Source organism: Euprymna scolopes, chromosome 2 (assembly GCF_053919585.1).
Source record: "Euprymna scolopes isolate OS-2025 chromosome 2, ASM5391958v1, whole genome shotgun sequence".
Taxonomy (NCBI): domain Eukaryota; kingdom Metazoa; phylum Mollusca; class Cephalopoda; order Sepiida; family Sepiolidae; genus Euprymna; species Euprymna scolopes.
This window is the reverse complement of record NC_136483.1, coordinates 72,208,494-72,345,805: the sequence shown is the minus strand read 5'-3', so window position 1 is coordinate 72,345,805 and position 137,312 is coordinate 72,208,494. Positions and strand designations below refer to the sequence as shown.

General features: G+C 32.0%; 1 protein-coding gene and 1 long non-coding RNA gene across 3 annotated transcripts in view; both read right to left on the bottom strand.

The window, feature by feature from the left end:
• Positions 1-1,512, bottom strand: part of LOC145292248 (uncharacterized) — a 20,660-nt gene extending 19,148 nt beyond the window's left edge. For both annotated transcript variants that reach the window (XR_013869579.1, XR_013869580.1), the window contains exon 1: positions 1,388-1,512. This is a non-coding gene — a long non-coding RNA (uncharacterized LOC145292248). The remainder of the gene's footprint in view (positions 1-1,387) is intronic.
• A 36,412-nt stretch (positions 1,513-37,924) lies between these two features.
• Positions 37,925-126,823, bottom strand: LOC145292228 (5'-AMP-activated protein kinase catalytic subunit alpha-2-like). Its single transcript, XM_080138554.1, has 18 exons — positions 126,676-126,823; positions 103,127-103,268; positions 99,575-99,668; positions 94,011-94,155; positions 90,018-90,105; positions 86,859-86,928; positions 83,783-83,831; positions 83,276-83,381; positions 77,993-78,095; positions 77,765-77,879; positions 74,495-74,556; positions 72,209-72,245; positions 63,134-63,226; positions 60,982-61,052; positions 60,038-60,100; positions 48,765-48,981; positions 45,754-45,783; positions 37,925-40,293 (listed from the first exon to the last, which is right to left on the bottom strand). Exons 1-18 carry the CDS (start codon positions 126,821-126,823, stop codon positions 40,202-40,204), a joined length of 1,725 nt encoding a protein of 574 aa, XP_079994680.1. The 3' UTR covers positions 37,925-40,201.
• Positions 126,824-137,312: the final 10,489 nt, after the last annotated feature.

Here is a 137,312-nt window from a genome sequence, read left to right as displayed (position 1 = left end):
GATGAATAATATTTACTTGCCTTCTCACAAGGGCAAAGTGGGACAGGCAGTGGCACAAGGTAAATTCCTTATGTAAAGAAAAATCCAGTTCCACAAAAAAGAAAAAAAAAGGGGAAACTCTGGTTTGGGACCCCAAATTATGTCACTTTAGAAGAATTTCTCCTTCACTGACCGAAGATAGGAAAGATGAAGTGCAAGTGCGTTATGAGAACAGATACTACATTTTACTCCAATCCAAAGGGGCAAAGAAGTATTTTCGGAAAAATGACATAAACATTGACTTTCTACATAAAAGCGGTTACGCCCAGGAATAAATTATTTTTCTACATTTTATTTTATTTTTCGTTTACGCAAGCAAAATGCGAACGATTGATGCTCCATTGCTCCATCGACAATTTGTTTTTAAAGCTGGCCCAGTTTAAAATGCTTCTCTTCTTCATATTATCAAAATTTCGTGACCACTTCTCGTATGTATGCATGTTTTTCGCATCTACGTAACTGACACATTATGATATATATATATGTGTGTGTGTGTGTGTGTGTGTGTGTGTGTGTGTGTGTGTGTGTGTGTGTGTGTGTGTGTGTATTATATTTAACATGCATTGAGTTTCTAAACAAAAAAGATTGGTACAGTTACAGTGGTACCACTGGTACACTAAGAACGAAATACAATTGGAAAAAAGTATATTTTACAAAAAAAAAAAAAAAAAACATATAGTCGATTACTTACTGAAATAAAAAATGCAATAATGTTAAAGACTAAAAATAATTTTTAGAAATCCTATTCAAAATATTTTAATTACGCAATTAAATCCACCACAATGCTTTTCGGTGTCTTCGTAAGTTAATCAGTACGGAGATTTTGCAGACGAATTTCCACACCAGTTCATCTTTTGAATGAATCATTTTGTGACCCTTTTAAATTTGAACGGGATTTGAAGGCATTTAAACTGCCGAACAGGGTGTGTCATTTTTTGCTTTAAAATAACGCGCCCTCAAGTATCAAAAGATTGGAAGTTTTAGAAGCAATTTATGTACAATAGTTTAAGCGGTAGTAACTTTAAATCCATAAGAGTTTTATAATAATTTGGCTCAATTAATAATTTAATGATGCCATAATAATTTAATTTAGTTTTTAAAATCCAATTTGAAGAAATAAAATTTAGAAAGAAAAAATTTTTAAAAATATGGCATAGTTAAAGAATAAAATTTTTTTAAAAATGACTCCTGGGCAACACCGAGTATTACAGCTAGTTTGGATTATAACGCAGTTAAATAAAATATTTATCGATTTAAGTTTAAAGAAAAAGTGTGCTCTCTCTCTCTCTCTCTCTCTCTCTCTCTCTCTCTCTCTCTCTCTCTCTCTCTCTCTCTCTCTCTCTCTTACCTTGGCGAAGAATTTGCGGGTTTTGCTTCTGAATTGAGAGCGTTTGTGTCGTGCGAATTCCCCTGCAGAGCTTTTATACCCAACAATCAGCAGTAGAGACACGCGCACTCGCGCTGTCGTTTAAGTAATCACGTAATTGAAAAACGACATTTAAAACAAAAATTATTGCCTCATAGATACTTTCAATTTCAAGTAAGGACTATTAATTTGAAATACGAACATTTTTATCAGAAAAGGTCAAGGAATTATCCAATTTCAATGAAATTCCTAGAACTAATTAAGTCATAAACAATAAGCATTATTACTATAATTTACTCACTAGGAGTAGTCACACAGGCCATCATCAAAGATTTCTCTGAGAATAACTTGTGGCGTTCTTTGGAGTCTGAGTGACAACAAGTCTTCCCAGATTTCCACTACTCTCCACCTCTTTCGATAACCATTACAGATGAATTTGCATTATCGCAATAGCTGCTTACCATTGATGTCTCGTTGGTGGCGACCATTAAGCTTCACTTTGGGTGGCAAAAAGTCTCTCCTGGGTCCCATCCTCTTTGAACTTATCCAGCGGAGGTCTGACTAGTGCTTTCCATCCTCCTTGACCCGCTTCACTTATTTTGGTGTGGCATCAGTTTTTGGACACACACACACACACACACACACACACACACACACACAAATTAACTAAAAGTTAACTTACAAATATACAGTTCCAGTTTTCATGATTCCATGTGATGTTTTATTTTCTGTATGTCCAGTTTGTGCCTGTAGCTCATGTGTATTAGTCTCCACATTCAAGGGTTTTCCTTAATATTTCAGCAGTTTTCATTATTGTTATCCGTTGTATCTTATCCGCCATTCCTCTAATTCCAATCTCTCCCATTCTCTATTCAAAGTTTCTCGGTATTGTTCCTAGCGCTCCTACTATTAGTGATGTTATCTTGACTTTTTTCATCTTCCATATTCCTTTAAGTTCTCTGGTCAGTTCGGTGTATTTTCTCCGCTTCTCCATCTCCTTGATCTTCACTCTGTGAAGATCAAGGTCTGCTGGAACTGCAAAATCTACAATCTGGCAGGTCTTTTCCTTCTTGTTAACTAGTATGACATTTGTCTGTGAGTTCAAGATTCAGTTGTCTCTATAAGTCCCAGTTTATTGCCTTTCCTACTTAATCGTGTCTATTCTTATCTTCTTTTTGGCCTAGTTTGCTGCATTTGCTATTATGTAGTTTATTGTTTCGTTTCTTTGTCAACAGAGTCTGCATTTTCTGTTTTCTTGCCTTGTCGATCCTTGCTTTGATGTGGTTGGTTCTACGCCTTATCTTGTGTGACTGTTATTAGGGATTTAGTTTGTCTGTTTAGGTTTCCTTTTTGTAGCCATGTCCAAGTGTTTTCGTTAGTCTCATCTTTTATCATCCTTATGAATCGTCCATGTAATTGTTTCTCTTCCCATTTTTCTTTTCTCGTCTTAACTCTTATTTCTACTGTTTCTGTCTTGTTTGTTGTCTCAGCGTCTTTTGCTTCCGTAATTATTCTTTGTGTTCTGCATTATGTACTTTTCTAATTCTTCTCTTGTGTCATTTATGCAGTCTTCTATACACGCCAGCCCTCTTCTTCCGTCTTTTCTTTTCACATAGAGTTGGTCGGTATCATATTTTGGATGTAATGCATTGTACATAGTCATAAGTTTCCTGGTCTTCTGATCGAGATGCCTCAGTTTTTCTTTGGTCCAACTTATAAATGGTCTAGAGTATCTTACTAGTGAAACTGCCCATGTATGTGTTCATACTTTTAATTAGGTTTCTACTATATAGTTTAGCTTTGAGGAGTTATTTTGTTCTTTTGAGATATTCCTTTCCAATTTTCTCTTTCATTTCTGTTCTTTTGATGGTGTCTGCTTCCAGAATGCTTACATATTTGTAGCTAGCATGTTCACCTAGTACCTTCATCTTCGTTTGGTTAGGTAGTATCATACCTTGCGTTGCTTCCTGTTTTCCCCTTCTCATGATCAGCAGTGCACACTTCTCCATGTTGAATTCTATTCGGATATCCTGACTGAAGATTCTGGTTGTGTTTATTAGTGTCTCTAATTCCTTCTTATTATTTACAAACAACTTCAGGTCATCCATGGGTATTAGGTGGTTCATTCTTTCATTTCAGTGAACTTGTATCCGGCTTAGCATTTTCTTGGTATGTTGTTAAGGGGCATCATGGCTATGATGAACAGTAGTGGTGATAGGGAACCACTTTGGAAGATACCTCTTTGTATAAAATAAATGTGTATTAGATACGTTTGAAGTCAAAACAACGCATTATTACAAAATAAACATATTTATTTTGTTTAAAATTTATATTGTAATTTATAAATATATTTCCAAGATACACTTCATCATCAGTATGTCTTTCTTTTTATTTTTTTATTCTATGCTCCAACAACAACATGGCAAAAAAAAAAAAAAAAAAGAAACGCATACTGATGATAAAGTGTATCTTCGAAATATATTTATAAATTTCAATATAAATTTTAAACAAAATAAATATACGTTTATTTTGTAATAATGCGTTGTTTTGGCTTCAAACGTATCTAATACGTATTTTATTTAATTCAAACTCAACCAGCGCTTCTATCAAGGAACACAAACCCTGACATGCCTCTTTGTATTTTAATCTCTGTTATGTATTGTCCATCAGTTGTCATTCAAGTCTCTGTTTTCATTGCATTTTCTATTAAACTGATCATCTTGCTTGGTATTTTGTACATTCTCAGGTATTCAATTATCCATGCTTGCGAGATTCTATCATACGTTTTCTTGTAGTCAATCCATACCACGGCCAAGTTTGTTTGTTTTCTACTTTTTACCTCCTTCAAGATCATTTGGTCTATGTATAACAGGTCATATGTTCCTCTTTTTCCTTTTTGGTATCCTTTCTATTCCTCGGGAAGTAGTCCGTAATTATGAAGGGAATGATAAATTTATTCCCTCAGTTGTGTTGTAAGTATTTTCCACATTTTAGGTAAACATGTAATAGGCGTGTAATTGCTGGGGATGGTTCCTTTTGCTGAGTTTTTTTGCACTAAAGTGGAAATACTTTTGGTCATCCATTTTGGTACGTGTGCTTCTTGGATACATCTTTTCAGGTTCCGAATTAGTATTTTATGTAGTTTGTGAATTGTTTAAACCGATAGGCATGTATTCCGTTGTGACCTGGTGCTCTCAAGTTTGCTATTTTTCGTAGGGTCGTCTTGAGGGTTTCCTTGCTATTATTATTATTATTATTATTATTATTATTATTATTATTATTATTATTATTTTTTATTATTACTATTTATTATTATTATTATTATTATTATTATTATTATTTATTATTTATTATTATTATTATTATTATTATCATTATTATTATTATTATCATTATCATTATTATTATTATTATTATTATTATTAATTAGTAATAATAATAATTACCTCATAAGGAATTCTCAAATAGGTCATCATCAGAGATTACTCACTGACAACAACCAGTGATCTTTCCTGGAGTCTGGGTAACAAGTTTTCCCATATTTCCAGTACTTTCCACCTCTTTTGATAACCTTTGCAAATGAATTTGCATTATTGCAACAGCCGTTGACCATTGGTCTTCAATGGAATTTGGGTGGCAATATGTCTCTCCAGGGTTTCAGTCCTCTTCGCACTCATCCAGTGGATATTTGGTCAGTGTTTTCCCTCCTAGGTCTTTCTATCCTCCTTGACCCTTCACTATTTCATGTGGTGCCAGTTAATGCCAACACCACGATTTTTTTTTTGTTAACTAACAATTTTGTGGTTTCAGTTTTCTTGGTCTCATGTGGTGTTCTTCTATCTTTTTGTTTTACTCCTGTTACAGTTTCCATGTGGCCAGTTAGCGTTTATAGCTCATGTGGATTAGTTCCCACATTCAAGGATTTTCCTTAAAATTTCAGCTATTTTCAGCATTACCATCTGTTGTACAGTCTAAGTCTTTGCCTTCATTTTGATTTCTCCAAGTCTTTTCCAAGTTCTTTGAGACTGTTCCCAGTGCTCCTATAATTATTGTTATTATATTAATTTTCTTCATGTTCCATATTCCTTTCAGTTCTCTGTCAAGTTTCACCTATTATTATAGTTATTACTCACTAGGAGTTCTCATACAAATCATCATTAGAGATTACTCACTGATAACAACCGGTGGTGTTCCTTTGAGTCTGGATGGCAACAAGTCTCTCCAGATTTCCAGTACTCTCCACCTCCTCCTATAACCTTTGCATTATCGCAATAGCTGCTTGCCATTAACTTCTTGTTGGCAATGATCATTGGTCATCACTGGAATTTGGGTGGCAATAAGCTTCCCCAAAGTCCCAATCCTCTTCACACTCATCCAGTGGAGGTTTGGTTAGTGCTTCCTTTCCTCGGTCTTTCCATTCTCCTGATCATTCTTGACTATTTGGTGTTGTGACAGTTGATGCTGAAACTACAATACTGCTTTTTTTTTTTTCTTGGAGTGGGGCCAAGTTACACTTATACAAGGTGGAACGATAAAATTGTCACCCTAAAGAAAACAACACTACAAATTTATTTTAAAACTTTTATTGAAAAAAATCAACTCATGTAACTTGATTATGTAGTAGAGCTAACATTTATTCAATGTAGTTGTCTTCAGTCTTAATCACTGCCTCAATACGGGTCCGATATTGGGAGCATACCTTTTCCACAAGTACCAGTGGGAGCTCAGCGAATACTCTGTGAATATTCGGTGGATGGTGGCGATCAGGCTGGCTTTGGTGTTGTGGGAGGTCATATTGGTGATGTTCTCAACATATGACCAAACACAATAGTCCAGCGGGTTCAGGTCAGGGAAGGAAGGGCCAAGTGAGAAAAGGGTACAAAGTCTTAGCACCTTCTAAAGCCAAGCTTGGGTCTCTTTGGACTTGTAGGCTGGTACCGAGTTCTGCTGCCACACCCAGGGTCTGTCAGCAGCCACCTGATTGCTCCAGGGGATCACCAAACTCTTTCGCACATCCAAGTACACTTTGGTGTTGACTTTCAAGCCGACTTTGAAGATGTGAGGTCGCATGATGTGGCCCTCACTTGAAATCACACCAAAGACCATAACCTGGGTTGTCCGATGCGTTAAGCTGTACCCTCAAATGTTGAACCATCCGGATTTGCATTTTAGAAGTGCCGGAAATGGTCCTGTTGTCATAACTTGGATTGGTAGAGAGCATGAATATATGGTGGTGCATCTCGGATCTTGCTCGTTTAACATCGTGTTACTTTCAGACAGGATAGAAAGCTCCTATCACTCTTGGGATTTGTACACAAGTGACCAATTAGTAGATGGTCTGCAACAAGACAAGAAAACCGTTTTTCATCAAATGGAAAGGGAATCATATTGTCTTTTCTAGGGAGAGAATTTTATCGTTCCACCCTGTATGGTTTCAGTTTTCTTGATTCCATGTGATGTTCCTCGATCGCTTTGTTTTACTTCTGTTGCAGTTTCTACATGGTCGATTAGTTTTTAAAGCTTGTGTGTATTAATCTCTGCATGCAAGGGTTTTCATTAATATTTCAGCAGTTTTCATTATTGTTATCTGTCGTATATTCTGCCATCTCTCTGATTCCAATCACTCCTCTTCTTTTTTTCAAAGTTTTTTTTTTAGGATTTTTTCTAGTGCTCCTACTATTATTGGTGTTATCTTGACTCTTTTCATCTTTCAGCTCTCTGGTCAATTCTATTTATTTGCTTCACTTCTCTGTCTTCCTGATGTTCACCCTGTGTCTGCTGGAATGGCGAAATCTATGATCTGGCAGAACTTTTCCTTCATGTTAACTATTATGACATCTGATCTTCTTGTTTAAATGGCTTTATCTGTTTGTGCGTTTATGTCCCATACGATATTATGATTTCCGTTTTCAAGTACTGCTATTGGTTTGTGCTTGTACCATTTGTCTGGGTGTTCAAAGTGCAATTATTTGCATAGTTCCCAGTTTACTGCCTTTCCTACTTGGTCATGTCCATTCTTATATTATTTTTTAACTAACTTGCTGCATTCACTAATAATGTAGTTTATCGTTTGGTCTCTTTGTCACATAGTTTGCATTTGGTGTTCTCTTAAATTCTTTTTTTGTGTCATCCACACAGTCTTTTTTACAAACCTGACCCCTTTCTTTGTCTTTGCTTTTCACGCAGAGTTAGTCAGCATCATCCTTTGGGTGTAATGCATTGTGCATGATGATAAGTTTCCTGCTCTTCTGATCGAGATGCCTCAGTTTTTCTCTGGTCCAATCTATAAACAGTTTGACACTGCCCATGTGTTTATACTTTTTATTACGTTTCTACTATATAGTTTAGTTTCAAGGAGTTTTCTTTTTCTTCTGAGGTATTCCTTTCCAGTTTTCTCTTTCATTTCTGTTGTTTTGTTGATGTCTGCTCCAGAGCTCTCAAATATTTGTAGGAGTCATGTTTACCTAGTGCCCTCATCTCAAGCAGTACACACTTTTCTGTACCAAATTCCATACATATATGCCAGTTGAAGATTCTAATTGTGTTTATCAGCATTTCTAGTTCTTTTTTGTTCTTGTAAAAAGTTTCAGGTTGTCCATGTACATTAGGTAGTTGATTCTTTCATCTATATTAGTAAACTTGTATCCAACTTGGCGCTCATCTTCACTAGAATTCAGGTAGCCATAGGCCTCTCCAAGGTCCCAGTCCTCTTTTCATGTAAAGTAGGTCAACATCATCGGTCGGGTGTAGTGCGTTGTGCATGGTCATGAGTTTTCTGGTCTTCTGATCGAGCTGTCTCAGTTCTTCTTTGGTCCACTCTATGAACGGTCCAGAGTATCTTACTAATGATACTGCCCATGTATTTATACCTTTTATTAGGTTTCTGCTATTATTATTATTATCATTATTATTATTATTATTATTATTATTATCAACGTAGTAGGAGTTCTCACACAGCTCATAATTATTGATTGCTCACTGATTATAGCCTGTGGTGTTCCCTGGAGTATGAGTGACAACAAGCTTCCCCAGATTCCTAGTACTCCTCATTTCCTTTTAATAACTGTTATAAATTATTGTGTGTTATCGCAACAGCCATTTATCACTGATCTGGGAGGAAGTTTTATTAATTTAAAAATAAGGTTGAGTTTTATTTGGTCAAAATAACCTTCCTTTAAATGATTCTGATATTTCATCTTCTACAGCAGTGCAATCTCACAGCATTTCTAGAACTCTCTTGACAACCAAAGTAACTGCCATCAACACAAAGAGATATGCAGGCGTAGCAGTGATATATTTATGATCTCTTTTCTTTCGCACAAGTTTATGTTTACATGCAAAGGGATTAATACATTATCCTATCAAATACTTCCCATTCTACTTTTAGCCACCGAACATTTGCCATGATAATGAAGGGAATTAATAATGCTCATTTATTAATAAACACTCAATTTGGGAACAGACATTAGACAATCCAGAGTGTGTGAACGATGAAAAGTAGCTATATATATATATATATATATATATATATATATATATATATATATATATATATATATATATATATATATATATATCGTTACCTATAAAAAAAACATGATGTAGGTCTTTCTTAATTTTTTCACAATTCTTTTTTCAATATTACATCGTCATGATTCACTCTTTCTAGGAAAGTTTCTGGTTTTCTGATGAGTATAAACCGGAAAGATTCGATATTAACATAATTATATTGATTGTTCCATGTAAACGGAACGAGTCTGTAAAATGTACCGGAATTCTATTAAGTGAAAGAAAAAATGTTAAAGCTTAATAAGACCATGGAACTTGGAGTATAGCAAATTCGTCTTTCATTATATATATATATATATATATATATATATATATATATATATATATATATATATATATATATATATATATATATTATAGCTAGTATTTTCCAATTTTGTTCACAAATTATGCAGATTCTTAATTTATGCAAATGCCCAGCTAGTCAAAATCAAATATCGAGTTGGCAGATGTTGAGCATCATTCATTCATTCATTTCAAATTAATCGGATGATTATTGTTGGCATTCATTTCCTTGATATCATATGCATGGAGACTCGCTCGATTGCAAAAGCGAAGGAAATTTTAAAAAACAAATAGAATTTCAAAATCAATGGAATGCGCAATTCTGACTATTTGTTTTCAAAAAAATTTCCTCCGCTTTTTGGATTTACCATCGAGTGCGTCTCCATGCACTCTGGAATTTTTACTCCTGGTTTGTTTTTGATTTTCACCATTTTCTCCTTATTTTCACATGAACACTTTCTTTTTGAAATTTATGACTAACCATCATAAAGTGCTGTTTCATTTAATGCCATAACCAGTAAATTTTAGCTCGGCTATAATAATAATTTGCTGTCTTTCTTTCCTCTGAAAAGAAGAAGAGCAAAAATAGCATTATTTGAAACTCGCTGGGATAAGGATTTTTTTCAAAAACTGTTTTCGGAGTATTCTGTCGAACAATAAAGTTATTTGTAAATTCTAATTTACTGTTTTAATTTCTTTTCTTTCCTTTATGACAAGCTCTACTTTCTATTTGGTTTGTATTGAGCTTTTTTATTTTGCTTGTATCGGGTAAACATTTCATTCCCATTGCCTCGATTGTTCTTATATATATATATATATATATGACTATATGTCTGTCTGTCTCCATATTTCCAAACTCTATTTCATCAAAAACTAAAAGTTGCAGAGCGGCGTTAGGGGCCTCAAATGATTGGATTTTTTTTACAGATCGTTCTTTTATGGATTTTTAGCCAGTTACGAGGGGCGTGCAATAAGTAATGCCCCTGCTCCACTTCCCATAGTAGTAGAGCAACGAAACTTGGCACAGTTATTAATCTTTTTCTACATAGGAACCACCCAGAGTTATGCATTTCTCCCATCGTTTGATGCAGTTCTGGAGACCGTTTTTGTAGAACATCCCAGGTTGGTCCTCCAACCACGACGTGACTTCAGAAATCAAGGCTGCATCATCTGAGAAATGCTTTCCTTTCAAAAACAACTTCATGGTTGGGAAGAGGTGAAAGTCAGAGGGTGCAAGGTCAGGAGAGTAGGGAGGATTGGGAAGGATTTCATAACCACACACCTGCGCTTCTGATCTGGCGACATGCGAGTTGTGGACCGGAGTGTTGTCCTGCAGGAGGAGGGTACCTTTGCTGATCTTGTACCGCCTCTTGATTTTGATAGCTTCCCTTGATTTCCTCAAAAGTGAAGCATAATAGGCTCCTGTAATTGTGGTACCCTTTGCCAAGAAATCTGTCATCACTACTCCGTCCTGGTCCCAGAAGACTGTGAGCATGACCTTGCCAGTGGAGGGCTGCACCCTTGTCTTCTTTGGAGGTGGTGAGTCCAAGTGCTTCCACTGCATTGACTGGGCTTTCATCTCTGGATCATAGTGGTGGGCCCAGGTTTCATCCTGTGTAATCAGTCTTTTGAAAAACTTTGACTCATCTTCTTGGCACATCTCTAAATTCATCCTCGAGCACTCAACGCGCTCTCGTTTCTGGAATGGTGTGAGCAACCTGGGAATCCATTTGGCAGACACCTTATGCATATGCAAATGGTAATGAATGATAGTTTCCACAGACCCTGTACTAATCTTGACATCTTGGGCTATTTGGCGAATAGTAATGCGCCGATCTTCCAAAATGGCAGCCTCAACTTGACAGGCAGATGTCTCATCAATGGCAGAAGGGGGCGACCAGGTCTGGGAGCTGTTTCCACAGACTTTGAATTCACGATGCCAGCGTTTTACAAGGTCATATGATGGGGCATTATCACCATAAGTTTCTTTCATTTCATCAAAAGTCTTCTGTGGTGTGCGTCCTTTCAAATACAAAAACTGGATCACTGATCGACATTCAACAGGCTCCATTTCACACCTGACTCAGTTCAAACACTGTAAAACAAAAACCACAATTAGTTCAGGGCTGTAATTTGCTATATAACCCGTAGAGATATAAATCATTGCACATGCAAAATTTCAGCTAGATCAGACAACTGGAAATGGGTTAGGACCATTACTTATTACACGCCTCTCGTAAAAAATGGATCAAAATGGAAAAGATCGTTATACATTTTGTACATTCATCTTAGTTTATTTTTAATTTTTAATTTTTATTCAGTTCATATGCGTACAGTGATAACGTCACCAGCTTTGAATGCTCTAGTTTTGCTTTCAGTTTAGATTTTAGCTGATGGCACCCAAATACTTTTTTTTGTACTTTTGAAATCATGACTCTATAATAATATATACGATATCTGCACAAATAGGAATATCATATTTAAGCGTATTTTACAACAGGGCAATCCCCACCCCCTGCTAGTGTTTTATATATATATATATATATATATATATATATATATATATATATATATATATATATATATATACAGAGAGAAAGAGAGAGAGATTTTTTTGCGATTTTTAGCGATTAATGGTATATCATAGCGATTACAAGACTTATTTAGGTTTCTGTTTCTCACGAGGTTTTTAAGAGGAAGGTAATCAGTGATGAATTTTACAAGATGGCGTAGCGAGACACTCCATTCTCGTTTCTTCATAAAATTTGATTTTCTTAGTTTAAAGAGAGAGAGAGAGAGAGAGAGAGAGAGAGAGAGAGAGAGAGAGAGAGAGAGAGAGAGAGAAAACTACTTGATCAATTTATATGATTTTTGGAATATGATCTTTTCAGTCCATGATGGGTGCGTATGCCTTTTAAAAAAAAATTTCTGTATTTTTGTTTTTAAATGTAGGGGAAATTCTGGAAAGCTGCGAATTTTTTCCTCTCTTACTCACTTGGGAAATCGGCGCATCTTCTTTCTTGCAATACCCTCATGTTTTAATTGTTTATAGCGCACTAACCTAGATTCGAGTCAAGTGACAGTGGGGGCTGGGGGTCTATTCCTAATATACGTGTTCGCATGCACGGTCGCTTCTCTTCTTATCAGCTGACGATTATCACAAAACTCGAGTCGATTTCACATCTGACCTACAAACCTCCTTTTTGCTTCTTCGCACACAAAAAAAAAGTTTACGAATTAGAAATATTCTTTAAATAACAAACACGTAACTTATATAAACAAATTGCAAAATTCAAAATAAAAAAATTAAAAATAGAAATATAAAATGTTTTCGTGAGTTTTGCTGCAATGCTTAATATAAACAAACAAAACATTCTTCAGGATATTAAGAATCGTCAGACACTGGCATTTTTAAAGGTCAACTTACTGAAATCTGATGTTTTACCGCCATAAAAAAAGCTACCTGAAGCAGCCCAAAAATAAAATAAAAAAATTATCACTAGGTGGTCAGAAAGTGCGTGCTCATTTTACCTTGAATTTATATAGAAAAGTGATCCCTACTAATTTCTTCATATCATGAAAACTATTTCTCTCTGCGCCACTTTTAAATGTTATATTCGTTTTCAGCACCACCAGCCCCCGAAAACCTATAAAAGTTGTCAGTGTAAAGGTTTTGAGTTGGAAAGAATCTTGAGATTAACCCGAATTTTTAATTTAATTATTTAATTTATTTTTCTTTTAATTTTTTTAATTTTCATTTTTTTTTTTTTTTTTTTTTTTGAAAACAATATTTATAATTTCCATTTCAAAACATTCATGATAAATTTTGCATGACTATCACAACGGAAAATAACTTTCCTTTCTTACTTCCGTCTTACTTCCGTGTGCACGCACGGCGCCAGGCAAAATTTTCACTTCCACGGACAAAAAATTTCTTTGTAAGTGCTACGTGTTTGTGGAAAACATTATCGTGAAGCTGCTTCCTTGCAGATGACAACACAGTCACCTTCAAACCAATTGTCAACAAATTCCTGTCATACATTACTCACAAAAATAAGCAAATTTAGTCCATTCCATTAAACATCCTTTCATCCTCGGCAGAATAGTAAGACAAAGTCTTTTTTAACATTTGAAATAACTTTATTCAGTTGTTTTAGCTTGAAACTAAAACGAAATGAAAAAGATGGACGTAAGTAAAGAAATACGCCGATGAGTACGTACGAAGACAAAAAGGTTAGAAAGTCCACGTGTTGTCAAATAAATGTCCCATTAGTAGAAGAGAGAGAGAGAGAGAGAGAGAGAGAGAGAGAGAGAGTAGGCATATTTGTGTGTTACATTATTTAGTCTATGAGTGGCGGCAATAGTCATGTTGGAGTTTCTGGAGCTTCTTGTCGAACCCTAGGACCAAATGGGAGCATCCCAAGTTTGATGGGTTCAAAAGAAACGCAATGGAATGAGTTAACTCGCTGTGTGGTCTACTGACCGAAAAGAAGAAAACTCTAGTAATCATTCCCTTTTATCATTTCTTGTTGTGTACAAGAGCTAGCCTCTGATTGGGCAAGCAAGAAAGGAAGTTAAATGCTTGCACCAATCAGCACCGAGCTTAGAAATTAAGTACAGATTCAAAATCGTAATGCCTGCTCATTGAAACTGTGTTGCTATTGTCGCATGATACTGCTATAACTCTTCTGAGATTCAACACCTTTTGACTAGTTAACATTCAACCTCATTAATTTTTATTTTTGAGAGGCCTTCTATCTGTAAAAGAAAAAGTAAAGTGGTTGGTTATTGTTAAAGGCGGCCCGGAAGTTCTGTTTTCGTTAGTTCCCTTTTCGTACAGAGGTATGAGAGGGTGCCATACCATTCCCAGGATTACACTTTTGATCCTCGCCTTATAACTATAAGTGTTTAGGAAAAATGTGGGAGACATCAAGTAGCATTCTTAAGTTGTTGTTATGACCTGATAGAGGATTGAACTTGATCTTTTAGTCGGTTAGCGAACACTCTTACCATTATGTCAGATGTGCCTGGGAAAAAACATCGTTTTTGCTCGTTTGCAGTTTCTCCAGAAAGGAGATTAGTTACAGCAGATGCTCTCCCCCTTCCCACCAACCCCACACAAATGTTTCTAATCTATTAGCTGAGATCAGACCATCAGGAAAGGTGAAGGACAAATGTCCAATTGATAAGAAATGGAACGCTAATTTTCTATGCATTTATGCATTTAAACTTTTAAACTCAAGTGTTGATAATACGTTATAAAATGTCGCACCGACAAATTTGTTACTGCTGTTTGTTTTATCTACTATAAACTTTATCAGTAGAGAAAAAAAAAAAACAGTTTGAAAGATAACGTTTGTTGAAAGTAGTCTATATTATATTTCTCAGTCTGACCGCTCCACTTTTTCTCGGAAAATACTGGTCCGATCTGGCTGAAATTTTGCATTGACCTTTATTCGGATAAGATGCAGCGAACTAAGTATAATGATACCGTTCAATGTGTAACATTGATATTACATTTTAACATGGATCCGACATTGTACACGGAAGTCCAGCAAAACAGCAACGGAAAGAAATTCAATTCAGTCTATTTTTTTTAGTTGAAATAAAAGGCATTTATTCATGAAACTTTCCAAACTTCGCCTGCATCTTAGTTTTACAAGTGTTTTGGTTCGCTATGTTGTTAAAAAAACCTCTGCTGTGTCAAACACATGTTTTTTCTTCTGTGTCGACACGTCTGCTCAAGTCCAGTCAGTGCCACATGGGTTTTTCAAATCTCTCCCGCCAGCATATACTTTGCCTCGTTGTCGCCGCCCACATAGTTCCAAACTTCTCTCCGCTTTTCTTTTCCTTCTCTTCATTTGCTGTGACGTCAACTTGCACTACAGCTTGGTCATTTGCATATGTGAGCTGCTATTGCTGCTACATATATCCCCGTGGTTTTGTTACAGATGCAGTTAGGGAATAATAGGGATTGATAGGGATGTGTATCGCAGAAAAAAATCACAAATTTACCTATATTCAGCCATCAATTTGGCATAAGTTTGTCATATATATATATATATATATATATATATATATATATATATATATATATATATATATATATGCGCACACGTACACACGAAAAAAAGAGAGTAGGTTAAAATTTAAAAAAAATAGCACGCAATTATATAGGCATATTATTTATATCAGTTCTAAGAATTCAAATTCAACAAATGTTTTGACATACGATCGTTTCTAAGGTGATAAATTTCTCTTTCAACGCTCCTCACAACAGCACAAATCAAAATGTATCCAATTACTATAAGATACAAAACACTTGTGTATATAAATTTGTTAATCCTATTGTTAATACTAATACTAACACTACTAATAAAAAGTAAAAATAATAATAATAATAATAATAATAATAATAATAATAATAATAATAATAATAATAACCGTTTTACTCTTATTCATTCCAAGGCATATTGTTACTTGGATGTAAGGGGCTACTATTTGAGACCATATCTAAAGCGACACTATAAATATAATAAAAGAACAGCAAGTTTACATTACATTTAAATTTTTGCATTCTGGAGGAAGAAACTATCAAAGTAGAAGACTTTCTGACATCTAGCAACCTCTGCAGTGAAGGGGTGGAATTTTGATGCTTGTTGGGTTAATTGGGGCCATTTACATTGAGAAGGCATAAGTGCTATTAGCTTATCAGAGCACATTTCATTAAAATACTTATAAGATATGCACAGAAATGCAACATTGCGGTGATGGGACAGGGGTTGGAGCTTAGTAGATAATGTGGGGCCTATTAAGTTGGAAACTCTGTTTTGGGCCCTGTCTAAGAAGGAGAGACTAGTGGCAGATGCACAAGCCTAAATGTGGCAACAATACTCCATGCATGTGTGAATGGTTACTTTGTAGAAATACAGGATACTCTCAGGTGTGAATAATTTTCTAGCACGGGAGAGGAGGTCAATATTCTTCATGGCAGCCTTGGCAATGCCCTCAATGTATTTGTTCCAATTTATATATAATATAAAATATTAAAGTAGTTGGAAGTAAGGATAATGAAAATCGGTAAAGGTGAATAAAGAGAGAGCCCAACTTTCAAACTCACCGGAAGTTGGTACCCGCGTCTCTCAATTGAGATATGGAAGCACAGAATCGATACAATTTTCCATTATATTTTATGTTTACTCCCCGCTCCCTATGATAAAAAATATAAAATACGTAAACTTTTTATCAATCATTTTTTTAAATTTTCTAATCGCATATCTTTCCTAAATAACTATGTTAATATGTTATATATTTTGTCAAACTATTTAGATATTTTATAAATATATTTATTTACAGAAACATGAAAAAAAGATATGAATGAGCCTGAGCCACATTCTTTAGTTTTAGCAGTTTAAAAAAGGTAAATGTGCAACAGAAAATAGTTTAACAGTTTAAAAATGTGAATATTTTACATATGTTAAAAACATTAAATTCAAGCAACATAATAAGTACGAATCAAGTAGATGATATTACCGAAACGCGAAGATCGTAATAGATTATTGCAGGTTTAAATAATAATTTTGAAAAATAACTATATTTGAAAAACAAACAAAAAAAAAAACGGTAAATATGAAGAATCTTTACACTCTCGAAAAATCCTTTAAAATTACCACACAAAAGTAGGTTTTCGAGGATGCTAAAAACGAATATAACGTTTAAAATTCCGGCAGGTGAGTAATTTCTAAGATATGAAGAAATGTTTGTTTAGAAAAATGGGGGGGGGATGACTTTTCTATAACAATTTAACCTAAATAGCACTTACTTTATGGCCACCTTTATTGGGGGGTGGGGTGGGGGGATAATGTACAATGAACACAATTTAACGTAAAATGAGCACCCACTTGTTTTGTTGGATGTTGGTCAACGTAAACTGGATAATTTGTGGAAATTATCTTCCTCCATCTTTCTTTCCTTCTTTCTCCTGTCTCGGTTCTTCCTTCCTTTCTTCTTAACCCCTTTCCTACCCCTTCCCTAGCTTCCCCCTTTTTTTATGTCACCTGACTCCCTTATGCCCGTTGATTGGATGAGACGTTTTCGTGCTAAATTGAAGCACGTGTGTGATATTTTTGAGTTAATTCGACAGTTGTGGACAAGGCGTCGTCGAGACAACAAGTGTCGAAAGTATTCCCTGACGGTCTCGGATAAAAGGGGACGCCTGGAAATTTACTACGGCGTTGAACAACTCTGTCTTGACGAGACATTAAAGTCGTTGAAAAAAAAAGAACCAAGAGAAGAAAATTCGCCACTGAAAGTTTTCTAAGACACTTGAAAACTGAATATAATTATCGAGATAAAGATAATTGAAGTTTGAGAAGATAATTCGCCGCTGAAAGTTTTCTAAGACACTTGAAAACTGAATATAATTATCGAGAAAAATAATTGAAGTTTTGAGAAGAAAATTCGCCGCTGAAAGTTTTCTAAGACACTTGAAAACTGAATATAATTATCGAGATAAAGATAATTGAAGTTTTGAAAAGAAAATTCGCCGCTAGGAAGTTTCGAAGATACTTGAAAACTCAAAGATATTCTGCCTCCTTGGACTTTTAACCTTTGCTAAAAGGACTACGGAAACAAATTTCCAGGAAAGGGACTGACAAAAAGAACTTTTTAAACAACACAAACTCAGAAAATAAAAGCCCCAAAAAACGAACTTTCTAAATGTTCCATTCGAAAAAGGGCGCCCAGAAGCTTCCAGTAAGTGCTCCCCTCCTTTTTTTCTTTCTTTCTTCCTCCTTCTCTATCTCTCTTTCCTTCTCTTTCCCTTCACTCTCTCCCCCTTCGGTTACTACTACAAGATTGCTTGTAAGCCAGATGGACATTTTTGGCAGCCCATAGAGGTCACGAACCTTTCCTTTTGATATCATATTTAATAAATTCTATTTCTCCTATTTTTCTCTTTTTGTTTGTTTTCTTCCTTAAGTTTCAGAGTTTAGTAGTAACGACTAATTGATTAAGAAGAATTGCCTTCCACGGGAAGAAGTGGATAATAATATTTCTTCAAATTATGACCTGGTAGGCCAATACAAAACCTACCTGCGCGTACAACAGTGGCCACCCCACCATCACCACCATCTATAACATAAAGAATTACATTGCTTAATATCCGGAAAACTACTTATTTGCGGAAATTTTAAATGCGATATTCGCTTTCAGCACGCCGGAACAGCGGAACACCTATACAGAAAAAGTGGTACTAGTGCATGAGCTGGCCTGGGCGTGGCTTATCACTCGCTCGGATTTCTCCGTAAAATGACGTCACATGGTGCCAGCTGACGGAGAAAATGGACGAGGGGTGGGGGTGGGGGGCTTAAAAAGAGAGAAAACGCGAAAAAATAAATGGTCGACAGGGGGGGGGGCTAGCAGCGCCAAATACAAGTTTCCAGAATATTTCAACATGAAACTGCTTGAAAAATTATAGCATTTTCTTTAATTACTATAAAATTAATATAGTGGTAAAATTATTTAAAAAAAAAAAAGAAAACAGGAGCCAAATTTGAAGCCAAATTAAAAAAAAAAGAAGGTCAAACCATTTCAAAAAAGGTCAAATCCACGAAATTAGCCATTAAAAGAATAATAAATGGTAACATTATCAATAAAAGTTACTTTCCAACTTATCTGCATCATTCGTTGGTATTTTTAAGTAGTTTTAAGTGCTTTTTATTTCATATCGAATGTTAGAGCGGTTTCGGCTAACCTTGCAAAGTTCTGAAATGCCATAAAACATACCCTGTTTTTTTTTTTTTTTTAATAATTACTACTTTTTTAAATAGAAAAATGAATGATGCAGGTAAGTTGCAAAGTAATTTTTATTGTCAAATAATAACAGAAAAACTTACCGTAATTATTTTTCACGTGCATGGGAGTCAAATAGAAGAAAACTTGTCGTAATGTTTTCAAGGAAAAAAGCTAAACAAAAAAAATGGACGACTGGGGGGGGGGCTAGCAGCAGCAGCGCCAAATACAAGTTTCCAGAATATTTCAACACGCAACTGTTTGAAAAATTAATTAACAGATAACACCGACCACTCTAATTTGTTTTTTTTTTATAGGTAATTGAAGTCGCTGACAACGAATCTGATAGTCAAACTTGGGGCAAATTTACCGTTTGCATGGTATTTACCCCTGAACCCACGAACTGCTTTTGACCATTTTGCAGCTTCCGTTTATGCTACGCTGTAGCATAAACGACGGCATCACCAAGCAAACTACGTTATGGGGGGGATTTTTTTTTCCAGGACATAGCGAGCGAGCAGGGGGGGGATGTGATGTTGGGGCGCGGCCAGAAGTACATCACAAGTATGCTCCCGTGAACCAGGATAGCGACGGATGCGGCCCGGCACTCGGACAAGAGTGGGTGTTCGGGTTATACACAGATTGTTTCTCAACTTGTTTAAGAAATTTTGCCATCTCATACATTTCCGGTAGAGTTAAGGAGGATTTCTCAAGAAGTCATTGTCAAGTAGACAGGGAGGAAATAGTACTCATAAGATCCTCCTGTATATTTATTTTTGTTTACTTCAGCATTCACAGCTTGAAAGCTGAATGATTTAGCAAGGTTTCTCAACTATAATATGAAAGAGTCTACTGTTTAATCTGGTTGTGTTCTCATCGCTATCACTTGATATCAGTTTTATTTTGATTCATTGGACTACTGCTCTCATCTTGAGTGTGATTTTCACAACGTTTCGGTCGATATAACCTCCGACCTTCTTCAGGTGTATCTTGTCGAACTTGTGAATGTTTCTGTCAAATTCGGGAATTTGGATGGAATTTTGAGCGAAACCCTTTATTTACTTCACGGGGGTAGCATGCTCTTGTTCCATCAGCCATATTACTGGAGGGCAGACAGTCGTGACTGATGGAACAAGAGCATGCTACCCGCCCCCCCCCGTCAAGTAAATAAAGTGTTCCGCTCAAAATTCCGTCCAAATTCCCAAATTTGACAGAAACATTCACGAGTTCGACAAGATATACCTGAAGAAGGTCGGAGATTACATCGACCGAAATGTGAAAATCACACTCAAGATGAGAACAGTAGTCCGATGAATCCAAATAATACGAATAACCAATCCTCATCTCAAAAATTCAGAAATGTTGATATCAGTTTTTTTCTATATTTGTGGGTTTAATGTATGCTGCAGTAAAAGTTCTTTATTCCTTCCACCATTTACAGCAACAGCTATAAATAGGATTATAAATTCAGCCGCCTACAAAAAAGGAATTAAAGGCTCTAACATGTATACAATCAAAAGGGTTATGGGTCAATAAATCTGACTTCTATAACTATTAATAAATTCTAGTATTCTATTTAGTATTGACTAGCAGGGAAGGGGGCCTGGGCGCAAAATATGCTTAAATATGATATTTTAATTTGTCCAGATTTCATATATATTATTATAAAGTCGTGATTTCAAAAGCAAAAAAAGTATTTAGGTGTCATCAGTTAGAACTGAAAACAAAACTGTAGCTTTTAAAGTTGGTGACGTTACCACTGCACCAATGTGACACGCATATGAACTGATAAAACATTAAAAATTAAAAATAAACTAGGATGAATGTACAAAATGTTTAACGATTTTTTCAATTTTGACCCATTTTTGACCCCTTAAAAACAATTTTAATCCATTTTTGACCAACTTAAAAACAATTTTTACCCATTTTTGTCCCCTTAAAAACAATTTTAACACATTTTTGACCCCTTAAAACCAATTTTTACCCATTTTTGTCCCCTTAAAAACAATTTTTACCCATTTTTGACCCCTTAAAAACAATTTTAATCCATTTTTGACCCCTTAAAAACAATTTTAATCCATTTTTGACCCCTTTAAAACAATTTTAATCCATTTTTGACCCTTTAAAAACAATTTTTACCCATTTTTGTCCCCTTAAAAACAATTTTAATCCATTTTTGACCCCTTAAAAACAATTTTTACCCATTTTTGTCCCCTTAAAAACAATTTTGACACATTTTTGACCCCTTAAAAACAAGTTTAATCCATTTTTGACCCCTTTAAAACAATTTTTACCCAGTTTTGATCCCTTAAAAACAATTTTAATCCATTTTTGACCCCTTAAAAACAATTTTAATCCATTTTTGACCCCTTAAAAACAATTTTTACCCATTTTTGTCCCCTTAAAAACAATTTTAACACATTTTTGACCCCTTAAAAACAATTTTAACCAACTAAAGACTCATAAAAGAACGGATCATAAAAAATCCAATCATTTGAGGCTCCTAGCGCCGCTCTATGGCTTTTAGTTTCGGAGATAGAGTTTGAAAATATGGAGACAGACAGACAGACAGACCAACAGACAGACCAACAGACAGACAGATATATAGCCATTTATATATTAGACTAAACTGATTAAAAAAAAAAAAGGCATATTCATTGTAATCAGATATCGATGCAATCCAAGCACTTCTTTTAGAGTTTCTGCCTGTTGGTCAGGCACGCTCCAGTTTGAAATTAATTTTTGTAGCTAAGCACAAAAAAAATGGATGTATTCTTGTTGCTTTAGCATTTTAGTTTCTCCCATTGTCAATTGTAGAAAATAGTTCCAGTGCTATCTCATTCAAATTTCTCTTTATCAATCATCATCACATGTCTCCATTTCGCATGCTGCTATGTGCTGGATGACTTTTAGAAATTGACTTCCAAGAGAAAATAAATGGAGTTTGACAAATGATGGAGAAATGGTTTTATTTTATGATTTTTTTTTTTTTTTTTTTTCATGGAAGCTGCTCTGTGATATTATCGGTGTTCCTTCCCCCATCCCCTCCCAAGTGTTAGGAAGAAAACAGAAAAGATGAAAAAATATAACAAAAAAGAAAAGAAGAAATAAGTTTATCAGGAACAAATGTATAGGAAATTAGGTTGGTGGAAAGACAATGGATAGAAAGTTGTTCCCTAAGGAAGACAAAAGGAAGTTGAGATGGGATTTTTGATCAAGGTGTAGCGATGATTGGAACAAAGAAAGTCTATATGGTTAGAGTTAGTTTACGGTCACTTTTAGAAGTGACAATGAGTTTTGTGACAGTTTACAACAGTTAGGAACAGTTGAGGACAGTTTTAAGTGTGACGGTTGATGACAGTTACAAGTGAAGGACAGTTGCCAGTTGGACACAGTGGAAGGCACATTGTGGCTCAGAAGAGATAGGGAAAATGAATTGATCAACCGACTACAAAGAGGCCTCGACAGACTTTTCCCGCGATGGTGTCACGCACGCACTCAGACCACAACTGACAGCCACATAACATGTTTTCCATGTTTTCTTCTCTTCTTCTTCTGGTCGTGTCATCGTCTCTCACACATTGACGACTCCTAAGATGTGGACTGACTCACAAATATAAAAATAAAATGAGAAGACGAAGGAGAAGACCACAGAAACAACATTTGAGGTCGGCAGTGCTGTTGAGTGGGGTAACCCGTGGTATTACAGCTCCAGACAAAGCATGAAGCCACTTGATGTAAGGAACTAAAAAGAATAAAGATGATAAAGTTGTATAATAACAAAAAAGGAGAGGAAAGTAGAATAAATTCAAAACAAGGTAGGTTTTTTTTTAACTGATAGCGATAAATTTAGAGGAAACAGAATAGAGGTTGAATAGCTGGGCGACTGATACTGATGATGCATGGAAAGTTAAAATTTCGAAATACGAATATAGGAACGAAATGCGTTTTAATATTTTTTAAAAAAAAAAGTAAGCCAACATTTTTTTTTTGCATCTTCTTTTTTTCAAACATATCTTAAATTTGAATTTGTAAATAAAATAATTATTTTGAGATAATTACACTTTCGTTTGCTATTTCATTTTATATCATTTTATCTTGTCTTATTTCTGAAGTTAAAGAAAAGGAAGTTGCAAATTTTTTTTTAACTAAATGTTAATCTTAGAGAAAACTAAAAATTAAAAATAATTAAAATAAAATTTCTCCAAAATTTTAATTTATACAAATGGACTAATCTCGTGATGAACTCATTTAATAAAAAACATGTAGTCAAAACACCTTTTTCGTTTGCTGTTTTCTTTGTTTTATTAAAATTTTCGTTAAATGCAAAAGATTTTGGTGAAAAAATTGTCTGAAAAAAGAGAAAATGCAAAAAAATATCGGTTTTGTTTGTTTTTTCTTTTTTTTTTTTCATCTAAAATATTAAAACGCATTTCATTCCTATGTTCACATTTCGAAATTTTAAGTTTCCGTGTGACATCAGCATCAGTTGATTTCTATTCAACCTACAAAAGCTCACATTGCCAGAATTGGAATTTAAAACCTAGAATGGCAGTGATGAATCCACTCATGCTGGAAATACCTCAAGAAACACACATCCATGTTCAATATGGTATTTTGAGAATACTCAGACGTTTAGCTAGTGATGATTGCTGTTGTTGAGTAAAGAGACAGAAAAGGGGATTGGGGATAGGGTTAGGGTTAGGAGAGTTTTCAGCAGATCTAGCATCGCTTGCCATTTCTCTTAGATGAATAGGGTAAAGGCGGGTTTGGAGCCAAGGGTATCAGGGAGCAGTGGTTCTGCAATGGTTCTGCTAGGGGGAGGTGTATGTATGAACTAGTGCTGATCGAGAAACTACCACTGAGTTTGGTCTTCTGTATTATCACCTGAGAAAGCGCCGACCAGAAAACACTACAACCTCACTTACCAAGCATTATCAGACAAAGTAAGCCTGAAAGAGAGCCCACCAGCAGAGTTCAATCCCGTGAACTACAAACAGCCCAGCCAAAAAATAAGCCCTTCAAGAGCGCAATAGGGGAGAAAGGGCTGACAAAAATGTCTATGCTCTGTTATATTTATTTCCTGACACAAGTTAAAAAATGAATTTAATTCTTTATTTTCTACATTTTTAATTCAAAATTGAAAATGAGAAAAAAAGAAAAAAAAAAGGATTTAATTTTTTTGTTTGAAACAAAAAAATTAAATCCATTTCTTTCTTTTTTTTTCTTGGAACATAAAAATAAAAATGTAATTCCAGTCCAAAATGCTCTCAATTTTTCTTTTCATTGTTTTCACCTTTTGAACTTTTGGAATTTGAAATCCTAAAGATAAAGCTGATTAATTCTGCCATTGTGTTTGGCGCTTATCTCGGTCAAATAAGCAATGGCAACAACAATGTGGAAACTAGTGTCTCACATCTCATATTTTACCGCCCCGCATACTAGATACAATTTAAATTCAACTCAATCGCAAATCTAAGCCGCAGTTTTTGACATGAATCCTTATTTAGCAAATAAATGTCACAAATTGAGGATAGAACAGAAAGGACAACACAGAAGAGATTTAAAAAAAAAATAAAAATGGACACTGATTATAGCAGCACAAACATGTTTATTTTGGTACATTTTACATGTTACAATAATAAAACCCACAGTCAGAAATTTGCACAGAAACTGCCAAAGAATAGCACCAAAGAGAGGGGTATGAGGAGGAGCTGGTTGTAAAAAAACCTTTATATAACAAAAGACATGTGTTTATGTCACTTACGAAGTGCCTTCAATAAGTTTCCAGACTTTCTTTGTATAAGCACTTTTATTGATAGTACACACATGAAACTAGTCCCCCTTTGAAGTAATTTCCTCCAACTGCAATACACTTGTATGATTCCAACAACTTCTGGAAGGCCCCGTGGAAGTCTTGTGTCATTGTGTCAATGACCTTTGTCACAGTTTCGTTCATCCCTTCAATTGTCTCATAACAACAGCTTCTAAGGTTTTTCTTGAGCTTAAGGAATAACCAAAAGTCACAGGAGCAAGGTCTGGACAATAGGGAGGGTGAGGAACTGTCTTAATACCCATCTTGGTCATGACAACATCTTTCTTTCTGATCTTCTCTGAGCACTCTTAGGACAAACCTCATGCAAATCTTCCGCATCTTCAGTTCCTCACAAATAATTGTGTGTACATGAAACTGTGCACTTATTGTCTCTATAGACACATGACGGTTCTTATCCGTGAAATTCTTTATTTGGCCAATCAACTCTGGTGTTCCAATTTCCTTACTCCTCCCACGCCTCTCATCATCTCTCACAGACTCCCTGCCTTCCTTAAATCTCTTATGTCACTCAAAAACTGGTGCTCGATTCATGCAAGATAGTCCAAAAGCAGTCTGAAGCATTCAATACGTTTTTGTGGTATTTTTTCCAAGTTTAAAACAGAATTTTACTGTATATCATTCAAGTGTCCTCACGTCCAGATTGCATTTTTGAAATTCACCAGCTTTGACCATTAGGCTTTAGTAAGGTGTATTTTAATTCCTGCTGTAACTGTTCATTTGAACCCGAAATCATAACAAAATTATAAGATGTATAGCAATAACATACTGAATTTTCAAGAGTCTACAACGAATTTAAATACCTGTACAAAAAAGTCTGAAAACTTATTTAAGGTACCTCGTAGATATCAGTCATATAAAAGATAAAATTAGGCTCATCACCATATTCAGTTTAATGTCCTTTCTACATGTTAACTTTTAGAAATTGATAACCCTTATCCCCGAGTGGCTTCTGGGTCATGTAAAAAAAAAAAAAAAAAATTCACAAAAATCCCATAATCTGCACCCCCCCCCCCAACAAAAAAAAATTATGGTACTATCTTCGGTTGGTACTACGCAAAATAATCATGAAGAGTTAAGGAAGATGGAAAGAATGAAGAGGCAGAGCATCATTGAGACCTCCATTGGAAGGGCACGGAGAGCATTGGAATCTTGACACTCAATTTCCAGAGAAAGCCAATGGTCGATATCTACAAAAATTATCATATTCGGTTCAACACTCGTTTTACATGCTGACATGTCTAGGACAACTTTTAGAAATTGACTTTCAAACTAACCTATCTCTGGCCAGGTTTTTATTTATTTCTCTTTTTCTCAAATTCATCCTTATCATTTCCTCTCATACTTTCCTTGGCTTTCTACTGCTACTTTAATTGTTCTACATCAAGCATTCTCATCCATTATTTCAATGTGACCAAACCAACAAAGTCTCCTGTTTGCACACATCTCCCTATACTGTCCAGGGTAATGATGAGACAATTCTCTTTCTCACATATGCATTCTTATCACTTCCTCACATTTTTTTTCCTCAGCTTTCCTCTGCTAACTTTAAGTGTTCTACATCTAAAGCACTCTCTCATCTATTTTTTTAATGTGACCAAACCGACAATATCTCCTGTTCTGCATAAATCTCCCTGTATGCTTCAGATATAATTTTCCTTTGAGATCAATGGTAAACAGCTATTGCTAGAATGAATTACATAAATTTTATAATGATTATAAAAAAGAAGCAGAGAGTACAGGAAATCTGAGAAAACTTGTCACTCAGATTCTAGGGAATACAGCTTATTATTGATCAGTAGTAATGATTTCTGTGAGATCGTCTAATGATTAAATAATCGAAATAAACCAGCACTATTTAAACAGAACTAGAAAAATATACATGGAACTAGCCCAAAACCAACAGAGCAGAAACTGCCAAGGTAGAAAAGTCCCATGACCTGACCCCCATTTTACTGCACCATACACACAACAAAAACAATGGTATCAACATTAGTTGGCACCACAGAAAATGGGTGTTAAAGATTTGGGAGGATGAAAAGACAGAGTGGGGATAGTAACATCCAGACTTCCACTGGAAGAGCACGGAGAGTACTGGAATCCTAAAGAAGCTTATTGTCACTTAATTATCAGCAAGAATTCAATGGTGAACGACTGTTGCTAAAACACAAAGTGATTTGCAAAGGTGACTGAAAGAAGAGGAAGGTACTGGAAATTTTGGGAAACGTGCTATCACTCAGACTCCAGGAAATACCAGCTGTCTTTGGCTATAAGCGATTACTCATGATGACTTGCATGAGAATTCTGAGTAAGAAATATTAATGGTGATGGTGATCTTCCAAACTTAATTTATTAAATTGAAAATGTTGATAGTCTCTAAACTTACCTTATTTTGGCACAAGAAGTATCCTGTCTAAATGTTGAGTATGTCAACTAGTAGATATATTAATTAAAAATATATTATGCAACTGTGAGCAATAAACAGGACGCGTGTTAGACACGGGGTCAGCAGAGATCAGGTGGGTAAACTTTTGAACAAATTAGTCGTGTGTGGAACGACTTTAACGAAAGTGATCTTCAAAGACTGGTTGGATAGTGTGAAGTCGAGGGAGTCTGGTGTGGAAATTTGGATGGACCAGATGTATTTTTAAGCTGGCTTAATGGCGTTTTTTTCCTTTCAGCCTAACAAGATGAACACGATCATCTTTCTTCTGTAAGAACATGTTGAGTTGAGGAGTCTAATGATAAATTAGTGTAAAAAGATTGCAACTGACTTTTTGGACTGCAATGGCAACCGAAGCAGCGTCACTAAAAAGCCGAAGAAGAACAAATATGTTTTGAACTGTCCATTTTTTAATGATATGATATTTCTATATTATAAGCAAAGCGTTGGTATCTAACATTTGCTGATTTGGTGCCATAATACCTAATACAAACTGTGATACATATATAATTACACCTAATGAGAAAAAAATTGAAAAATTAAAGTGCTTTTTAAATGTTGATAATTAAATTCCTGCAAATATTGTTGTAAAAACAATAGCAGTAATTTTAATAAACTTTACTGCAGAGCTGCTTCTCAGCTGACTATAACATGTTTGCTTTCAATTCAATGTAAACAAGTTAAAATAATAATAATCAAACTCTGTCCATTTTCCACCATTACCAATCATCACGATATTGTCTTACCAGTCGCCTAGCAATCATTAAACCTTATCCTTAAGTGGCCTTTGGACCTTGATAAATGGTGGTTCCTTGAGTTCTGCCGATTTTATTAACACTAGATTACCACACACCTAAGCAGCTCACATTAAAGAGTTCTCCTGCTTGCAAATGACACCACCAGCATATATCCTCGAAATACCAACACGAGGGCATGGATATTCAACTTACAGAAAAAAAAAACAAAAAAAAAAAAACAATAACAAAAAACAAGGACCCTTCAGTCTCTAATGATGGAATTTTTAAAGTCCAAAATTAATAAGATACATTTCAATTACAAAAAGAGAAAAAAAAACAACAAACGAAAAAAGATTTCGTAAGGACTAAAGAAGCAAAAAAGAAAATCGAATGTTTTTATTTTTTTTGCTTTGTTTTTTTCTCGTTTAATAAAATGTTTGAACTTTCAAGTGGTTTTTAAAACAGTTTATCTGTTCATTTTAAATTAAAAAACAAAGAAAAAAGCAACTTTCGCCAGATGATGATGATGATGATGATGATAGCCTTGGCCAAAATCTGCTGATATGAATAATTGATATTTCCTATTATTATTTATCAAGGCAGATTTCAAAAACCTTTATCTATTGACCACTTGAATTTTTTTTATGTAATAACATGTCAGAGCAGATATCATGTCTGTATGAGTTCAAATGTAAGTGTGAGTGTTTAAATTCTGTTTTTTATTTTGATCTGCAGAAATCTCTAGAAAACGACCTTCAGTCAGTAATGTAATGGGGCCGTAAGTTGATAACATTTAATGCTACTTAGACTAAGCTCCTTTCCTTTAACAACTGCCAAAAAAAAAACTTTTCAACCATCAATTGCAATAAATAACACTCAACCTGAAAGCCCACCATTCAAACTCCTCGGCTTAACATTTACAGACAACATGAATTGGAATAAATACATTGAAGACATTGCCAAGGCTGTTGCAAAGAAGGTGGGTTCCTTCTCCCATGCTAGAAAATTGCTCACACCAGAGAGTATCCTATACATTTACAAAGTCACAATTTGTTCATGCATAGAGCATTGTTGTTACATCTGGACTGATGCATCTACCACTAATTTCTCACTCCTAGATAGGGTCCGAAAAAGAGCCTCAAATTTAATAGATTCTGTACTATTGGTCAACCGCCAACAGCTATCCCATCATCACAGTGTTGAATCTTTGTATCTGTTTTATAAGTACTTTAATGGAATATGCACTGATGAACTCATAGCACTTGGGCCCCCTTGATGTATACCGTACTTTGGGGTAATTGCGCCAAATCCGGGAGGGGGGGGGTAATTGTGCCAACTAAAAAAAAGTGCTGTTTATATATGTGGTTGCCAAAAGAGCACTTTTAGCTAGTCGGCGCAATTACCCTGGACTTGGCGCAATTACCCCAAAATATGGTATACTTCCAACGAACCCAACAAGCAGCAAAATCCCACCCCTTCACTGTTGAGGTTCCTAGATGCTGAAAAGCCTTCTACTCTAATAGTTTCTTCACTCAGACTGCTAGATTTGGGAATTCCCTCCCTGTTTCTTGCTTTCCTGACTGTACTAACCTGCAAGTTTAAATTGTAATGTAAACAGACATTTAGCTGCTCAACGCCACACATTCCCTTGTTAGAAATGATCTCAAATAGTAGCCTCTTATGTTCAAATAGCAATATGCCTTGTTCAGGGTAAAAAAAAGAGCAAAAAAAACAACAAAAAAAAAACGATTTGTTTAATAAGTCAATGTTCAAACAATATAGTAAAAATAAAATTTAATTTTCATTAAAATATTATTTAAAAAAGAAAACAAAAACAACTTTGCACGACCATACAATTTGCATATATCATGATCCTATCTTTATAAATATAGAGATAGGATATGTATGTGTATTTGTTTATATATTTGTATGCATAGAATTTACTTCTGAAGTAACAGATCATTTTAAATGTTGGAAAACAGCTGTTAGGAGTAAGAGATCCAAAAGCGGAATATATTTAGTTTAATGCAAAGAGAATCGAACAATAACTTTGGACTGGCACAAGAAGCAACTAGTTTCAGTTTTTGCCAAGATCGCACACAGACACGTTCATACTTGCATGGATTCGTGAATAATAGACATTTTCTATGCATTTAGAAATTAATTCTACAATTTACAAAAAAAAAAGAAAGAATTGGGATCCTATCCTGGAAAATTGACATTACTCTTATAATTTAAAACAACAAACAGCAATATATATTTCATACAATAAAATATATTATGACTAATTGAAAACTGTGTAAAAAATAATAATTTGAATAACATTCTGGAGACAATAAATAAACTATATTATATTCTATCATTAGAATGAAGAAATCAGATTTATGGTAGCTTTCCTCCTTTTGTCATAATCGCTCTGACCCCCATCACACCCCAATTGAAATGAATGGCTCTCGTCTTGTGGAAGCTCCATATTTTAACAAGCTTTTTGGACTGACCTTCACTCCTGATCTGAGATAAAACACATCAAATCTGTTGTCAAGATCGCTGGAAAAATGGTTGGAACACTCCACCGGTCCAATAAGTATCTCACTGCTAATGCAATCCTCTATCTATATAAGAGCCAATTATGCCCTAAAATGGAGTACTGTTGCCGCATCTGGGCAGGAGCTGCTCGGCACACACTATTCTGCCTTGATAGAGTTCAAAACCGTCTTCGAAACTTAGTAGGTGCTGCCCTTTTTTTGTCTCTGCAACCTCCTTCCCACAGACGAAATGTTGCAAGCCTGTCTGTTTTATGGTTATTTTCATGGCAGATGCTCAATTGAACTCCAATCTATGATCACCCTTTGCCAAATTTTCACAAAAAAACACTTGACTAGCTACAAGCACTTTAAACAATTTCCTCCAACTCTCTGTGTCTAAATCTAAACACAGATTCCATGAACAAAGATTCTTTCTCAGAACTGCTCGCCTATGGAACAAGGTAGCCTTCAAATCCAATGTAAACAAGTCCTTGTTGAGCCATCCCAATAAATAATCAAATTCTACCCAATCTACACCATTAACGATGACTACACTACTGCCTTACATTAATCTTTATCCTCGAGTGGCATTCAGGCCTTGATAAGTGGTGACTCCCAAGTAAAAAAAAAATTTTTAATTACAATTTTTTTTTCTACTCAAAAATAAATCTCAATTTCCACTGAATCTTCCTCATGCACCGGCCTGCTTTTATCGTTGGAAATTTACTTAAAAATAGTATATACACTCACACACATAATATTTGATGCTTCTGTCTTATACAAACAAAAAACATTGAATTTCGAGTGAACAAATGGTACCTAAGTAATTGTCAGGTCTCAAATAGTAACATATCCAAAAATTGGGATAAGATAGAAAAATAATTATTAATGAAAAATAAAATTTGTGCAAGGAAACAAGATCATTATATTACGCTTACTAAAAAATCAGATAAATTGACAGGAGATAATTAAGTTCTGTTGCTTACGTCATATGATGAATGTAATTCAAAATATCAGACAATTTATTCCACATGTAAATTTTATCAAAAACAGTTTTTCATTGATAATTATTTTACTACCTTATAATTTTCTGTAATTTTTGGATATGTTACTATTTTTTATGACAATTATGTAGGTACCATTTGTTTTACTTGAAATTCAATATTTTTTAGTTTGTATAATATAGAAGCACCTAATATTAATAATATTGAGTAAATCCCTGAAAGTAAACTAATAAAGTGATCGTAAGAGATTAACTGACTTACAAGTAAAATAGTTTTCCAATGGGACAAAAAGTTTTTTTCTACACAATTTTAAAAACTTTCAAGACTATATGTAATATATATGCATATTATAGAAAATATAAATACACATTGGTTTTTATTATTTTATCTAATTTTATGAGGACAATGAAAATATTTCAATTGAATTTTGAAATGATATTTACATTTTTCTTTCTCAAATGGTAGAGTTTTTTTATTATTATTATTATTATTGCCATTTTTTTTATTTTTATTATTACTTCCATTTTTTAAATTTTTATTATTACTTCCATTTTTTTTTTACTACTGCCAATCTTCTATTAAGGATGAAGTAGGATGATGATTGTCTCAACTCTTTTTGTTATCTCCAGAGTATATTGAGTGCTGGACATGATTATTAGTTTAGTTCTACCATGAAGCTAAAATAAGAATGAGGTAAGTTCCACGAATTGTTGCCAGTCCTGACATCATGAGCTATCCTTCTCTTTACTAGGGGAAGGGAGTGTAGCAGCTGTGTTAGGAGTGTGATGTTGTATAATGGTACATGTTGGGTACAAAACCCAATCCCCACTCTCGTATCTTCAGCATAAAGACAACATTGATCAGATGGATATGCAATGTTAGATTGCATCAGACCCGGCATATCAACTGTGATACTCTGTTGATATGGTTGAATATAACCAAAGATTGATGAACTTTCTATGATCAATCAGTTATGCTAGTTTGGCCAAGTTGAGAGGAGTGATTCTTGAATAAAAATTGCAGGAGGAAAGTGGGACAACCCAAGAAAACTTGGATGTAAGCAATCAATAAGTATCTTCAACAATGGTATAATCACATTGATGCACTGGTTCTCATTAGATAATTGAAGTTAAGTGATGTTGTGCCTGCTAAGTACGAGATGGATAACCATTTGGGAATATCAGGTCCCATATGTGGAAAGATGGTGACATCTTCCTGCTAAAACTAATGCCATTAAAGTAATTTCATTTGAGTATGATATGTGTGCAATGGAGGACCGCAAGGAACGTATTGCACCAGGGTAGGAGGATCTTAAACAATAGAATTTTGATTAGAATTGATCTTCTGAGTTTTCAAGCTTGAAAACTAGGATTGCACACTGCCATAGAACATCTGATAAAGCTTAACAAGTTGGATGGATATTTTCAAACACAATTCACCTTAGTTAGGTTGCACTGGTTTCCTCCAAAAAAGAAAGTGTCATAGAAATGTTCAATACACAAAGGATCTCTTGTCACCTATATATTGCAATCAGGGGAGATGATCTTAGTTCTTGCAAGAAGGTGTCAAGGTTCTCCTACATACAGCGCCTGGTAGCCCAAAGGTCACCCATCTGGTACTGACCAGGCCCAATATTGCTTAACTTCGGCGATCTAAAAATAACTACTGTGTCAATGTGATTATATATGAACTGAATGGATTATCAGCTGATTAATGAATATCATGAAATGCTGAATGAACAAATTTAGATTTCTTATGAGGACGATTTATAAGTATTTGTTGACAATGGATTTGAATATGACCTTGCATAAAGAAAATAAAGACGAGAAAGTGGAGATGCTGATCGTTGTTATCAAAGAAAGAAACTTGAAATGTTCAACCTTTAAAGATGTTTTGTCACCTAATGCTAACAATTTGGAAATCAAATGTCATTATTTATCCACTGCACATTCAAAAACCAACCAGCTTTAAAAAAGAGCAAAATTACTTTGTATATTTGAAAGCTGAAAACAAAGCAACAGGAGATTTACTTAACAAAAAGTGTGATGCATTCTTTTTAAAAAAATTTCTCCAAATAAACAGAAGAAATACATAGAATTATGAAGAAATTGCCATAAGACGCAATCCAATACTTGAAAAAGATTTAATTTCAACAAAACAAAAATTAAAAAAAAAAAACAACACTCCATGCATAAAACAAGAAACACAGATACATTTTTCTCTAAATTTTTGGTTTATTTATTTGTTAAATTCTTCTCTTTTCTTCTCTTTCAGTATTTCCATATAATTCATGTGTGTGTGTGTGTATATATATATATATATATATATATATATATATATGGGTCTAGATTTCTAGGTAATAAATTTCATATATGTCCAATCAAATAGTGTAATTATTAGAAGAACTGGTTTTGAGGTTTGAAACCTTCTCAAAGATGATTCATTAATTCAGTTAAATAGTGAATTGTCTCTGAAGAGTTTGCAAAGATAGAAACCTTGAGATCTATGCCAACCAAATATCTCACATGCACATATATATATATGAGCATATGTTAAGTAAGTAAAGAAACTAGAGAGGGTATATTACACAAAAATAATTAAGGGGTAGGCTGGGATGTTACTAAAAAAAATATTATATAAGATGCATAACAAAAATTTCATATCCAAAAAGATTTCTTTAGAGGTTCCAAGTTGTTTAGAAAGAGACCAAAGGAAAATCAACTTCCAACCACTGATGCTTTCATGAAATCAATAAAATTCTTAATGATCAATAAAATGATCATTTAAAAACTGGGTAAACTATTTGCAAATATATGTTATTGAAACTAAAATTATTTACTAATGAAATGCAAGAGTTGCCAAGAAGTAAACAATAATATACACTCAGAAATGTGTATTTTTTAAATGAAAATAACATTGTAAAATCAACGCTTATATTTTAATGAATTGATATTAAATAAACAATCTCTCATTTGACTGTAAATTCTGTTTACATACACGCACATGATCTATATTTTAGGTTCTATGATACAAAAACAAGTTGAATAGTGTTTAAGTTTTTAATTTTGAGTCTGACAGTCCAATACACAACTCTGCTTGAAGAAAACATTTTGATCCCTCAAGCAGAATTGTATGCAGTGCTCAAGATCATAACATTACATATGGCTATTTATTTTATAAATAAATATCACTCTTACACATACAATTGAGCTCTCTAGTTATTTCTCCTAAACTATACAGCCATATATATATATATATATATATATATATATATATATATATATTCTCTGGTTGAGATATAAAAACCTTAACATCTCTTAATAAACACACTCTGAAGCAACTTATCAAGTTACATTTCTATGGAAATTTATAACACAAGATCTATCTAATTAACTGATCACTTTCACTAGATTTCATTTTCAGATTAACTTTAATTTCCTATGGATTTTACCTTCACCCTTGTTTCTTTAAACTTTTATCACATCCACAATTTTAACGTATTCAATTTTTATACTTAACTTTCCTTTTAATATAATTTGTTATTGATTGCCTCTTAAGAGAAAGGTATAAATTTTGGAAACTCCATGGATTAAAAAAATCTTCACTGTATTCCCTGTTTTGAACATGTGATAATTTTGTAAATTTTTATTTTTCATTATATATATATATATATATATATATATATATATAAGAACTTTCTCCATTTCTTGATTTCAACAAAAGGCTTCATTATACTCTGGAATTACATATTTCAGTTTGTTATTTATTTTTATAAACAGTGTACAAATATTTTTTTTTTGCATTTTATCACCACTTTTATATAATGTCGTTGCATACAATGATAAGACCAGCAAATTTTTAGATTTGCTATATGTATAAATTTTCTTATTTCTTTCCTCTAAAGAGAAGAATTTTGCATTCTTTAAAACTCTACGGAATAAGGATTTATTAATCATCTTTGTATGAGATATTCAGTTGAAAAATAAATTTTAAATGTAACTTTTTGTTTACAGTTTTCATTTGTGCTTCCTGTATATATATATATATATTGTGGAAGATCAAAGCTTCATGAGCTCAATATTTTTCTTGCAGATAACTACATCTATTTTTGTCAGTATCATGAGAATACTGAAATCTAAGATGGCAGACACCCCACAGAAACACAATTTATGTTTTGAAATTTTCTAAAATGATATTGTGACCATGTAGTCTACTTTTAGACACAATTTTCAGTCCAATCTGAAATAGTATCAGGTCTGGGTTCTTTGGCTTTGAGGATTAAACTGTTATCCAGCTGTTAAAGGTGGAAATTATCCTTTTTCACAAGTTGGTGCAACACTATATTGCAACTTCCTCAACGTCTGCAGATTTCTCAAAGAGCACCTGTCAAACAGATAAATTTTGCTAACAAAATGGCCAGGTATTCTGAAAGTGACACCTCTGGACCTAATAATGACTTTTTCCCTGACGTGGTATGTAAATGGCAAATTTTATATGCCTCCACTGTTCACAACACTGAATTATTTCCAAAAGCATATTGCTGAAGCAATACAAATATGCAATCGGGACAAAGCTAGATTATTACATCAATGTTTGCTGAGGAACGAACAGTGCACACATTAATTAGTTGATATCAACCAGCATCACATGAAATCTTAGGAAATCATGCAACTGTGGTCAAAAATGTGTAAGAATATTACAAGAAAATGACATTCTATATCTGTCTTAAATCAGGAAGTGTTTCAGTACTCACTTCATATAAGAGGAAAAATATCAACAATACAAACGTATATAGTGATGCAGCATATAGATTTAATTATCAATTCAGTAAGAAAGATACATCAAGTAGAGTAGAAGTTATATATGAAATAATAATATAATTATTATTTCATGTATCAATATAAAATTTTCAATATTTACAATATTTTCAATTTCAATATTTATTTCAACAATGCTCAATATGTGAGTAAAGCTAGGTAGTAAGTTTTGAAAATATATATGACAATAGTCTGTCGAATCCTCATGAGGATGAAATGTGGAAACTTCTGTGTAGCTCAATTGCCATATATATTTTCAAAACTTACTATATATATATATATATATATAAAACATTGAAATTCGATTCCAATTAATTTGAGCTTGCATTCAAATGTATACAAACATATGGAATAGAAATGCACTTGATGATCAAACTTACTGTGAAACTGCAGTAAAGTGTTAAGATAACTCCCTTTTAAATATTTATTACTATTATATACATGAGCTAATAAAGCATATCAAAGATCAATTTAGATGATTGTAATGACTAAGCTTGATTAGTTTATCTTCGAGTTTACTTTATTACTAGTTATTCAAACTAACAAACACCAGCAACGAACATTATTATTATTATTATCATTATTATTGGAAAAAGTAAAATTAATATATCAAATCTGTATTTTAGGAGGAATTTTAAAATAGTTTCTGCTCAATAGAATTTAAAGAAATTTGTGTAAAAAGATGCAATATTGAAAAACAGTTGCAACTATTGCAAACAAATTCAAGATTTTCTTTCTTGTTAGGAAATTTATTTTTCTTTTGTTTTTAGGCCAAGGAAAAGCAGATAGGGTTGAAAAACTTGTCATGGATTTGCATTGAGCTGAACTAAATTGCTAACATTATTTAATTTTTGGTAATTTAAATTTTGACAGCAACTGATATAATGTACATTCATTTATTTGGGAAAGCTTTAATTCATCAGATGTAATAAGAACACCTAAACCTATTCTACTGAAAAACTTTATGCAATACCGTACCAAGAGAGAGTCGAGTAACTAGAAGACTTGCCCCTCCGGGTATGTTGCAATATACTACATTAAAAAAAATCACAAAAAGAGTAGTAGGTGCCAGAAAAAAAAATTCATAAACTTGTTCTTAAGATATAATTACTCCTCCATTAAATTACAAATTAGTGACTTTTATGTTGAATATTTATATTCTAAAGAGGCAAGTAATATGGCTAAAGGAAGGTTTTAAAAGCGTATGAATAAAATAAATAGTTTTTTTAATGGTTACAATAGTAATTCGAGTAAAGTCTTTCCCGTTTTTAATAGAAATAATCTTAAAAAAGAGGAATTAAATTTAACTGACAAATTTCAATTGATTAGAGTTGTTCATTTTTTTTCGATTTTAAACAGAAAGATGTGATAGAAATTTAACACTTGCATTTTTTATGAACAATATCAGTTCTAATATTCGGCTGGACGAAGAATATTTATCAAATAACTTTTTCCACATTTAATAAAAATGTTACTTTTTTTACATAAAAAATAGCAGCAATAAACAAAGGTAGAAATTAATACGTTGACTGAGAGTGATCAGCATTTTTTATTAAAACTTATTGAAACGAGTGCATTTGCAGATTTCACAAATGCTATTCGAAGTCCAGAATTCAACCTAATTAAAAAACAAAAATACAGAAAAATCTTTATGATGTACGTACTCATTATGGAATGAAAGTGTCATATTTAAAAAATTCTGTAACTTGATCAAGTAGTTATATTTTTAAATAAGAAAATAAAATTTCATGAGGAAGCAAGACATTGTGTTTTGATCTGTCATGTTTAATAAAGTGAGACAACTCAATTTGAACTATCAAGATTTTAAAACCAGCCTTGTAATGTCCATGAATCGCTAAAACTCATACAACAATGATCAATTTACATGATATGTTGATCAATCTACATAATTTTTGGAATATGACATTTTCGTTCTGTGACAAGTATGTACATAATAAAGATTTTTCTGTACTTTTGTTTGTTTTTTTTTTAATTAGGTTGAAATCTGAATTTGCACCAGATTTTTGTATTCTCCAAAGTGTTACAAATATTATTTTTCTTTCTCGATTGAAGCAGTAGAATTCTATCCACATTCATATGAAGATTAGAAAAAAAGAAACTAATTGGATAAGAAATGTCATACAGCAAAATAATTTCAATATTTCAGAGAGTTTATTTTTGACTAGAAATGATATGTCTTATTTCAAGAAACTAAAAAATGAAATATTCAAACCAATACTAAAGATTTTTTTAGACAATTTAGAAATATTTTAAAACAGATATCTATAAAGAAAAGTTTATACTTCAAAATGTCCATCAAAATATTAAGGATGCTTAAATAAGCCATACTTTATGTTGCTGCTAAAATCCATACGAATTTAAAATATATTTTACATAATCACATATGCCATTTATCTACAATTCATACTTAAAATTATTTTATAGTTGATGTCATAGAAAATTTCATAAGATTTGAAACATAAATCAACATTGAATGAGGTTTCTTATTATTATTATTAAAATATAATAGAATCTCAAGCTAGCTTTTCTGCTGTAAATTAAGCAAGAAATAACATTACAATTTTTTTTGTTTTCTGCTAACTTGTAGCCTACAGATAAAAAAAAAATGGTTCTTGTCCAGAATCTTTTATATTAAAAACCAAAAATAAACAAAAATCTGTATGTATGTACGCATGACAAAACGAAAATATTATCTTCCAAAAATTACATAAATTGATCAATTATTTTTCTTAATAAAAAAATTATTTTAAGTGATTAATGGAAATTTGTACGCATTACAACATAACTCTTGCAAGTATGAACTATTGTTAGGTGATTTCCCTTTGTTGCTTGAGATAATTTTCAAAATGGCTGACAGACAGTCACTTCTTAGATACTCATAAAATTTAAAAATAAACCTACTTGATTAATTTATGTGATTTTCGGAATATGATATTTTTGTCTCATCACAGATATAAACATAATAGACATTTTTCTTTATTTTTGTTTTTAATATATGGGGAATTCTGGACAAGAACCCAATTTAAAATATTTTTTTCATTTACAATTCATACTTCAAATTTTTTATAGTTGATATTATTGAAAATTTCATAAGATTTGAAACAAATCAACATTGAATGAGGTTTCTTATTCTTCTTATTAAAATATAATAGAATCCCATGCAGATCTTTTTTCGCTGTAAATTAAGTAAGAAATAATATTACAAAGTTTTTTCTTTCCTACTTATTTTTAGTCTACAGAAAAAAAAACAAAGAAAAAACTTATAGATGGAACTAAATCTGTTCATTAGAATAAATGTTATTTGCAAAAATGTAAATATATAAAATCTATAAAAATATTGCAATCAATAGATCAAAGTCTGTATTGCAAAGATAATTAAATTGAAAATGTGTTTATCATCAACACTGTACCCAAACAATCCTATGATGTCATATGTATAGATATATCATGTAGATGTCTAAAAAATAAGTGGAGAAAAAGCAAAGAATAGACAGAGTGCCACATGGAATGCAACTGTTCAGCCACATTTTGAATGCACTTTTGTAGTTTTATCGTCTTTTTGTTGAATATGAATAATATAAAGCGATATGCAATTCCTTCCATTATTTAAAAAATCTATTTTTCACTATTGTTTGGAGTTGTTGAAATTTGCTTTCTTTACTCAAAATTCCAATTAAATAGTCTCATAAGGTCAGGAAAAAAAAATGGTCCAGAAGTGGCAGATTTAAACTTGATTCACGTCACTGTTCGGATACATTCACAATTTTCTTTTAACGAGCCAATGTAGTTATGAGACTGGAACACATCTCAAAAAACTCTAATGTTTGGTGGACTTGAATCTTTTCATTCTCTTGGTTTTCTTCTATGAAAAAAAGGAAAAGAAAATAGATTTTAAAAAATTAGTTGGATAAAGTACGAAAAGGCAAAATTTTAAACTGAATAACCAAGCAAAGTTGTTTTTCAATTTAAAATGTTTCCTCATGTTTTACTAAATATGTACAACAAATTAAGGCACAACAAATGTACAACAAAGCATCACAACTGCTGTTACTGATTCACTATTTGTGTGATACTTAGGCACAGCATTCAGGAAACCTAGGATTCTTATGTCAAGAACAAGCAACCGATTTTAATTCAGATAAAATGGCACTTTTTTTTTTGGCTAAAAATCTTTGTAAAAAATAGACAAGTTTTTTTTTTGGGGGGGGGGGCTTCCAGATTTACTGGTTGAGATTTGAGGAAATAAAATAATTTCTTATATATATATATTTACTTTCCATTGTCATTTTTTTTTTGGGGGGGGGGAATGCTTACTATAATATATATATATATATATATATATATATATATATATATATATATATATATACTGTGTGTGCAAAATCAAGACTTCAAGACAAGGTGTTGATGGCAACGAAAAGTGTATTTCATTTTATGTTACAATTGTTTCAATGTCCAGTTCGACAATTTCAAGCATTATATCGTTTGAGAATTTTCAAAAACCAGCATTTCTTCAGACTTTATGAATGAACACACTTTTGCCAATGTAGCATTTTTTGAATAGAAAGAAAAAAGAGGAGGGGGGGATCCCTAACGGGAAAATCATGCACCTTGGTTGTGGTTACGGAAAAGCCCATTTAAATATTAATGTATCGCCTAATTTTCGTATCCTTATTTAAGAACAGAGTTATGTGAAGTTTCTACAAGAAGCCCTAAGCATTTAAAAAAAAAAAAAATTTTTTTTTAAATATATCCCATTGATAATGATGATTGATTTTTTGTAAAAAGAATTTTTTTAAATTTTGTATCTATATTTATATTATGTTCGTAACAACCCTGTAAAGATGTTACGGTTAGTTTTGTATTAGTGGCAAGTAATGTTTATAGATTATCGTTTTATTGGTACATGGATATAAGACCATTACAGGTTTAGAATTTGATTGAATAAGAGAATAAAGTAATGGGTGTATTAAATATATATAAACCTTGTAGGACATTTCGTACCATTTCAAATATTAAATCATATTTATAAACTTTATTGCTTTTGCTTTCTTAAATTTTTATTTGTCAAATTTTTAAAACTTCATGTAATTGCTTTTAGGAAAAACATTATAATATCCACTTTATAATTCTACTTTTAAATAATAATTTCACCAATAAAAAATAACATGGAAATTAAACAAAAATTAAAACATGAAAATTTGTTGAAAAATGTATCATTTTTTTATTGTGTTTTGTTTTACAACATAATTTAAGGTTGAATCTAACTATTTTGGTGAAAATATGCTTCAAGCTATTACAATTTTCAAAATGTAAATTTCCATGCAATTCATTTTCAAATATTAAATTGCATTTTTTAATTTTAATATTGTTCATTTGTCAGCTCCTTAACAATTTACAATTGCTTTTAGGAAAGACATTATATTGTCGACTTCAGATTTTTTTTTAAAGCAATTATTTCATATTAATTATGCCATGTTTATTTTGTAGGCAGCAGATAAATGAATTCAAGGTGCTTATTTATATTGAGATGCATGTGAAATATGTCAGTTCAAAATAAAATAAGAAAACTTATGAATACACTTATTTATCAGTGAAAAATATTTGTATACACCAAAAATGGAAAATTATTGAATAGAATTTTAATAAAAAAATTAAATTAATTTACTATTCGAACTCCATGAACTATGAACAACAAGACCATGTAGTGCTTTTATATTAGAAGAAAAGAGATAATCTTCTATACCACAACACAAATATTATTCATAATTTGTAGATTCTGAATAGTAAATTAATTTTATTATCAAAATTTTATTCAATAATTTTCTGAAATTTTTGATGTACAATATTTTTCACTGACAAGCGAATATATCTATAGGTTTTCTTGTTATTTTAATTTTTAACTATCATATTTCGTATATATCTAGATGTAAATAAGTACTGACATGTTCCATTCCGTATGCACTTTAGCAGGTATAACACTATAGTTGTTCTTTAAGCAAATAAGATTGTGTAATAATTGTATGAATTATGCAATATCTGAACAGTATTACTTTTTTCAGCATTTTTGTGTCCTTTTCCTAATGTAGCTCTGATTATTATGAGTAGTGATGACAGATTTCCTGGCCAAGGGTACCACAATTACAGGATAGTATTATGTTTCACTGATGAGGAAATGAAGAGAAGCTATCAAAATCAAAATGCGGGGCAAAATCAACAAAGGTATCTTGTCAGATCATACCACAGACATATATCTGTGAAATCCCCCCTCCCCTTACTCTCATGACCTTGCACCTTTTCCCAGTCAGGAAGTTGTTTTTGAAAAGAAAGTGTTTTCTAGATAATGCAATCTTGATTTCTGAAAGTTGTAGAACCAACCTGGAGGGAAGGGAGAGGGCCAAGGAAAAAGGTCTCTAGAACTGCATTAAATGATGGGAAAAATGTGTAACATAGATGGTTCCTACATAGAGAAAGACTAATAACTGTGTCAAGTTTTGCTGTTCTTCTGCTATGAGAAGTAAGTCAGGGGGGATTACTTATTGAATGCCCTTCGTAGCTGATTATTGTGAATTCATTATATTCATTGTTTCCCCCCACCGATGTTTCCATTGCTGCATATGTTACTTTATATGTTGTTACTTTTAAATCTGTCTACAAAATTTTAAACAATATGTTCAGTAACTACATTTAAGGCAGACAAGGCTAGTTCATCAGCTTGATCATTTTCACTGGTTTTTGTATAACTTGGAATCTAACATAGCAATATTTTATTATCATTTGACATTTCTAATTTACATAAAAGTTTTATAATCAGTAGGTTGTCAAATTTTCAACTTTGTAATGACATAAACACAAGCACCAAATCAGAAAAAATAATGAATTCTTCATTTTTTTATTTTAAAATGAGATTGGCCATTATTTTTTCTCCTGCTTGGATTCATTCATGAAAATGTGCAAATGTTTAAAATATTTATCTTTAACTTTCTCTAATTCTCTTGGAGAATTAAAGGCTACTTTTTTTGCTTTGTGGAGTTTAAAGAAAGTTAAAATTTTTGTGATTCCTCATAGTTTAAGATGGAATGTGTGGTATGATAGTATCTTTGTTAAATCTAATTGCTCTTTCTTCAATTGTTTTCATCCAAAGATCAAAAGGTTTTTATAACCTTTTTCAGTCCTATGTTATAGATGAAATGTAACTTTATATGCAAGTAGATTAGATGAGCATAATTTTAATTCTAAATAATACTTGAGAACGGAATTATCATATCTGCATGTGCTCTAGATGTTCTAAAGCAGTGGTTCTTAACCTGGGTGAAGAATTTGTTTTTTTTTTTTTTACAGAGAGAGGGGGGGTCCAGAATTCCCGCTATATTAAAAAACAAAAATAAAGAAAATTCTGTATGATGTATGTACCCGTGATGAACCTCAAATATATTTTTAAAAATCACATAATTAGTAGGTTTTATAAAGAAAATAATTTTTAAGCGATTTATAGGAATTTGTAGGCATTACAACATAAATCTCGTAAATTTGAGTTATGGTTGTGTTATCTCCCTTTATGTTTTTTTTTAAGGATTGTTTTAGATAAAGATGGCCACACTTTGGTTACTTCTAAAATTTGATTTTCTTATTTAAAAATAAATCTACTTGATCAATTTATATAATTTGTGGAATATGATATTTTTATTTCATCAAGGCTCCATACATCATAAAGATTTTTCTTTATTTTTGTTTTTTAATGTAGTAAGAATATTGGACAAGAACCAAGAAAAAAAAAAAAGAGATGTCTTCCATTATGCTTGTCATTTGTTAATGAGGATATTACTAAATAGGTTCATGAACAAAATACAAAAGTATTGCCTGAATATATCTTTCATTTTTTTATTCTATTTTAATTAGCACTAATTTCTCTCATTGATCCCATTCATATCCTTCACTAATGCTGGATTGTATTTTTAATATTGGTCTTTTTTTTTTTTGTATTTTTCTTTTATTACAACAAAACTCAGATTAAGAACCAGTGATTTAAACTTTAATATCATCATTATCATCATGTGAAGACAAATATCTTTTTTATTGATTATAAACAAGTTTTATTCAAAGATATTTTTTTTGTGTGAAATACTCTGATTCTGAAAATATCAAGATACATGCAGAAACATGATCGTATCATTATAGTAAAAAATATTAAATTAATTGAAAATATTGCAAAAGACGTCTTGGGTGTTGTTCAAAATTAACCCAATATTTAAAAAAAAAAAGAAAGAAAAATCTATGATTTATGTACACGTGATGAAAAGAAAATATTATATTAAAAAATTATGTACGTTGATCAAGTTGTTTTATTTTTAAATAAGAAAATCAAATTTAAACAATTAATGGGAATTTGCAGGTATTACAACATAAATCTTGCAAATTTGAACTATATTGAATTGTTTCCCATTTTCTTTTTTTTTTTTAAGAGTGTTTTCAAAATGGTAGACAAGACAGCATATTTTCTCATTTAAAAATAAAACTACTTGATCAACTTACATATTTATAATATATTTTCGTTTTGTCACGAATATATTATACAAATTTTTCATTTATTTTTTATTTTTAATATAAGGGGAATTCTAGCCAAGAACCAACTTTTTTTTTTAATTTTACTAAGTTGAAAAGTAAGCAATATTAAAACATATTAAATACTTTTTTTTTTACATACTTTTTAAGATTTAATATATAGAAGATATTTGTTTCTTCATGAAACAGTTTTATTTACTTAGAAAACTGAACACTATTTAAAAATTACACAAGTTTTTTTTTTTTTTTAATTTTTTGCATCTGAGAATATGGTGTTTAAAACAAAAATATTTTAAGGGGATAGGAAAAACATTTTCAGAAAATATTAATTCTAAGGGAATGATTTTTAATTGAACTTACATAACAAATCATATTTTCGTTGATTTAAATTAAATTTTAGTATTTTTACAAAAAACATTATTTTTCAAATATGATACTTTATCTCTTATTACACAAAAGAGACGTTTTTTTTAATCAAAAAACAAAAATGTAATTCTAGAAATATAAATTTAGGTTATTCAAACACTGCACTTTTATCTACAGTAGTTGCCAATTTAAATATTATTTGTAAAAATAAATTGTGACATACTAAAATATAATCAAAACTAATGGCAATACGAAGAGATGTTTACAAAAATATGTGCATTCTCTGTTAACTCCCTGTACTCTCTTTTCTTTACAGGTTTATCTTTGAGCTTTACTTTTTAAATTAAGGATTTTTTTTGTTACTTGTATTCAGTACTTGGTTCAGATTACTTACCAGGACTTTGCTGATTCTCATCGCTTGGATCTGGAAAAAGAAAGTAAAATTCAAAGTAGAAATGCAACAAAATTGAAAATTAATAAAGAAAAGTTTTTTTTTGTTTTGTTTTTAAAAAAGCAAAATTGAAAAATCCAAAATATTCAGAAGATGAAAATTTTTACTATTAAAATATTATAAAAATCATAAAAAATGTCTCCATGTTTACGATTCTTAGAATAACAATAGGCACATTCTGTTGGTACAAATGTTATCACATTTTTACCAATTCTTGACGAATGACAATCTCTCTCCCTGATTAATTCAAAATATACATAAATTACATACAATCTGTAATTTGGATAAAACAAATGGTGAAAATTCATTCAATACAGAGCTTAATTAACTTTTTTTTCTTCTGGATTGTTAAATTGTTTTTTGTTTTGTTCACCTTAAACAAGGCATGTTGTCAATGGAACAAGAGGTTACTGTGATAGTAGCCAGATTCATAGAAACGCAACCAAGGTAGTAAGATGTTTGTTCACATTACGTTTAAATTTCTGCATGTTCGTACAGTTAAGGGAAACAGGAAGCAAAAAGGGAATTCCAAAAGGCAAGTAGTCCAAGGAAAAAAGCTATCAGAATAGAAAATCTTTCAGCATATAAGGCCCCATATTATGAAGGGGTGGGATTTTGTTAGGGGAGTAGGTTTGAGGCTATTTAGATTGAGCAGTAACAAGTGGCATACATTAATCAAAGCATATTCTATAGAAGTACTTATAAAAAAAAAGCACAGGAATGCAACGATGTGACAGGAATTTGTACGGGAGTATGGAACACCAAAAACCAAATACATGCACATCAAATGTTTCATAAATTAAACTTGATTTGGATTCAAATATTTATGAGAATTCTCTAACTCTGGTTACATGAATAAACATATTAATCAGGTATAGAGAACAACGATCTTTCTCAACAAAATCTGGAAATCTATCACAAATGAGAAAAAATTTCAAATTTTCAAGTCATCAGTGAAATCCATCCTATTCCATAAAGCAGTCTTAAACTCAATGTAAATAACTTCATGGATCATACGCTAAAATGCTATGAGTCATCAACAACATATCATGACGAGACCATGTAATAAACAAAATGATGTACGGTAGCCTCTCACTCTACAGAGCCTCTCTTTGCAATTATGTCTCTAATGCCACATGTAATGCGATTCTTTATGAGATACAAATAATTTCTTATTTTGACAAAAAAAAAAAAAAAAGCAACTACTTCTTTGAGCGTCTGCAGTTGTTTGTTTAATATTGATAAATTCATAGTGTTGTTAGTTTCAATGCTTTCTAGTTTCATTTTTTTTTTGTTTTGTCTTGTTTTTTTCTTTTCCAATATTTATCCAAAAGTCATCTGCTCATTGCCATGCATTGTGATTGGCATCTTACGTCAGATTACAAGCAAAACTGAGCGGTTGACGTCATGTTCTGGGCAAAATCAAGCGGATACTTAGAGACATCCAGTTCAAAATCTGCACAAGTACCAAATGTTTTACAGAATCAAAGAAATATAATTGGAATATGATTCTTCAAATTTTTTTTTTTTTTTTTTTTTTTTTTTTACAAAGGCATCACCACATTATCAAGGCCCAGAGGCCACTCAAGGATAAGGGTTAAAGAGTGTACAGTAGAAATTGGTCAATATAGTAATCATTAGTAATGAAAATTTGGTAAATTTAATAACTTATATGGAACGGCTCATCAAGAACTTATTTACTTTAGACTTGAACACAACCATATTGTAGTCAGCCGGAAAGCAGGAAAACGGAAGACAATTCCACAGGCGTGCAGTTCTAAGAAAGAAGCTTTGTTCATGGAATCTACGTTTAGGTTTAGGCACAGATAAAGAGTGGGGGAAATTATTGATAGTGTTTACAGCTAGACGAGTGTTTCTTGTGAAAGTTTGGCGAGGGGGGACCATAGATTGAAGCTCAGTTGAACACTTTCCATGAAAATAACGATACATCAGAGACAAACTCGCAACATCTCTTCTGTGAGATAGAGGTTGCAAGGAGGAGAAAAGGACATCTCCTACGAGGCTACGAAGTCTATTTTGAACTCTATCAAGGCAGGACAAGTCCTTTCTAGCAGCTCCTGCCCAGATGTGGCAACAGTATTCCATCCTTGGACGTACCTGGCTCTTATATAAGTAGAGAATAGCATTAGCAGTGAGATATCTACTGGATCGATAGAAAGATCCCACCATTTTTCCAGCGGCCTTGGCAACAGATTTGATATACGTGTTCCATTTAAGATCAGGAGTAATGGTCAAGCCCAGAAGCTTGTCAAAACTTGAGGCCTCCTGAAGACGAGTGCCATTCATTTCAATTGATGACAAATGTGGATTAGAATGTTGATGATGTAAAGAGAGAAGCTTGGTTTTAGATGCATTAAAAGTAACCAGCCACTCCTTTCCCCATTGTACTACGTGCTCAAGATCAGAGGAGAGAGAATTGGAGAGAATTTGCGACAACATTGTCGGATTGAAAAGGGTTTATGTGAAAACCTGGTTTTTCTAAAAAACAAAAAAATTTTAACTTGCAATTTAATTAAAATAAAGCAAAAATCTGGTGCAAAAGAAAAGAATTGTTTTTCTCATCGTATGAACATGAAATTTCGATGACAAACGAGTCAGATGGCTTCATGACCTGCGTTCATCTAAGGTAATGGACAGTGATGACTGATATATCCCAGAGTTTTGGAATAATAAAAATAAATTCCATTTTGGAAAAATTCATTGTTCCTATGACAGTGAGTCATGCCCATGCCCCGGCCCTCACCCTGTTGAGGTAATGGTATGAGTTAGAAAATAAATGAAAAAGTAAGAGAGAAAAACAGATCCCCATCTCAATGGAGGTGACAGTAAGAGATAGAAAATCCACTGACCATTCAGAAAGGGGAATTTCTTGTAGATTGAAAAATGAAAATATTATTAAAACTTATGTAAAATTTTGATAATTGTTAATTTACCTGAGCATGTGGAGGCTGCCAGGTAGGTACTTGCACTTGCTAACGTAGATGCTGTGGCTGTAGAACCGGTCATTGAAAGCTGGCTATTTGCCCCATGAATGATCATTCCAGAAATATTGGTATTAGTTCCATCTGTATTTTCAACTGAATTGAGACTCTTGAAATCTAACAGGTAACTCTTCTGATCTACTTGGTACAGTTGCAAACTCATCTTCACCTAAAATAGAATAAACAATCAATAATGCCATTGTAACTGAAGTTCAAAGTGACATACACACTTTCGAACCATCTATTGCATACAAGAATAACTAGAGTTTTAAAAGATCTAAATATTTTATTAAAAATGACATGTTTCCAGATGTAGTATAGTATTGAAAAATTATGCTTATGCAGCGAGATTTCAAAAAAATGCATTTTAGAAAAAAAAAATGATTACACAATTAGGTGTCAAGTTGAAAATTGTAAAAATCCCCCCCCCCCCGCAAATGATCGAGTAGATTTGCTAAAACTAATTTTTAATTTAAAAAAAAAAAAAAAAAAAAAAAGTAATAGCGATCTGCCATTTTCTATTTGGAAATGACGGATTTGTTAAAATAATAGGTTCCAGTTACCTCCCCTGGATTTTAAGAACTATTTTTTAATTTTTTTTTTTTATTACATTTTCACCCCAAACAAGGCACATTGCCAATTTGGTGTAGGGGGCTACTATCAGGGGCAACAACTACTGGGGTACTATGTAGGGATTTGGGCTACAAGATAACTCTTCAGCATTAACCAACACTATGAAACTATAATTTTAAAAATTTAATTTTTACTTGTAATCATTTCTCTAGTCCATCTTTTTTCGTAATTTTGGGGGTAATTTTTATTAATTTCAACATGACACATAAGTACGTAATCGTTTTTGCCTAAAATGTATTGATTTTAAATCCTATTATGCTACATAAGCACCAAAAAATCTATATAATATCAAAAAGTTATGGTGTTTCTGAAGTTTGTTCATATGCAGAAGGAAACAAGTGTTTGGTTGACAAAATATGAATAAGCAAAGGCTGTAAATTTTACGATGTCAGTATCAGAGTTCGAAGCTCACATAAGTCTTCGGGATTTTTTAGTCCTTGTCCAAGATTCCTCCCATACTAACAATTAAAAACTGTATGATTATGTACCTGTGATGAAATGAAAATACATTAAAAAAATTACGTAAATTGATCAAATAGTTTTATTTTTAAATAAGAAAATCAATCATATAAGTAACTGAAAGGTGATTGTCTTGTCGATTATTTTGAAGCCAATCTAAAAGAAAAACAATCTAAAAAAAAGTGCTTGCAATGCCTACGAATTGCTTAAAAATTATTTTATTTATAAAAATAAAACTACTTCAATCAATTTACATGAATTTTTGAATATGATATTTTCATTTTGTCACAGGTACCTAAAGATCTTTCTTTATTTTTATTTTTTCATATAGGGGGAATTTTGGACAAGACATAGGTTTTATAAATTTGAAGAAATTAACAGTAATAAATATAGAATAATCCGACAAACTTTTAAAAAACATGCTTTTAGATGCCAATAAAAAGAATTTTATTTTCTTTCTTTTTTTCCCCTAATTAATTTCGGATTTAAAACCTCTCATCTGAGAAATAGTTCTTAAGTTTTGTTTGTTTTTCTTTGGAACTAAAAGACCAAAACTTAAGAACTATTTCTCCGACAAGGGATTTTAAATCCAAAATTAATTAGGGGGGAAAAAAATTTTTTTTTAGCTATATCTAAAAGCGTGTTTTTTAAAACTGTTGGTGCATTCTATATTTTTCACGCTAAGATGCTTCTAAGAGTCAGCACATTTTCAACTTCATTACATATACATTTTTTTTTAAACTAAGTGAAGTTTTTTTTGATAATTTGTAAAAAAAAAGTGTAGACATAGAGGGTATTTGGTATTAGCTCAAAAGAAATTATTTTTGCAAAAACAATTTGTTTTTTTGTCTATAAAAACAATACAGAAATAAATTTATCACAGGTTCTCTCTCATGCAAATAGTAAGTAGTTATTTTTTCTACAAAATTTCAAATATTTTTCTTTGCACCCACTATAAAACAGTAAAAGCTAGGCAAAGATAGATTTTGATATACCTACATAATGTACAATCACTCAAGGGGTGGGTATAAACTAGTAAATAAAATAAATATATTAATTCAATTCTTATAATCGCATGAAAAACAGGCACACACCAACACAAACATACATAAAGCTACCAGGATGATGCAAGAAGAGTGGTGATTAACTGAGGACATGGCTCGAAATGGTCATAATTTTTTTTATTTCCTCACATGAGCCAAAATAGTAGAATCTAGGTAAAAATGGAGACTGACATACCCAGGTACTGTACCAACACTGCTTAAGGGGCAGGTATGAACTAGTTAGAAATTAAGATTATATAGTTAGAAACAAAACAATTTAAAAATTGTTTTCACAATAATCTATGCTGATTAAGAAAGTATTGGCTTGTTTTGTTCCTTCTGTAAAGGTAAAGCAGATGAATGTGGTAAGGTGATTTCAAATGCTCATTTGATTCACCCATCGTGGAATGCCAGTAAGCCGAGAAAAAATAATAACAATATGCAATGTGTATGATATACATACTCATAATGAAACAAAATAAAATATTTCAAAAATTACATAATTTGATCAAGTATTTTTATTTTTATGAATAAAATCGTTTTCAAGTGATTAATAGGAATTCATAGGTATTACACCATATATCTTGCAAGTTTAAATTGTTGAGTTATCTCCCCCTTTCTTTTTTTTTTTTTAGATTGTTTTCTAAATTGCATACACAACAGCTACTCTTGCTGTCTGTTATAAAATTTTATTTTCTTATTTCAAAATAAAATTACTTGATCAATTTGTGATTTTTGGAATATGATATTCTCATTCCATCACAGGTACATACATCATACAGATTTTTCTTTATTTTTGCTTTTTTAATATAAGGGAAATTCTGGACAATAACTGAATATTTTTATTAAATATTCTTCACTAAGAATAGTGGTTTATCCAGAAATTATAAGATAGATGCATCCAGGATGAGATGAAATTTATAGAAGTTTGGGAAATAAAACATTTTCCTATAAAAAAAATAACAGGAAGAGAAAACCTGAAGGTTAATATAAGGTAATAGGTTAAAGTAGAATAAAAGCAAAAAGACATTAATCAATATGACGCATGACATCACATATTTATTTTGACAAAGAAACAGAAATTTCAGATAAGTCTAGCTATGGAACGGATGTGGAACAGATCACCAATAATGCTGTAAGAACTAAAAGGAAAACTTTGATAATCACCAAGAGTGAAATGCCCTCCTAGATCTCTGTTTATCCTTAATAAGATAGAACTAATTACTTAAAAGAATATTAGTCTCCCTTCCTCTCTCTCATGTTAGCCATCTCTTTTCAAAAATAAATATTAAAAACTCTCAGCCATCTCTCGATGCCTCCGTTCAGTCTTGAAAGATAAAGGATACTCCCTGTAGGAGCAGCTGCACATGTAATTGTGAGGTAAGGGTTGTGCAATCCCAACCACACCTGAATTGGCACTGTTTAAGTCCAGTGGCAAAGAGAAGTCCAGGACGACTGGAAACAATGCCAAGATAAGCAGAGAGCACATACAGCACCTGGAAGTCCCATCTAGTATTGACTAGGTTCAATGTTGCTTAACTTTGGTGATCCAGCGGGAACCGGTTTGTCAACATGATTATGCTATCTCTAGTCTCCTGTTATACCCATGAAAAAAGCATGTTACACATAGTGAGAGATTTAGAAATGGAGTTCAGTCAGAAGCAGCCTAACTAGCTTTCTATTGTCATGGTTTCTACTACTCTGACACCATTTCCTTTCACATAATAGTAATAGTCATTTTGAGACTTTATTGAACTAAAGTTTCAGTCAGTCTATCTATGAAAATTATACAAGACACATTACCAATAATGCTGTATAACTGTAAGGAAAACTTTGATAATCACCAAAAGCGAATTGCCCTCTTAGATCTCTGTTTGCTGTGTTCACCCATTTATCCTTAATAAGATAGTTAACTTATTAGTAAAGAGTTTCTGTCTCATATGTTAGCTACATATTTCTCCCCCGCAAATAAAGTAAAAAAAAAAACAAAAAACAAATACATATATAAAAATTTTTTTTGAATTTTTCAGAAAAATGAAAACATTACAAATTTACAGATGAGTTTGGACAATCTATATTTTTATAAAGTAATAGGGTTCGTGTGTTTCTGTCTGTGTGTACAGCTCTCCATCATCAACGAAATATAAAGGAGGTAAGAGGGTAGATCTCTCCTGGTAGAGAAACATTAGAACCCATTTTAGGATGTTTCTGTTATAGGAGACATAAGAATCTATGCCTAATTTCTTTATATACTAGTCTACAAACCACCCCCATATCGAATGACTTATGCTCATTTGCATATCACATTATATTAAATCTGTTTAACTAATTACCTCGACCTTATTACATATTGGAAATATTGTAATCATTTCAACTGTACTATTTACAAAATCTATTTAACATTTAATTATTTAATATATTTTCATTTAATTTTATATTCGATTTATTTCACTTTACGTATATTATCAAAACAATTCATTGGCGAGCAAAGCTTTATGTTTTGGGATTGTATTGAAAATGTAATGGAAATTTCAATTTCGTTCCGTTTTAATCTTTTATATTTTACTTAAACAAAAACAAATATTTTAAAATAAAACTTTATTAAAAAATAAATAATTTTATTTTTAAATGAAAACAATCAATTTAGTAAAATAATTGTATTAAACACCCCCAGCCTTGTCAGCAAACCTGTAAACCTATAAAAGTTAACATTTCGAATGTAAACAGTGATTTTTCGATTTTGTTAGCGATTGCCGCAATTAAACACAATTAAAACGGAACTAACTTTATTTCCATTCTATTTTTTAAACAACCCCCAAAACATAACGCTCTCTTCCAGTTATAGCCAATTTTTTTTTAATTAAATAAAACAGGTCAAAATAAACAGATAAGCGCATTTTCTTTTAGATTTTTCTTACAACCATTGTCATTTAACCAACTGCAGGATACCGTTACTTTTGTGGGGTTGTTTTGAAAATGGCACGGAGATTATAATTTCGTTCCAATTTAATCTTTCTGGTCGAGCCTATTTCGAAAGCCTGTTTATCATAGATTTGAACTACAAATAATTTATTACATTTTGATTATTACTATCTTAAGACTTAAAGCTTATATTTATTTCATTTTTCTATTTATATATTGAATTAGTTATTTCCAGTCTTATTTAAACTTAGTGCTTTCTTTAAACCGGATGAACCTTTTATAAAAATATGAGTTTAACGTAAAGAACACGAACAAGGTTTTATTCAACTGAATTTCTTCCAGTTTACTAACAAAATATATAAATTTAAAAGAGATATAAATAATAAAATAAAAAGGTTATGTAATTTAAAAGAAATACACGTACTCACAAAAGCAGAACTTTTTTTACACATTTTTTTCTTTAAAACCACAACAATGAGACTAACAATTACCTAGATCTTAGTAATTATTTGTTTTAATAGAACTGTTTTAATTGTACTGTTTACTTAGTTAACCTAAGTTGGTATTACATTTATTTTACATTTACTTTTTTTTTTTAATTATTACTTTTAGACTGTGACGTTTACACCCGGAAGTAATGAGTCACACGTAGGTCGCTTTTATTCATTCCTTTTGGTCAAGATCAAAGTGTAGTATCTGTTCTTCAGATGCTGCACTTCATTTTCTTGTTCTCTTTCGGTGGAGGAGAAATCCTTCACGACTGAGACAATTTTTATTTTTGTACCTTTTCTCCACGTTAAAAAACGACCCTGGTGTCTAACTCTGTCCCGTGGGGAGGCATAGTAAATAGGTACAATATAATTGTTTATAATTGTACTATTCAGAAATATTATTTATAGTTCGTCCATTTCAGTTAGTATACATTTCCTTTACGCTTAATTAATTTACAATCATTAATATCGTTAAACAATTCCGTTTAAAACCGAAATTATGCCACCCAAACGAAGTAGAAACGAAAGTGAGGAAGAAAGAATGGAAAGATTGGAAGCTAATAGACTAAGAGTTGCTGCAATTCGCTCCAATGAAAACAATTCAGATAGAGAAAGACGTCTAGAACTTAACAGGATACGTCAAAGAGAAAGGAGAGCAAGACTGTCAGATTTGGAAAGAGAAACCCAACGTGAAGCTGACAGAACTAGACATGCTGTAAGGCGGTTAAATTCATCACAAGATGAAATTCAAGAAAGGCAAAGATATGCACTGGAAAGAGAAGCAATATTACGATCGAATGAATTATATGAGGTAAGTAGACGTACACAAGGTGAGTTGAGAGTGGCTCAACGACATCAGAATGAATCGGAAACCCAACGAAGCTTTCGCCCAAGGGCAACAACGAGAGGCTGCATGGAGAGAGAGTATGACTTTGCCCCAGCAATTGACAGAAAACGAGGCAGCTAGACAACGAATGACTGCTTTGAGACACCATGAAATAGAACACTGCAATAGAAAAGGATTGCTCTACAACAAAAATGACTCTCTCACTACAGCTGATATAGGAAAAATGGACAAAGTATGTCAACATTGCTCAGCTGTAAAATTTAAAGGAGAAACCCCTGGTTGTTGTTGTTCTTCTGGCAAAGTTGTGCTTGATAGCTTTCCACCACTGCCTCAGTTGCTTCAAGATTTGCTCTCCGGCAATGGTCCCATCTCTAAAGATTTTCTGCAAAATCTACGCAGTTATAACAATTGTTTTGCAATGACATCATTTGGTCACAAAATTGCGGCAGTACATGGGTGGAATCCTTCTTTTAGAATTCGAGGCCAGGTTTGCCACCAGATTGGGAGTCTTTTACCACCTGAAGATGAAACAGCAAAGTTTATTCAAGTCTACTTCTTGGATAGTCTGGAAGAGGAACTACATAATCGGGGACGTGACAGTAGACTCAATAGAGACATTCTCCAAAGTCTGACTGAATTTTTACATGAGAACAACAGCTTTATTTGTCAGCTGAAAACAACAAAGGAGAGGATTGAAGAAGAACACTTGGTAGAACATAAAGTTGTCATAAGGGAAGACCGAAGGCCGCAAGAAGAGCATCCACGGCGATTCAATGCTCCAACAACAACGTATGAGATTGGAATATTAATGGAGAATGAACCAACAGCTAACCGGGATATTGTCTTGCGTTTTAGAAATGATACATTAAAATGGATCTCCGAACTACATCCCCTCTATGATACTTTAATGTACCCGTTAATGTACCCCTATGGTTCTCCATCTTACAACATCTACATGAAGGCATCCAATGGGCGAAAAGTTATAAAAAGTTACCCAACAGCAATTTTATTCGTACCATTTAATGACTCGGCCTGGAAACTATTTTCTCTGGTACCGAAGGCTATTTCAACAATGGCTGGTGGATGTGTACTGCAAGATTGAAACAGAACGTTTACAGTTCCTGAGGCGTGAGCAACAGACCCTGAGAGCTGACAATTATAGCAACTTGAGAGATTCAATTCTTAGGGAGGATGGGAATCCAGAACAGTTTAGTCAACGAGTTGTACTTCCGGCAACTTATACAAGAGGCCCTCGATACATGTTTGAGCGTCAAAGTGATGCCATGGCATATGTTCGGCGAATGGGCCGAGCCGACCTCTTCATCATGTTCACAACAAATCCAAAGTGGACAGAAATTACAGAAAATTGTCTTCAAGGGCAAGACCCTCAGGATCGTCCAGATATTGTTGCCAGGGTTTTCAGGGAGAAGCTAAAAAAGTTACTTGAATTTATTAAAAAGGGAGGATTTGGCAGGTTGAGGGCTTTCCTGTACAGTATTGAATATCAAAAAAGAGGACTGCCGCATGCACACATCCTCACCTGGCAGGCCCCAGAGGACAAACTTCTACCAGAAAAAATGGATCTCTGCATATCTGCAGAGATCCCTGACAAAGAGGAAGATCCTGATCTTCATGCTAAAGTGATGGCACATATGGTGCATGGACCTTGTGGACCATTTAATCCAAATTGTCCATGTATGATTGACAACAAATGTTCCAAAAAATACCCAAAAGAATTTCTTCAGTGTACCAAGCAAGGCCAAGACTCTTACCCCAAGTACAGGCGAAGAAAACCAGAAGATGGAGGCCAGACTGGTACAATAAGGATGAAGAGAAATGGTCGGTATGTTAATCAAGAAATAACAAACCAGTGGATTGTTCCGTACAACAAGGTCCTCCTTCAGCAGTTCAACGCTCACATTAACGTAGAAATTTGCAGCTCGATCCAAAGCATCAAATATGTCCTCAAATACGTGAATAAAGGATGTGATCAAGCAGTGTTTGAACTACAAAGAACTGATGGAGCAGCTAACCAACAAGGCCAAGTACAAAGTCACATTGTGGATGAGATCCAGCAGTTCCAGAATGCAAGGTATGTCGGCAGTTCAGAGGCAGCCTGGAGGATATTGGAACATCCCATCCATGAACATTTCCCCCCAATTGTACAACTTTCTGTTCATCTTGAAAATGGGCAGCGTGTCATGTTCTCAGCTGATACTGCTCTGGAACGAGCCCAAGGTCCACCGCCTGCCACAACTTTGACAGCATTTTTTCAACTCTGCCATGAGGATGACTTTGCAAGGGGTCTCAAATACGTAGAAGTCCCTGAGTTTTACACTTGGAACAAATCGACAAAGAAATGGATGAGAAGAATGCGTGGGGTACAAGTTGAAGGTACTGAAAATGATGATGTATGGAAGGCACCATGCATTGGGAGAATCTACACGATTAGTCCAAAAGCAGGGGAGTGTTATTTCTTACGCCTGTTGCTCAATAAGGTTGCTGGTCCAACTTCATTTCAAAATTTGCGAGCATACAATGGTCAGGTGTTTGAAACATACAGAGCAGCGTGCCTTGCTCGAGGCCTTCTAGAAAATGACCATCACTTGCATCAAGCAGTAGGAGAGGCAAGTGCCACTCAATCACCTTCAAATTTGCGAAGCCTATTTGTGATAATTTTAACAGCCTGTGAGCCAAGAAATCCTCTTGAGATCTGGATGGCTTTTCGTGATGTAATATCTGAAGACATTCTTCACAGATACAGGCAAGAAGTTAACAATCCAGAAGCAGATTTTAATGAGGACATCTACAATAAAACTCTTTGTCTAATTGAAGAAAAAGTTCTCCTTATGTGCGGTCAACCATTGGCAAGCTATGGATTACCTGCACCAATGCAAGGGAGAGATGAAAGACTCGCGAGAGAGTATCAACGTGAAGTTACTTATAATCTTGAAGAACTTCCCTACAAGCAGAAAATATGCAAGAAAAACTGACCGATTCTCAAAGAGAAGTTTACAATTCATTCATGGCAATGTTGGAAGCACAAGGTGAAATGAACAAAAACATGATGTTTCTTGATGCTCCAAGTGGTACGGGCAAGACTTTTGTAATCAATTTGATCCTTGCAAAGATTAGATCCATGAGAAAGATTGTGCTTGCAACAGCATTCAGTGGCATTGCTGCTACTCTACTACAAGGTGGCCGCACTCTTCACAGCACTTTTAAAGTACCCTTGGATACTCATCGAATGGATCAGCCAGTTTGCAAAATTACTGGTAACTCAGCCTTGGCAAATGTAATTAGAGACACCTCTGCAATCATTGTAGACGAAGCCCCAATGACGCACAAGAGTGCTTATGAAGCAATTGACCGAACACTGCAAGACATCACAGGAAACAAGAATCCCATGGGTGGCATTCCAACCTTATTTTGCGGTGATTTCCGTCAAATCCTCCCAGTGGTTAAAAATGGCACAAGGGCTAACATTGTCAATGCAAGTTTGAAACAATCCTATCTCTGGAGGCACGTTATAGTGAAGAGACTGACTACTAATATGAGAGCCTATATCTCTGATAACACAGCTGCAGCAGACTTCTCAAAATTGCTTCTCCAAATCGGTAATGGTCAGTTTCCTATCACTTCTTCACCTGACACAATTAAGATTCCAACTGCGCTTGGTAAATGTGTCGGTAATCAGAAGCAACTGAAAGACAAAGTGTACCCAGACCTGCAAAACAATGGAAAATCACCGGATTGGCTTGCTGAGAGGGCTATTATTTCGCCATTAAACAGCAATGTGAATCATTTGAACAATTCAATAATGGATGAATTTCCAGGAGACACAAAGCAATACAAGTCAGTTGATTCAGCTACTAATGAATATGAAGCTGTTCACTACCCTGTGGAGTTTTTAAACTCTTTGGAGATATCTGGAATGCCTCCACACATTTTAAATCTCAAAATTGGATCGCCAATCATGATTCTTCGATCCTTGGAACCGCCAAAAATAACAAACGGAACCAGATGTGTTATCACCAGATTGCACACCAATGTACTTGAGGCCACCATTTCCTGTGGTCCCTACAAAGGCGAAACCGTTCTACTGCCAAGGATCCCCTTAGTTCCATCGGACTCAGTACTTCCATTTAAATTCCGGAGACTCCAATTTCCTGTGAAGGTGTGTTTTGCAATGAGCATAAACAAAAGTCAAGGTCAGACATTTAACACCATTGGCGTAGACTTGACATCAGACTGCTTCAGTCACGGTATGTTCTACGTCTCCATCAGCCGGACAGGAAGTTCAGAAAAACTCTACATTCTGGCTCCAAATCAAAGCAGCAGAAATGTAGTTTACCCTGAGGCTCTTTAGTGAAAAGTTCGAGAAATGGATATGAGGAAAAACTGACATGATCTGATTGTGGTAAGTTTTTAGTATTGAATGTGCAAGATAAAATTTAAGCAAGAGTTGAAAATGACTTCAATGAAAAATTTACTATGTAACATCAAGTAACCTTCCTTTTTGATGAAAATGTTTTGTGAAGTTCCTGATTGAATTTCAGTCACTACAAGAGGTAGTTAAAATGTTAATCACCTTATGCAATCGTTGCTCTTACAACATCAACTTACTGGAAAGGTGCCCACAGATTTTGGTACCCGAGTGCGCAACAAAGCTCCGTGCGAAGCACGGGTATCTTTGCTAGTAAATAATAAAACTTCTTCATTGGCAACAACAGTTTCAAAAAGAGAAAAAAGGAATATTATTTAAAATGTATAATGATTCTATAGCAAGGTGGCTATCTGAATATCTTAACTAAAAAGAAAGCTACTTACATATCTTCCAGATGCATTCTTTCGTCTTACCCGGACATGAAAATGGTTAACTATTTTCCATTCCTACAGAAGAAAAATATATTTATGGTATCGCATCTATATTTCAATAAAGGAAAAACTTAGTTTTTTTATCCTGATAAAAGAGTTTGTTAAAAAGATGTACTCGTACAGTTTAATCAAGACATTAAAAAATGAAAATATCGAAAAAAAAAAAAAAGGGTATATTGTACGTATGTTTTGGACTGAAGATCTTCAAAAAAAAATTTCACTTAATTTGAACAAGTAGTTTGTTTTTTTTTTACAGCGGAAAAACATTTTTATCAGAGTACATTGAAGTCAGCCATCTTTAGATTTGTTGAACACGCCACGGGGAGATAACTCAATTTAAAGCGCCAACACACCCTCCCCATCTTTAATACTAGCTTTTCTTCCTAAAATTCGAACCTTTTGCTCAGTATCATAACAAATTGGTTTTTTTTTTTGCTGTAAAAAAAAAAAAAAAAAAAAACCTACTTGATGAAATTAAGTGAAATTTTTTTTCGAAGGACTTCATTTCATAACGGATACATACAATTTTTTAACTTTTTTTTTTCCCCCCCGATATTTTCATTTTTTTTAATGTCTTGATTAAACTGTACACGTACCCAAAAAGATAACATTTTTAACATGAAAAATATTCTTTTTCTATTTTATTCAATCAAAAATATGCTTTGACTTTTGGAGAAGATGACAGTAGATTTAGAATCAAGTGTGAAATTGAGTATGAGTCCACAGGTGACGGGTGAGACAAGTTCATATTACAATAGACATAATCGATTGAATTACTTGCTTGATGTTTTAGATTTTGTCAAATAGTGGAAATATTTTTGTATAAAGAAAACAAAATGTTTTGCAATGAGAGAAACAAAAAAAACAATAGGAGAAAGCTTTATCTAGATACTCACAAAATCCAAAGCTTTCATTGCCCTAAAGACTTCATACATAATATCAAGTGGCTTGCTTTGAGATCGAATACCTAGTAAAAGAAAAGTCAAATAAATATTACTTTATTTGTAAAGAACTTTTTATAAGTAAAAAAAAAACATTGTTAATTTTACAAAATCTTTTCATTATAATTTGGTTTCAACCATATAACATGTATATTATTTTAAAGAAAATAACATTTTTAAAGGGATGAAATCATTTGTATGTTGAGTTAATTAACAAATTAGGTGTTTGTTCAGAATTCCCGCCACTCATGAAAAAAAAAAATAAACAAAAATTATGTATATCATAGATATCCATGACAGAAAGAAAATATTTTATTCCAAAAATTACATAAACTGATCGCGTAGTTTTTTTTTTAAATAAGAAAATCAATTTTTATAGTTAAAGGATGAACGGTGATCTCATGACACCATCTTGAAAACATTCAAAAAGAACAGGAGAGATGACTCCAAATAAAACTTGCAAAATTTTAGAAAGCCATTCTTAACATGAAGAGGGGTAGTTGCATTGGAAAAACTCAAATATACTTAAAATTATTTTCTTTATAAAACTAAAACTATTTGACAATTTATGTCATTTTTAAAATAAGATATTTTCTTTCGATCACATCATTTACATCATATAGATTTTTATTTATTTTTGTTTTTTTTTATCAGAGGAAGTTCTGGACAAACGTCTCAAATTATTTTAAAGAAAAAAGTCACAACAATTCATTTGCAATTTGATACTATTTTAATATTTTTACTCATCAGCAAAAAAGTAGATTAGAAGTTTCATATATTTACAAAAGTTGTTTTTTTATAGCTAAAAAAAATTATATATTTAGCAATTTGAATGTTTATTCATTTGTTTCTACAATCCGTACTTTTTTCAAGTTTTTTGGTTTGGTTGCTTACAGGGCACTAGTTTGAATCACAGAGGGAAGAAAACTAAAAATTCAATTTTTGCTAACTGTCTTCAAAAACAGTTTTCATCAAAATATTGAATTTCAAGTAAAACTAATGGTTTTTACTTAATTTTCATGTCGCAGTAATTAAAATATCCAAAAAATTACAAAAAACGATAAAGTAGAAAATTAATTATTAATGAAAACAGTTTTCGAAGACAATTTGCGAAAATTGAGTTTTTAGTTATCTCCCCTAGATAAAACCAGTGATTCAAACTAGCACCACTTATAGCATATCAACCTTTTTAGGTTAGTTAATGCCAAATTCGGTCATTTTAGTAAAAAAAAAATATTATGCTTTATTCATGGTGTTTTGTTTGCTTGTTTTGCTTCATGGCCTATCAACTCTTTTCGTGGTTATTTAATGCCGAATTTAGTAATTTTGGAAGAAAGGTTTTATGCTTCAAATTCTTTATATCTTAAATATTTATTCATGGTGCTTAGTTTGCTTGTATTGTAGAGAAAAATTGGGTACTTGTACAGTTTAATCAAGACATCAAAAAATGAAAATATCGAAAAAAAAAAAAAAAAAAAAAAAAAAATTATATTGTACATATCCGTTTTGGACTGAAGATCTCAAAAAAAAAATTTCATTTAATTTGATTGAGTAGTTTGTTTTTTTTTACAGCAGAAAAACACAGCGCGTTGAAGTCAGCCATTATGGAATTTGTTAAACACACCACGGAGAGATAACTCCAGTTAAAGCGTCGACACTCCCTCCCAATCTTCAATATTAGCTTTTCTTCCTAAAAATTGAACCTTTTGCTCAGTATCATAACAAATTGTTTTTTCACTGTAAAAAAACAACTACTTGATGAAATTAAGTGAAATTTTTTTTTCAGAGAACTTCGTTCCATAACAGATACATGCAATATAACCTTTTTTCGACATTTTCATTTTTTGATGTCTTGATTAAACTGTACAAGTACCAAGAATTGTTGTTTTGGACTTTGTAGAACATGATTGAGTTTTGCAAAGGGAAAGTAAAAAAAAGCAATAACATTAATATTTGGAGCATTTTAGGTTAGGAAGCCGGTATCTTCAGACAACCTGATCCGGTAGCACCAGTTCAAGTTATTTAGAAATTAAACAAGAACAAAAGATTAGCTTTATAATTTTATGTTTTGCTTTTATTTTTAATAGTAATGTGTAATTGCACCTACCCAGATGCCATTTAGCTTTTTTGGCTGGAGTATGATGAAGTTTGTTCTCTGTTGCGAGCAGGGGATCCAGCGTGCGGCTGACATTTTTTAGTTCTGAAATAAATAGATCAATTATCAAAATGAATCAGTATTTGTAAATGAGCGGTAATTTAGTTTAGACTGAAAATATTACAAACAAACAAGGAATAAAAGTGATCTCTTACACTTATTAAGACAGTGTTTTATTAATATCATAAAATATAGTGAAGCTAAACAGTGACTATTTAGTAATTAGAAAAGAATATCAGTAAAAAATATCATTTCTTGAAAAAATATGATTCAGAATACTGAATCATATTTTTTTTTAAGTTTCAGTAAAATTCTATACCTTCTTCAGATGTGTAAAAGCCAAAAACAGCAAACACTTTATTACAAATGAACATGATAAAAGTAGAAGAGAAAAAGGAAAAGATGAAAAAAAAAAAAATTGATTTGTTGATTTCGTACCGCATTTCCCAGACTGATGATAAAACCACCAAATCAACTTTTTTCTCTTTTCTATCAGATTCATTTGAAAAGTTAAGCTAAGTATGTACTTGAAAAAATGCTTAAAAGTCAAAATTTTGTTTTCATTAAAATAGATATTGCTGTAAACAAAGTGTGTCCATTTATTCCATAAACATTACTTAAATATTTAACTAATTACAATTAGAACAAGCACATGTGAGGCTGAAGACCAGTTTTTAGCAAGTCATCATGGCGAGCAGACAACTTTTTTAGTTGCAGAAACTCTAAAGGAATTCCACTGTTATCCTATTCTTTCTATTGTTACTTTATTTCACTGCCAAGCACATAACTGCTTCCCCTACTTTCTTGAAAAGCATTGTTATATTTACTATACTTTCTTGAAAAGCATTGTTATATTTACTATACTTTCTTGAAAAGCATTGTTATATTTACTATACTTTCTTGAAAAGCATTGTTATATTTACTATACTTTCTTGAAAAGCATTGTTATATTTACTATACTTTCTTGAAAAGCATTGTTATATTTACTATACTTTCTTGAAAAGCATTGTTATATTTACTATACTTTCTTGAAAAGCATTGTTATATTTACTATACTTTCTTGAAAAGCATTGTTATATTTACTATACTTTCTTGAAAAGCATTGTTATATTTACTATACTTTCTTGAAAAGCATTGTTATATTTACTATACTTTCTTGAAAAGCATTGTTATATTTACTATACTTTCTTGAAAAGCATTGTCATATTTACTATACTTTCTTGAAAAGCATTGTTATATTTACTATACTTTCTTGAAAAGCATTGTTATATTTACTATACTTTCTTGAAAAGCATTGTTATATTTACTATACTTTCTTGAAAAGCATTGTTATATTTACTATACTTTCTTGAAAAGCATTGTTATATTTACTATACTTTCTTGAAAAGCATTGTTATATTTACTATACTTTCTTGAAAAGCATTGTCATATTTACTATACTTTCTTGAAAAGCATTGTTATATTTACTATACTTTCTTGAAAAGCATTGTCATATTTACTATACTTTCTTGAAAAGCATTGTCATATTTACTATACTTTCTTGAAAAGCATTGTTATATTTACTATACTTTCTTGAAAAGCATTGTTATATTTACTATACTTTCTTGAAAAGCATTGTTATATTTACTATACTTTCTTGAAAAGCATTGTCATATTTACTATACTTTCTTGAAAAGCATTGTCATATTTACTATACTTTCTTGAAAAGCATTGTTATATTTACTATACTTTCTTGAAAAGCATTGTCATATTTACTATACTTTCTTGAAAAGCATTGTCATATTTACTATACTTTCTTGAAAAGCATTGTCATATTTACTATACTTTCTTGAAAAGCATTGTCATATTTACTATACTTTCTTGAAAAGCATTGTTATATTTACTATACTTTCTTGAAAAGCATTGTCATATTTACTATACTTTCTTGAAAAGCATTGTCATATTTACTATACTTTCTTGAAAAGCATTGTCATATTTACTATACTTTCTTGAAAAGCATTGTTATATTTACTATACTTTCTTGAAAAGCATTGTCATATTTACTATACTTTCTTGAAAAGCATTGTCATATTTACTATACTTTCTTGAAAAGCATTGTCATATTTACTATACTTTCTTGAAAAGCATTGTCATATTTACTATACTTTCTTGAAAAGCATTGTTATATTTACTATACTTTCTTGAAAAGCATTGTCATATTTACTATACTTTCTTGAAAAGCATTGTCATATTTACTATACTTTCTTGAAAAGCATTGTTATATTTACTATACTTTCTTGAAAAGCATTGTCATATTTACTATACTTTCTTGAAAAGCATTGTCATATTTACTATACTTTCTTGAAAAGCATTGTCATATTTACTATACTTTCTTGAAAAGCATTGTCATATTTACTATACTTTCTTGAAAAGCATTGTTATATTTACTATACTTTCTTGAAAAGCATTGTTATATTTACTATACTTTCTTGAAAAGCATTGTTATATTTACTATACTTTCTTGAAAAGCATTGTTATATTTACTATACTTTCTTGAAAAGCATTGTTATATTTACTATACTTTCTTGAAAAGCATTGTCATATTTACTATACTTTCTTGAAAAGCATTGTTATATTTACTATACTTTCTTGAAAAGCATTGTCATATTTACTATACTTTCTTGAAAAGCATTGTTATATTTACTATACTTTCTTGAAAAGCATTGTCATATTTACTATACTTTCTTGAAAAGCATTGTCATATTTACTATACTTTCTTGAAAAGCATTGTCATATTTACTATACTTTCTTGAAAAGCATTGTTATATTTACTATACTTTCTTGAAAAGCATTGTTATATTTACTATACTTTCTTGAAAAGCATTGTTATATTTACTATACTTTCTTGAAAAGCATTGTTATATTTACTATACTTTCTTGAAAAGCATTGTTATATTTACTATACTTTCTTGAAAAGCATTGTTATATTTACTATACTTTCTTGAAAAGCATTGTTATATTTACTATACTTTCTTGAAAAGCATTTTTATATTTACTATACTTTCTTGAAAAGCATTGTCATATTTACTATACTTTCTTGAAAAGCATTGTCATATTTACTATACTTTCTTGAAAAGCATTGTTATATTTACTATACTTTCTTGAAAAGCATTGTTATATTTACTATACTTTCTTGAAAAGCATTGTTATATTTACTATACTTTCTTGAAAAGCATTGTTATATTTACTATACTTTCTTGAAAAGCATTGTTATATTTACTATACTTTCTTGAAAAGCATTGTTATATTTACTATACTTTCTTGAAAAGCATTGTCATATTTACTATACTTTCTTGAAAAGCATTGTCATATTTACTATACTTTCTTGAAAAGCATTGTTATATTTACTATACTTTCTTGAAAAGCATTGTCATATTTACTATACTTTCTTGAAAAGCATTGTCATATTTACTATACTTTCTTGAAAAGCATTGTCATATTTACTATACTTTCTTGAAAAGCATTGTTATATTTACTATACTTTCTTGAAAAGCATTGTTATATTTACTATACTTTCTTGAAAAGCATTGTTATATTTACTATACTTTCTTGAAAAGCATTGTTATATTTACTATACTTTCTTGAAAAGCATTGTTATATTTACTATACTTTCTTGAAAAGCATTGTTATATTTACTATACTTTCTTGAAAAGCATTGTCATATTTACTATACTTTCTTGAAAAGCATTGTTATATTTACTATACTTTCTTGAAAAGCATTGTCATATTTACTATACTTTCTTGAAAAGCATTGTCATATTTACTATACTTTCTTGAAAAGCATTGTCATATTTACTATACTTTCTTGAAAAGCATTGTTATATTTACTATACTTTCTTGAAAAGCATTGTTATATTTACTATACTTTCTTGAAAAGCATTGTTATATTTACTATACTTTCTTGAAAAGCATTGTTATATTTACTATACTTTCTTGAAAAGCATTGTCATATTTACTATACTTTCTTGAAAAGCATTGTTATATTTACTATACTTTCTTGAAAAGCATTGTCATATTTACTATACTTTCTTGAAAAGCATTGTCATATTTACTATACTTTCTTGAAAAGCATTGTTATATTTACTATACTTTCTTGAAAAGCATTGTCATATTTACTATACTTTCTTGAAAAGCATTGTTATATTTACTATACTTTCTTGAAAAGCATTGTCATATTTACTATACTTTCTTGAAAAGCATTGTCATATTTACTATACTTTCTTGAAAAGCATTGTCATATTTACTATACTTTCTTGAAAAGCATTGTTATATTTACTATACTTTCTTGAAAAGCATTGTTATATTTACTATACTTTCTTGAAAAGCATTGTTATATTTACTATACTTTCTTGAAAAGCATTGTTATATTTACTATACTTTCTTGAAAAGCATTGTTATATTTACTATACTTTCTTGAAAAGCATTGTTATATTTACTATACTTTCTTGAAAAGCATTGTTATATTTACTATACTTTCTTGAAAAGCATTTTTATATTTACTATACTTTCTTGAAAAGCATTGTCATATTTACTATACTTTCTTGAAAAGCATTGTCATATTTACTATACTTTCTTGAAAAGCATTGTTATATTTACTATACTTTCTTGAAAAGCATTGTTATATTTACTATACTTTCTTGAAAAGCATTGTTATATTTACTATACTTTCTTGAAAAGCATTGTTATATTTACTATACTTTCTTGAAAAGCATTGTTATATTTACTATACTTTCTTGAAAAGCATTGTTATATTTACTATACTTTCTTGAAAAGCATTGTTATATTTACTATACTTTCTGTAAAAGCATTGTTATATTTACTATACTTTCTTGAAAAGCATTGTCATATTTACTATACTTTCTTGAAAAGCATTGTCATATTTACTATACTTTCTTGAAAAGCATTGTTATATTTACTATACTTTCTTGAAAAGCATTGTCATATTTACTATACTTTCTTGAAAAGCATTGTCATATTTACTATACTTTCTTGAAAAGCATTGTCATATTTACTATACTTTCTTGAAAAGCATTGTTATATTTACTATACTTTCTTGAAAAGCATTGTTATATTTACTATACTTTCTTGAAAAGCATTGTTATATTTACTATACTTTCTTGAAAAGCATTGTTATATTTACTATACTTTCTTGAAAAGCATTGTTATATTTACTATACTTTCTTGAAAAGCATTGTTATATTTACTATACTTTCTTGAAAAGCATTGTTATATTTACTATACTTTCTTGAAAAGCATTGTTATATTTACTATACTTTCTTGAAAAGCATTGTTATATTTACTATACTTTCTTGAAAAGCATTGTTATATTTACTATACTTTCTTGAAAAGCATTGTTATATTTACTATACTTTCTTGAAAAGCATTGTTATATTTACTATACTTTCTTGAAAAGCATTGTTATATTTACTATACTTTCTTGAAAAGCATTGTTATATTTACTATACTTTCTTGAAAAGCATTGTTATATTTACTATACTTTCTTGAAAAGCATTGTTATATTTACTATACTTTCTTGAAAAGCATTGTTATATTTACTATACTTTCTTGAAAAGCATTGTTATATTTACTATACTTTCTTGAAAAGCATTGTTATATTTACTATACTTTCTTGAAAAGCATTGTTATATTTACTATACTTTCTTGAAAAGCATTGTTATATTTACTATACTTTCTTGAAAAGCATTGTCATATTTACTATACTTTCTTGAAAAGCATTGTTATATTTACTATACTTTCTTGAAAAGCATTGTCATATTTACTATACTTTCTTGAAAAGCATTGTCATATTTACTATACTTTCTTGAAAAGCATTGTCATATTTACTATACTTTCTTGAAAAGCATTGTTATATTTACTATACTTTCTTGAAAAGCATTGTTATATTTACTATACTTTCTTGAAAAGCATTGTTATATTTACTATACTTTCTTGAAAAGCATTGTTATATTTACTATACTTTCTATAAAAGCATTGTTATATTTACTATACTTTCTTGAAAAGCATTGTTATATTTACTATACTTTCTTGAAAAGCATTGTTATATTTACTATACTTTCTTGAAAAGCATTGTTATATTTACTATACTTTCTTGAAAAGCATTGTTATATTTACTATACTTTCTTGAAAAGCATTGTTATATTTACTATACTTTCTTGAAAAGCATTGTTATATTTACTATACTTTCTTGAAAAGCATTGTTATATTTACTATACTTTCTTGAAAAGCATTGTTATATTTACTATACTTTCTTGAAAAGCATTGTTATATTTACTATACTTTCTTGAAAAGCATTGTTATATTTACTATACTTTCTTGAAAAGCATTGTTATATTTACTATACTTTCTTGAAAAGCATTGTTATATTTACTATACTTTCTTGAAAAGCATTGTTATATTTACTATACTTTCTTGAAAAGCATTGTTAAATTTACTATACTTTCTTGAAAAGCATTTTTATATTTACTATACTTTCTTGAAAAGCATTTTTATATTTACTATACTTTCTTGAAAAGCATTGTCATATTTACTATACTTTCTTGAAAAGCATTGTTATATTTACTATACTTTCTTGAAAAGCATTGTTAAATTTACTATACTTTCTTGAAAAGCATTTTTATATTTACTATACTTTCTTGAAAAGCATTGTTATATTTACTATACTTTCTTGAAAAGCATTGTTATATTTACTATACTTTCTTGAAAAGCATTGTTATATTTACTATACTTTCTTGAAAAGCATTGTTATATTTACTATACTTTCTTGAAAAGCATTTTTATATTTACTATACTTTCTTGAAAAGCATTGTTATATTTACTATACTTTCTTGAAAAGCATTGTTATATTTACTATACTTTCTTGAAAAGCATTTTTATATTTACTATACTTTCTTGAAAAGCATTTTTATATTTACTATACTTTCTTGAAAAGCATTGTTATATTTACTATACTTTCTTGAAAAGCATTGTTATATTTACTATACTTTCTTGAAAAGCATTGTTAGCAAATATGCTGTACATGCTCTATATATTTTACATTATTAGAATTTACATTCATCAGTATTATTTTACTTTTTTAAAAACTCTTTTGCCTTTTTCACTCCAAACAAGGCATATTACCACTTTGAACATAAGGGACTACTATTTGGGTTCATGTCTAACAGGGAACTACAAGGAGTTGAGCAGCAAGATGTCTGTTCACATTACATGTAAACTTCTGCAAGTACAACCAGGGAAACAGGAAACGGGGTAATTTAAAAATCTAGCAGTCTGAAAGAAGAAACTATTAAAGTAGAAGAGCTTTTGGAATCTAGGGATATAAGCAGTGAAAGGGTGGGATTTTGCTGCTTGTCAGTATATACATCCAAGGAACACAAGTGCGATGAGTTCATCAGAGCAAATTTCATTTAAGTACTTGTAAAACAGGCACAGGGATGCAACATTGAGGTGATGGGACAGTGTTTGGAGCTTGGACGCTAGTGCAGGACCTATTAGATTTGAGATTCTTTTCCTTTATTTTTTTTTTAAAACCCTAAGAGTAAGAGATTAGTGGTAGATGTACTGGCCCAAATGTGGCAATAATACTCTATGCATAGGTGAATTGTAGCTTTGTAAAGATGTAAGATGCTCTCTGGTGTGAATAATTGTCTAGCATGGTAGAGGAAGCCCACCTTCTTTGCAGTGGCCTTGGCAATGTCCTCAATGTATTTATTTCTATTCATGTTGCCTGTGAATGTTAAGCTGGAGAGTTTGATTGTATTTTCATTTTGGGACAGAGCGAGGGAACTTTTTATAAAGTCTCCAGAGATTTTTTTTATCTCCCTTACAGATGCTTTTTTATTTGTTTGATAAAGTGCGTTATTTTTTCATTGTCTGTAGTTTGTGTATTATTTGAACAGAGAGGTATTTGTTACTTTGCTGTAGAATTAATATTTTATACAATACTCAAAGCTTGAACTAAAATTTCCAACAAGTCATACTATAAAACCAACCTTATTGATCCTTTAATATCTATGTTATGTTGTCAGATTTTCAAAATCAAATAAGCTTATGAATCAAATTTTGATTAGCCAATTTTCATTTGTTATTGTTGTATCATGTTACTGGCAATATAATAACATACCTGGTTATAATTTATTTTTAAAATTACTTAATCCAGCTGAAACAACTAGTAAAATGGAACACTTGAAAATATTCATCTGAAAATAAAAACACAGCAAGGGAAATAATTCATATTTTCATTTGAATATAATAAGAGTTGTCTACCTTACAACTAAAATTTTATTTCCTTTTCTGCATAAGTTTTAAAATGTGCAAACAAATAAAAATTAAAAACTAAAATAATAATTAGATATAATAAGGAAATCCATTGATAAAAGAAACCCACATTCTTGTTCAGAATTTCCCCTAAACTAAAAACAAAGAAAAGTCTATATGATGTATGTATCTGTGATGAAACGAAAATAATATATTCCACAAAATTATGTAAACTGATCCAATAGTTTTATTTTTAAATAAGAAAATGTAATTTTATGAATAACTAAGAAGCGATTTTCTTACCCACCATTTTGAAAAAAAAAAATCTCAAATAACAAACAAAAAAAAACAACTGAACAATAATTCATGTTTACTAGATTTATGTTTACAGATTTTCAATTAATCACTTAAAAAAGAATTTCTTTATAAAAATAAAACTACTTCATCAAGTTATGTGATTTTTGCAATATGATAATTTTGTTTCATCACAGATATGTACATTATACAGATTTGTCTTTCATTTTTGTTTTTTTAATATAGGGAAAATTCTAAATAAGAACTGAAACCCATTGACAAATATCAATGTAAAGATACCATATACATCACTGAACTTTTGCTGCTTCTTTTCTCAAAGAGTGGACAAACAAAGTGACATGTAATAAGTTACACACTAAACCTAAACAGATGTATAAGTGAAGAAGCATGGATACTTACCAGGCATTCGTTCTGGATGGGGTCTTAAAGGGCTCGACTGGAAAAACAAAATTAACATTATATTAAATATTTGTTATCTGCTAGAAAACTTGACATTTTAACAATTCAAACAGGTTTAACATCTTGGGGGAATAAACTGAACTGATTTCAGACAGTTTTTATATTTAGCACTAAACGTACTTAGTGTTGTCTGGGAATCTTTATTTTCATTTATTTTGTTTTTTTTTTAATTATTTCTTAAATGAGGTTCACCAAGTTAAATTATTATGGCATTGTTTGGTCATCAAATTATTAATCGAGTCAAATTGTTATAAAACTAACCTAATAAGCAGAAAAATCCCAGAAAGCCTCCTACTCTAATGGTTTCTTCCCCTAGACTTTAAAATTCCTTTATTGTTTTCTGCTTCCCTGACTATACTAACATGCAGAAGTTTAAATGTAATGTGAACAGACATCTTGCTACTCAATTTCCGACAGTCTCCTGTTAGACATGATCCCAAATAGTAGGTCCTTACATTCCAAGTGGTAATATACCTTTATTCAAAAAATTATTGGATGTAAATAACATCTAAAACATTCAATGTTTTAATGCATGTGATAGAGTTGAACAATATGGCTATATTTTATTTTTGGTCTCAGTTTCAATTTTTGCTCTTCATAATTCTGTTTCCAATCCATGAAAGCCATTCCCTTGTGTGATGATTAGTTATTATCTTATGTACCTTTGAATTACGCCACTATTACATTCAATCATTTTTTTTAGGTTAAGTTGAAATAAAACCTTCTGATTCATTTATTTAATTTTTTCAGTTAACTAAAAACATGACCATGGATTTCATGTAGAATAAAACTGTGAATTTTTCAAATTCTTTAATTCCTTATTTGAGCATAAGTTTTGTGTGTGTGTGTGGGGGGGGTTACCTACACAACGAAAGCAATTGGCGAGAGATTCAGACTTGATGTAAAAAACTTCATTTTTTGTGTGAAATAATTGGTAGCATTACTATTTGGATTATTCAGATTACCGTTCTATTTTGAATGTTATTTTCAGGTTTCAGCAACGTAACTTTCGGCCTTCTTAAGGTGTCTTTTGTCAAACTCAAGGATCGGCACAGAATTTTGAACAGAACCCTTCGTTCAATCCATGGGGATAGCATGCTCTCATTCTATTAACCATGGTAGGGTAGAATTTGTACCACCCACACTGAAGATTGAACTTTCAACCTCCACAAGAATGTTAGAACTGAATTTTAACTAATACTATATCCGTTATGCCATGGGGAAACAACATACCTGAATAAGGTCAGAGGTTATACATGCTGAAACATGAAAATAATACTCAAGATGAAAACAGTAGTCAAATAATATAAATTCAATCCTCATCTCAAAAATTCAGAAACATTATTGTTAACTTGTTTTTTTTTTTGTTTTTCTAAGTATGGTAGAATTAATTTTTAAATTATAATTAAAAGTGATTTTGGATGTTAAAATAGCTGTTAATAGTGGTTAATATTTCTTGTTAGTTGAAAGTCTTTTAATAAAACTTTTGAATTGTTAACTGTAAATGGATACCATTTATTTTAGTAAAATATAAAAGTCACATAAACTATAGAAATATGTATCCATTTTTGTATGATCCTATTTACTTGGCACACTTTAAGAGCAAAACCAGGCAACACATTGTTATTTTTTTAATATGAAAGGTATCAAAAATGGACAAAAATAAAAATTACCGAAGTCAACAACACATAAAAAAGAATAGATATTATATCTTAATCCCAACACAAAATATATCTTTGGTTACCAGTATTTAAGGGTAGTAAAACATTGATTTTAAATTAAGGAATACATTTGTCTCATTATAATACTAAACGCATAAACTGCTGAAGTAATAAAAGAAAATATGCACAGAAATGTAAATGTGACTTGTGTAGGATTTGCAAAATTTGTTTAGGGTTTGAAAAGGAAGAGAGATTCCAAAAGACGGTCATTTGGCTTGAAAGCCATGTTAAAAAAGTACTCTTGTATTTTTTAATTTATGATCATAAAGGGGGATCAGTGGATCAAATCACACAATTGCAGCACCACCTAATTTTGGAGCCAAATTTCTCCCTTAAAAATAACTATGCTTTCAACAGGTAGTGACTTTTCTGAGATATGTGTAATCTTTAACAGCAAGTTAGTCGAAACAGAGAGTAAGTACAGAAAATTGTGCTTTACACTTCTTTAGCTTTCTCATATCATAAGTAAATAAACATTGTATATATTACAAAAATTTCAACTTACCAACATAAAAGAATCAGGGGGAGGACTAGAGGCAAGGTAAAATTCCCTTATTTCACGTGAAGCTATAAAGAAAAAAAAAATGTTTTCAAAATTTCAATTCAAGAAAGAATATTCTAGTAATAAAAGTTTTAAAACCTAATTATGTAAACAATTAATTATATATATATATATATATATTACATACATACACACACAATATAATATTAGGAATGGAAACAACAAAGATATAAATACAGTAGAATTCCAGGATACGGTGGCCCCAGGATACGTTTTTTTCAGGTTACAAGATGGAATACGTTTTTCCAGCCTCTAGTTATGATATTTGCCTCGTCTTATGGTGTTATTTATAATGTTATTTGATTATATACATGTGTATTATATACTGAACTGTATTTTGTTACTAATTTTTAATATGTACTGTATAAAATTTTGCTTAGGCCCTGCAATTTCACCAACCCCAAAATAGATTAATGCTGTATCCCAGGGTTCTACTGTATGTGTATTACTTAAAAAGTAAAGCATGATTAGCAATGAAATTTTTACCTACTAAAGATTAGAGTGTAATGCATAAATATTATACAAAATTACTAAATTTTACATAATAGTTTTCTTAAAAATAAAGATTAAACAAAAAGGAAATAAACAACTGGGCAAAAGTTAAGGAACCATCTTGTTACTACTTGATTGTGAATAAAATATCAATAAAATTTAACATTTGGTAAACATCCCCTTATTTTGTAATGAGTTCTTTGCATCATCAATCACATGATCTAATTAATTTTTTGGAAAAATTACCAGTAATTCCCCTCCATTTGACTTTCAATAACTTCCATAAGTGATCCAGGTTTTTTGGGGTTTCTTTTCCAAGCCTTTCTTCAATTATATTCCAAACATTTTCTATTGGATTTAGCTTGGGGCTTTGAGCTGGTCACTTTATATGGGCGATTTCTTTTTTTAAATAAAGTCATCACCTTCAGAGCCTTGTAATAAAGTGTATTGTTCTGCATGAAAATAGAAAATTCACAAGGATTATAGTGTAATCTTGGTACCACATGCTACTGAAGAAGCCTTTTGTAAATCTCAGTATTGATATTGTCATAAATGTAGATGATAGGATCAACTCGTGCAGATTAAATCATTCTCCACACAATTACATTGTCGCCACCAAACTTTATGGCTTTCTCGATATATTGAGAAAACAGTACTTTATCAGTTATATGATGTACGTACATTTTGCTATCAGCAGTAAATATAAACTGTGGACTCATCAGTGAAATGAAATATATTCCACTGTGCGTCAGTCCAAATATGTTCTCTCACATACTCCATGCGTGTCCTTTGGTTTCACTTTGAAATGAGAAATTTCAAAGCTGAAATATGGGCATGCAATCCTGCATTTTTTAACCTGCAAGCAACTGTTTTCCTTGAGATCTTACCTGTCTCTTCATTTAATTTACAGGCAAGTGATGTAACAGTTTCAAAACGGTTTTTATAGATATTCTAACAATTCTTCTGATCTTCTCTTTACCATCTTTTTGGAAGTCTGCCAGTTTTTACTTGGTATCTAATGTTTTATCAACTTTATACCTGTTAATTACACAATGAACAAATCTTTTAGACCTATGAACAAGATTAGAGATTTCAGAAACCAAATTTTGTTCTTGATAGTTTGTGATAATGTTTTCTTTTTCTTCTAAAGAAAGCGTTTTGCATGTAGAATTTACCATATTGCTTAAAAATAAAGTTCTAATCATTAATGAACTTTTATTTATTGTTGGAAAGTTCCATTGAGTTTTTTAAGAATATAAATATTTTTTCACATTAATTTCTGTTCCTTATATTTTGAGCGCTATTTTATATGCATTTATATGCGTATATATAGGGCGTAACACATTGAAAAATAACTACAACTTCTCTTCCAATTTTCGGATTTTGTAATCATGCTCATATTGCTTTTTCTTTGAAAGTTGATAAGTTCCTTTTCTTCTGATAAGTTAAAGGCAGAATAGATTAAAAAATTAACACAATTACATGAACAGTTCTATGCTATGCTACGAACCAGGTCAAGAATTGTGCATTTCAACGTACTTAAAGAAATAAACAGTAAGATGATCAATATCTTAAAATTTGAAATACAGACTTTTGTCATTTATTTGTATATGTTCGGTAGTTACATCAAGCTTCATAAATTAAAAGACTGGTATGAATAAAAGGTGAAATATAAATGAATAAACATATTTCCTATAAATATGTATATATGTATATATATATATATATATATATATATATATAGAGAGAGAGAGAGAGAGAGAGAGAGAGTGGTAGAGTGTTTGGGATAAATTTGACACTTTTGGGAAAGGAAAAACTGTGATATTTTGGCCAATAATCAATGTATTTTAAAACCTCAGTGCATTTTTTTAAAACAGTCACAAGCAGTTTGAGAGCTTGAGTTTATAGACATTTCACTTAGATTATCAAGTTTTCTACATTGTTAGCCAATTGCCTCTCACAACGCATATTGGACTCGCATTATTCAATTTCTCATGATTAGCTGATTTGTTTATCTCAGCCCGGAAAAACGTGACGTCATTTGTCATCTCCTCTATTTTGTCTACCATTTGACCTGCTGTTCTCTGCCTCAATTTTATGTCACCTGTCTCTGGGAACAATTCTGTTTTGCACATTAAGATTATGACATTCACTAAGTGTGACTCTTGTCAAAATTCATGCTAGTTAACTTGATCGCTATTAATATAGGGTCCATAATATGTAACACTTTACGATGCCCTCCCCCCCCCAAAAAAAAATGTTGAATCAAAATGCTTTGAGATAAATATGGTAAATAAACTGACAGAATCTTTTTTTAAATATTTTATCTTGGAAAAAATAGAACAAAAATGTCCCAAATTAAAAAAAAAAAAAAAAAAAAAAATTTGTATGACATATGTATCAGTGATGAAACAAAAACAATGTTTCAAAAATCATAAATTGATCACATAGTTTTATTTTTAAATAAGTAAATCAAATTTTATGAGCATGCAATTTTGGAAGAATCTATAAAAACAAGGGAGATAATTCAACAATAATTTATACTTCCTAGATTTATATTGTAATGCCTACAAATTCCCATTAATCACTTTAAAAATGATTTTCGTAATTTTTGGAATATGACATTTTTGTTTTGTCATGTGTACGTACATCATACAGATTTTTCTTGAATTTTCTATTTAAATCTAAGGGTAATTCTAGACAAGAACCAAAACAACTTACCTTCAGTTTCTATACGTTTGTTATCAATTACAAGATTATATGCAATAAGAAGGTTGTCGTGTGGATCATTCTTGTAGATTGCATGAAGGACATCCTCTTCAGTTGCATTACATTTCTAAAAGAATTGTTAAAATGGGAGAAAATAGTTAATGGAAAAATATCATTATTTCAAAGAAATACAAACACTGTAGAAAGAAAGAAAGGTCAAATAGAAATGATAAATTTTACCTCACAAATCTCTACAACAACATCATGATCTACAACAGAGCCATCTTGATCAACAGAAGGGAACAAATAATGAGGTAAATCAACTTGGAACCATTCATGTTCCCTAAAATGAAAAGAAAATTCAACTTTGAATAACAAAACACATTTGATCAAATCTAATCTGATTAATAAACAGAAATTCTTGATCTTAGCTTGATATGATTTAAAACTGACAAACGAATCTTTTGCATTTTTAGTGGCAAAATACAATTCTGTGCTTGTGCATTATAATCGGATAAAAAAAAACAAAAAAAAAAACATGTTTTAAGTAAAAACACTATTACATATGTAATTGTTGTATCACCATATAAACAAAGTATACATTAGTCAATCCACATTGTCATAGATAGAATTTGCCTAGGAATTATAATAGTAATAATGCATTACCATATCTGATAATTGGTAAATAGTATCTTAAATAGAATGAGTGTTTATACAACATAATAAAAATAACAAAGCAAGTCTTTCTCCCGCCAATGCTGAGTTTAAACAACACTGAGTAGATTTTCTTGTATAAAATAGTATAAAAAAATTGGTTGGTTAATGTTATGTTCTCCATCATATAAGCATTGTTTAAATTTTAAAATATGTATGCTATACGTTTGAAGCCAAATTACAAAATGAAGATTTTGTAAAATAAAAAAAAACATTTATTTCTTTAAGATTTATAATTTCGGCATAATACACCTTCTTCAGAATATTTCATGTCAACGCAATTATTAAACATACCTGTTCTATCCATGATATTGAACACTTTGGATTGACTAACATATTCTTAATTTGTTCATTTCAGGTATTTCTAAGATTTTTTTTTCCAATTCCTTAATTTAGTTTTAATCTGGAATAAATCATTATTAATATCATTTTCCCATAATTTCTGCCATTATTCCTTTGCATATTGATTTATTTGGGATTTCATGTCAGTGTATGGTATTTTAATGTTTATCAGATTTAATTACAGTTTATTGACCACATAGTTTGTGTTGTTAACCATTAAGCCATTTGCACTTTCTCAGTTGACACTAAATATTAATGTCATTGCAATCATTCAAATATTAAATATTTTCATCAATAAACACAAAGAAATGATAAAGTGAAAATTAGTTAAATTTATTTGTAGTTTTCTTCAGTGGTAAACAACTGTACTTTTCTTCTTCATCTTCTTTGCATCAACTCAAGTAAATAATATGTCATGTCTCAATACAGTATATCTGCAAGGCTTGCTCTTTCAAATGAACTTCTTTGTTCTTCAAACAGGTTCATATTATTTGGATTCATCGGACTATTGTTCTCATCTTGAGTGTCACTTTCACAATGTTTCCGTTGACGTAACCTCTGACTTTCTTCAGGTGTATCTTGTTGAACTCGGAAATGTTTCTGTCAAATTTGGGAATTTGGACAGAATTTTGAACGGAACCCTTTATTTACTTCACGGGGGTAGCATGCTTTTGTTCTGTCAGCCATGACTGAATAGAGGTCCTAAGTAATTCACAATTGTATTTTTCACTTTTCAATTGTATTTAATCACCGTGTTACGGGTCTTTGTGGACCCGTAGCGCAGTGGTTAGAGTACTTGGAAAATTCAATTGTAAAAGTGATATTTTCCTGAAGGTTGAAGGTTCAATTCTCAGTATGGGGTGACCAAAAAAATACAATTGCTACTGGATACTACTGGATAAATGTCCTACGTAAATCATAATTTTGTCCAAATTCTTGAGTTCGACAGAAACATTCCTTAGTTCAATAAGATATTCCTGAAGAAAGTCAGAGGTTACATCGACTGAAACGTGTAAATAACACTCAGGATGTTGAGAGTAGTCTGATGAATCCAAAATGAACAGCTAATAGAATAAGTGTAATCGTTTAAAATGTCTCATTAAATCATTCGTTGACATCTATGCTGATGACACGACCATCTACGGCAACACATCAAAGGCTGTAAATGACTAAGTTCTCTCTGATTCTCTCTCCTCTGATCTCGAGCGCATGGTTCAGTGGGGGAAGATGTGGCTGGTTACCTTTAATGCATCTAAAACCAAACTCCTATCCTTACATCATCAACGCTCTGATCCCCATCTGGCATCAATTGTGATGGATGGCTCTCGTCTGGGTGAGGCCCCGTGTTTTGACAAGCTTCTGGGTTTGACCTTTACTCCTGATCTGAAATGGAACATGTACATCAAGTCTGTTGCCAAGGTCGCTGGACAGATGGTGGGATCCTTCTACCGCTCCAGAAGATATCTCACTACTGATGCAATTCTCTATCTATATAAAACCAAGTACATCCAAGGATGGAATACTGTTGCCATATCTGGGAAGGAGCTGCTAAAAATAGCCTATCCTGCCTTGACAGAGTACAAAATAGACTTCGTGGCTTAGTGGGGGATGCCCTTTTCTCTACCCTGCAACCTCTCTCCCACAGAACAGACGTTGTGAGCCTATCCTTGTTTTATCGTTATTTCCATAGCAGGTGCTCGTCTGAACTCCAATCTCTGGTCCCCCCCCTCGCCAATCTTTCACGAAAAACACCCGTCTAGCTGAATCCACTGTGAAAAATTTCCCCCACTCTATATCTGTGCCTAAATCAAAACGCGGATTCCATGAACAAAGCTTCTTTCTTAGAACTGCACGCCTGTGGAACTCTGTTCCATCTGCCTGCTTCCCACTGACTACAACTTGGATGTCTTCAAATCCAACGTTAACAAATTCCTAATGAACCGCCCCCTTAAGTAAACACTTCATAAAATCTCCACACTAACGTAATGTACTTGCAATAACCCTTATCCCTGAGTGGCTTCTGGGCCTTGATAAGTGGTGATCACTGTAAAAAAAAAAAAAAAAAAAAATGTCTTGGGGGGAAAATAAAGAAATACAATATAATAAGAAACATCATTTTATTTTGTGCAATATAAGAGATGATGGCTTCTTGGATTTGGATTTCAGTAATTCTGATGGTGAATTTGAAGGGTTTTCATATTATATAGTTAACGTTACTGATATTTATCTCCCTTCCACTGTGGGATGATATAACACGAGGGTCAAAAACTGGAATTTGAAGAGCACCCTGGTCTGCAAAAACTGCTTGGGTAGCTCTGTTGGCATTCCTTTGTAGGAATTAGACAATTATCAATAAACTAATTCTTTCACAAAGAAAGAAGATAAAGCCTGGGAAGGTGAACTTCTTAAAATTGCACAGGACCAAAGTCATACTTCAGTCAAAAGAGAACAGCAATGGCTTAAATTCTTGGCTTTAGGGTCAAGAGAACTTCTCCCCTCTCCTAAATTAACTCAGTGTTTGCATGTTTAATTGACAAATTTGTAATCAGCACAGTAAGAGTTGATCAGAAAATTTTCAAAAATGTTTCAATAGTGCAAAAAGCAAAGTAATTTAATATCTTTATAATAAGCACTGGATTAAGAACTACTACTGCTAATACTACTAATAATAATCTATATATTAATTCAATAACGTGTGTGATATTTATTTATTTTCTGTATCACGCTTACATCTGAGTTGTTTAATTGTTATGGACTTCCATTTCTTGAAATAAATAATTTTATCAGGGATTCTTCATAAGTTTTGGTTTCGGCTACAGCTGAAGGAACTCAAGTTATATAAAAGGCAAAATGTGTGTGATCATTTTATGTATGTCTCGAAAAGGCTTTTTTCGCCAACATCTTGGGGAAAAAACCAATCAAAGTTGGGTAAACAAACCCAAAAACTGCCCCGCAGCAAAAGTTAACTGCGTGACTTCTATTTGACCTCATTAATGAGATCAAATAGAAACAGCAGAGTTAACTTTTATTGCAGCCACGTGTCAATTCTGTTTTTTATAAATAAATTCAAATGTGTTTCTGTTAGTATTTTGCGGTGGCCGAATGGTTAACGTCGCATCTTTTTTTTCACACTTTAATTTCCAACTTTGCCTCAAGGGTTCGGGTTCGATCCTCATACTTACCTACCAAAACATTTTTTTTATTTTACCCCCCCCCCCTCCGGAGTTTTCATTTACCCAAAACCACACACACCTCCAAACACCCGGGCAACGCCGGGTACCCCCCCCCCCCGCTAGTATAATATAAAGCTGAATGTCTGTGTGTGTGTCTGATCACGAATAAGCTCCTATATGGTTGACTATTATAGAAAACTGATCACATATAATGATAGAAGATGTATCGAGACACAAGAATGAGTATGTTTGTATCTGGCATAATGATGATTCATTAAAATTGTGGGGTCTGTGTACGCGCCTGGTCCACAAAGTATGGAAATAAAAAATTAAAACCAAAACGTTTACAAGTGTTTTTGATATAGATGTACATAATAATACTTTGATAAGTATGTTTTAACTTAAATAGGGATGGTATAATAAAATTGTGGGGTTTGCGTTCACGCCTCGCCTCCATAGAATGGAAATAGGCACACACTTTAATAAAGACTTTTCATATCTATCATCTGCATAAGTATACTTTGATAATTATGTTTCAGTTTGAAGAAATATGGTATAATAAAATTATGGGGTGTTCGTTCGTGCCTTACCTCCATAGAATGGAAATATGTTACAAAGTTTAACAAGGTTTTTTAATATAGATCCACAGAATATTGTGATAAGTGATCCAGTGTGAACACGTATGGTATAATAAATTATGGGGTTTATCTATTTTATTTTTACTTTCATCATATTTTGCTTTGGTTTTGATACCTCCAAATTCGAAGCTATCTCTTTACAACCCTTCCTTTTCATAACCTATCATACTTTCATAAATCAGAGTCCATTTTCTGTAGGCTGTTTTTGAACCCAGTCAACAACGGGTACTTTTGCTAGTATATATATATATATATATATATATACATATTTTTTTTTCATAAGGTTTGGCTTTGGTTTCAATTCAAGCTGATGCACCCAAGTTATATGGATATATATTTTTTATTTTTGAAATCACAACTTTATAAGATATAAAAATCGATAGAACATTAACTCTATAATAATATAAATGAAATCTGCAATAATTAAAATATCATACTCAAGCACACTTTACGACCGGGCTATGCTGGGCATCCCTGCTAGCTTAGATAAATACTTTTGCAGTTTTAACAAACGAGCTACAATAATATCAGGGTGTATCCATTTACACTGAACATCTACAGAATGGCAACATCAATATATTACATATGAGTCTGCTGTGGAATTTCCACAGGTCCCACTAATTATAATAATAATAATTTTAAATAAAAATATTTACTTTATGTCCTTGATTGTAGCCCTTTTGAGAGGATCGACTTGCAGACATTTCAGCAGCAGATTTATCACATCTTTGCTCAAATAATCAGGAATCGGAAACATCCCAGCTGAAAAAAAAAATTATCAACTTAATTTTGTCTGAATTTCTGTAATAAGAAATTATTAATGGATGTAACTTATCACCACATTTTGGTTATTTCATGAAAAAATTGCAATAATTGTTTTCTTCGGACAATCATCATAAATAGTAACTGTGTAAGAATTTTAAATCATTATACTTATTTCAACATGAGGTATTAATTATTTCTGGAGCAATCTCTTTCAATAAACCACTGAAATAAATCTGCATACAACATTAAATAGGAGGAAATTGTTATTATTTCTAATGTTTTCAGACATGATTATTTGAATGGGTCCCATTCAACTACTAAAGTATTAAGTATTTGATAAATTTTCAGAAAATCATAAATATATTTCTACATTCATATCCAATATTTCTTTTACTTACATTTGATTTTCCTGAATAAAGTTGGGACATGTTCATCATCAAATGGAAGCTGAAAAAGAAATACTTGTGCTTAAATAAGATTTCAAAGTTCTAATAATCTTTAAATTAAAAATTAAATTATAAATATTCACTATTCAAGGTTGATTATTTCTTGAATAAATACAAAACAAGAACTAAAAGTGGACTCAAGAGAATACATATTTCCTGCAAAGTTATTATGGTAACATTTTGTACGTTATATAAATATATTTAATAAATGCATTTTGTGTTTTTAATTAAAGTTACCTAAACGGATGAAATATGAAGGTTTTTATTGATTTTGTATAAATATTTTGTTTCTAAAAGACAAAAATGCTAACATATTTTCATAGTAGCATGATTGGATGATAACAGTAATATTAATTTCTTCCCTCCAACTAATCAAATTTGGGTTGTAAATACAAATTTGGCAGTTAATAGTCATTGTAATTTCACCATCTAAATTCAAAAAGCAGCATGTTTAAATTCTGTGCATATATAAACAGTCAGGCTCAACTTTTCATCAGTATACTACATAAACGGTGTGGGAATATTCACTTTTATTCATTAAGATCTGAATGGTTTTTATAAAAAACAGATTTTCTATCCATTTCAATAGAAAAAAAAATGATAGGATGTGAACATTTCCATGGTTTTTCAATTATGTGGCTTCAAAAGATATTGAACTTTGGAATTGAGAAACTCTTAATTATCTTGTGTCTGGAATGCCTGAGGTCCATAAGGGATTGTACAATAAATTGAAAGTTAAGTTTCGGGTAAGCAGTTGGTGTCAACTTCAAATCATTTCAAATTTAAAAACTATAACCATCTTTTTAATGGCAAACTCCAAAATTTACTTTACCAATGAAACATAGAAAATCAACTAAAGAGGATAAACATATCCTTAACTTATGTATTTTGCATTTTAAACAATTTGAATCTTAGTTCATCATTTTTATATATAATAGTTTTATTAAGAAATAAAATTCTAAAATATACTAATTCATTGATTTAACTAATTGTGCAACTAATTCTGTAAATACTCTTCTCTGGAATTTATATTGATTTTATCATCGGAAGTTTAAAAACAAACAGAAAATGTTTCACCTCAGAAAGCAGTGTCTTTATGAGTGAACAAACTTCAGTTTGAGTGTCTTAACATATAAAAGACAGGACTTGTATATGTTTTATGTTTAATATGAAAATTTTTGATTTTATCATCTTCCCTTATAGATGATATAAATATTTTCCACATTAAAAAAACTAAAAGACAAAGATGTTTGTTTTCCTATTTTATTATTTACAGCTGGTACGCTTTTTAAGACATAAATTTTTTAATTTTTATTGCATTTTACAGATATAAAATTGAGTTTTTGTCATATGACATTGATATTAAAAGCCTATTTTTTTATTTAAAAATTATTAAAAACAAACTTCTTAATATACTCAGTCATTGATATGTGAGTGACTAAAAAGTTAATTAATTTGCATATTGCTTAGAAAAACGAACTTTAATTAATTATTCATTTTTTATGATTTCTTATTGGAGGATTGGTTTCATTTAACTATTACGTTCAGTTTTATTCATACATATTTTCAATATGGTACATAACTGTGTAGCATTTAAGATGAAAAAGTTCTAGCACACACACATGTATACATACAGACATACATAAGTAACCCTGTTTCTGTATGTATGCAGAACATCTCTACCAAACTCCTCTCTGAATTTTTGGTCTAGAGACTTGAAGCTTGATATATAAGGGATTTGGATCTATGGAACAAATTTATTTTTTATCTGGAAAAAGTAGCTGCTAAGGGTTTAAAATTGAAATAAATAATTGACCTTGGCAGGAGTAAGTTGACTAAACCTGTTACTTCTACACATGCACAAATATAAGCTGAAGTTGCTTAACTTTTAACATCATCTTATTCATTTGTCAATAGTTCAAACAGTAACGGCTTAGGCTGGAGTGCTAAATTTTTTGGTTTCGATTCTAGCTGATGGCACCTAAGTTACTTTTTTTTTTTAACTTTTGAAATCAGTACTATGAATTCGGTACAATATAATAATCAATAGAGAATTAGTTCTATAATAATAAATAAATAAAATCTGCATTAATTAAAATATCTTATTTAAGTGTATTTTACAACTGGGCAATGCTAGGCAACCTATTAGTGTGGTTATGTTTCTAGAAGAATAATCTATTCTTGGGATGAGAACTAATCATGCAAGTTTTCCTTTAGAATATTCTTTGTAAAATTGTATCAGACTTTTTTTTCTTTTCTAGATATATAAGGTGTCATTTTTTTCTGGCAGAGTTTTTGGAGTCGTTATGCACAAAATCTAAGGAAGAACAAAATCTTAACTTAAAAAAACTACTAACATTTATAATATAAAGGGTAATTTCCAAAAATTACCCTTTATATTATAAATGTTAGTAGTTTTTTTAAGTTAAGATTTTGTTCTTCCTTAGATTTTATGATTAACAATTTGAGAAGTTATTAGTTGGTTCTTTGTCAGATTCTGTCTTGGTGCCTCCATTTGGATTTCTTTTCATAAAAAACATTTTTTTGTTTCATTACTTGTGCTTTACAATTGCCTCAGAGCAAACCAAGGTGGTAAAACCCATTCGTACACAGACCTGTAAAGGTTACACAAGCGTCTCTAAGCACCAGTTCTACAGTCCAAGTAATAATGTTATGTCCAGTTTTTAACATGTTGGGACCATACTTCTTTTACATCCAGTTGATCCTTAGCCACCAATATTTAATAAGTCTGGGTGTATGTAATCAACTATTTAGTATTAGGGTAGAATTTTTATTTACTCCTAATTAAAGATCAAAGTGCAATAGTGCCCCTTTCCCTTCCACAGTCAACAAGTAGCACTAATTGAGGGGGTGAAGTAGTCATGTCATACTGCCTTGCAAAGAGGCAACCATGTATTCTACAAGCTAATAGTGACAACATACATCAAGGCCAATGAAAGATTAAGATGCAAACATTAAGGAATGCAATCCAAAACAAAAATCACATAAAAAAGAAAAAAAAACTTACTGTTCCACATAATAACGCGTACAATACAACACCACAACTCCAAATATCTACTTCAGGTCCTGCATACAATCTAAAATATATAATAAATATATATATATATACCTTAAGTTTGGAAAACATTGCAATTGTAATGAAAATAATCATTTAAAAAGGGCCACATTAAAAACAAAAATTAAAACTAGAAGTTGAAAGTTTTGTCTCATTCCAAAGTTAGAAAACAAAATTGTAGAAAACGCAAAGTTGATAATATTATAACAAATTAAAAAAGTCATCAAACTTTTATTAAAAAAGGACAAATATATCTGCTTATATAAATAAGACAATCTGTAACCAGAATGATATTCATGAACGACATATCACATTCGCAAAAATTTTAAACCTAAAACATGTTAAGAATGATTACCAACTGAATCGGCAACAGCTAGTGAAGTATTAACCCTAGATGGGCTATACTGGCTTCCTTTAAAGGAGGAAGTTTACTGGGAATATCAAATTCAAAAGTGGTCTCCGTCCACATGTATATCCTGATCATAAAATGGCATACAACATTTTTTTTACTTATTTTTTTTTTATTACATTTTCACCCCAAACAAGACACATTGCCACTTTGGTGTAGGGGGCTACTATCAGGAGCAGCAACTACTGGGGCACTATGTTGAGATTTGGGCAGCAAGATGTCGGTTCACATTACCCTTGAACTTCTGCATGTCAGTACAGTTAGGGAATGGAATTCCAGAGTCTAGCAGTTCTGGGGAAGAAACTACTGGAGTAGAAAGATCTTTTACATCTAGGGATCTCTACTGTGTGGGGGTGGGATTTAGCTGCCTGTCGGGTTTGTCAAGGGTGTCTACGTCGTGGGGGCACAAGTGTCTGCAGTTTGTCAGAACATTCACCATTAAAATACTTGTACAACAGGCAGAGGGATGCAACATTTCGTCGATGGGACAGAGACTGAAGCTTAGATGCCAGTTCAGGGCCTATCAGATTGGCGACTCTTTTTTTAACCTTGTCTAGGAGCGAGAGACTAGTAGCAGATGCACCAGCCCAAATGTAACAACAATACTCCATACATGGGCGAATGGTGGCCTTATAGAGGTACAGGATACTTTCAGGTGTCAGTAGTTTTCTAGCATGGTAGAGAGAGCCTACCTTTTTCGCAGCGGTCCTGGCAATGTTTTCAATATAATTGTTCCAATTCATGTTTCCTGTGAACGTTAGGCCAAGCAGTTTGACAGATATACTCTCAGACAAGGAGTCAATGGCCATTGCTATTGGTGGCAGAGAAGGTTTCTTGTAATTATTGAAGGAAACCAGTTTAGTCTTAGCAGCATCGAATGTGACCATCCATTTATGTCCCCATTCCACTACAGATTGGAGGTCATCCTCTAGTGTTTTTGCCATTTCTTTAGATATGTGTTCATTTGTTTTCCTGTCGTGCCTGTTATAGAGTGTGGTGTCATCAGCATATATACCCATCTCAGAGGCAGTTTTGTCGGGGAGGTCATTAATAAATATTAAGAACAATAGAGATCCAAGGATAGACCCCTGAGGCACTCCCGCATTTTGCAAATGGTCATCCATTGCACTTCATTTTAATATAAACTGCTATTTATGTACACTTTAGGATGTCATTCAAAAACATATGCTATCATTGATACATATAGCATGTAATGCTTATCATATTCATACTAAACAGTTTTTACAAAAAAAAAAAAAAGAAACTTTATATTCATAAAGCTGAGAAAATAAAACTAAAAGAATAAAACATCTCAAACAGAAAATAATCTATTGATTTATGTTTATTCTAAAATGTAATTTTTTCAATTCAGATTATTTCAATATGAAAACAAAAATTTGGCAGAGGTTCAGAATATAGATCACATTGTTCTTTTTTTTTTTTTTCGTTTTTAACCGCAGATTTAGAGCACAATTATCAGGAAAAGAATGATGTTTTCATTTATTTAAATGCCACATGTTTGCTATCATACCTTTAAGATAAAAACTAGTGGTTTTAAAAATCAGAAAATTAATTTTTGGTAGAAAACAAAAACAACAAAATGTTTTGGCTTGGACAGGGTATCATCTCAACCTGGCATCCTTCCTTACTCATCTACGGTAATTATTGTGATGTAGATACATCTTTCAACAGCACAGTGAGGTTTGGTGTGTAATAAAATGGCTTGTGGATATTCTAGTATTTTGTATACTCGATCAGAATATACTTGACTATGATCAGTTGATTGCAATAGGTGCATCAAAGTGCAGCTTCTGTTTTAGATAAGTATACATGGGCTTAATTTGGATTCTGCTTAATATTACATCTTGTTTTTGACAGAGAAGAAAAGTTTCCAAATGAAAAAAAAAATTACTTTCTAATGAGATTTTATTTTGCTACAAATAGAAGCATCGGTATAATGAGAAATTTGAAAATCTATTAAAAAAAAAACAAATAACATTATGCAGGATTTTTTTCAATTAAATATATTTTTAATCCAAATTTTCAGCTCCATAACCCTTCCTCAGGGTGATACAGACAATTTTTAAAATTTTTTTTTTTTTTCACTGTCGAGAGCTTATGACGTAGCCATGGATATATTTTTTTACAATATTGTTGAAAAAACTTTATTAATGTTTGATGGTCATGAGATGCATTTGTTAGATGTACAAATATTGAGATCAATTTTACTACAGTAATTTTGCAATTTAATGTTTAATAGCTTAAAATAATTTAATAATATTTTTATTTTCTTCATTTAATATTCATTAATGAAAACAATTTTATTTCAAGAATTATTTTAATTCCTTCAAAGTACAGTATAAAATTCAAACTGATTTTTCATAGAATTTTATTTGACAATTCTAAATTTTAAATCCTCTTTAATGGAAAACATTTTATAACAGAAAATTGTGTAATTTTTATTCAGTGTACTATTTTATAAGAATTTATAAAAGGTTGACTAATATTTGAGGAACAAGATTTAAAAATAAATAAAAGAATGTAAAAAAACAAACCAAACAGTTTTTTTTCATTAAAAATTTCCTCATATTCATTGACTTTATTTGAAAATTTAATCAAATGATCATTTCATTTTTTTTTTATGTCATAGCACTAGTTATAATTATAGAATAAAAAAATAAGTATCAAATTTCACCACTTACTTGCCTGATATCACTTCTGGGGCTGCATAATTTGGAGAACCACAGCTAGTACGTAAAAATTCACCATCACTCATCATATTTGAAAGCCCTATAAAAGGGTGTAGGTAATAAAAGCAAAAGAATCAGTGGTTTAAAAAAATAAATACTTTCTACACTTTTTTTATTTTTAGTTTTCATTTTAGAATTAATAGCAAAGTATAATTTCTTGCTTGTTTACTAATTTGGAATTACAAATAATCTATAAACATAAAAGCGAAAACATATGTATGTTTGTATGTGTGTTCGCTTTTACTGTATGTCTACAAAAGGCTTTTTTCAGAGAAGCAGTCGGTCGCCTAACAACTTTTTAAAACTTTTTATATCTCATATAAATCGTAATATCTCACAGTTAACGAAGCTCGCCTGTCTATTTAATTTGCTCGACTTTGGGAAGATAAATATTCAACATTTGTCGCTCGCCGCATGTGGGTTAGTCTTTTTCCTTTAACATCTTGGGAAGCGTTCCCGCAGTAAATGAAATACTATCCCGCAGTCAAACTTGACCTCATTAACTCATTAAAACGGGCACCTGCCAATTCCAAGTAATTAAATAAATTCAAACGTGTTTCCATTAGCATCTCGCGGTAGGGCAATGGTTAACGTCGCATGTTTTTTGTGTTTTTTTTCACACTTTAATTTACAACTTTGCCCCAAGGGTTCGGGTTCGATCCTCATACTTACCTACCAAAAACATTTTTTTTACCCCCACCCTAACCCCGGAGTTTCCACACACACCTCCAAACACCCGGGCAACGCCGGGTACCCCTCGCTAGTTATCATATAAACGGTGCATTTATATATAAGAAATAAATTTTGCTCCACTTATCCATGTAAACCTTCTTGCATCTTGATAGATTATTGTACAAAGATTATTTTTGCAATATATATAGTTGGATATCTATATAGAAAGAGTTGGGCAGAAAATTTCAAGTAACTTTCCTATTTGTAAAGGCCCTATTGGGTTGAAATAAATTTATGAGATAGAATTAAGTTTTTGGTTGCTTTTTTTTCTTTCTTACTTTTATTTTTATCTACTACACATTAAGCTTTCCCATTGAAGATTTCCTACAGAAATGGCTCTATCCTTTACAGATATAACATTCCACACACAAAATCATAAAAAGTAAATACTATTAGTTCTACTACAGCTAATTAAAGATCAGTAGTTTTACACAAAAATAGTTTTTTAAATCACATGTATCCCAAGAAACCACAAACTTTCTTTTCAGAACTGAAACTGTTCAGTATAGTCCAATTATTATCAAACAGCTATATCCAAGGAAACATGGCAAGAAAAATTATTTGGATTTTAATAAAAAAGTTCTTTTCAGTTCTATTAGAGTACAAGTTCTTGCTATGAATGTCTTATAAGGACGAACCAGAGACTGGAACTCAAAAACTATCAAATAATGATAGAGTAGAGAAATATTAGTAACGTCTCCTGTGAGAAAGGGGCTGTAGAAAACAAAAAAGATCATCCCTTACTTGATTATGAAGTCAATTTTATACAAGGCAAGAAGAGAATACAGGATTGCATCAGGTTTTTTAACAACCTAAGCAACAGGATGGACATGTCTTCCATTTCAGATCTGGTGTGAAAATCAGTCCTAGGAGCTTATCCAAACAAAGAGTTTCCTCAAGTAGAGGGCCATTCATTTCAACTATGGCAAAACAATGATTGTAGCATTGGTGGTGAAAGGAGGGAAACATGGTTTTAGATGTGTTCAAAATAATAAGCAATTTTCTTACTCCATTGCACTGTGCAAATCAGCAAAATCTTGGCCACCAATGATCTTCGAAGAGTTGCCATAGACAATTATGTCAGCAGCCTAGATGTCAACAAATGATCTCAAAATATAGTTTGGAAAATCATTAATGAGGCAAGATAGTTTGGAAAATCATTAATGAAGGAAGATAGTTGGACCCAAAGTAGATCCCTGTGACATGTCAGCATTGTCATTGATACTACTGCCTACTTCATTAATACTTCTGCCTACCAACACATACCTTTGAAAGAAAAAGGATTGGATAGTTGAGAAGACATTTACAAATATTTAATAACTAGTAAGTTTGTGAAGCAACTATTTGTGCCAAACCTTATCAAAGGCCTTTGATATCTCAAAACCTATTTAAAAATAGAACCACTATTAAGATTAACCGATTATATATATGATATAATAGTCAGCATGTTAATCTTGCAGGACGACATCCATATTGCTAGTCACATGCTTTTGCTGAAATGATTGACAACTTGAACTATCGCAGATTCAAATGACTTATGATGCACACAAGAGTGAATGGTTTGTATGGAGATGCGAAAAAACCTAAATCACCAGTATTTTTAAATACTAGCCAAGTTTTCCAAGGAAACTAAGTGAATTTCTTTAAGTAACGATTTAATAATTTTGTAAGTTTCTTAAACGCAATGACTGCAATAGTGTAAAAAAATGTAAGTGCATAAAAATATGTAGTTGCATAAAAAAATATAGTCGTATTTAAATCAAAATGTAGCCGTATTAATAAAATTGTAGTTGTATAAAAAAAATATAGTTATGTAAAAAAATATAGTTTTGTAAAAAAATATAGTTGTATAAAAAAATATAGTTATATAAAAAAATATAGTTGTATAAAAAATATAGTTGTGTAAAAAAATATAGTTGTGTAAAAAAAATATAGTTGTGTAAAAAAAATATAGCTGTATAAACAAATATAGCTGTATAAAAAAATATAGCTGTATAAAAAAATATAGCTGTATAAAAAATATAGTTGTGTAAAAAATATAGTTGTGTAAAAAAAATATAGTTGTATAAAAAAATATAGTTGTGTAAAAAAATATAGTTGTGTAAAAAAATATAGTTGTGTAAAAAAATATAGTTGTGTAAAAAAATATAGTTGTGTAAAAAAATATAGTTGTATAAAAAAATATAGTTGTGTAAAAAATATAGTTGTGTAAAAAATATATAGTTGTGTAAAAAAAATATAGTTGTGCAAAAAATATATAGTTGTATAAAAAAATATAGTTGTGTAAAAAAATATAGTTGTATAAAAAATATATAGTCGTGTAAAAAAAATATAGTTGTATAAAAAAATATAGTTGTATAAAAAAATATATAGTTGTGTAAAAAAATATAGTTGTATAAAAAAATATATAGTTGTGTAAAAAAATATATATAGTTGTGTAAAAATATAGTTGTATAAAAATAGAGTTGTGAAAAAAATATAGTTGTAAAAAAATAGTTGTGTAAAAAAAATACAGTTGTATAAAAAATATATAGTTGTATAAAAAAATATAGTTGTGTAAAAAAATATATAGTTGTGTAAAAAAATATATAGTTGTGTAAAAAATATAGTTGTATAAAAAAATATAGTTGTAAAAAAAAATATAGTTGTAAAAAAATATATAGTTGTAAAAAAAAATATAGTTGTAAAAATAAATATAGTTGTAAAAATAAATATAGTTGTATAAAAAAATATAGCTGTGTAAAAAAATATAGTTGTGTAAAAAAATATAGTTGTGTAAAAAAATATAGTTGTGTAAAAAAATATAGTTGTGTAAAAAATATAGTTGTATAAAAATATATAGTTGTATAAAAATATATAGTTGTGTAAAAAAAGATATAGTTGTATAAAAAATACAGTTGTATAAAAAATACAGTTGTATAAAAAATATAGAGTTGTGTAAAAAATATATAGCTGTGTAAAAAATATATAGCTGTGTAAAAAATATATAGCTGTGTAAAATATATATAGTTGTATAAAAAATATATAGCTGTGTAAAAAATATATAGCTGTGTAAAAAATATATAGTTGTATAAAAAAATTGTTCTACACACTGTTGTATACAGAGAAGGTATATAGGTTAGTAAATAGTAAACCTTATGCTTAAATATTATGAGTGTACATTTTATAAGATTTTATTTTCTATTTCCAATAACCACAAAACAATATACTTACCAAAATCAGCAATTTTTACATTGAGTCGGTGATCTAACAAGAGGTTTTCTGGTTTGAGGTCCCTGTGAACCACCATGTGACGATGACAATAATCTACACCAGAAATAATTTGCTGAAAAAACCTACGAGCCTCATTATCTTTCAGCTGAAAAAACAAAAGAAACATAAAGATGAAATCAGGCATGTAAATATGTGCATAGATAATATGATTTAGTTTGTCAAGAAATAGAATAATACAAATTGACGTCCTTTATTTTATTGTTCATCTGCCATGTTTTCATCATATGCCCATCATATTTTGGAATGATGTTGAAAAAGTGTCTGCGCACACACATATTACCAGTTAAACTAAGTTGATATTTAGAGATTACATATTGATATGTTTGTAACACCATGCATACCCACATGACAAGTCATTGACCCCAATGTTGTGTTTTGTGGACTTCTTCACCATCATAGTTTCTCACATAGGCAGTTGTTGAGGGGAGTGCATGGGTTCACAAGTATAAAAACAAAACAGAGGGAAATAAAATAAAACACAGACTGATACTTTACACATATATCAATTGGACTCTGGATATGTGTGTCACCATCGATCCTCTACACACTAAGGCCCATATCTATATCAAGGGTATTGATCAATTCATTTCCTTATCTGCTCTGAGCCACAATCTGTGTTCAACTGTGTCCAGCTCTCAACTGTCGTCAAGTCTAACTCACCACTGTTGTCAAGTATCCCAATAGCAACTCAACTATGATTGTTGCCAAAAATTGCTCTCAACTGTCGTAAAAATATAAAACCCCTCACCAATCCTCAGTGTAATAAAACTCATCGTCAATCTCAAAGTACCCACAAACAAAATCTAAATATATCCACATCCACTGTTCTGTGCTTTTGTTATGTCCCCCTGACCAAAAATCCCATGTCAAGTTTCTTTTGTCTACCGTGATAAACCTATTTAACTTAACAGACCCTTGGTTCTTTTATTCCTGTCATCTTAATTACGACTGCATTTTAGCCCCTGCCCTTTGTCTGTTAAGAAAGAAAGTCCTATTTATTGTCTACTGAAAAGTCTTATTTTCTATTTCTCTACTTCCTTTGCTTTTGCTATATTTCCTTTTTCTTTTGTCTCCTTCTTAACATGGTTTCCTTCTTATTTTTAAACTTGGGTTTACTCAGTAAATGTATTTCTATCACTTGCGACCATGCCTATGATTTGGTTGTTTTTATTTAAAAATATATCAACTCTTTTCAAGTTATTTAATGCTGAGTCAACCATTTTGGTAAAATAATTTATGCTTCACATTCTTTATATCTTCCAATCTTTATACATGGAGTTAGATTTGATTGTTTTGTACTGGAAAACTGTTTTCGTTTTTTACTTTGCAGAACATAAACAATGATTGTTCAATGTTTGGTGCATTTTAGCTCAGAAAGTCATTATCTTCAGACAGCCTGATTCGGTAGCACCAGTGACCAACCTAAAGAACCTCAGATTTATGACTTGATTAATGATTTTGTAAAATTTTATGTTGACTGATATTTAAATGGATCTTGTGAATGAGTTTATCTATCTTAGAAGTAAGTTGCAAAGGTGAACTGCAAAGAGAGTGAACTGAGTATGCAAAACACGATTCAAATTTGGAGAGGGAAAAAAATGATAACATTAATGCTTGGTGCCTTTTAAGTCAGGGAGCCAGTATTTTAAGACGGGCCTGATTTAGTAGTCAAGAAATGGAGAAATGAAATTGAACACATGAATGCTTTTACAGAGGGAAGAGTTAAAAAAGATTCAATAACATTGCAGAATGTATAGACACTTTCTCAGGGACAAAGGAACAGGTTTATCTTTCACAGGACAAAAAAAGTTTTAATTTAAAAAAATGTTCAATTCACTATTTATTTTGGATAGAATTATTTGGGGGGGTTTTGATATCAATTGGGTTATTTTGTTTTTCAATTCATCTAATTTGTCAAAAAAAATTAGAAAGGGAATTATGATTGACATTGATGTTGTGAACTTGAAATAGGCAATGAAAATGTTGTTCTCAAAAAATAAGAAGAATGGCTTTGCCTTAAAAATATTTTCTATTTTCTTTTAATAAATGCAGGACTTGGAGATGGAAAACGAATCCCCCACCCCACCCACAAAAACTTTCTACACACATATCTGGTGATCTCATGCCATAGCAATAATTTTTGTAAAATCATTTCATTATTTAAGTATAGGATCAGATAGTGTTAACATTTTTTTTTAATTATTTACAAAATAGACAGGTACTAACATATTCATTGAGATTATATATATATATATATATATATATATATATATATATATATACATATATTAGCTGGGAGGAGGTGCTTTGCCTGAGTGTAAAATACACTTAAATATATTTTAATTTATGCATATTTTGTATATATTATTATTGAGTCATGATTTCAAAAGTAAAAAAAAAAGTATTTAGGTGCCATCAGCTAGAATCAAAACTAAAACTGTAACATTCAAAGCTGGTGACGCTACCATTGCTCCAACGTGACACGCATATAAACCAATTAAAAATTAAAAATAAACTAAGGTGAATGTACAAAATGTTTAATGATTTTTTTTCAATTTTGACCCATTTTTGATTCCTTAAAAACAATTTTAACCGGCTAAAGATCCATAAAAGAACGGCTCCTAAAAAATCCAATCGTTTGAGGCCTCTAGTGCCGCTCTGCGACTTAGTTTCGGAGGAGGTAGAGTTTGAAATTATGGAGACAGACAGACCGTCATATAGCTGTTTATATATATATATATATATTTCCCCAAAACCTCTGGCCTTGATGGAGGGGAGACTAAAACTTGCTGCTATGGTTTCAAATAATCTGAAATAATAGCAAGGGGAGACTCGAGTCCAAATATTTCTCATATGTTATATCTCCCCTCTTTTGGAAATAGGGTACGATTATGAATATCTCCAGTATCAAATAATCTTTATACACTGTGAAATTTTGTTTATGTATGAAAACCAAACAGGGGAGGTATAATATATTATTAGTTAGAGCAATCAGAGATTAAGAACAATTGATGCTGGAAATAAAATTCAAAGTTACATATATTGCAATGCTTAAACAAAGAGTTAAATAATAATAATAATAATAATAATAAACCTTATCTCGTATATCTTCAAAGAGGGGTACTATAGTATGTAGGATTTGTGAGGGGGAATGGGTAATGCACCCACATATACACCTGTGCATTTATGCATATTTGTACATATACTCGGAAAATGGAATTAAATAAATAAATAAATCAAAATACATGGAAACTAGCGAAAACAAAAGTAAAACTCCTAGTGAGGAACGCCAAGCTATTCTTCCACCATGCATACTCACTCTGCCCTGTAGGAAAATGTTTTTGGTCGGTTTAGGTTGTATAAAATGAATACTCATTGGTCCCAAATCTTGGTGGGTGTTGAGTCTCAAAATGAGTTTCTTTTCATATTGTCTTCTTTTTTGTTGTGTCCTAAAGTTGGAAGCGATAAGGATGCATTTCATATTGTCTATGCTTTGTGTGTGGATTTGTCCCTGATTGTTTGTTTGTGGTTGTTGAGTTGTAGGTGGATGTTCCGGTGTGTTTCCTCCACATAGTTACCTTTAGTGCATCTAGTGCAATATATTAGGTTGGTTGGTTGTTTTTGTTTTACGGCATATCAACCCTTTTCAGGTTATTTAATGCCGAATCCAACGAATTTGAAGAAAAAAAGAATATATTTGTCGTTTTCAAGTCGGTTTCTATTTAACCCTAACAGGAACTACCACTCCAGGTCAGAGTGGACCTGGGAGCAATGGCAATTAAAGGGTGGTTCCACACTCCCCAAAGCCTGCAAGCTGGGGCCTCACCACTGGATATAGGACCGCAATATATTAGGTAAACTATATTGGGAGTGTCACAGGTGAGAGAGGGAGTTAAGTTGGATGTTTATGCCTGGAGGTATGAATATGTCATTGGTATTAATGTGTTTGCATACTTTGCACCTGGGTTTGTAGAATGTTTTGTTTCCGTGAACGGATAATCATTGTAATCTATTGTAACATATCAATGTATGTGTATGTAAAAAAAGTGACATGTGTAAACATGCATAAGCCTGCATGTTTTAGTGATACATGCAAATGGCAGGCATTGTGGTGATAGATGTCTGACCAGGGGGACAAGGGGGGGGGGCACAGAAAACTAAAAATATCTCTGATGTCAAGAGATGTTTTTTTTGTTTGTTTGAAATAAAATCAGTGCTTCTTTAAACAGGGAATTATGCTGAGACCAACCTATTTGATAAAAATAATGTTCCTAGATGGGCTCCAGATAAACCTTTTTGAATGAACACTGTCTAACTTTTACTTTTACTTTTAGTAAATATCTCAAATAGTCAGCTTTTGGGTGATCGAATGGCAACCATTAACAAAAGCTGGAATCTAAGATTTTTGGTCAGGGGTGAAAAGATTCCAGAAGATGGGAAGAGGAGGTAGTTAGAGTTGGCCTTCTGGGCAGGATACAGGCAGTTGATTTTTCTAAGGGCTACCAGTCAGTTGGGCCAATGTGCTTCTCCAAGTAAGGTGGGTCCTTGGGGCTCTTAGCTAAAGGATTGTGTTAAACGGAATTATATTTCCATTTGTCGGGCAAAATTTTCATTTTGCAAGTCTGTTATTCAAGAAAACAAGTACCATTTAAACTGTCAAAGAAAAATAAACCTCTGTCAATTGTTTTTTAAACTGGAATTGTGATTTTTTTTCTTTGGAAGAAAAGTTCCATTTGTTGTGACACTGACTGAAATGAAGAGCAACTTTGGACCGGCACAACGAGTGAAATGATCACAGCCTGTGCAATGAATACACACATTCACAACATGCATTCTAGGGATGGTAATTTGCATGAAATAAGGATGTAAAGCAGATGTAGTTCTTCATCCCTCATAATGATGCAAGCAGGCTTTCTATGGAAACAATACAAAGAAGAGGATACATTAGAGAGAAGTCTATGGATGTTCAGGAACAGAGTTGCTTGCAATCCCTCCATCAACAATCTGGCTTATTTACATTTTATTCCTTAGAAACTATGCCTCATTCATGCGCTTATTAATAAACAATAGGAAACAGATGGAATTTTACAATTCAAGACAATTTGTGATTGATCTGTAAAATAACCAGGCCTCACTATAAGTGTTTGTTTTGTTTTGTTTTTTTTTGTGCGTGTAGAAATACATAAAAGATTGCATTTATATGCCACCACTACCCATCAGATTCAAATGCTTTAAATATTGAATAACAACAGCGATCAACTCAGTGGATATGCATTTGGAAGGAATTCTCTTATTGCATTGATCTTTTCACATGCTACAAGCAGTGGCCAATGTAAGGTGAGAAATAACAGTTGATTGTGAATGGAATACGTGCAATTTGGCTAGAATTTTCTATTGCTTTTTTTTATTAATTCTGTCATGAAATCAGTTTCTTCTTTTTGAATGACTCTGTGGACACAGGGAAATAGAAAAAGAAAGTGAAAAGAAAGTTTTCAAAAACTCACCTTGCCATGTTTGACAATGTAATCAAAGAGTTCCCCCCCTGAAACATATTCCATTACCATAAAAATGTCAGTTGGAGTGCTGATCACTTGATACCTGACAATAGAAAAAAATAAAAGAAACAAAAGTAAAAATCAATAATGTGTATCTTAAATATACATAAAACAGAATCAAAGTAGCAATTATACGCCTTAAACATGAGGTATTTAATTAACTAATCTTAATTCTAAAATAAATTGCTTCCATTTATTCATAAACCAATTTTAAGAGAGACAAATAATTAATAAGAATTTTTTTTTTTTTAACTAATATGTAAGTATCAGGAAGTTTCATCAGATGTCCTGCTCTCTTGGCAGGCTGATAGCAGGCTCAAGATATTTCCATTAATAATGATGATGGAAAGGCATTCGTAAAGCCAAGTCACAATGGTCCTTAGTGTGATATGTCATTAACAAACTAAGGCTATAGAGGAAATCGCACGTGGTGAAGCCAATTGTTCCACAGTTATCAGTTGGAAAATAAATCTGTCGAGAAAACCAGAATGTTTATATTGTTTGCAGTTTTCTGCTGACATTGCTGCATGTCCATAGTATGTTGCCAATTCTGTCTGCTGTCACTGATGAGGCCAACTGGTTTGAGAATCAACAGAAAACCACTGATGTCTCGTGTCCGTTAGACAATATCATTGTGAGTGCTATGCCTGGGAAATCTGCTGGCGCTCCTTCTACACAAAAAAGTGTGGAGTTTATATATGACAACTGGCTGACCACAACATCACTTGAAGGTGCTGCACATCTGTGTGCAGAGTAATGGTGAATCTTAGGCAATCATCATCAACTACGTCTCCTGACATGTGATGATGGTAAGGATGTTAGCCACACACTGTTGTATGGCAAACTTGAAGCTTGAAGGCAAGTCAGATGGTCATAACACTTTCTGAGGGATTAAACTCTAGTCTTCATCCTGATCATGCCCCAGCTCTTCTGTTTCCATTCAGATCCTTTGTGTATAATATTCTCAATCAGATCTTGACTTTTGCAGATAGAGGCGGCATAAGCTGGCAATGCAACATCAGTTTTAATCAAAGACCAAGGCCACCAAGAGACAGGAAGGGTGGCCTGCTGCTAACCTACATCAAAATTGATGTTTCAGATGACTGTTGCTGAATCTCAAATCATGCAATCCAGTCTCCTCAAGTCAACAAGAACCTGGTAACATGGCACACTGCAAAAAAATTAAAATTTCAAGATGCAGAAGCAGTTGGGCAAGAGTAAGAATTCCTTTGTTATTGCTTGGAACAAAGGACTTCAAGGTTGTTTAGACATCATCATAAGAACATGCTGCCTGGTACAAATAGTTGATGAAGAGAGAACAAAATCCTAATATTCGATGATGATGTGGAAGATGTTTTACTTTTAATGCTTCTAGTACCACACTGTTCGATGTTGCAATGTTATCATCCGACACAGCAAGTTGAATGGCTGAGAAAACGTCTCCCTGAGCCAATTTTATATTGATAGCCCTCCTCAAATCTGTAGGCTTGCATTGGCAAAGGTTTGGGTCAATATCGAGTCTGTCTGAGTGTCAATCTAGAGATTCCAAAATGCAAATGTTGACTTTCACATAACGGAGCAATGATGTCTTTGATGTTATTGGATGGACACCCAGGGCTATTAGAGAAAAAACTAAGAGACTTTTCCAAAAATTGATAGAGTTTTTAGTGGGAACAGATTCTATGGCAAAGACAAAAGCTTCTAACACGCAGATCTTTGTGGCTTTTGGTATGCAGACAGGAATATTATGACTCCTTTTGAGAAAGGAGAGCTTGCAGATGATTAGAGAGATCACTCATGGAAGTTACAGGTGAAGTACTGAGTGATGGTACAAGCAGTTGGAGACAAAGAATATTTCCATATTCAAATTTCAACCCAAAATTTTACTTGATGCTAAACCAAGATGATTGTTTATTGATTTGCAATGATAGTATTTTTTACACAAAGCACCTCTTTCTCTGTTGAGTAAGGACTCGTTGGTAGGAATTTGATGCTCGGACATATCAATATGTTGGATATTAGAGTTAAAGCATTGACATATATGTAAGAATGAAATTAGAAAGTGTCCAGAGCAAGCCAGTAAAAACAAATAACAATAACCTCCACACTTTGTGAAATAAAAAAACTTTAAATTATTTAAATGTCCAGATAATGTTACGAGAAGAAAAACATATTTCCATTTTTTTATTTATTTTTGGTTTAAAAGACTGGGATAACAGTTGGAAATGACTCACACCTTGTTGGAATTATTTTGTTTTATCTTTATGGATTGATTACGGCGTTCTCAATACAGAACAATGTGGTTCTTGTATTAATTCCTTTAGTAATTCCAATTTGGGATTGACAGTTTAATATTTTAGTTTTGTTAGTTTCATTAATAACACAATGAGATATTTCAAATGTGTATGTGTGCTTCTTGTGTTAATGTGTCTTTGATAATTACATATTGAATTATTTTTTGTTTTACTATTAATGGATTATTTATTAAAATCAAACAGAAGTTTAAAAATCCTATTTTTAAAAAATATTTAATTACAAAATGCATTTTGGTTTATTTGTAAACAAGTCAGCCATTTTAATCTTTTGTTAATAGTTAAAAGGAAAGTCTAGTAACTTTATAAATAGAGATTCGAACAATATTATTACATTTAATATTACTAGTTATAGTGTTATAACAATTTGGTTTCATTAATAATTAAATTTAACTTCCAAAATCCTATTTTAAAAAATAAATAATAATTTTGTTTTTGTAAAAAAAAAAAATAACAATGAAATAAAAATGAAACTAAAAAGTTTTCTGGACAACACTAGGCAGATACAGCCTATATACAATGTAAATAAATATATATATATTTCAGTCTTCTTATTTTGTTTTTTCTGGGAATGAGGCGTCCTACTGGGTGCCAGTCATTTCATAATTCCAACCAAGAGACCATTTTAAGATTCTAAGCAACCCTTTAACTGCACTTGGTTCACTAAGTACATTTTCCAGATAGTTTTTGAAATTCTTTTTTATGAATCTGGTTGCTCCTATAATTACCAGAATGATGAAGATCTTAAGATTCCAGTTTCTTTTCATGTCGTACATTTCTTATTTGACCCATCAAAATTGGGAACACTAACTTCTAATAAGGTTGCTTCTTTCTCCTTGTTCCATATCACTATATCAGGTTTAATAGCTTAGTTTCTAGGTATGTAGCTGAAGGAATTGTAGTCATTTCCAACTGTTCTTTCCTGTATATGTTCTCAGAACTTGCTACTACATTCAATATTCAACTTTTACAAATAGTTCAGTGAAGACTATTGTGTCGCATTGTATGGTAGCCATCCTCTAGCATAACCTTAAAACTGGATGTCAGGCGGCTAACACTCTTTACTTTTGTGTGGCAGAATCTGCACTTGTTACTGAGGCCACTAATCGTGTGTGTATTTAAAAAGTAAAATGAAATGCATCATTTAATAAAATTTAACATTTAAAATCCAACAGAAAATGTTACTTACAATTTTATAATATGTGGATGTCGGAAGAGTTTGAGATTCTGAATCTCTTTGCGAATTTTTCCAACAACATCAAGATTTTTTATCTTAGTGCGGTTAACGATCTTCACCGCAACTTTATGCTTTGTCATCTCATGAGTAGCAACTGTGAAAAAAAAAATATAAAAACATTTAGAAATCAAACAGAATGAAAGAACCATTTGTTTTTATGTGCATCTTAAACTAATATCTGTTTTGAATTATTCTAGATTAAAAAAACAAAATTCTTGAAGTTTTAAAATTAAAAATATCATAGATCAGTTTGAATGTTTCAAAATTTTTTAGATAAGGATTGATAATTTGTACTATTTGAATTATTTGGACTATTATTCTCATCTTGGTTATCATATTCATGTTTTAACTGATGCAACCTCCAACAGTCATCAAGTGCATTTTTTCAAACTTGGAAATCTATGTAGAATTTGACAACCTATACAAGATTTCTATCCAGTCATGGTTGATATAATCCAAACAATCCATCCGAATGTATTAAAGGGTTTAGTTTAAAATTCTGTACAAGTTGAAGAGTTCCAAATGAGGTACATCTGAAAAAGATGCACAAAGAGAAGGGTAAATCGTTCAAAAAGTCATTAATATAACAACCAAGATGTGAATAGTAGTTTGAATAATTCAAAGTAATTATTTATTAAGCAAGAAATACTATCTTCAGAGTAGAACATACAAGTAATTTTGTTATGTTACAAATGTCATTTTCTCTTGCATGGTCAGAATTACCATAAATTTGCTTTTCATTTGTTTAATTCTAATATTTAATACTCAAATTTTCTCAAAAGATTTTAGATCATCTTCATCCATGAAATTTTTACATGGGATTTGGGATGAATGCAAGAATGATGTGATAAAAATAACAACCAAATTATGAAATTAAGGAATATCAAGAAAAACAACTTGTAAATATGTTAACAATACAGTGAAGAAGAAAAACTTTGCAATGCTGCAAAATACAAGAGTAACATATTTTGTTCAAGCAATAAAAATGATTATTTCCTAGCAGGACCTGTGGAAATTCCATAGGGGACTCATTCATATGTAATATATTGATGTTGGCATTCTGTAGATGTTCAGCGTAAATGGAGATGCTCTGATATTATTGTAGCTCTTTTGTTAAAACTGCAAAAGTATTTATCTAAGCTAGCAGGGACGCCCGGCGTAGCCCGGTCATAAAGCATGCTTAAATATGATATTTTAATTCTTGTAGATTTCATATATATTATTATGGAGTTAATGTTCTATCGATTTTTATTTAAAGTTTTGATTTCAAAAACAAAATATATTCATATGACTTGGGTGCATCAGCTTGAATTTAAACTGAAACCAAAACTTATGAAGAAAAAAATATATGTATATATATAACTTGAGTTCCTTCAGCTATAACTGAAACCGAAACCAAAACTTATGAAGAATTCTTGGTAAAATTATTTATTACAAGAAATAAAAGTCCATAATAATTAAATGACAGTTACTTGGATATAAACATGACACACAAAATAAATAAACACACACTATCCTATTAATATATAGATAAATTAAGAAAATAAATGCAAACAAAAACAAAACTAAAAAAAAATAAATCTAATGTATAACATTTGCTAGAAATAGTTTTTTTTGCTTGAGTTTAGGTTTTGTCATATTTTGTAATGTACCTTTTTAATTGGGGACAAATTCACTCTTAACTGTTTCTAGTTTATACATTGACTTCTAGTTTTGCTGAAATGTTATTTTCTTTCTAACTATTCTCCAATTTTTTGCTCTTCCATTTGTCTTTGTGCATTAAAACTTTATTATGCTACTTTGAGATTTCCTTTCTGGATACCTGTAATACATTTATTATCTATTTCTCAGCTTTCTATTATTACTACGAGACTGGGTTTTTATTAGCGGGATTTTCAACCACTTTTTTGCCAAACTTGATCTATTAGATGGATATTCTGTTTTTTCCATTTCACCACATAACTTATGAAATTTAAATGTAATGCAAACAGAATCTCACTTTTTAATTCCCTACATAGTGGCTCTGTAGATGTGATCCCAAATAGTAGCCTCTTACATTCAGATGACTTGTTTGGCATGATTAAGAGTAAAAGGAAAAAGTTTTATTTTTGTTTTTCTAGAATCTATGAGGGTATATTTGGAATGTGAGACAATTAAGAAGTTTGAAAATTTCATTAAGACAATTGTTGCATTTGTCAGTTGATAATGTATACGTCTTGATCTGTAACAAAAATCAAGAAATTATTTATATAAAACAAACTATTAATATCTGACAGAAGTTTCTAGGGAATATCAAATTCACAAATGGTCCCCAGTCTCATGTACATCATCACTCAGGCGAGATAATTTTAACAACAGTTTTATTTTTGCAGGAAGATGTTGCTGTCTTACTATATACAACACTTGGCATTCCCAAATGGTCACTCATCTGATACTAACCAAACTTAACGTCACTTAACTCCGATGATCTAATGAGAACTGCTGTGTCAACATGATTATTGTTATGTGTGTGTGTGTGTGTGTGTGTGTGTGTGTGTGTGTGTGTGTGTGTGTGTGTGTGTGTGCCTAAATTCATGTATCGTCTAGTGGAACAAAATGTTCTTTTAATGAATGTGTGTATACAGAGTGTATATATGATGTATGCATGTGTCTTCTAATAGTTAAATTGTATGAGAGTGTATATGTGTGTCACACTAAATCGTTCAATAGAGTTCATTTATTGTTAATTGAATTGATGTATGTATAACACTTACGACAGCGTTGATATATTGATACAGTTTAACAACAGACATGTAAGATTTACAACAGAAAGGGACAAATAACAGTCTGGGGTTTTACATCAGCCAATGGAGAAACATACCTGGTCTATCTTTGGTTTTTATTTGACGGATCTTTGAAAAATCTGCAAATGAAGATTCATACAACTCGAAGTCTTTGTAATATTTATAGCAGCTTTATTCTGGATGTTTGCTCCACAGGGAAGCTGCAGCACTGATCCTCGACTATTGCCATTTCTGATCCCCCTCGACTTGGAGCCATCACGATCTAAAGACTTCCTCCCTCTGGCTACCAACTCGGTCTGCTCTCTCTGTCTCCCGACTCAATGGTACATGTCTTTCAAGCTCTACCGTAAAGTCTACGTCATTTTAAGTGATCTCTACATCAGACAGTAGAGGTCAAACCTATTTTTAAATTATTGTTTTTTGTTCTAACATTCTTTCCTATTAAAACATCTTAACAAAAATAATTGTATCTGTAAATATTTATTTCACTATGATACCATTCTTTCAGACATTCTATTTTTACAAATATTAATAACAATCATAATAATCGTCGATAAGCACATTTTTCAGCATTTCATGGTCAATATCTAACATTATTCCATATGTGTAAGATTGTAGCAGCAATAGTTAACCATGGTATAAAAGTCAGCAGCCCCAAATGAAACCATATGCACCTTGAAAATGAAAAGGCACCAGGAAGAAAACATATTTAGTTGGAGAAAAAGTGTGACATAGAGTAAACAGCATCAGAACTCTACAAATATGTAAGTGTAAAGGGTGTGTGAGAAAAACAATTTGGACAATTACCCATATTGACATTATATAAAGGGGACCTGTTTGTGTGTGTTTGTATGTCTGCTAAAAACTTTTGTCATCCGCATCTGTGTTGAAACCAGTACGATCTGAAAAGGTAATGCCCTGGATGCATATGTTAAAATTAGAAAAAAAGAATCATTCTGTGGTGGTCAACTGGACCACTTTTTGGAAGATGGGTCTGTTTTTTTGTGTTGCTTCTTTCGCAAGTCACGCACATGTATTAAACTAAAACTATGTCATGACGTCATAAGCACTCGTGGCCGTGTGGGTAAAAGCGTTTGTCTATAAGTTTTTGCATTCTTCCACTCTTTTCGCATTTCACGTTCAAGCCTCATTTTTTTTTCCGATCGCATGGGCACTCCCTGCTATTTTGATTGAAAGAAAAGTTGTTTTGATTTATTCAGGAGGGGACAGTCGAGTACACAGGTATCAAAAAGTGCTCAATATATGGAGAATAGCTTCTTCTCTTCGTATCCCTTCTGCCGAAATATCTGATGCGGAGGTTGTCACATACTTCTTTTTTGGATGATTACATTTTCGTGTTTTTATCCATTCTTAAATTTTTTAAATAGTTGTGGGAGGTACTGATGTTGCCCATGATGGAGTTGACATAATAATGAAAAAGTGCTCAATATTCTTAGTATAACAGATGTATCCAAACAGAACTTCATGTGGATCCAGACAATGCCGGGTATTCCTGCTAATATATATATATACACATACACCAATAATATTCCCTCACAATTAATAAAATTTCCTATCTATATATATATGTCAATAATATTCCCTATATATGGATATGAACTTTTATGAATTGTAAGAGAATATTATCAACAATTTGAGACATCTAACATTGTTCAATTTGGGGTATAATTCCCAAAGAACATGATGTCCCCACATGAAAGTAACGTTTCACCTATACATATATATTGAAAAACACTTGTATTACATCATTTATTTTCCATTTATCACTACATTCTTTCGCTTTTTTCTGTTTTTATTATTCTATTAGATTGTTTGTCACCAAATCTGTGTACAATGTTTTGTTCTCCTAATTGTTATATTCACTACGTTATGGGGTTCCATCAAGTAGACATCACTTTTTCAAACAGATAGAAATCATAACCGAGCCACAGATCTTGAATACAGTAAAATATCAATTTTAATTTGAGTCTGAGATTATCAACAATGACACAACCTTTTAATATGTTTAATTTCTTATAAACTTTGGATTACTGTATCGAGTGAACAGCAAAAATCCTCAGATTATTAAAAGAAAACATGTTTATAAACTTTCTTTTTAATTTTTAAAGTGAGATGTAAGAGTGTTTGCTATGTTTGGTTAGCTGTTGATTGTTTTGTTTTACGATATGTCAACTCTTTTGAAGCTATTTAATGCCAAATCCAGTTTGCTATACAAAATTAAAATGATCATCCTTGTTTAAAATTCTGGACAGGCATTGGTAAATGGGATTATCTTTGTTTAAAACCAGACAACAAATAAAGCAGCAAATGCTTTTTCTGTTAAACTTACTGAACTCCCAGCTAAAAATTCAACAAGTATATTTTAATGTATTATTCAGACTACTGTTCTCATCTTCAGTATTTTTTTCACAATGTTTCGGTTAATGTAATCTCTGACCTTCTTCAGGTGCATCTTGTCAAACTCGGAAATCTGCATGAAATTTTGAATGAAACCCTTTATTTATTCCACAGGAGTAGCATGCTCATTCCGTCAGCCATGACTGGGTAGAAATCCTAAATAATTTACACTTGTATTTTGAGTGTCGCCCGCATTGAGGATTGAACATTCAATCTCCATATGAGTGTAACCTACATTACTACCCCCGTGGATTAAATAAAGGGTTTTGTTCAAAATTCTGTGCAGATTCCAGAATTTGGCTAAAAAATTTCTGATAGTGAGTCATGATACTTTAATCAGGAGGTCTCTAGTTCAAAACCAACTTGCAACAATAAAATCTTTTAGATATTAAAGATGTTTTAAGATTTTGGTTGAACAAAATAATATCCTCAGTAAGTTTGTTGTTTTTCTTTTCAATTCAATTATTAGAGTCTTTTTTATATTTTCTTTCATATGGAAAGATTCATTTACTCACTATTAAAATTGTTTTGTTTTACAGCATACCAACCCTTTCCAGGTCATTAAATACTGAATTCAAGTTAAATACTATGCTTCAAGTTCTTCAAAAGTTTATTCATATTTTGTTTTATGACATATCAACCCCTAAAAGTTGTAGAAATTACACCTTACAAATTATTAGAAAAAAAAACATATTAATGAATTTGAGGTAAATTGTCTTTTTGTTAAATCATGAATTGACAGAGAGTAGTAGTAAAAGTAGTCAACATAAAGAAGGTATGGTCCATTTATGTTTGACAATTGTCATATCTTAATTAAATGAAACAACTTAATGGGAGTATGGACATATTGAACTAAGCTCTGGTTTAATAAATAGATATATACATATCTCAGTTGAAAATAACTAAAGTAAAAAGAAAGACTGAGGATGACTTGGAATGGCTCAGTCATAGATAACTTCATACAATAAAACATCAAAATTAATGTAAATGAAAGAAATTCATGGAGATACTCACTTTCCTGTGCCACATGACACAAAAGTGTGACGCCTGTGCCACATGACACAAAAGTGAGACGCCTGTGCCACATGACGCAAAACTGAGACGCTTGTGCCACATGACGCAAAACTGAGACGCCTGTGCCACATGACGCAAAACTGAGACGCCTGTGCCACATGACGCAAAACTGAGACGCCTGTGCCACATGACGCAAAACTGAGACGCCTGTGCCACATGACGCAAAACTTAGACGCCTGTGCCAAATAGAACAAAAATGAGACACCTGTGCCAAATAGCACAAAAGTGAGACACCTTTGCCAAATAGCACAAAAGTGAGACACCTTTGCCAAATAGCACAAAGTGCAGCACCTGTGCCAAATAGCACTAAAATGCAGTTCCTGTGCCAAATGGCACAAAAATGCAACTTCTGTGCCAAATGGCACAAAAAATGTACAACTCCTGTGCCAAATGACATAAAAGTACAACTCCTGTGCCAAATGACATAAAAGTGCATTTCCTGTGCCAAATGACACTAAAGTGCAACTCATAGACAAAATGACACTAAAGTGCAACTCTTACACAAAATGACACAAAAGTGCAACTCTTACACAAAATGACACAAAAGTGCAACTCTTACACAAAATGACACAAAAGTGCAACTCTTACACAAAATGACACAAAAGTGCAACTCTTACACAAAATGACACAAAAGTGCAACTCTTACACAAAATGACACAAAAGTGCAACTCTTACACAAAATGACACAAAAGTGCAACTCTTACACAAAATGACACAAAAGTGCAACTCTTACACAAAATGACAAAAGTGCAACTCTTACACAAAATGACAAAAGTGCAACTCTTACACAAAATGACAAAAGTGCAACTCTTACATAAAATGATACAAATGTGCAACCCCTATGCTAAATTACAGAAAGTTTCAACTCTTATGAAAAATAAAATATAACACTCATTACAATAGTATTCAACCTGCTTTAATTTAATTACATTTACCTTGCGCTGACCAAGTTATCCATAAAAACAAAAATGGTTGCAAACGAAAACAGATCAACATTTAGCAATTCAAACCACGATTGCATAATTGATAAAAAAATTTAATTGTGATTGTATGCGTCTATTTCTCCAAAGCTTTTGATTCTATTCATCATAGCTAACTCAAAGAGACCGTGTTGGTAAATTGGATCCCACAAGAACCAGTATCAGTTGTCATTATGTATAACAACCCTGGCTCATTGGTTTGATCTCCCAATGGAGAGTTCTTTCATGTTGCAGAAGTCATGCTTGCTTGCTCTTTTCTTTTTTATCACATGCCTAGATTACACTCTGCAGACATTTGCTTATTTAAAGCTGGGTGTAGGGTTCAAACTTGAATGAGCAAGAAGTTCAAGTCACAACAAAATAACAGACGTGGATTATGGCAAATCATCTTGATTTGTTGTCAGACACAATTGATGGGATTAGCAAATGTCTCATTCTCATGCTGATATCATAATTAATGGGGGAAAAAAAAATAGCCTGAAAATTTGATTAAAAAGACTCACAAAATAAAGACTTGTCGTAATTGTAAAATAGTGGATGCTAATTTTCGGGAATATTGAAATTAATCAATCAAGCTAAGACTCTGGATATTCTTGTATTGATAATTTCATTGAATCATTTCTTTGAAAGAATGGAAAAAGCTTAAAAAAAAACAACATTTCATTGTCAAATTACATAGAAGTTACCTGACATACTTAGCAGAAAATATTTCCTATGAAAAAGTCATTATTCCTATTTACTTGCCTCCCCACTAGGGCAGAGTTAGACACAAAGTTGGTTTTTAATATGGGGAAAATCCAGCCCCCCCCCACCAAAAAAAGGGGCATTCTGGATAGCGACAAAAATAAAAACTAAAATATTGAAAAAGTCATTATTAGAGAATTAAATAACATCAATTTTATCATCTTATTTTCTTTGATAAAGACTGCTTCTCTGCTAACTATTACCTGGTTGTCTTCAAATCCAATGTCAACAAATACTTATAAAGTGTTTCTATAAATACTCAAAGACTGTCGAGTTGGAATAAAAAACAAAATGGTGGTCTTATTAGAGCCTCAATAAAAATCGAAAATTAAACAAATATTTATAAAAACAGATTCAATAAATGTCACCAACCATGTGAAAATGTAATGTTCTACTAGTATGTTGTTTCATTTTCGATTTTTGAACAATTATCAACACTCAGCTATGACTCAAATGAGACGATCATTTTGTTTTTCAATCTAACTTTATACTACTTTTATTTTTAAGAAAGAAAATGCTTTAAAATAAGTTAAAACACACAAAAACTTATCCAGGTAGGTAGAAGAGTAACTTATCTTGCCTTTGGTAGCATTTATTTGTTGCATATTTTCTCACTCCTTTTATTTTGCTTTGTTAACTATTCTGGAAAATCACACAAATTTTATTCATTCCATTCATCATTTTCAACATTCTCATTTAACTAACAATCTATCCATGTCATTAACCTTTGTTCTCATGTGGCTTTTAGTCTTGATAAGTGGTGACTGATTAGTTTTTGTTATTTTTTTCAAGTTATATTGAAACATTTTTGAAAACGTTTTCTTGATAGGCAAAGAATCTTTTTTAAATTTTAAAATTACTAAAATTTCTACTTCTGAATTTAAAAAAAATTGGGGGGATACTAAGGACCAACTTTTCAGATTATAAAAAAGATTGGGTGCTTATTCAGATTGGCACTTATAGCGATAAACAAAAATAAAGAACTTTAATTGTGTACCTACTTGTCACAGAATGAAGATTGTATATTCCAAAAATTGATGAAGTAGTTTTCTTTTTTATTTATGAAAAACAAATTTGCTGTTTTTTATTGATATGTGACAGATGAGACCATGTTTCTCTAGAGAACATAAGAGGAGAGTATCAGTGATTATTTTGACAGTTTCCAATTGCATTAGGGTTGTCTGCCCTTGTCCACAGATTTGTTCATTGCAATATAAACGCTTTTTTCACCATCATCGAAATGGAGTAAAATTTAATTTTATTGGGGAAAAAAAACAAAAAAACTTGATCAAATTATGTGATTTTTAGAATTTTTCATTTTCATCCCATAATCATACAGACATTTCTGTATTTTCTTTAATTTTAAATGCCGCCATAAGTGCCAATTTGAATAAGCACCAAAGATTGTTTTATATTTTAGTAGGAGAAGGTTAAACTTTTATTTCGATCGCCCTTCTTTTTTTGGCCATAGTTCTTAAAAGTTACTAAGTACTTTTCCTTTTCAAACACTGTCACATTTTCACAAAGTTATTAAAAAAACGGATCAAGTAAAGAATAGATACCCTGTAGTAGACGATGACGCATGGTGGCGACCGGCGCACATTTCAACTAACACCGGTGATTTGACCCTGACATTGGTACAAGCACATGGCGTCGGTTGTTTGTAAACACGTCAAATAGCAAACATGCTCAAATATTCGCCAGCACTTTTTTTTTTTTTAATATATTTACAAAACTTTTGAAGATTTAAAAGAAAAAATATATATTTACAAAACATTTTTTTAAGTAAGTAACAAGACGAATGTATTTAAATAAAAGATATTTAAATAAATGGGTGTCTTTCTGTTTCGGATTTTTGTGACCAAGATTGATTTTTATGTACCGTGTTGTTTTTTTTTGGGGGGGGGGGGTCTGTGTGCGTTTTTAAGACAAATCAATTTTTTTTTAATTATTCTTTAAAACATTAACTTCAGCGACAATTAATATATTTTTAAAATAATATTTTTAAATATTAAATTTTGACAAATATTCACGAGCAAGATTTTTTTTTTAAATAAAAGATATTTAAATAAATGGGTGTCTCTCTGAGTGCGTTTTTTTTTTTTTAATAAAAATAAAGAATTATAAAAAGATTTCTATCTTGTGATACAACATTTCATCTTTATAAAAATAAAAGTTATAAAAAGATATGTGAATAAAATAATATATTTTTTAAATCTCGATTGTTTATACTTGTGATTTTATTATGCAAAAAATTGCCTCGGCCTAGAAGATTTCTCCTTCACTGACCACCGACATACATCACACTAAATAAATATTGAATTGTATTAAAAACGTACACAGAAAAAAAAATGGCCAAAACCGTATAGAATGAACCTTTTTTTTTTATAAGTTTTATTCAAACAGTCTTTATTTGAACTTAATGGATTGCTTTTTGGTGGGTTTTTTTGCATTTATTAACGGTTTTATTCTTTTCATCAAACAAAAATAGAACTTTTATAATGAAATATATATTATGGACTGTTTTTCAAACATCGAAATTTTAAAATTAAAGTTTTATTTAAAAAAAAAAAAAAAAAAAGACAAGGTGTTTTTTCTTTTCGAGATATTTTTTTTTTTTTTTCGCCATTTATCACTTTGAAATTTTATTCAACAATGAAATGATAAAAAAAAAACTTTTCGTATAATATATTTTTTAAAAATTAGTATAAAATATCTATAAAGTCTATTTTTTATGTCTGTAAAAGTTTGTTGAAAGTTCAAATAAAGTTTATAATTTAATTGAAAAAAAAAAAAAAGCACCTCGTCTTTCTTTGTTTTATTTTTTTTGAATAAAACTAACTTTAATTTTAAAATTTCGATGTTTGAAAAACAGTCCATAATATATATGTCATTATAAAAGTTCTATTTTTGTTTGATAAAAAGAATAAAACAGTTATTAAAAAGTTCTGTAAATATATTAAAAACGCACTCCGAAAGACACCCATTTATTTAAATATCTTTTATTTTTAAAAAAATCTTGCTCGCGAATATTCGTCAAAATTTAATATTTAAAAATATTATTTTAAAAAATATATTAATTGTCGCTGTAGTTAATGTTTTAAAGAATAATTAAATAAATTTGTCTTAAAAACGCACACAGAAAAAAACCCAAAAAAACATGGTACATAAAAATCAATCTTAATCACAAAAATCCGAAACAGAAAGACACCCATTTATTTAAATATCTTTTATTTAAATACGTTCGTTTTGTTACTTACTTAAAAAAAATGTTTTGTAAATATATATTTTTTCTTTTAAATCTTCAAAAGTTTTGTAAATATATTTTAAAAAAAAAAAAATGCTGGCGAATATTCGAGCATGTTTGCTATTTGACGTGTTTACAAACAACCGACGCCATGTGCTTGTGCCAATGTCAAGGTCGAATCACTGGTGTTAGTTGAAATGTGAGCCGGTCGCCACCATGCGTCGTCATCTGCTACAGGGTATCTATTCTTTACTTGATCCAAAAAAAAACTATATAGTTTTTTGTTTTTTTTCAGGATTGTAATTTAACAGTGCACATAAAAAGAGGGTCTTATTCACCTTAAATTCACTTGATAAACAGACAATCTCCCAATCTAAAGTTTAATGTTTGTTTTAAAACAACTATAATAGTCTAGGGACAAGTTATTAATATGATACAGGCTCAAGCATGAGCTTAAGTGTATTTCCCGTGTCAATGTAACTTTCATAATTACAGATAATTCTCTGTCAAATCTATACACATAAAAAGCTGAGTTTTTTTTCGCACTGACATTGATATTAAAAGCCTACTTTTTCTATTCAGAAATTATTAAACCAAACTTCTTAATATACTCAGTCATCAGTTTGCGAGTGACTACATGAACATTAACTAATTTGCATATTGCTTTGAAAAACAAACTTTCATTAATTAATTATTCATTTTTCATGGTTTCTTATCAGCTGATTGGTTTCATTTAACTATTACTCTTAATTCTTTTTATGTATAGTTTCTACATTGTGCATAATTGTGTAGCATTTATAATGAAAAAGTTGTAGCACATAAACATATATATATATATGACTTTGTCTGTGTGTGTGTGTGGAACATCTCTATCAAACTCTTCTTTGAATTTTTGATCTACAGATTTATAACTTGATAGACAGGGAATTTGAATCTGTGGAACAATTTCTACTTGGTTTTTAGTTGGTAAAATAGCTTCTAGGGTGTCAAAATTAAAGAAAAAAAACAGCTGACTTTGGCAATAGTAAATCGATTAAACTTATTACTTTCATGCATGCACAAATATACATTTATGCATTAAAATCTAATTTTTAACGCTTTCTTTTTAATGAATTTTACGAACTCAATATTTTTCAATTTTTAAACTTAAAAAATCTATCAAAATTTTTCTATTGATTCTATTTTTACAATATTTTCAGGATCAATGTGAAATTTTATGCTCTTTCCAATAAACTGAATATAATATTTTAGACAAACGGTTTATTTTAAATTCACGCCCCCCTCCAATTTTCAAGTGTCTATTAAAAAGTAAATAATTAATTCACTCACCAAAGTTTTATATATCACAAATTGAAGAGAAAAGGTCAATAAATAATATATTCAAATTTAAAACAAAAAAAGTAGTGTTTTTTAGAAATTTACCTGTAAAGTTTGAAGTTTTTTTTTTTTAAAACCACGTTGTTTGTTTTTTCTTGTTTTTTTTTTTTTAATGAAACCTTGGTCTTTGCTCCTTCAATTGAAAAAAAATTAGGGCTTGAATTACATTTTTCGAGTAGTTATAAGCTTGGAAAGACAGGGGGTCAAATAATTCACGCCTCCCATTTTGAAATGTCTATTAAAAAGTAAATAATTAATTTACTCACCAAAGTGTTATATATCACAAATTGAAGAGAAAAAGTCAATAAATAATATATTCAAATTTAAAACAAAAAAAAAGTAGTGTTTTTAGAAATTTACCTGTAAAGTCCGAAGTTTAAAACCTCTTTTAAAAAAAAAACACGTTTTTTTTTTTTTGTTTTTTTTTAATGAAACCTTGGTCTTTGCTCCTTTAATTGAAAAAAAAAAATTAGGGCCTGAGTTACATTTTTCGAGGAGTTATAAGCTTGGAAAGACGGGGTGGAATTATTCACTATTTTTCACGAAATTTCTGACACACCTACCAATCTACCCATATTAGAACGACTTTCGGAATAGACACCCCTAACCTTGCCAGCATACCCGAAAAGCTATAAAAGTTATAAAAGTTGACGTGTCGAATGTGAACGATGAGTTGGACGTAATGTAAAAATGTACCGAATTTAAAAGGGAACGAAAATCAAATTTCTGTTCCATTTTTACAACAACCGTAAAGCAGAGCATTCTATGCAAATTTTACATAACTTACTGTATTAATGCTATTTTTTTTAAGCAAAAAAAAAAAAAAAAAATATTTAGGTTTGGCTATAAATTCCTAAACTCATTTCACCCTAAATAATTTAGGTGACTGAAATAGGAATCTAATGTAATCTTTAATTTCCTGAATAGTATGCGAGAAATTCATTTTTCTTCGAGTTCTATCGAATTCATAAATACGCACTTTAGGAGCTTTTTTCGGAATGTTCCTGTAAAAATTATTTTTTATTGTTAGAAATTACGATGCTTTATTTATATAAAAAAAGCAAAAATAAATTCTTGCGGTTTTTATTTACTAAAACCATAACTTTAGTAAAGGTATTTTTTGTTTAAACAAAATAAAACATTTTCACTAAGAGTTAAGTAAAAATAATTCATTCATTATATTCTGCGATCATTATTTAATAAATACTGAAATTTTCATTAAAATTGGTTAATTTCCTGATTTTTGGTGAATTTTTAAGTAAAGGAAGGGGTCAAAATGTTTATACACTTTGAGCGTCGGCATTCATTTTGTTTGTACCTACCATTTTTCAATGAATATTTGATAGGAAAGTGACCACGTGTGGTTAATTTAAATCAAATTTCAATCACATGGTTACATTATCAATAATCATGTGATTAAACCCATTGAAAATTTACCGATATTGTAATATCCTTTTAGTGATGCAGTGTTGGCAACTGAGATTTTAAAAAACCCGCGAGACAGGAGAAAGAAATGTCCAGAAAATCGCTGGATTTTTAACTTTTATCATCTGAAATTTTCAAAAATCGCTAATTCACCCCCCCAAAAAACTCTATGTTTTAACTTCCTACAACAAAAAAATTATAAATATAGTATATTCAATATATAAAATGTTTCGTGTTTTCTCACTATGTTTCTGGAATTATATTGAAGCGGTTAGCTCCCCAGAAGGCTTACATATTTTATCAGCTAGTTTTACCTGTTTTTTCAGAGAGGGTATTTTTTTTTTTTTTTTTTTTGCAAGAAACAAATCATAAACTCAAACTTTTTATAATAAAAGTTAAATTGAAATATACTGCAAATTAAACATCACAATAATGGTGCAACATATTTTGAAATTAGAAAAACAAAAAAACATTGTTTTAGCATGTTAAAAGTATTTAGGTTGGTAGATAATTAAATTCTACTGTATTGGTATAAGTTTTTTTGGGTTTTTTTGCTGTTGTTTCTTGCTTTTACAATTTTCAACTAAATACTTCTAAATTAAGCGGGGTTGCTTAGATCGTATTTTAAACTAAACTTTGGAGGTTGAAATGCCCCCCCCACCTAAATGTACTTGGAAAAATCGATTTTATAGCGAGATTTAAGAATGGTTAGCCGAAAAAAAGGTGAAAAACAAAACAAATAATCAATAATTGTTACCAAAGGCAATAAATGCTACTTTTTTTTACTTACATGAATGAGCTTATTTTATGTTTTAAAGTATTTTCAAGCGCTTTTCTTTATTTTTTAATCTAAAATTGCGGGTGTGTGGGTGCGAAATATCTCCAGATCTAGCAGGAAAACCGCTAAATTGGAAACACTGGTCACGTGACAGGAAGCGGTAATAAATAATTGTCCCTAAATAAAAAAAAAATGGCCTATCGGTACAAAGAAAACCACCTATTTATCATAGAAAAATTAAGTATAATGTTATAATTAAAAAGAAATATATAAAAACACACATGGATATAGTAAACATATTATACCAAAACGTGGAAGCCATCTGTCCAGTGGTTTTTAGACTATTAATTGCGAACGAACCAAGAGTATTGTTTCGCTATTTCACAGTTCATTAGTGTGCCTGGACAGGCAACTGCCTCAAGCCAGGAATATGTGCTGCAGAAACATGCATGCACATATGTAGCTAAAAATCTTTGTATAAATAAACATATTATAAACACACTGTTCATATGGAGCACTCTTTGAAAAACACAGGAGTTTTAGTGGATTTACATCTAGGAAATTAAAACTATACAACCATTAATGTGTTTATTGTATGTTTATTTATACAAAGATTTTTAGATACATATGTGCATACATATTTATGCAGCACGTCTTTTCAGAGATCACACATCATTAAGCTAAAGAAAAAGCTTGATGATGTGGGATCTCTAAAAAGAGGTGCAGCAGAAACATGTATGCAAATATGTAGCTAAAAATGTTTGTATACAAGTATTTTTAGCTATATATCTGCATACATCTGCGCGTACATGGACACTCAGTGACTGGGGGAGTGGCACTCGTCTGACAGGATGTTACAATCATCATATATTATTTAAATTCATATTTTTATTTTCGGCGGTCAATGGAAGGATATGGATTTTTTCTTGTTCATCAAGAGGCTAATAACAGCTCCTTCTACCACATTTTAGGATGCCGCCTTCAATTTTGGAATTTATTCATATTTATTTACTTGGATCATTACTATTTCTACTGAACCATTTCATGTGCATCATTATATCTGACCAATCAATTTTTTCCTTTGGATTGTACAACATTTTTCTGTTTTTCTTCATCGAGCCTGGATCGCATTTGGAATATCCTTTTAACCCATGTATTTTTGCATTATTATCACTTGTATAATTTATACTTTTCAATTTATGAACAAACAAAATTTATAATCTGCCTATGAATATCATTTTGTCAACTACTTTCTTCTAACGACAAGAGTCATTCTTTAAAACTCCATGAAATAAGGAAAAAAATTTTAAGCTTTTGTATTCCTTGTGGAATAATAAATTGTTGTAATTTTTAATTTACAAAGTTTATATTGTATTCCTTGTGTGTGCGTATATATATATATATATATATATATATATATATAATAATTCTTATTCCTTGAAATTTGAAAGGAATTTGTTGAATTAAAATTCTTAGACAATTCTCGTGTATTAAAAAAATAGAATGTTTTGGAAGCTATTTCCATCTAATTGTTTTATAAATAGAGATTAAGGCAACATTACATTTCGAAAATCTTATATATCTCTACTATTATATAAAGTCACTTTGTGTTTGTGTGAGAGAGAGTTCCTTCCTTTTGCAAATTACACAGTTAATTTATATGCCTGGCAGTGTTCTTAGATATGTTTTGTACAGAAATTCATCCAATAAGTATCGAAAATCGAAAAATCTGATCCTAAAAATAGTCTTTCCTCTCTTATAGATAAAAAAAGAATTTTTACAGAGGAAAATTTAGGTTGCACCGGCAAAGGAAATAATAAAATCTCAACAAATAATGTCTTCTTACAAAAAAAAAAAAAAAACAGAATTACTGACATCTGGAACCAGAGCTCAGTGACAGAGCAGCAGTCGACTACACATCGAATGATCCCGTGTTCAAGCCCAGGTCTACTCCACCATTTTAATTTTTTCTTATTAATTAATTAAATTTACAACAAAAGAGGTACTATTTAAAATCGCCGCAAATCATTTCTTCGTTTGCATATTTTAAAACTAAACATTAATCAGAAGTGAGTTTCCAGAGCATTCATTGGCAAGCCCAAATATCAGCTGACGTGATATTGTAAACAAACACAGACGGAATTTGATGAACTACATTATCATTATTATCTATTTATTTTTTTTCTTTACGAATTAATCCATCGTGCAAATTATTTATATATATTTTTATATATAATATGCAATAGAGGAAAATATCATGTTTAAGTGTATTGTACAATCGGGCAACGGCGGGTTCATAATTTTATCACTAAATGACCAAATTATTAAATTTAACTTATAATACCATACTTAAAAAAAAAAAAATAAAGTGATAAAAGTAAAATCCAAATAACGCATAGTTAAAAGAAAGAAAAAAACGCGAAAAGACTCCCGGGCAGCGCCTGGTAATGATACTACTAGTTTTGGATAAAATGGAACAGTCACGTGATCGGCCAACATATAAACAACATTTTCGCACATTTCTCTTCCTTAGTTTTTTTGTATTCTTTTATTATTTATTTATTTATTTATTGGTTGAAATGAAGAATGTCTTCTCTTCCCCCTCCTCCTCCTCCATAAGAGGATTTTTTAACGGCACGTACTCCGTCCCCCTCCACCTGCTCTGTTCTAGCGTGTAAATCTGACTCTCGCGGTGTTAAAAACCTTCACCTTTCGTGTAAAGAGTAAACAAAATAACAGTTGTTTTCATTCAACCGACACAATCGTGTTTCAGTGTGATGTGTAAATGTAGTTGATCAATTATTAAAAAATATAACAGTTTGTCTTTCAAATGCATGGAAAAGTAAATAAAAATTATTGTCATCCACATTCCTTTCCAACTATCACGTGGATAAACACTGACAAAAAAAAAAACTAACATTACGTCGAGGATATTTTTTGTGCTAAAGAAAGCGATATTACTATTATTAATGATTAAATTATTGTAAACAATTATTGGTGATATAAATTATTTTTAAAGGAAATACAGTTGGAAAATTAGTCAAAAACAATTTACTTTGGGTTACTTATTTGAACTCGATTGTGATAAAAAAAAATATTGGCACTCCTACACTATCAGAACGAAATTTTGTAGTCGATAAATGGAGTTTTCAGATAAAAAAACAAAGGTTTCTACTGATTTTTTTTTTTTTGTCAATTCTAATAAATTACAATGTTAGCTTCCAAATTATGCAGTCAAAATTACCCGAATATTGCTGAATTAAAAAAAGAAAAACAACTTTAATCGTGTTAGCAGATGAAAAATGCGGCCATCTTGTTTAAATCGAAACGGAAAATTACCTCCCTTTTGAACTCTCCTAGCAAATACGATTGTTTTCTTGAACTATCCTAGCAAATACGATCGTTTTCTTCAATTTCTATTTTCTTTAATAAATAATTTTCTATCTTACCGATTTTCGTAATTGTTTGATATAAAATTACGAGAATACGTAGATACCATTGTTTTCATGTGAAATTCAGTCTTACGATTTCTGAAATTTCGTTCTGATAGTGTAGAAGCGTCAAAATATTTAACAGAAATAAGGATTTTTGGTTGTGAATAGAGAGTAATAAAGGGGTCCAGTATTATTATTAACTTTAAATTTTCCTTAAAAATAATTTATGCCACCAAATTGGCGACATAAATTATTTAAAAGGAAATAATATTTCTGAAATACAGTTAGGAAATTAGTTAAAAACAATTTATTTTGGGTTACTTACTCTTTGTAACATATTTGCGTAAAAACGAATTGGGGCTTTTTGGTGATCATTTAAACTAACGTATTTCATAACATTAATTACTTATGGCGAAATTTTTTTTTTTTTTTTAATTATGAAAAATGATCCAATAGATGATGTGGTAGGAGTATTTAAAAAATACCAGCCATGATTGTGTTCCAGATATCGTGTTTAAAGATTGCGGACCCTTAATTTAAGTCAATATAAGTCAAGGGTTATCTCTTTTGTTTGTCATAGTGAATTGGTCGCACTACATTAAAACTCAATAATGCGATAAGTTATATTTTTACTTGTTATTTTTCTACTGGATCATTTTTCATAATTTTTGGAATTTATACTAATTTCGCCATGAGATTAAGTACGTAATAATGTTTTCACCTGAAATGCGGCTGCGCTGGCTTAAAAGATCACCAATGCAAACAAGCGACAAACATTTAATAGAAGTTATAACAATTTAAAGCTTCGTAATTATTGGATATGAATAAAGTAATAAGTGGACCGATATCTACTTTCCTTCCTGTCTAAAACATATTTGGTGTCTTATTACTTTAATCCCAACTAATAATTACAGAACTTAAAGTGCGTCTAACTTCTATTAAAATTTTTTTTTTTTTTTACGCTAACACGTCACAAATGAATACGCAAATGTAAATAAATTGTTTTGTTGATTTTTTTTTTAACTAATTTCATTTCTCTAAAATAATTTATGTCGCCCATAGTAACGTTTACCATTTTGTTATTGTTGTTGTTAACAAAAATAACATGGCCAAGGGAACCGAAACTGTCATGGTAGATATACAAGAAAAATCACATAATATGACCGCGCACAAACGTTAGTGGCCCCAAAATCAGTTGGTACCACAGAAAATGGTCATGATGGGTTTAGAAGGATGAAAAGATCGATGAGGAAAAGCACCACCCAAACCCACATTGGAAACGGGGAATACTATAATCGAGAATAGACTTATTGTCATTCAAAATCTAGAAATCAACTCCCCACGGCGGTTGCAATAACACAAAGCGATTTGCAACGGTGATAAAAAAAATAATAAAATTTTAAGCGTTTTGTTGGAAATCTGAGGAGACCTGTCACTCAGACTCCGGAGAACACCACCTGTTCCTACCAGTGAACAATCACTAATAATAATTTCGTGTAGAAATCCATAGTGAGTATATAATCTCTCTATCTATATATCTATAAAAGTGAACGTGTCTGTGTATCTGTCTGTCTGTGTGTGTACATTTCCCTACGCAACAACTCTCTTAATTTTAAGTCTACAGACTCGAAATTTGATATACAGGGTACTGAGATTTGTGAAAATCGATGTGATCGGTTTTCGGCCAGAAATTTGGCGATTAAGGGGTCAAAGTTCAACGATTTGACCTTTGAGAACTCTACCAAACTCATTTGCATGTCTGCCTAAAACTTTCGACAAAGGTGACGGATTTTTACAAGATCAGTATCGTTTTGAAGTTCAACCTTTCAGACGACAAATATCGAAAAACTGGTTTTTAACATTAATATCTTCACCTTCAACTGGACACTGGGGGGGGGGTCGCTTTTTTCGCCGATATTTTCGAAAGTCATCCTCTCCTTTCGATTGTCTAGCCTTAATTAAAACCCACGTCACTTCCAGTTTGGCGGTGGTCGTAACAGCAAAGATGTCAGGTTTTTTCCCTGTTCTTTTCCTCCTTTGCGGTACGGGTTCGAGCCTGCCTCCTACTACCACTTTTTTTTTTTTTTTTGCTCAACATACACCTCCAAACACCCGGGCAACGCCGGGAACCCATGCTAGTATTTAATAATAGTGGAAATAAATGAATAAAAAGGAATCAAATGAGAAAGCTGTCAAAATTATATTTCTTTTTTGATAATTTTTGAAACAGCTGTTAAAATTGTGCCAACCGCCTTTTTTCTTTCTAGTAAAAAAATGTCATATATTGTTTTTATTACTACGGTTCTTTTGGTAAATGAGACGTATGTGTTCGGAATCCGAACTTTTGCTTAGAGACACAATATGAACAAGACGATATTATTAACTAGCAGGGTCCATGTACAGGCGTTGCTTGGTGGAAATATGCCTCAAAGCCAGCAACAGCTATGGTAAAGAAAGCCTCTTCCTCTAAAACATAAAACACCTATGATCATCTAGTGCATTATCATATGCGAGTCACCTAAATTAGTGACTATGGATAAACAGTTGGCAGCGGTCGCTAGTGTTACTGTTAGCTCAAGGATATTTCAGGCACTGTCGGTTGTGGCCAAAATGAAGCATCTGGCTTCTACTGTCGTGCATTGTCTGGCAGTGGCAACTAACGGAATCCACTGGCTATCATTGTTCCTATTTACAATGCCTCCCCACGGGACAGAGTTAGGCACCAGGGTCGTTTTTTAACGTGGAGAAAAGGAACAAAAATAAAAATTGTCTCAGTCGTGAAGGATTTCTCCTCCATTGACAGAGAACAAGAAATTGAAGTGCAGCATCTGAAGAACAGATACTACACTGTGATTTTGTCCCGAAGGCCAAGTACGGTGTATTATCATTGTTGGTGCTGGTGGTTACTAGCAATAAACAAGGGGGGTAACACATAGTTTGGAATTCTGTTTATTATTTAAGTATAACTTGCACTTTTCTTTTTTTTTTCGAAAACTATTTTCATTAATAATTTTTTTTATCGTTTTGGTACTAGTGCAGACTGCAGAGAGTGATCCGGGCGTAAATAATAACGTTATTATTTAAAAAGCAATTCTTAACATGGGGAGGGGAGAGTGTTCTGTACCTATTCTACACTTCAACCTTACAATTGAATAAAAAAAACATAAAACTTTAATTAAACTTGGAAATACGATTTAACAAATAGCGCGGCGCGGCACTCTCTGCACTAGCACCATCGTTTTTCGTGATTTTTTGGACAATTTCGACATGGTATAATTAGTTTTAATTGAAATTCAATATTTCGATTTTCGTTTTTATTCCGAAGAAGCGCCGATTACTTTACAAAAAACGAAACAAATAAATAAAAAGGAAAAACTTTATTTATTCACTGTAAGGATATGCAAGGGTAAAACTATACAAACACCGTGACAGCGAATTAACCCTAACCCTAAACCTAACCCTAACCCTAACCCTAAACCTAACCCTAACCCTAACCCTAAACCTAACCCTAAACCTAACCCTAAACCCTAACCCTAATCCTAACCCTAACCCTAACGCTGTCACGGTGTTTGTATAATAATACCAAAAAACGCATGTCCCGAAGGTTGAGGGGCGTCGGGCGATCCTGCTACACGACGAAATTCCATTTAACAATAAACGTGCAAACGTATGCGATTTGGGGCTGGATGTCCAGTAATTCTGGCGGGGCGACGGGGTGGATAGAGAATTGTCAACATTCATTCACATTTAACAAGGACTAAATTGACTTTTAACGGCCCCGAACGATTTAGTATATAGCTATCGTTCCTAATCAAACTTTAGCATAAAAAATGTCAATGTTAAGTCATAAAAAAACAACATTTATCTTTACTGCTACTATTAAGCTCTAAGTCCGAGTAGAAATACGAAAAATAATATTTTTTTAACAATGGAAATTATGCGAATGGTGGTGTAGACAACGAGACCGTTAAAAGTCAATTTATAATCTGCGAGACTATTAAAAATTATTTTAATCTCCAAAAGTAATTACAAATAATTAATAGTTATGTCTTTAATATATCTTTTCACACATCCCCCCCCCCCCATACAGCTATGATCAAGATTGTCTGCTTTTTTTGACTTCCGGTTTCTACTGCTCTTTTTGGTTGAGCAATTAGGCATGATCAAGCGGATAAGAAAGCCATTCTTAATATGAGGTAATAGAAAGGGGCTTTCTTGTTATCTGGGAAGAGAATAAAGAAGAGATCATATCTTGCTTGTCACCGTAGTCCCGTCTGCGGAGGAGAAACCAAAAGTCAAAAGCAGGCAATCTTGATTATAAATCGTCGTACATACAAAATTGATTTTGATGCACTGTCATGCAATGCATGCAGTATTGCAGTATTGCCCCTTTTTTTAATGGTTGCATGTTCTAAAAAATGTTACCTGATCTGGGTGATCATTTTACGTTAAATTTGTATGCGTGACTGAAATAGCTTTATTGTCGTTTTATTTTTATGGCCAAGTTTTCATGTAATCGCCTAAAAAGTAAAATCTCGTTTTTATTTTGAGGTGAATAGGTACGGGGTGGCGGGTGTAGACTGCAGAAGAGCCTCCCAATACCAAATTATTTTATGTTCTTCATGCATAAAGGTTGCTTTTGTTGTTGTTTTTTATATATAGAATAAAAAATACATTTTCAAACTAAAAGTATATTCCCCACGACACAGTTGAAAAATAGTCGGCACCCTTCGAAGATCAAGGCGCCTCAGTCCAAGGCGGAGGTAATGCCTGAAAGCGCGGCCTCTTCCGACTTAAGAGATGCTAGTCTAATCGAAAGGACAAATTATTGATAATGTTGTCTCTCAATTTTTAATTTGGAGGGGGGGCGCTCTTTTGCTTGCAATGAGGCAATAAACAAAAAAAGGGAGCTGAGAATCAATGTCCTAAAATACATACAGACATACAAAATAAATAAATAAATTAATATTAAAACAGAAGCTTTAAAGTTCTCCGAGGTTCGCAGAGTTAGAATCATAGCAGCTGCGGTAATCGAAATTAAGGGATGTTAGATAAAGTTTCGCACACAAAAATGTAAACAGTGATGACCTTGACTCTGCTTGGCAGACAGTAACACTTGAATTATCACTAAGAAGCTAAGGTACGCTCAGAGCACGTCATAACAAAATGCAGAAAAATGCATACAAAGCAAGAAAGAACATCGGATACATGGCAACTGGGAACAATTGTTTCTTTACTCACTTTTCACTTTTCCAAAAGAACCTACTCCTAACGTGTCACCCAACTCGTAACATCCGATTTTTACTTGCGGTGGAACTTGAGTTGGTGCGTTCTTGTCCGCCATGTCGAAATTCTCTCGTCTCTTCCGACGGAAGCGTTGTGACGTCATTAGAATCTCTCTCTCTCTCTCTCTCTCTCTCTCTCTCTCTCTCTCTCTCTCTATCTATTTATCTTTCTCTCTCTATCTCTATTTGTCTATCTATTTATCTCTATCGCTATCTCTCTATATCTCGTCTGTGCGCGCGCGCTCGCGCGTGTGTGTGCGTGTGCATGTGTGTGTGTGTATCTCTCTCTTTCTTTCACTTTCTTCCTCCCCCTCATCTTCATTACGTTCAATACACCATTTTATTTGTTTTCCCCTTCTTTTTCTTACTTTTTCCTTCTTAGATGAGGGAGAAAATTCGAAGGCGCGTACTTGTTAGCACTAGCGCTCTCGTCTCCCTTGACATATGGTATTGTTTATTTTTAGAAAAAAAAACTTTTTTTTAACTCTATTACTTTTATTGGAATTTTCAAATTTGCCCAGTGGTTAATAAGATTAATTTAATCTGAAGTCTTGTTTCTTGATAGATTGTTATAAAAATAAAGTCAAATGAAAAAGAAACTTATCAAATGTTGATTAATCGCCAGTTTTCGTTTAATATTGAAATTTATGTGATGTATGTCCACTTGTGACATCGTACAGTTTGAGAATTATTTATTTTATTTCCTTCCAATTTTATTTCAGGTAATTTATCAAAATAATAAATGAACAATGCTGGCTGCTATTTTGATAAATTTGTATATAACCACCCTCTGCCCCCCTCCCATAAGATTTTGCCATTTTTAGACGATTACATGTGAACATCCTGAAAAACTTGGTGAAAAGAGAAAAAAAACAAACAAGAAAAAAAAACATTAATTTATAATTCCGATGGAGGATCATTATTATTTTTATTTTTTTACATATAAATTTAACCTCCATTTATATGTTTCAGCAGCCTTTAAATATAATATGAAAGAAGGGATTTTTTTTAAAAATAATTTTTAAAAAAATTATATTTTACAGTCGGGGATCACTTTCCTATATAAATTTAATGTAAAATGAGCAACCACTTCTTGGCCACGTAATGGTCAACGAGACGTAATCGTAAGCATTTTATCAAGTTTAGTGGCAGGGAAGGGGGAACGAGGTGGGGGTTCCAAACATTTTAAAAACACGTAGAAACACTTCAGACATGGGAGGGGGGCTTAAAATTTATAACTCCACAATTTCCACTTTTTTTAAATAAGATTTGCCTTGGCAAAAGGTCTCACCGTTAAATATTATTATTTCCTGATATTTTTAAGGCTGCTAACTAAAAAAAAAAAAAAGGATGGACCTATACAATGCAGCCCCCCCCCCCGATGTATTTTTATCTTTTCGTCTTTTTTTCAACAGATTAATCTACCATATTATCAAAACAGAAAATTTCAATATTTGTAAGGGGTACTCAGTTTCCTCTCATTTGCGGATCACTGGATGCGAACATGCACGTCCGAACCTGCGTCCCTCTTATATAAAGACTTTTTCATTTATTAATATAAAGGCAATTATATTGCCCAATGTGTATTGTTTTCACTGGTCACCATGTTTGTTTCTGCGCACGAGTGCATTCAATTTTTGCACACGTGAAAACCAACACGGTGACTAGTCACCGTGACTAGTGAAAACAATACATTGGATAATAAAGGTCTTAATATCATTGCTCTTAGATTAATAAATGAAACATCCTTCATATAAGAGGGGTGACGGAATTTTAGATTCGTCACCAAAATCCGTTTTTCATGATAACAAAAATGAAAGAAAAATAAAGGAAAAAAAAGCATTTTTAAAGCAAATTTCTCGGAAATGGGGAACTAATGGAAATGAGCAAAAGAAATACAGACCCGAATGTGTTTAAAATGATCCAAGTTTATTAAAACAAAAAGTTATCAATTGCCTTTATTTCCCAAAGCTAGGGTTTTAAAAAAAAACCCTTAAGAATACGTAAAAAAACAAAAATAAAACAAAAAAGACGACAATCCTTACTTGTAAGAAAGGCTGAAAGAAAACATAAAAAACGGGGGAAAAAAGTCCTTCTTTTAAATTCAGTCTTTCTTTTAACGAAATGTTCAGTCTTTCCATAAAATGTTTTTTTTTTTTCTTTTCCAAAAGAAATCACAAACAAAAAGTTTCTTTGACCTAAAATGGGAGAAAGAAGTAAAATATTTTCCCTTTATGAAGGCTCAGGTACCTTTTAATTCAAAGGGGAGAAACAGAAGACCATAAAGCTGCTTTGATAGGCTTTATGTGTACAAATACGGGGTAAATTCTTGTATTATGGAAGATTTCCTTTCTGAAGGAAACTTCGGTTGAATAATCTTTCAAGTTCCGAGAACAAAGAGGAGATTTTCTTTCTAGGGGCGATATTCTGCTCGTCTTGTCGGCGAAATTAATTTTTGTTCTTTAATCCTTTCCTTCGTTAATCCTTTGAGAATAATAATTTACCAGTTGTAAGACTCTTGTTTGCCTTTTAATAACTGGTATTAATTTTCCAGTCATAAGACCTTGTTGTCTTTTAATGACTGTGAATAAAATAACGTTAACAGTTTAGTACCACCCAATGGAGTTCTAAACAAACGTCTTTCTCCAAAGGAGGAGAGAAAAAAACGTAAGAATTTAACGTCAAAAATCCTTTTTTGACGGAGCCAAATTTAGCGTCCTTCTTCTTGGCCGGCTAGGTTCGAACTGATGAAAACGGGCAAAAGCCCTTTCCTCCTCCTCCTCCTCCCCCCCCCTCCAGAGGGTAGAAGTGTAGCTGACTGCTAGAAAGGGAGCTATAACGGTGGTGGTGGTGGTGATGGTGACCTGCAAAGGCCGGTCAAGGAATGCTTCCTTTCCCCAAATGCCGAGATGTTGAATGTGTGTAAATGAAAAAATAAATAAAAATTATTTCTTTATTAAAAATTTCAACAGGGTGTAATCCATTGAAAAAAATTGAAAAAAGACAAAAAGAAAAAAAACACAAGGAGGGAATGTTCATTACACAAGCCCACCTTCGTTTGTGTGTCTGTGTGTTAACAGCCTTAAAAATATTGGGAAATAATAATTAAGTAATATTTAACGATGATATCTTTTCAAAGCAAATCTTTAAAAAATATGAAAAGTTTTGAGATGTTCCTACGTGTTTTTAAAATGTTTGGAACATGACCTCGCCCCCGCCACCAAGCTTTAAAAAATGCTAACGATTACGTCTCGTTTACCGCTACATGGCCAAGAAGTAGGTGCTACTTTTACGTTAAATTTATATAGGAAAGTGATCCCTCACTCTAAAATGTTAAATTGTTATTTTTAATTCCTTCTTTTATATTATCTTTAAAGGCCGTTGAAACGTATTAGCAAAAAAAAATAGTAGATTTTGATTTCTTTTTAGGAGGAAAAACTACGCTGGGTTAGGTCATAAAAAAATAACAAAAACTATGCCTTAATCCTATCATTAACCCTAAGTTTAAGAGGCAAGCTCCCACTTTATTTCTACCACTAACCCTAGGTCCGAGTGGCAATGTTGTAACCTAAAAATAACTTCACTTTAGCCTACAACTAATCTTAAGTTTAGAAAAAACTTCATTAACACAGCAAATAATACTTTTTTTTAATTGCATTTTCACTCCAAACAGGGCACAGTGCCACTTTGATGTAGGGGGCTACTATCGTAAGTCTGAGTTTTAAGATCATACAGTTGAAGTCAGGATTTGGCAGGAAGGACTTTGGACGAATATTTATTATTTTTTTTAAATCTTAGTTTCATTTAAGCTATTTCGGCCTCTTATTTTTTATTTATTTATTGATTCTTTCACTTTGTTTTTTGAGTTGCTGGACATGGCAAAAGTAAAGCTCAGCTGTGATATAATGAAGTCCTTCTACAATGATGGAGACACGGTAGCCTGGCTCAAAAAGGTGCAACCTATTGCAAAACTACAGCAAATAGATAATGTGGAAAGCCTTCTACACTTATATTTAGAGGGAGAGGCACTCTATCTGGAGGTGGATGAAGGTCATCTAATGAATATTGATTGAAGTTCAGTTAAAGGAGGCTTTCACAGACGGGGCATTCACTGCGTATTCAAAGCTTAAACAAGTCAAGTGGGCAAAATGTGTGGACGTATATGCCAACAAAATATGCCAACTTGCAGGAATAGCTGGATTCACAGGGAAAGGGCTCGAGATTGCAATGAAGGTAGCATTTATGATGGGGTTCTCCAATGACATTTCAATAGAATTGCAACAGGCACTGGACATTGATGCTTTGGTTATGGATGATTTGATGGCACAAGCAAGGGTACTAACACAAGATGTGGTTGAGGATACTGTTGCAGCCACGCAGCCACTTCGAAGTGAGGTCAGAGTTCCACACACAATGAATCCTCAAACAAGGATCATCTGTTATAGATGTAGTGGCCAGGATCATATAGCCAAAAACTGTGGAACAGGACAGTCCGATAGCACAAAGTCTAAAGGTTACAACATAAATTGATATTTTTTTAGTGCAACAAGATCGGCTACTTTGCTGCAGAATGCCAGGGAAACAACTCGGGGGGGGGGGGGCGTTAGCGCCTGTCTACTCCCCATGCAAGTGAAAAATGAGGTGCATCCAGACACCACATCTTGTTGACGGACAACAATGCATGGCTCTAGTTGACACTGGCTGTTCCAAAACAATGATGAACAAGGCAGTATGTCATCAGTGGAGACATCAAGCTGTTAAGGTGATGACCACAGATGGAAAGTTTATGAGATGCTGTGTGACCAGCCAAGTTCACTGAATCTGGTGAGACCTGTGATAGACTACAGGGCGTTCAATTTCTTACGATGTTGAAAGGGCAAAGGTATTGCCCCATACAACTTGGGTTTGGCCTGAATGTTGCACCAATAATAATGATCAATTATGAACACAGTAATTTCCCAGGATACATCAATATAACGAACCACATCATCGTACATTGAAACATTTCCGTCGATTTACATCTCACATCCGCGGATCGAGTCAAGAAACATTTGGCAAAATTCAAACTGGCCTATAAGTCTCCTGAACAACTTTGAGAAGGAGCACAAGTGCTTGGATTGTGCATTCACAGCAATGTTGGTAGACTATGATGGATACAAGGAGAAGATACTCCAGAATCTCCACCAGTCATGACGAGGCAAACAATTTTTTCAGTATACGGAAAACTGATTGGTCATTTTCCTGTTTGTGGATGACTCCCATAGCTACAGCATACATAAAACATCATACCAACAGTTACCACTGGCTGGGATGACAAAATGCTTGACCCCTCTCTCAGGAGTATATTGATGGAAATGCTGAGCAGAATATATCAGGATGATCCTGTACAAGGTGATTGGTGTGTGAATGGAAGTGAGTTTATGGTTTGGGTAGATTGAAGCTCACTTGCTGCTAGGGTCATGCTAGCGTTCAACAGATCAGTCATCAAGACTGCAAGCTGGTTGCACCCAGCGAATAATGTGCAATACATTAATTTTGCAGAACTGAATGCAATGTTAAAAGGAGTTAATCTGGCACTCTAGTGGCAGGCAAAGATTCTACATATCGAGACAGATTCAGCCTATGTCTACCGATGGACAACAGATGCTCTGACAGGGAAGTCACAATTCACCACCAAGGTAGTCAGCAAAATGTTGCTATGAAGATGGCTTGATACACTTGTGGACTTGGTTAAAGAGTGTGTGCTAACAGTAGATGTAGCACTAGTAAAATCAGGTGACAATAAAGCTGATCAACTGACGAGAGTACCATAGAAATGGCTTAGTAAAGTACAAACTGAAGTTGAGCCCATTCAACATACCTGTGCTGCCACCGCACATCAGTTGAACATTAAGAAAATCGCACACATCTATCATCAGAGTGGACACTCCAGCATAAAACACACACTATACTTTGCCAAATGAAAGAACCCAACTGTGTCGAAAGATGATGTGCAAATGATGGCTAAAATATGTGAGGCGTGTCAGTCTATCGCTCCTGCACCTGTACACTGGTGAAAAGGGAGGCTTGATGTGGGGGACAATTGGACAGGCTGGGTGTGGATATTACTTACTATGGCAGTGATCACTATCTTACACTCATTGTTTGTGATCTTTTGCGATTTGCAATATGGAGGTCTTTACATCGACAAGATTCACAAAGCATTATATGCAAGTTGGAGACCATATTTTATGAGCAGAGCCCACCAATCGAAATATTAACTGATGATACATTGCCTTACAATGATGACAATGATGATAGGCCACAATGGCACTACATTTACCAGCCAGTACTTTCAGCAGTTCCTGCAAGACTGGGGTGTGTGTCTCCAATTACGGTGTGCCTACGAACCAGGAGGAAATGATGTGGTTGAGAGAAGTCACAGAAATGTAAAAACTATTGCAGCTAAGAAACAATGCTCCATACCAGAAGTGGTTTACTGGTATTATGTCACACCAAGAGACAATGTTTCATCATCTACAGCACCGTTTGCATACAAGGAGTTGACTCCATGACCAGCCCTGACCTGCTAGATACCCAGGAGTAGTATCAAGTAGAAGAGGTTGTTTGGTTTAGAACCCTTCACAGCAAGTGTACAAGCAAGTTCAAAATAGGCTGTATGACTGGAATCAATAGTTCACACGCAGTCATGGTTGATTGAATCCCTTATCATATAAAGAATTTGTGCCCTTGTCAAGGAGCTTGCATACCACTGGATACCACTAGTAGCTCATCAGAAAAAAACAAACACCTGAAGAGGCCAAGATCGGTATTGATAGATGATAGTTCCAACCATAATAGCCTGGAACCTCCTGATAATGACGACACTGATACACTTCCTTACAATGATGACAATGATGATAGGCCACCAAAAAATAGTCTTGGGTGTAATTCTCCCATGGAAGAAATTGCTGCTGCTCCACTCCACAGGAGTACTCAAATAAATAAGCCCGCACCCAGCTGCACTATTTGTGATGATGACATCGGGGGGGGGGGGATGTAGCAAAAGTAATGCAAAACGTGACTTACACAAGTGATGGCGCCTCTGTCTATCCTGTCAGGTGACAGAATCAAGGAAGGAAAGAAAAAGGAAAAACTTTTATCTATAGACAGCTTATTAATATACATATGACATTAATTTGCATATGAGGACAGAGATGGCTGTGAAAAGGATGAATGAGAAAGCACTGAGAGAGAGAGGCAACGGTCGCTGAAGATTACAGTTGAAGTTGGGAGTTGGCAAGAAGCAGTTTGCATAAATATTTTTTTTTTTAATCTTAGTTTCATTTGGAGTCTAACACCCGGACTGCAACTGTCTTCTCCTTTACTCCCAAACTCCTAAAGAATTAGCAGTTTTGAGCCAGACCCAGCATGAGAATGGTTTGTAGAAATGAAATATTCAAAGCCAACTTAATTCCCTGTCCCTGCCAATGCACAGGGAGCGGGGTGGGGGCAGCTCAACTTTTACTGTTTCACTCGTTGCTGGACTTTGTCATCTCTTTTTCATCAGATAGAACCTGCACCAGTTATTCCCAACAGCAGACAAGTATTTTTTAATGAAAACAAAGCTTTAAACATTTTTTAAAAACTTTTGAAGCCATAATCTTTTTTAATACTCTAAGTGAAGATAACTAGTGGTACAACAAATTGTGATTTAATCACATCTCTTGCCAATTGCTATTTCACTCCTTGTTTCTTGAATTGATGATGAGAAGGACGAAATCCCACTTCTTCATTGTTGAGGTCTCTAGATGCCAGAAAGCCTTCTACTCTAATAATTTCTTCCCTCAGGATCTAGACTTTGGAATTCACTCCTTGTTTCCTGCTTTCCTAACTGTACTAATTTGCTGAAGTTTGAATGTAATGTGAACAGACGTTTTGCTGCTCAACTCCCTACAATCCTCTGTTAGACACAATCCCAAATAGTAACCCTTTATGTTTCAAGTAGCAATACGTCTATTTTGGGCCAAACAAGAGCAAAAAAAAAATAATATACTCTTCATTAACTCAGTCACTAATATTAAGACTAGAATGATGTTTGAGATAAAGTAATCCAATTTACCAAATTTCCACTACTAACGATTACTACGATATTGTCCCTGTGACTATCGTACACTCATTAACCCTTGTCCTCGAGTAGCCTTTAGGCTTTGATAAGTGGTGACTCCTTTGTAAAAAGAAATAAAATAAAAATTTAAAAAAGATCCCGATTTGAGGCAAAACCCTAAATTTGCCTTTATTGCATTTTGTCAGGCAATCAAAATAATAGGCATTTACAAATCATTTCTGAAAGACGAGAAATTTTGAAAATCTTCAATAAAACTTAAAGAATTTTGAATAACGTTTGTGTGCATATGCTTTCGTACATGTCCGAAATATTTAACTCTGGTGACTGCGACTATTTTTATTTATTTTTTTATTACAATTTTTTTTTTCTGTGGAATTCAATTCCTACTTTTCTTGCTTGTTTGTTCATTTTCAGAGGGGATTTTACCGTGTATTAATACATCATCTATAAAAACAATGATGCCTGGAATGTTTCTATTTTTGTCTGGAATTCATCATGTGATGACTTCAAACCAAATGAAAACTGAACGTATTTGTATCTCCCTAGAGGAGAATTAAATGTAAGGTATTGTAATGTCTTAGGCTTGGTTCATGAGACCGAAAAAAAAAAGAAAAAAAAAACAAAGACAAAGAGATAGGTGTGTGGTTTCAATCCACGCTAGAGTAAAACAATCACCTTCGTAATCACCAGGCATGCCTTCTTCTCTTAACAGAGTTCAAAACCAGCTTTGATACCGAATAGGTGATGTCCATTTCTCTTCCTTGTAAACTTTTTTTCACAGAAGAGAGGTAGCAATCCTGTCTATGCTCTATCACTATTTTCATGGCAGGTGCTCAGTTGACCTTCGATCCTTGTCCTCCCTGCAAAATATTCACAACAAACACTTGTCTAGCTACAACAACTATCAACAATTTTCCTTACTCTCTATCTGTGCCTAAAACTAAGTGCAAATTCCATGGACAAATTTTCTTTCCTAGAACTTCTTGCCTATGGAACTCTATACTGCGAGGCTGCTTTCCAGCTGACTACAACATGGTCATCTTCATGTTCAATGTAAACAAGTTCCTGTTGAGCTGTCCCAATTAAATAATCAAATTCTGCCCAATTTCTACCACTACCAATCATTATGCTGTTGCTTCACCAACAACCTTAAATTCATTAACCCTTATCCTGAAGTGGCCTTAATAAGTGGTGGCAATCATGTAAAAAAAAATGTTTCTCTATTTTCTGGATTCTTCATTATCTTCAATTTGACTTTTCAGTTTTCTTTTTTTTTGTTTTTTTTTTTACTCCAGACGCTTTGAACTGGCTAAGAGCAAGGATTTTTCATTACACCCCCCCCATCTCATGATCGCACAGTTGATACTGCATCTCCCTATCTGTTTATAATCTGTTTTGACTACAGTCTCCATATATCAATCAACAAGATGAAAGCAAATAGTTTGGCATTGGTACCTGCAAGAAGCAGAAGGCATCCTGCAGAGAAAATTACTGACACAGAAGGCATACTACACTGTATCATAGAAATGGCAAATTGTTTTTTATTATCATGAACAAAACTAAGCACATTCTCCTGAACCAACATGGAGATATCTCGTTCCTAAGTTGTCTAAAAAATGACGAGTTTACCTATCTTGGTATTAAAGTTGCAAAGCAAAATTCCATAGAGAATCTACTAAAGCAAAACTTGGGATGAACTGGACACGATGAAAGCAATATAGAAGTCAAATCTTTTTTTTTACTAGGATGGGGTGTGATGGTCACCATTTATCAAGGCCCGAGGGCCATTCAAGGATATTGAGTGTCAGTTGGCCAGTGAAACAACACCATGATCATCAGTAATTGTGAAACTGGGCAGTGTTTATTTATTTAAGAGGATGGCTCAACAGGAATTTGTTTGCGTTAGACTTGAAAACGGTCATGTTATAGTCAGCTGGGAAGCAGCCCTGCGATATTTTGTTCCACAGATGAACAGTTCCAGGAAAGAAACTTTGATCATGGAATTTACGTTTAGTTTAAGCATAGATAGATTATAAGAGAAATTGTTAGCAGCTGTTGTAGCTAGACGAGTGTCTGCTGCAAATGTTCTATGGGGGGGGGGGGGATACCATAGATAGAAACTCAATTGAGCACCTGCCATGAAAATAATGATAGAGCAGAGATAGACTCATTACGACTCTTTTTGTGAGTAAAAGGAAGTAGAATGAAGAAGACTAAGATGAAGTATGATTCATTGGGAGTCACTCTTACATCAGTTCTTGCATATGGAAGTAAAATCTGGACTTTCACCAAAACTTGGAAAAACATTTGATGGTATGCACACCAGAATGCTAAAGCTGCTGCTTACATCTCCCAGAAAAGGGCACCCCATCAGATAGTAACTCAACAGACACCTTCCTTAGATTTCAGTCTTGATCAGAGAGAGAGAGAACTAGGTTTGCTGGTCACTGTTGGTGGCTATTGTGAGATGCACCTCTCTATATATT

Coding starts and splice junctions, on each gene's coding strand:
- LOC145292228 (XM_080138554.1), bottom strand. CDS start 126,823: ATGACGTCACAACGCTTCCGTCGGAAGAGACGAGAGAATTTCGACATG. Junction 94,156..99,574: donor ACATTGTCAAACATGGCAAG/GTGAGTTTTTGA, acceptor TTGTTTTTTCAG/CTGAAAGATAATGAGGCTCG. Junction 48,982..60,037: donor AGAATGCATCTGGAAGATAT/GTAAGTAGCTTT, acceptor ATTCTATTTTAG/GTGAAGATGAGTTTGCAACT.